The sequence below is a fragment of the Ctenopharyngodon idella genome, chromosome 10 (genome assembly GCF_019924925.1).
Source record: "Ctenopharyngodon idella isolate HZGC_01 chromosome 10, HZGC01, whole genome shotgun sequence".
NCBI lineage: Eukaryota > Metazoa > Chordata > Actinopteri > Cypriniformes > Xenocyprididae > Ctenopharyngodon > Ctenopharyngodon idella.
In genome coordinates this window covers 25,327,873-25,449,724 of record NC_067229.1, presented here as the reverse complement: position 1 = coordinate 25,449,724, position 121,852 = coordinate 25,327,873, and the positions used below count along the sequence as shown (strand labels likewise).

The window sequence follows — 121,852 nt, the reverse complement described above, 5'->3', positions numbered from 1 at the left end:
AGTTGCTGCAGTGTTCTTAGTAATTGCTTGGCCATTGTTAGGGTGTTGTTCTGGTTGGTAACTAGGCGGTTGCTATGAAGTATGGAGTGGTTTCTAGGAAGGTGCTATGCTTTTAATTACTGGCCAAAAGAGTCAAAAGAGTCACATCCTCATGTCTCCAAATAGGGCTTGCGTCATTGTGGACATTTTGTGAGTAGATTTTTTGCAAAAAGTCAAAGCAAAGAGTCTCCTGTGTCCCAGGGTATTAACCTACTGCCAAATATATCTGTGTGTTTCTGGAAATTGTTCCTTTTTTCCACTTTAATTCAGTTGGAGACACTCTGGGGTTCAAGTTAATAGAGTTACTGAATATTTGGCTGAACCCAACATTTTATCTTGGTAAACAAATCTAGGCAGAACTCTTATTTTCCTTTGTGCTGTTCACTCACTCTGTAACCCTCTTTAACCCCCTCAATCAACCTGCTTCACCTGGGTCCTTGTTCCCTTTTCAATGGCTAACTGATTGAGCCAAGCTTTTCATTGTCAAGATGTGCTTCTGTTGTGTGATTGTTAGATGCCAACTCCACTTGCTTGTAGACCCACTAACTTACTTGACTAACTTACATGAAAAGTGCAGTATTGGTTGCATGTTCTATTGCAGTGATTCTCAACCTTCTTGATTCGAAGGCCCTCCGCTGTCCAAAACAACATTTATAGGCCTCCAAATATATTTCTGGTACCCCTGCTGTAAAGACAGAGCTGCTCATTTTGTATTTACATAAACTATGACTGGCAATATACTTTAGTAAAACAATCAAATAAATTAATTATAATTAATTATAATAAATAATTAAAATTAAAGTTATTTAAATTTTGTAATTCTAGACATTCACAGGGTTCATGAAGAATGAATTTATGACCAATGAATTTGCATTACTTTTACAGTTGTGATAAAAAAACAGATATGTTTAATTAATAATAGTTTCCTCAAAAATAGCAATTTCTCAGCAATTTCTACCTGCTAAAATATTTTAAAGCTTGACATAAAAATATTGATTATAGAAATTGAATTTCCATTGTATTCCTTTTGAATTAATGTTCATGACATTTCCAGGTCTAGAAATCACATTCTCATTCTTAAATAAAAATGACAGATGATGAGGGAACAAGTTAAAATAAGAAACATGGTGTTGCATCTTTGTTTTTATCTGTTTTACATTGGGGAAAAAATGGTAACCTAAAAATAGTAACATCTGAATTAACTGGTTTTATTAAAATCCAAAAAAATATAATTTAACATCACTGAATCAACCTATACACATCGATTTATACCAACAAAACTAATTTGTATGTGTTAAATCAGGTAGAAATAGCTCTTTAAGGTAACAATTGCAGGTTACAACTTTGTCTTTCAAAGTGTAGCCTTTTAAAGTTTTAAAAAGTTTCTTTTCTTATTTTAAATAATTTAAGCCATCTTGTGGCAGCTAGGAATTGTGCTGGGGCCCCTATTGGGACCTGACCCTCTGGTTGAGAACCACTGTTCTACTGGTTTTGGCATATTTCTTGTCAAATTCTTACATGACCAAGTGATCTGATTTATAACCCCATCAATTAAACAGCTCTATACCCATACTCAGGGCTGTCCTACTCCTGGAGGGCCACTATCCAGCAGAGTTTAAGGTAACACTTTATTTTGATGGTCCCCTTTAGACTATAAGTAATGTTGCACCTACATGTCAACTAACTCTTATTAGGGTTTTAGCAGAGTATTAGTAGACTGTCTGCTTAATATCTGCTAACACTTTATTGTGCTGCTCCCCCAACAGACATTCTACTGACTATAAGTAACTTTGCAAGTACATCTTAGAGTCTACTAATACTCAACAAATACTCTAAGGAGAGTTAATTGACATGTAGGTGTAGCATAGTCAACAGAATGTCTGAGGGCATACTCACGCTAGGCACAGTTGCCTTGTACAGTGCCCTGGCGCAATTGTCCCCCCTCCCCACCTGCTGGCCTTCACTCCCATTGCACTTAACGTGCCGAAGCATGCTTATGTCATTTACGATGTAATTTATGATCTCTAATAGACTGCCTAATCAGAAGATTATTACAGAGGCAGCTGATGTTGATGGAAGATTTTGCAACTTTACTTGCAAGCTGCAATTCCTGTTAATCAATAAGGTGAGAACCAGACCTAAATATATATTTAAATTAATTGAAAAGTGTATGATCCAAGTAGTAACAGAAGATGTTTGAAGCCCACCTCTTCAAGCTGGCCAGGGCACAGTACGGTGTGATCACACTAGTCAAACGAACCAGACTTTGGGGGTCAAACGTGCTCGGGCATGGTTCAAATGGCCTAGTGTGAGTACACCCTCAAAAGGACCATCAAAATAAAGAGTAACCAACCCTGCATCCCAATGTGCATACTATCCACCCTATCTGCCCTAAATAGCATTGAAAAAGACTAATGTCACATACTATTTAGGATGGATAGTATGCACATTGAGACGCAGGCCAAGTTTAGCTCTAGCCCTAATTAAACACAGCTAAACCAGCTAATCAAGGTCTTCAGGATCACTAGAAACATCCAGGCAGGTGTATTGGAGCTAATCTCTGCAGGAAAGTGGACTCCCAGAAGTAGGATTGGACACAAATGCCCTTACTGTCTATGTCAATAAGTGACTAATTTATTTCCATTTTTATTTCTCATAGGAAATTTGAAGAAAAATATCTAAAAAGTCAAGGTCTCCAATAAGTCTAAGCTTCTGAGCTATAGTAGTTTCCTCAGGAAGGATCTCAACTCTAAGACACTGTATAGTTGCTGTAGTTCAATAGCATCACCCTCAGGCCAATGAAGGGTCATTATCTCACAAATACAGCTATACCCTCAACCTGTGGTATTCTCCCCCAAGACAAAGAAGAAACTGATGTCTGCTCGTTTTACATGACCTGACCTGAAGCTGCCACTTTTTTGTGATTTGTGTGGCAGAGAAAGAAAGGCAGGGGAGGGAGGAGAGAGCGTAGGCTGGGCGTGGAGGAGAAAGAAAGGAAAAGACAAAAGGAGGCTTTGAAAAGGGCCCTTTTCCCCTGCAGTAAACTTTGCCAACCTCTAGATGATTTGCAGTCAACAGAATACAAAGGCTGCTTAGGGCAGCACAAAATCCTGCAATGAAAGACAGAGATTTAACAAGTGCTCATATCGATGCAGGAAAGGCTATCATTTCTGAATGGTTTTCTTGATTACACTTTATTTTGAGTGTCAACTTTAAACATTCTACTAGCTATAAGTAACTTTTCAACTACATGTCAACTAACTCTCATCACAGCATTATTAGACTGTTAGGTTAGGGTTAGGTGTTAGGGTTAGTAGAATAAGTTGCCACTTAGTTGCGAAGTTACTTTTAGTCAGTAGAATGTCTGTTGGGGACCATCAAAATAAAGTGTTAGCAGATATTAAGCAGTCAGTCTACTAATACTCTAATCAAAACCATCAAAATTAAGTGTTACCCAATGCTTTTCTATCAGTCATTACCTACAGTAGCTGCACACATATGAAAACATAGCCTGTAGCCAGAGTAAAAGAAAAACATATAGAATAGAGATTATAGAAAGAAGATACCACCAGAAGTACACATGGCATGCCTGTTTACTTACATTACAGTACATTACAACCAGACATTGCTAGACACTTTCAGTGGTCGAATGGACCAATGGGTTGTTGGTTGGTGGAGATGTTTGGTCAGGTCTGGTTGTAAAATTCTATGCAGCACTACAAAGGCTGCCACTTGATTGTTTATTCTGAAAGGTCAGTTACATTACACAGACACAGCCCTACTAATGGACTACTTGATCCAAAGTCCCCTTCAAGGCAAATCAGTTCACTTGGAGGCCATCTTGGAAACATGCTCGGGCAGCAATTTTCAGTCATAAAAGTACAACTTCTATCTAAATGAATGGGGAAATACTTAAATCTCAAAAACTATAAACATATTTCAAATAGGCAGTATCAAATCAAATGGTGATTGGCTCTTTTATTTGGAAGGTGGGACCCTAACCCTTTACTAAAGCAATGATGTTGGGCATTCCAATTTATCCCAATCATTGTAATTCCAGTGGTCTGCACTGAGCTCTGTCACATGCTTCCGGTTTCAAATAATGTCTAGTTCCATGAACACAACTTAAAGTGTCCACAAGATTTAAAAATACTGACCTTTTCAAAAACAGGAGGAGAAATACTCTGAACATTACTGTGTCCAATAAGTCGAGAAAACATTACGTTTAATCCATCCCAAGCCGATTTGAGAAAGAAGTGGCATACAATAAAATTTCACCACAGATCAGTTTGAAAATCCCCTAAAATATACATTTTATTGGAACATGCATTTCCTGGGAATCAAACCCATGACCTTAAAGGATTAGTTCACTTTGAAATGAAAAATAGCCCAGCCTTTACTCACCCTCAAGACATCCTAGGTGTATATGACTTTCTTCTTTCTGATGAACATGATTGCAGAAATATTAATAAATATCCTGACGCATCCGAGCTTTATAATGGCAGTGATAGGGTTCAATGAGTATGAGCTGAACAAAGTGCTTCCATCCATCATAAATATGTGTTCCACACGGCTCCGGAGTGTTAATAAAGGCCTTCTGAATTGAAACGATGCGTTTGTGTAAAATAAATATCCATATTATTATGGATAGTTATGAAGTCAAATATCGAGCTTCCGCCAGACCGCCTTCCGTATACAAGTTACGAAGAAAGTGTAAATTGGTGTCGCGTCAATTCCACTTTTTCCATAAGTTTAATAGGGAAGGCGCATGACGTAGCGTAAGCTTTGTGAACTGCAAGAGGTTTACACTTTCTGCATACGTTGAATACGGAAGGCGGTCTGGCGGAAGCTCGATATTCGACTTTATAACTTGTTTAAATATGGATATTTTTTTACACAAACGCATCGTTTCGCTTCAGAAGGCCTTTATTAACACTCCGGAGCCGTGTGGAGTACACGTTTATGATGGATGGATGTGAATGGAAGCACTTTGTTCAGCTCATACTCATTGAACCCTATCACTGCCATTATAAAGCTCGGATGCATCAGGATATTTATTAATATTTTTCAGATTGTCTTCGTCAGAAACAAGAAAGTCATATACACCTAGGATGGCTTGAGGGTGAGTAAAGGTTGGGCTAATTTTCATTTAAAAGTGATCTAATCCTTTAATTAACATTGCTAGAGCCATGCTCTACAGTTTGAGCTACAGGAACATTTTATAAGACTTCAGACCCCTAAAAAATTTTCTTTAAGTCCAACAAGTAATACCAGTAAAATGTCACACTTTTATCTTATAATAAAGAAAATAAAGGAAATGTTTTCACACAATGAAAGTGTTTTGTTTCAGTAGTGGCAGGTGTATCACTGGTTGTTTATGCATTTAACTATAGATTAGGGTGCAATTGTAAGAGATCTATCGTTTGCTTATGTGATAGTCATGGCCATCCTCAGAAGCTTAGGCAAAAATACTGATCAGAAAAAACACTTCCACATTCTATTTATTACGGCTCAGACATTTCCTGTAACAACGTTCAGCACATCTTCATACAGACTGTTCCTCATGAGAATGCAGATTATTAGTCATTTTTAGGGCTGTCAGTTGATTAAACTAATTAAAATTAATCTCTCTTTTTTTTTTGTTTCGAATTATATAGTGCAGCCTGATATAATCTAAACAAATACTGCTCTGAATCAGCACCAAAAAGGGAAACCCCTTGTGAAAAAGTACACTTTAGCATACTTTTAAAAAGAAAACTTATTATACTTATTACTTTTTACTTATTAGTTATTAGTTAAAGTGTGCCACTTAATATTCTGCAATATTATTGACTTGAAATATGTCCTTAAAAACTTGAAACATGCTTACTCCAGTCCGTATATGATCTTTGATCCATGTTGCGAGTGTTGTTAAACTCATCGCAGTGTTCCGCGCAGAAACCGCTCTCATGCGCACTCCGCATGTTGTTACATGTTGTTTGAATTCTCCGCTGTAATGCGATCTCTTGCGTAATACAGCGCATTGATTGGGTTAAAAGAGTTCATTCTCATGAATAAATGCAGAGAAGCGCTCAGAACTGGATGACGTAGAATCGTGCCTCTCCAGCCCCAGCAGCCAATCACACACTCCGGAGGCACGCTTCTACATCAGATACTGTGACATTGCTTCGACTTTGCTTTTCAACCTGAAAGAATGAAATTTCTCAGAAAAATAACCAATTTCCACTTGTTATTAAAATTTAAAGAGTGCGTTTAGTGTTTTCAACGATGTGCAGCCTGTACATATCTGTTCACATCTCAAAAATTGTGTTTTGGGGTTTCATGACCCTTTAAAAAATATATACTTATAAGTCTTTAGGTACACTTTTACATGTGCACATTCAATGCAATTACCCAGCTGTATTGCACTTGTGCTCATCAAAGGTTTGTTACCACTGCTTGCCACAAAGCTGCTGCAAACATTTACCACACAAAGCTCATTTGCATGTGAAAATATGAGCTTGCAGGAAATTTACCAGAAGTTTAGTTTGCCAGAACACTGAATTTTTATAAGGGAAATGTAAATGTAATCCTACAGCAGTGTGCTCTGGACATCTTCTGAGCTGTATTTTGTAGTGGATGTAATAGTCATTTCAAGCGACTAAATCTTCCATTTCAAGAGTAGACCATTTTTAAATATACATACATGGTGATACACACACACACACACACACACACACAGTTTTGTAACTTTTTCTTCCATAGTGTCTTTTTGTAGCAGTGGCTTATTTCACAGCTGAACAAATAAAAGATGTTTTGTGTGCCAGTGAGAACTCTGCATTTTCCAGTTTTTCATCAACATCCCATAAAACCAGCACAGGTGTTATCTTAGCAACAGGAGGCCAGAGCAGTTTGCTTAAGCAGAAGGCAGAGTTTGTGCACATATCTCGGCATAGCAATAATTCAGCATGTTACAGTGGTGTATGGGCCAGCTGAATGAATAGGCGATAACAGCCTTATAAAGTTCTCTTCAGCTGTCACTCATAATTATGATAAGGTTGATGGATTCATTGCTGTATAGCAAGAGTGATTCATAATATAGTATGTAAAGCACAGAATTGGATCAAATGTGTTGTAGGATATTTAGTGAAAATCTAAATGGGGTGAGTTGAAATAATCTTGTACCATAAAGGTGACATGATATGCACGATGAAAACTAATAGGCCTACTTGATTGTTGCTCACAAATGCAGTTTAAACTGTCGGTTGGAGGTCTATAACTGAAATATATCAGGAGTCAATACAATTAGGCTCAAATGCTCCGCTCTCCACCCAGATATAAAGCTGCTGTCGGTTAATGAAGATTTGACGGATGAACTTACGGCTCATTTGGACTCTTATCGTATAAAAAGCGAAAAGTCTTTTGATTTTTATGGACGTCTCCATCTTTGATATTACTCTGTCATCTTTGGTCACTGTCGCTGTGGTTGCTGGTAAGAGAATATGGGCTTGACTCCCATTGCACATTCATACAGACAGTATTCGAGACGCTACTGTAAGTTGCTGTTTGAACGGGACATTTTGAGACTCACACCTGTAAGTAAATGTGATATAGTGACAATGTGAATGTAACCAAGTGATTTTAATCCTGTCCCAATCTGCCATGTCTGTGTTTTTCTCACACAACCTCAGTAAAAATTGCAAATTATTTACTGTTTTTTGGCAAACTAACGGTCCTTTGAGAACTCTAATCCTATCTGAATGTGAATGTCTGTGATTGCCGATATTGTATTATACTAACGCTTCTCCTTGTGTGTTTTTGACCTACCTGAGCTACCGTTTGCACACCAATCTTTCACATGCTTTCACAGAGATTGTCTTTCATTTAATTTCAATATGGATGATATCTGACAAAAAAATTAAATTATAAAATTAATAAATAGTGCCAAATTGCAGAAACTAGGTAAGATACTTGTCTATTTGTCTCTGCTCACTTATGTTGGTTTATTTTAAACAGCCACTTCTATACACTCATGTGAAGTTTATTTAAATAGAGTTTTAATAATAAATTAAAGTTATATCAACAAGTAATTCATTAAAAAAACATATATGTTATACGTGATGCACGCAAGCATAGCAGATGGCCTTCTGTAACGCCCACACAATCTAGAAAATGTCTAACTATGGAAAACTGTAACCATGGTTCCCTGAGAAGGGGAATGAGACACTGCGTCTTGGATTGACACTATGGGGGCACCATCAGAGTGACTTGTGTCTAAAGCATGTGTGCCAACGCAACAATTTAATTGGTAGATGACAGTCCATGACATCACTACTGGAGCGTGTGTGAGTATAGAGTATGTCATCAACTTCTTTGTCTAAAGGAGACGTGCAGGCGAGTGTGAGGCATGGAAACGAGACACAGTGTCTCATTCCTCTTCTCAGGAAACCATGGTTACAGTCAGTAACCTGAGACGTTCCCTTTTAAAGTGGAACACAACAATGCATCTTGGATCGACGCTATGGGCAACAAATACCCACTCTGCCATGCTGAGGGATTGCCTGCCTCATTAGCTGAATTGAAGGAGCTGGATGCCTCTATAACTAGAGGAAGCCTCACTCCTCTCTAAAGGCAGTAGCCTCACTACGTCCTACGCCTGTCAAGGAGGCTATATCATAGTGCCAGCAACTTGACACAATATCAGGTAGAGCTCAGGGGAGAGGAGGCTTCTAATAGAACAACTCTCTATAACGAGAGGAGGCCTAACAATGCTCTGATTTAAGCGCAGTAGCCAAGGAGGCTTACAGCGAGCCTAGCAACTTAGCCCATGGCTGAGCTTGGAGGATGGAGGCACTGGCATAACGACTCTCTTGAGAGAGAGCCTACAACTCGGAATTGTATCATAGTGCCAGCAACTTGACACAATATCAGGTAGAGCTCAGGGGAGAGGAGGCCTCTAATAGAACAACTCTCTATAACGAGAGGAGGCCTAACAACGCTCCACTACTGTAAAGGCAGCAGCCAAAGAGGCTCACAGAGAGCCTGACAACCTGGCATACTGCCCAGCTGAGCTCTGAGGACAGAGACCTCAGCATTACGACTCTCTAAATCGAGAGGAGGCCTAACTACGTCCTATGAACAGGACAGCTTACCAAGGAGGCTTACAGAAAGCCTAACGACTCAATACAGCTATCCAGGTGGAACTCAGCATCACACATTTCTAATTGTTATAATAATAACAACTAGAACACTTTAATTCCTCAGAATTAGACACATACCATAGAACAATAATACTATTCGAGTCAACAAGAGGAGCCAAAAAAGAAAAACTTCCTGTTTGACTCATCCGTGCTCCGCCTACAACCTTCACACTTAATCCCCCCTCAACGTAATTGCGGCCGCAGGACCCAAACCGTGGGGTGCAGCCGCTCAACTCTCATCCCTTAAAAGAGAGTCAAGCCCAGGTGGAACCATTCACTGCGACCGCATCTCAAAAAGCACACATTTGAACTCAAGTGCGCTAGTTCAAATGACAGATTCTATCACATGAGAACCAACGCAAATGCATCGCTATTACCCCTTTTCCACCAAGGTAGTTTGAGTGCTGGTTCAGAGCCAGAGCCTAGTTTCAAATCAGTTCTTTGTCTTTCGACACCCAAAGCACCAGCTCTGAACCAGGAAAAGTGGTTCATAAGTAGCACCAAAACATTGCTGCTCTAGAAGTAAGAACTGTTTGCGTCAGGAGCTGGGAGCGGGGTTACTGTGACCAACAAGAAACTTGTGACAGCCATTTTTGAAATAGCATCTAATCAAGCTAATAGCAGCTCGATTGTAATCTCTGTCTACACAAATTGGATTCGCTGTGTTTGGATGCCAATGTAGGCTCGCAATGCCATGAGCATCAATAGTAACGCAACATCCGCTGTTGTTGATGGAAGGCTTGTTCGAGATGCATCGGAGCTGCGCGGACCGATCGACGTGTGACATCGGAGTGCCACAGGTCCGCAGGTGCGTTTGTAGAGCATTCAACTCCTTGTGCTTTTGGATTGCTCTTGCGGTGCTTTGGTGTTGTGCACTGACCGGTCTGTGCGGCTCGGATGCATCTCGAACAAGCTTGGTGTGTTTGTGTTTGCCGTTGCTGTGAAAGATGAGTATACAGTGATGTAAGACCTGGCTCTGTGCTGGCTCTCTAGCCCGTGGAAAGGCAAACCGGTTCTTAGAAGGCTCGTCAGTTGAACCCACTCCGAACTGGCAATAGCACTAGCTCTGAACTAGCACCCTGTTCGTGCTGGTGGAAAAGGGGTATATGAGTGCCTTAAACTCCCTCGAGAGCCGAACATGCTCATACAAATATTAACTACAATCCCAAAGGAGAGAGCAGAAAGGAAAAAACTCCTTACCTATCTCTTGTAGTAAGTCTTGTGAATGCATCATACCTAGGGCATTCAGCTTACTCGAAGAGAAGGCAGCCTTCCACTCAAATGCATGTCCCACATCCCTCGAGAATAGGGACAGCGCGAACGGAGCTTTTATTAAGAAATCCTCGCAATGTGCGCATTCAGCTCTCTAAATGCATGTGCTCCTGCTCATATACAAACAAATGGTCCCCTGAAGACAAGAAGAGGATGAAGTGTTTCACAGGTGCCCTTTTATACTCGCGGTCGCACCAGTTGTGATGTCATGGGCTGCCGCCAGCCAGTGTCAAGTTCATTGTCGTGTTTACACTCATGTTTCAGACACCGGTCATGCCGGAGGCATTCCCCATAGTGCCCTCTAGGGGACACAGCACAAGTTCCCATTCCAAAGGGAACTAGTAAATGACACAATGAAAATGACACACTTCACTTTTAACTAAAACCATTGAAGCAACTGCATCTGTTCTTTTTCATAACTGTTTCACCGAAGGATTGCAGATCATGAAATAATCAGATATGATGAAGGTGTCAACAAGTAGTTGTTAAGAAGCGGACTACCTTTGTCAGGTTTCTCTTATGTGAGTTTTTCCACTTTGTGGCATTCCAAAGTTTTGACGTCTTTGGTAAATCAAAAATAAGAAGGTCTTTAAATTCAAAACCTCAGACTTAGGCTGTGTAGATTGATGCATGTTGTAACTTAACCTCCCAGGACAACTATTTCAAAACTTCCTGAGCCCATGATCTCCATACAAAATATTTTGTATGCTATCATACTAATTCACATGCAATGACACTGAAGCATTTAGCAAACCAATCAAGCAAATGCTATCAATCTACAGCTCACTTTCTGCAGGCACAGCTGGAGCAACCAGTCAACATCTTCAACCACCAGTACCACCACAGTCTGATGTCATGTCTTGAAGGACAAGATTTACATTAGCATACAAAGTTTACTTTCAAGTTTTTAGGTTGTACATCAATCCACACAGCTTGTGAACAATGCATACCATGCACAGTGAGTCACTTTTAAGTGTCTGCCAAATGATACAGTAAATGTAATTTAATAAATATAGACAAACTGCATAACCGCACACTATGTAAATGTGTATGCAGACTATGCACTATACTGAAATTGTAACAAAATATCATGTCACTCCACATGAATTCATGGTGCTGTTCATGCCAAACACAAATTTTCTTTTTTTCTGAGAAAAATATTCAGTCACATGATGTGATTTTTTTATGTGAATGTAGTATTTTATCATAGTTTATGTGCATTTCATCTTATCAAACAAAAACCGTATCCACCTCAAGTGAGTGAAAGTTTTGTATGTGCATTATTTTTCATATCTTGGTGTTTCTGTCCATCATTTTTTATTCAATATCAAAATTTTCCATTGCATAAAAAGTTGTATATACACACATACAATGGTGTTCTGACTTTATCATTATTGAAAAAATGCTGTTAAAACTCTGTGATGTAATTTGCCAGAAACTTTTTCACTAATCTGTTTCATCCACTTTCTTTTTTTCCAAGATCTTTGTGTGCTGTGTTCCCATTATCTCATAGAATATCTTATATTAATATATTATATATATTTAAATATATATATATATATGGTTACACTTTATTTTACAGTGCCATAGTTACATTGTAATTACTAAAATAAGTACTGAGTACTATTAATTAACTACATGTACTTTCTATAGAATTACAGTTAGGGTTAGGGTTTGGTTTAGGGTTAGTTACTTGTAATTATGCATAATTTACTGTTATTACTATAGTAAGTACATGTAGTAAAGTGTAACTACGGCACTGTAAAATAAAGTGTTACCTTTTTTTTAAAAAAAAAAAAGTAGGATGGTAAACTTAGTACAACAGCTTTAGTAGCATTTATTCATTGTTACATGGTTGTGAAAAAGAAGTACACTGTAGCATATTTTTAAAAAGAGTACTTATAGAAATAATATACTTTAAGAGAATAAACTACTAACAGAATGTAATGTATGTAATGTTTTCAGACACTTAATTGTGTTATTTGCAATGAAATGAAAATGTATTATAGTTTAAATTTATATTAAAGTCACCATGAAATCGAAATTGACAATTATTTATTTTATTTTATTTTATTTTATTTTATTATTATTTTAAATATTTATCAGTATTTGGAATATTGCAGTATTTATTATAAATGATTAATATACTGAAAAGAATTAATGGTAAACCAAAATATACTTTTATGTCATTTAAATCTTGTATGTCATGTATTTAAATATACCTGTAATGGCGACATTGCAATTTAGTTCATTTAAAATACAATTAAATTAACTAAAGGTAGGCAATTTCAGAGAGGCTAGCAATAGCAAGCTAGCTTTGAAAGCATATGATCCCACCCTCCCTTAAGAGTGTCTCCAAAGCCACGCCTCCTCCAAAACACATGAACGCACACAGCCAGAGTTGAGTCAGCAAAGCGTCAAGAGAGACTCGTTAAATTATCTTGTCTCAAAGCATGTAACATTACAATAATATATGAACGTAAACAACTTACATAGCTCTTTCTTGTACCACCTGATTGCTGCAGATTCGGCGTTGATAGTGTTGACACAGAAATGCATAAATCCGAGTCTGAGGACATGTCATTGCATTTGGACCGAATGCAATGATTGGACAAACATCTACCACTTCTACTATTGACTGCTATCAGGATGTGAAGAGAGTTTCAACCAGTATAACAAAAAGTGTTTATAAAAAATTGTCTACCCAACCTTTAACATGTGCTTATGTACATTAGTAAACACATCAAAATAAGCGTACTTCTTTAAAGCATCAAGATAACATATTGATCTAAAATGTACTTTAACTTTTAATTTGACATTATAAAAAAGAGTTTTTTTTAAAACCGCTTCTCTGGTTTTGTACACAAGGCAAGTGGTTAGGTATTCAGATAAGAAGTACAGTCCCAGGCATCAGCATAATCTCAAACTAATAGGTTCATAGTTATCTCGAAAAACATTGTCGCTGTCATATGAGGGCAGACCAACTCCTCAGGAATAGACAAACCTTTTACAGAAGCAGAAATAAATGCTGTATCTCCTGATCGTAATACTTTTTAGACAGCCCAACATTTCAACCTGTTCAAACATGTATCAACAAAATCTTGACAAAAAAAATACAACTTTTGTTGAATTAAACAATGATGTCATTGTTTAATTCACTGTAATGCTGTGGAATTAAAACCTGCCTGACATATATGACCTCTGTTTTGGGAGAAAATAAGATTAGTATGGATAAGATTAGCTTGTCGACTAATTGACCGAGCCAAAAGAACACGCTGTCTGTGAGGTATGTGTTTGAATCTCCCCACTGCTGTGATTAAAGCTGATTAATTGCAGTTCCCACCCAAACCCAACCAGCGCTTGAGCTAATTCATTCTCTCCTCACTGATCCCCTGTCCAATTACGAAACATTTAGTGACAGACTAAAACCGCTTCAGGGTTCACAGAAAACAGGGGAATTTTGACCTTTCTTTAATACTGAACAATTGATTAGACAATAAGAACAAAAAATATAGAACAAAATGATCAATTTGTGAAAAAAATCTCAATGAAAACATCCTGTACAGACACAACGTTTTTCCAAAATTAAGTGTGTGTGTGTGTGTGTGTGTGTGTGTGTGTGTGTGTGTGTGTGGTTTCAGGTATTCTCTAGGTTATGAGGACCAAATGTCCATACAATTGTAATACCAGTCATTTTTTTATCTGGTACATTTGGTCCCCATGAGGAAAACAGCTTATAAATCATACAAAATTATGTTTTTTTTTGTTGTTGTTTGTTTGTTTTTAAATATAAAAATTCAGAAAGTTTTCTGTGATGGGTAGGTGTAGAGGTAGGGTTAGGGGAGAGAATATAAAGTTTGTACAGTATAAAAATCATTATGTCTATGGAAAGCCCCCATAAAACATGAAAACTCAACATTGTTCAAAACAGCTCATTTGTTTAATTTGGAAAACACTGGCTTTCAAAATGACACATTAATTTACCAATTTACCTACACAGTGCTAATTTTTCAACTAATAGGCCTAAATTAAAACTATTTTTTACTCCACGAATCTAAAATCATTAATGTGAAATCCCTCATTGTGGAATCCCTCATTTTTCCCAGAAACACAAAATTAGATTTCAAATTTAATTTCAACTATTTTGACTGACAAAATCTCACAAAAATGTTAATTTTCGATTAAAATTAAAAAGAGCAATTCACCTATACTGCAGGTTTTTGGACTGTGGGGGAAACCGGAGCACCTGGAGGAAACCTATGCAGACTATGGGAGAACATGCAAACTCTGCATAGAAAGGCCTCCTGGCTCAGCCAGGACTCGAACCGCCCTCAGTTTTATTATAGTCTTGTTGAAAAGATGTGTGATGTTTTGCATGCTGTGTGTGAGAGGGGGACAATGAGTAAATGTAATGCATAATAGGAGCCCCCAACCCATGTGTTTGTTTTGGGGTTTTGTGTGTAGAATTTAAAGAAAAGGAGCCATAGTTCCAGAAATCGCGTCTTTGCAATTGTCAAAAGCTGTAAAACAAGAGCTATAGCACACTGATGTGTAGCCACTGTATAATATGTGCTATAAACCTTCACATACTCTCACTGGTTGTTTTGGTAACCAGCCTCTTGTGGAGGAGGGTGTAGATGAGGCTCGACTGTACCAGGCACTGCATTTCAGCAAAGCCTGGGTGGGAGTAGATGCATACCAGTGCTTTGATATTAACCTTCCCTGCATTCCCATACAAAAAAATTATAAATATATATATATATATATATACACACACACACACACACACACACACACATACAGTATATGTCCAAGTATATATATATATATATATATATATATTTTTTTTTTTTTTTTTAGAAAAAAAAAGTATTTACCCCAAAATGTATTTTAATCTATTTACATGCCCATAGAAGATTTTGACATTTGCTTTTAACAAAATATATTTATTTTATTAATAAATATATTAAAATTTTATTAATATGTATTGTATAAAGTTGTGCTGTGCATATATTTAGCATATTTTTAGGATATTTAGCACATTTTGGACAGAGAATTTTTTTTTTTTTTTTTTTTTTTGTCGTGTGGTTTGTCTTACAAAACACTAGAATCTATAATTTTCTAACACCATTCTTAGCTGTTTCTATTAGTTCACTGTGATGGAGTAAACCCAATAATGCACTGGAAATACACAAATAAAACAGCACTGTTATAACAAGTAACTAGTCAGAACAAAGGACAATAAGTAAATACACACGCGCGCGCACACACACACATGCACACACACACATACACACACACACGAGAGAGAATTGAGAGAGAGTTGATCTGGGGGAGTTCGGTTCCCTCCATATACTCTTCTCTCATCTGTCATCATGCCCTTATTTCCATGAGTAGTGAAAGAGAAACTGCTGTTATTATATAAAATGCCAGAGTCTCTCATGTCTTCAGAAAGCTTTGTGATATGAAATGAACATGAAATTAACTTTTTGCTTCCAATACAGGCGATCCTGCTCATACAAAAGTTTTCATGAAAGTGCAATTGTCCATTTAGATTAGTAATTTGTGGATAAAACCTATATGCCAAACAAAGAACAAAAACAAAGTAACAAAGAGTGTGCTCAAGTCTTCCTGGGAAGTTTACGAGTTGGGAAGTCATAATTACGATGTCAGCTGAGTTCAAGTCAAAAAGGTGAATTCCTTGATTATAAATTACTAAACTGCAAATGATGCATATGAATACTTTTCTGAACAGAACACTAATGGTAAATTGCCATGGTAAACCTGCGATCCTGATGCTAGGTTGTTGTGGGTGGTTGCTAGGGCAATGCTAGGTCATTTCTAGGGTGTTGTGGTTGCTTACTAACTGAGGAGCCCACCCCCAAGTTATTATGTTGTTGAACAGTTTAATCACATCTAACATTTATCCTTTTGAAATGGGTTTTCTTAAAGAGGCCATATTATGCCCTTTTAAAAAATATTGATTTTGTTTCTGGGCTCTATTAGAATAGGTTTTCATGGTTGAATGTTCAAAAACACATTATTTTTTACATATCTGACATTGTTGCAGCTCCTCTCTTCCCAGTCTGTCAGTAATGCTCTGAGGTGCTTTTCCCATACAATGACGTAACTCACTGCTTAACTACCATAGTACGATGCACAACTGTTTCCTGAAACTGCATCATAGCATATATCACCTGCCACTTCTAGTTTCTTTTTTGTGGCTAAGAAGTTCAGAGGCTTGCGGTCTTATTATCAAGCACTCAACAAACACACCATGAAATACAATTATCTTCTTCCTCTAGTCCGAGCCGCCCTAGAAATGCTTTGGGGTGCCAAGATTTCACCAACCTGGACCTGTGTAGTGTGTATAATCTCATTTGCATACTGAGGGGAAATGAATGAAGACCACCTTCATAACACCAACAGGGCACTATGAATACCAGGTCATGCCGTACGGGCTAGCCAACTCACCCTCCGTATTCCAGGGCTTTATGTGTTCTGGGAGTACCTTCAGCTATTTGTGATGTTCTACATTGATGACATCTTGATTTGCTCTCAGAATGAGACTGAACATTGTCTCCTCTAAAAGCTTTGAGAGAACAATCTCTTCCTCAAACTCGAGAAATGTGAGTTCCATCAACCCTCCATCCAGTTCCTGGGCTATGTCATTGATGCAGCTGGTGTCGAGATGGACCAGGGGAAGGTAACCGCAGTCATAACCTTGCCCATTCCATCCACAGTCAAGGAACTCCAACGCTTCTTAGGCTTTGCTAACTTTTACATTTCATCCTGAACTTCAGTCAAATTGCCTCTCCATTAACCTTCTTACTCCACCATAAGCCCAAGTCTCTGTTCTGGACACCCACACCCACCAATGCCTTTAAAGAACTCAAGGAAGCTTTCATCACTGCTCCTACACTTGTCCACCCCAATCCTGAACTAAGTTTCATTGTGGAGGTGGAACGCCGAGGTAAGGAGCTGTGTTGTCACAGTGGTAGGGCAATCCACTAAAGCTTCATCCATGTGCCTTCTTCTCAAAGAAACTGTACCCAGAGGAGCAGAGTGATATCAGTGATCGGGAATTGTATGCAGTCTGTTCCATCTTGGATGCCCAACGACGGGCCAGTCAGCTAGAATATCTTATCGACTGGAAGGGATAATAACCCGACAAAAGATCTGGGGTACCACGAGATGACATCCTAGACCCGGCATTTTTAACCGAATTCCACACTAATCACCCAGACCGACCCGCACCCAGAAGTAGAGGCCGTCCACGTCGTCAACCACACCAGTCCTTGGGAACTGCCTGTGGAGGAGGAGGGTAATGTCACGAAAGCGACAGATCCCTCAGCTCGTCAGTATCTCACGAGTGTATGGACTTACCTGATCTACTTGCCTTCCTGAGCCCCATATCCTTCTTCTACTGACCTTCTTCATTATTTTCTGTTCTGAGTCCCTAGAAGAGACGAAAGACATTAGTTTAAGCTAAGTGTTCATTTGCTATTCTCTTATGTTGCCTTAAGTTCCTGTTTTGGATCTCTCCTGTGGATTTCTTCAATAAAGCTCTGTTTGAGATTCATCCTCCATGTCTGTACTGATGTGTGACACATGCAGCTATACAAAATAAGACCTTTTTTCCTGACAATTTTCAGTTAAAGGCAATAATATAAAATATTAATTCTCACAATAAGATAAATCATATTACAATCAGGATAATAGTAGAGTCATATTATTAAGAATTACAGTCAAGCTGACACTATTCCAGGTGATATTAATATTTCAACTAACATGATTATCTGACAACATTGTTATTATCTTCACTATCTTGACAACCTTGATATGATATTAATATCTTACTAATGAAACCGTTTTACTTTATATTTACATTACTACTATATTTGTGCTTAAATTATCCTTAGTTTGAATCCCTTAGTTATGCTACCAGTCTCATACCCAGGAGTCTCATTACTCTGATATTACAGATACAATTCCCCCATCAGGGGTCCAGTTTAGCCTTCTAATTTATGAAGCGTATCCAAGTAAAATTATCCAACAATACTTCATGAACATACAACCACCCACACCGATTCACATCACAGGTCTTTGCGTCACACTTTTCCTTTCATTAGTTGGAAACAATAACATCTATCCACAAAGCTGTTTCCTGCCTTTGACCAAACTGGCCTCCTATTCCTTTGAATAACCATGGAAAGGCACTGTGTGTGTGCATTGGTGCACTGTTTATGTGATATTCAACAGGAAGATTTCATTTTTTTTTTATTATTTCCAGTTTGTTTTTTTCCATGTGGAATTTACTTTCACATCAAATAATAACAGGTGGATACCTGCTGTGAACTGTTGTATAATATTAAATTTTAAAACTTAGAGTTCCAGATCTGGCTTCTGATTGGTCAATTCAGCATTGTAGCTGTCTTAAAATTACAATATAGTAGTGGTTATGATGTGAAACACCTGTTCACCTTATTACTGCGCAGCACCGATAACAGACAACCATATCTTCTAGTGGAAGGATGCAATTTAACATTTTTTCTTGATGAAATTATGTTTTACAATTGCTTATTATTAATTAACTTGTTTATGTTGCATCAAACATAATCATTTAATTAATTAACAAACCCTTACTAACTTGGGAAATACATTTACATTTAATCATTTAGCAGATGCTTTTATCCAAAGTGACTTACAAATGACGAGAACAACAGAAGCAGTTAAACCAACAAAAAGGCAACAATATGTAAGTGTTGTGAAAAAAGTCCCAGTTAGTCTAGCACAGTACACGTAGCAAGGTTTTTTTTTATATATATAAATACAAAACAAACAAACAAAAAAATAGAATAGAATAGAAAGTATTTATATTAATGGGCTGAGTGTTGATGAAAAAGACATATTTTTCAAGATTGAAAAGGCTCATTCCAAAGGTCATTCCTCCAGAAGAGAACAGTCAAAGTAAAGGTCAGTGAAAGTGTCTTTGTGCCTCATGGGATGGCACCACAAGGTGCCATTCACTTGCAGAAAAAAAGCTTCTGGAGGGCACATAAGTCTTAAGTTGTGAGTTTAGGTATAGGGGTGCAGAGCCAGTGGCTGTTCTGCAGGCAGTCATCAGTGCCTTGAATTTGATGCGAGTGACTATTAGCAACCAGTGCATATTGATGAAGAGAGGTGTGCACTCTCTTCGGCTCATTAAAGACCACTGTCGCTGCTGCATTCTGGATCAGCTGCAAAGGTTTGACAGTGCATGCTGGAAGGCCTGCCAGGAGAGAATTACAATAGTCCAGTCTGGATAGAACAAGAGCTTGGACAAGGAGTTGTGTAGCATACTCCGATAGGAAGGGCCTGATGTTTTATAAGGCAAATCTGCAGGATCAGGCAGTTCTAGCAATTTGTTTGGTGAAGTTTAACTGATCATCAATCACAATGGTTGATGAACCAAGCTGAATGGAGAAGTTGTGATGAAGTGTTGGGTTGGCCGAAATCAGGAACAGTTCTGTCTTGGCAAGGCTGAGGTGAAGATGATGGTCCTTCATCCAGCAAAAAATGTTTGTCAGGCAGGCTGAGATGTGAGCTGCTCCAATCAGATCATTTGACTGGAATGAGAGGTAGAGACATGTGTCATCAGCATAGCAGTGATAGGAAAAGCCATGTTTCTGAATGACAGATACTAGTGATGACATGTAGATGGAGAATAAAAGTGGTCCAAGTACTGAGCCCTGAGGCACCCCAGTAGCTAGATGTAGCGACTTATGCCCTTTGTCATGAGGGTTGACTAACCCTTGCTAGTCTCAGAGCTTCAGTAACCAGAAGGGCAGTCTCGGTTGAGTGGCAGCTTTTGAAGCCAGACTGGTTGCTGTCCAGGAGGTTGTTATGTGTAAGAAAGGTAGAGACTTAGTTGAACATGACTCTCTCAAGTGTTTTTGCAATAAATGAAAGAAGGCATACTGGTCTGTAGTTTTCTAAAAGTGCAGGATTTAGAGTGGGCTTCTTAAGCAAGGGTTATCCAAGACTGCTTAAATACTGTGGGAACGGTACCAGCGTGAAGAGATGTGTTGATGATGTGAGTGAGTGCAGGTACAGCTGAGGAAGAAATGGCTTGAAGGAGAAGGGGATAAGATCAGGTGGACAGGTCGTAGGGTGACTGCTGTGTATGTGTGCTTGCTGTTAAGATGTTCAGTTTCAAGCTTTTATTGTCATTGCATCGGAATGCAATGAAATTTAAGAGACTAACAGAGGTGCTACAATACGGGTAACCACATACACATAAACCACAATAACCTAATCACAGTCCATGTATAAACCTGAATGATGCAGGTAAGACAAAGAAAGTGCAGTTATAGGAACAAAAATTATTGCACAGTCCACAGAGAGTGACATAAATAAAGAGTGCAAGGCATCCCTTAGTTCAGGGACTGGATGGCTCTTGGATAAAAACTGTTTGAAAATCTGGCAGTGCGTTTTAATTGCCCTGTATCGCCTTCCCGAGGACAGGAGGGGAAACAGGTGATGACCGGGGTGAGAAGAGTCCTTAACAATGTTTTTTTGCTCTGGATAGGTACCGAGTGTTTGCAATGTCCTGTAGTAAGGGGAGAGGGCAGCCAGCAATGTTCAGTGTTTATGACCCTCTGTAGAGCTTTTTTGTCAGCTCCTGAACAGTCCCCATACCACAACGTGAGACAGTATATTAAAACACTCTCTATGGCAGAGCGGTAGAAGGCCACCAGTAGTTTTTGATACAGACGGTTTTTCTTTAGGACTCGCAGGAAGTGCAGATGCTGCTGTACCTTTTTAACAGCCGCTGTTGTATTTGCGGACCAAAAGAATATCAAATAAATAGATTCCCAGAAATTTAAAACTGCGAACTCTTTCCACATAGTCTCCATTTATAATGATGGGAAGGGGGTCAACTTTGCACTTCCTGAAGTCCACGATGAGTTCTTTAGTTTTCTTTGTGTTGAACAACAGGTTGTTTTCAGAGCACCACAACGTCAGTTTCTGGACCTCATCACGATAGGCAGACTCATTGCTTTTAGAAATGAGTCCAATCACTGTGGTGCCATCTGCAAATTTGTGATTGGAGTGATTGGAGGAGTGTGTGGAGGTACAGTCATATATATAAAGGCAGTAAAGTAGTGGGCTCAGCACACATCCCTGTGGGGAACTGGTGCTGAGAGTGAGGTTGGAGGAGTGGTGGAGACCGAGCCTAACACACTGAGGGCGGTTAGTAAGAAAGTCCATAATCCAGGTACAGAGGTGAGCAGAAAGGCCCAGGTGGAGGAGTTTCTTGATAAGTATGTCCAGTATGATGCTATTGAACACAGAACTATAATCGATGAAGAGCATCCGGACGTATGTCCCTCTGTGTTCCAGGTGCTCCAGAGCCTTGTGGAGTGCTGTAGCAATGGCATCCTTTGTAGACCTGTTGGCCCTATAAGCAAAAAGTTGGGGGTCAAAAGTGGGAGGGAGGCTGGCTTTAATATGCCTCAATACTAGTCTCTCTAGACAACAGAAGTACACTATATTGCCAAAAGTTTTGGGACGCCTGCCTTTACGTGCACATGAGCTTTAATGACATCCCATTCATAGTCCGTAGGGTTTAATATGGAGTTGGCCCACACTTTGCAGCTATAACAGCTTCAACTCTTCTGGGAAGGCTTTCCACAAGGTTTAGGAGTGTGTTTATTGGAATTTTTGACCATTCTTCTAGAAGCGCATTTGTGAGGTCAGGCCTGGCTCGCAGTCTCCGCTCTAATTCATCCCAAAGGTGTTCTATCGGGTTGAGGTCAGGACTCTGTGCAGGCTAGTCAAGTTCCTCCACACCAGCCTCGCTCATCCATGTCTTTATGGACCTTGCTTTGTGCACTGGTGCGCAGTCATGTTGGAACAGAAAGGGGCCATCCCCAAACTGTTCCCACAAAGTTGGGAGCATGAAATTGTCCAAAATGTCTTGGTATGCTGAAGCATTAAGAGTTCCTTTCACTGGAACTAAGGGGCCAAGCCCAACCCCTGAAAAACAATCCCACACCATAATCCCCCCTCCACCAAACTTCACACTTGGCACAGTGCACAAATTGGCACAGTGAGGAAATTTCACGAATGGACTTATTGCACAGGCGGCAACCTATCACGGTACCACGCTTGAATTCACTGAGCTCCTGAGAGCGATCCATTCTTTCACAAATGTTTGTAGAAGCATGCTGCATTACTAGGTGCTTGATTTTATACTCCTGCGGCCATGGAAGTGATTGGAACACCTGAATTCAATGATTTAAAGGGGTGTCCCAATACTTTTGGCAATATAGTGTAAGTGCAATTGGTCTGTAGCCATTTAAACTGTCTATAGCAGGCTTCTTAGGAACAGGAATGATAATGGCTGATTTAAGGCAGGGTGGTACGATGGCTTGTGAAAGGGACAGATTAAAAATGTCTGTAAATACAGCAGCAAGTTCGTAGGCACAGGCCCTGAGTACCAATATATGTTTGTTGGTTTGTGGATTTTGGTGTAGAAACGGATTGTTGTTTTATTTATGAAGAATGTGGCAAAGTCGTCAGCTGTTAGATTTGATGACTTTAACCCTAAAGAAATAAATTGTACTTTTGAAAAGCATTATGAAAATCATGTACACTCAAAAATAAGAATTAGAAATTTAGAGTCTAGACTTTATTACCAGCTAATCAAGTGAAACAGCTAGAGGGGAAAAAATCTAGGGTAGGACTTGGTTTTATATATTAGTTTTTGATTGGATTGTGAAAACTGAGTGTTGCATATTGGAACTGAGGCAGATTCGAATGTGATTGGCTGAACTGCAGCTAGCTTCGCATACACCAGCAGAGAGTCATATCACAGGAAGAGTGAGTTAGGGCATTTGATTACAGATTACACAGTCCAATAGTAATAATAATAAAAGAATAAATGAACAGTAGATGAATTGTTCACAATAAGTTTATGATGCATTAAGAAAATAAACAGTGTTCATTTTTATTTCATGCAGTACGAACTGACACCAATAAGAAAGGCAGTGCCCAGTGCATCTTTCCTTCTGCTGTAGTTTCAAATGTCATTTGCACTTCTGCATATTCATAATTGAGTCTCTATACAGGATGTGTGATTGTGTGTTCATAACTGCAGAAATCTTGCATAGATATTTGAGTAATGCTGTTAAGGAACCTGCTTTGAAACATTTGATCACCATGGCAGTCAAGCTAGCTCTTTGTTTGCATACGAGTCGTTTGTTACTGTGGGAATTCCAGGATATCTTTTGTTTTATGTTTGCTGCAAGAGCATTTTATTTTACTTTTACTTTATCTTTAATCTCTCTCTTAGCATTAAAGAGATCACATAATCTGTAAATCTCAATAATCAGAATGGTTGAATATATACATGTTTAATGTAACCTTTTAGAACAGGCCTAATTATTTCTGCCAGTTTTCTCTGTAATTCAGTGCAAACAAATCTCAATTTTTTTTCTTCTATCATTGTTTTATTACTTAATTTTTTTGTCTTACTCATTTTGTTTAACTCCTATTTGGGATTAAACTGCATTGAGTAGTGCTGACATTACACAAGTTGAGGCAAAAATGCTTTGTGTCGTGGTCAACGTGAGCAGGAAATACAGAAGCTGCAGGAAGCCTGACTGGCTAAGAATAGCACTTACTGATGAAGTGGATCTACTTTAACAGGAAATTGCTTCCTCTAGCAGCCCTCCCCCTAAACGAATACTCTGCTTACTTGTATTCAACCAACAGAAGGCTGAACCTTTGGACTTCTGCTTTAAAAGACACGTTTTTGCTGATTCAGGGATTTGCTGATTGCAGTTAAAGTGATTTTCCACTTTTGATCTGGACTGCTTGCAATTCAAACACGTACAATCAATGCACCATGAATTTGAAACCCAGAAGAAAAAGAGGGATTCTGTTTGAGGTTTAATACCTATACATTTATCTTCAAAATGTGGTCTGTTCCGAGGTAGAATTTTTTATCTGTCATTAAAATGTATTTGTCATTTGTCTCTTTGTGAAAAAAGATATTTATAATTTATCGATGTAAATAATTTATTGAATGTGCACTTGTAGTGTACTTGAAATCTAAAACATGATGTATATATATATATATATATATATATATATACTGTACTTGCAGATAATACATTAATGAAATAAAAGGCCCCCTAAGTGTACTTAAAGAAAGTACACTTTCATGACTATATTTCTTAACACACTTAATTACATTTTTAAAAATGCACTTTGTAATAATTTTAGTTTAAAAGTTTTATTTTAAAGTACATTTTAACAGATTATGTTTTAATAATCTTTTGTCATACTTTAAAGAAGTACACTTAATTTGATGTGTCTCATGGTCATGTTCTGTTTAATTTCATTGTCATGTTCCTCTGTGTATTTAAGAACGTGTTTCTGTATTTGGGTGTGTTGTGATTATTTACAGCATGGGTTGTCAAACTCCACATCCATGAGCTCATTTAAATTTAGATGAATTTCATGTCATAGGATGTTATAGGTCATTTTCAAATGAGTGTGAAGTTATCATTTGCAGCTCAAAATTTTGTAAGTCCAAAAGTATTTATCTTAAGGTTTTTTTTAAATATTTTTATTAACCTTATTATTAAACTAACTAACTAAACTGTTGTCAGTGCATTACAAATAAACTCGTTCTATGCCTTTATTTTGTAATTAAAACTGATAGAAACAGGTCCTAATATATAGGTATGGCAACATTGGTCCTCCTGGAGTGCCGCTGTCCTGCAGAATTTAGCTCCAACCCTAATCAAACACACCTGAACAAGCTAATCAATGTCTACAGGCAGTTGAGTTTTTTTTTTCCAGGGTTAGAGCTAAACTCTGCATGACAGCGGAACTCCAGGACCGATGTTGCCTATCCTTGTCCTAAGTCCTAAGAGATTTCTTATCCTGTAATGCAGGCAAAACCACACAGCAATAAAAAAAAAAAGGTTAAACTCTAAACCATCAAGAGTGTAAAATAGACTCTAACCATTTCTCAATATGCATTCTTGTCTGTACTTATGTTCTTGTGGACTTGTGAAACGTCATCATTCACTGCCCAAGTACTGTTCCAATTCAAAGTTCACATCTAGCCAAGTACGGTTCAAATCCACAGATGTGTTCTTGATCCTCCCCTTTTATCAAGTTGCATCAAGAAGTGACTTGTGCGGACTTGAGACAGCCAGGTATCCCAGAATGCATCTCGAACCTACCAGCAAGCATCAATAGTGGAGGAGAAAACCCATGTAATTTAAAAATACTCCTTTATTGTGTCATGAAATGTAGTTTTAAGAGTTTTTCAGGCATGAATGTAGTTGTTTAAAGCTCAAATCTGTGGTTTATTTATAAAGATAGCGCCTATTTGAAAATTTGATCTGATGTTTTCAGAGTTGTGAGATCCAGGTGATCACCGGGCACTCAGCTCTCATGTAACCAGCTGAGAACAGCCGTACATCGGCTAGTCCTTCTGACGTTTGCTGCTGGCTCTGATGTCTCTGTAGTGGATAAACCTGAGATATACTAGATTTTGTGTATATCTAATGGGCAATCTTTGATCTCATGAATCTATAATTTGTTCCCCGGCAAATCATTTTGGCTGAGGGCAAAGTGAAGTTTCATAACTTTTTTAAGTTCATAAGTTTTTAACTTTACCGTTGTACTAGAGCGCTGACTTTGTACGCTTGACTAAATTGTTTGCTTGTCTTTCTTATTGTAGCCTAGCTTCTTATACTTTATACTTTTATAATGGCTATTATTGATCATTAAAATTGACAGTTTTGTTTTATGTCATATTTCATTTTATTATAGGCTACATGTAGGCTACATATACAGTAAAGATAATCAGAGTACATCTGCACATATTGCCTGAACCACACATTAATAGGTTTCATATTTTTAAAATGAAAATAGGCAGGGCTGTGTTTTATATTGTGTTTTGTTATAAATATAGCCTACATGAAGTGAAGATAATCAACCACATTTTGTGTGGCTATTAATTATGGAGACATTAATTAATTCAGGTGCACAAAAAACAATTCACATCCACAAAATAAAATTATATATTCATAGAATATATTTCACAAATGCAAAACACAATTCATAGATATACAACTGTGCACAAAAAGTTTCGAATGTTTAAAACTTAAAAGATTTTCCTCACATTCGCGTGTGAATCGCCTTGGATTTGTGTGTGTGTATTTCTGAGACTTCCCTGGCAGCACACACCTTCCACCTGGGTCATTAGTACTCTTTAGCCAATCAGATTGAAGCTTACCAATCATTATCACGTGAGGGCGTGCCTACCTGGGTGTTACGTCTTCAGCTTTCGACCAGTTCAAGTCATGCGGAAAGATATGTGCAGTTTGATCGGTTCATTTCTGTGTTTAGTGAAGTAAACAAAGCTATAGATCAGTTGCAGCTATAGCTTATTAACGATTAACAGATATAATTCATGTTAACTTCATAAAGAATTATTCATGTGCATAGCCTACCATACAACGTTAGGATTTTAGATTAATAAACAATAAACATAAAAGCATAACAATGGTCTGACTGATGAGAGATGTTGTATATAAATAGACGATTATGAAAATATAATGTTTTGGATATTTTTCACACAATCTCTTGTAGTTTTATTTATTGACGATAGGAAATGCAGTCACAGCTAGGGGTGTGCGATAAATATCGTCTGCGATAAAATTGTAATTGTTGTTTTAACAATGTGCGGTCTGACATCATCGAGTAGGCTATATCCCTCACACACCTAGAGAGTGCATGCATACACTACGTGATGTAGCCTTGTAGATTAGACTAGTGCGCATGCACATTTAGAGTGCACGATTTCACTGCAAGATTTATTCAACATTCATATCATTTTAATACAGTTTATAAATATCACACAAAGAGTGCAGTTTTTCTCCAGATATCAACAAAACAAATGTGATATTCATTTTATACAAGTTTAATAAACTAGTTAATATTAAGTGACTTATTTTAGACACCATATTTCCTGTTTTTGCTCTATTTCGCCAACGAAAATAGTTCAAAACAAAGCCACAGCACAGTAATTGCATCTCTGAGCAACACACAGCGGTGTTTCCTTACTGAACGAATCAACTTTTTGAACGAATCAGTTGAATCAATGATTCAATAACTATGACAACGTTCACACAGCAGCAGAATGCGGTTGTCAGTCCTGTATTTGAGTCCTTAATACGGTTACGTTTACATGCAGTACGGTTATTTATGGGAGTGACAACCGCATTCTATAACAGAACTCACACCCGTAAATTTTCAGGACTCACAACCACATTCTCAGAAATTCCGCGCTGTGTGAACGGAACAGGACTGGACAACTAGTTGTCTGTCACGTCATACAGTGTGAGAGCGCCGCTCTTCTAAGGTGTTTTGTGTGTGGTTTCGCTTTCAGTAACGACAGAGATATGAGCTGTACAGTTCCAGTCACTGTTCTCCACTGGAGCGACTCCCATCAGTTTTGTATTTCTTTTCGAAATTCAAATGCAGTGTCATGCGCGAGACGTCACAAATGACGTGACATGCGAGTGCAACGGTTAAAGACTCTGTCTAGCACGTGTTTACATTAATGGTGCTGTTGGTTAATGAAGTTTGAACCACTGCAATCACGTCGACTGTTTCAACGATGTCTTTAGTACCTTTCTGGACCTTGAAAGTGTTGGTTAAATTGCTGTCTATGGACGAATCATATACCTCTCGGATTTCATCAAAAATATCTTAATTTGTGTTCAGAAGATGAACAAAGGTCTTACAGGTGTGGAATGACATGAGGGTGAGTAATTAATTACAGAATTTTCATTTTTGGGTGAACTAACCCTTTAAAAATTCAGAGCTTGATTAAAAAAATCCACATTCAAGCAATAATAGCTGACTTCCTGTTGTTGGAGCTAATGACTGTAAATTGGAAAGTTGTCCAGCTCGATGATAACAATATATGTACCAAGTTTGATTACTGTAGGTGGCGCTACTGAGCCCCTCCTACACGCCCATTTCGAAGCATGCTAAGAGTCTCAAAAACACCCAAAAGGATACTAAAGTTTGACGTGTTTCCCCTGACAAAAGTATTCCAGATATCAAGAATCTTTTCATAGGTGTACATCTGCAGTGTTGTGACATTATTCTGACGAAGTTTGAAGCAAATCGGGTAAAAAAAAAAAAGGGGCAATTTCAAAGCAGTTTGAAAGTCACACACTTCCTGCTCCTAGCTGGTGGCACTACTTTGACTCACAATAGTCACATCAATGTAATTGGCCTCCTACAACAAACACACAGCTGAAGTTTAATCAAAATCAGTCAATGTATGCAGAAGTTATAACACACTTCCCGTTTCCCTTTTTTCACCACAAATGTGTTGCCTCGCCACAGCCAACCTGTTTGAGATATCAAAAATCCGGTCACAATTAGATGAATCCCCAAGGAGGTTTATATAAAATTCCAGAGCATGGGTTTTTCAAACAACCCTTAATAGCTGACTTCCTGTTGGGCTGGCATATGAATTAGAGTGTGAAAGTTGTTTGGCCCGATGAGATCTATAACTGTATGAAGTTTGGTTACTGTACGTGAAAAGGGGTGCGCTACAGAGCCCCCCCATGACAACTTGTGCCCTGCCCTGATGGGATGGCCGACGATTCCAATGTGTGTTCAAAGTTTCAAGAGTTTTTGAGCATGTTAAGGGCCCCAAAGGTGCCCGAAAGTTCGAAAAAAAATTACCTAAGGAAGACAATAGGGCCCTTTAGGGTTTGGGTCTTAAATATGCTCAACACACCTATTTTTTCCAAACCAAAATCACTTGAAAATACGTGACAAGCAGATGTGGCCTTTGCAATTCCGAGGCCCGTTTCAAACAAACAGTGTAAGGACACCCCCCCACCCCCCAAAAAAATGTATACAATGTGACTGCAATTACTTTATTATCTCTGTTATATTTAACATTGTTAACTCTTATTTCACTCTTAATAATCTATTTATAAATGCATTCTATCTACCACTCTCCACGACTGAATCACGACTGAAAACAAAATCAACATTCACTCTTCGTCACTCTCTCAGCCTCGCAGTGAGCACCTTGGACAGCTATAATGACCAGGCCATGAGAGCAAAGAAATCAAAATTAGAGAACAGGGATTAGAAGTGATTTAATACAATATGAATAAGAATGGTCTACATCAAGAGGAAATGTTTTACACTTACTCAGATTTTGACGTTTAGAACTTGTCTTTCCAATAACGGAGTACTGCAAAAGAATTTACAAGTTATCCTTGTTATCCAGCGATCTCATAATGTTGTGTTCAAATGGTATCTGGGTAAGTGAAGTGCGAACAGTCTTTTTTGCATCATGGTGGAGGCAGGTATGATTTTATCAGCAGGTGCGAGATATAAATATAGAAAATGAAATAATGGAAACAATGTAATGAAACTGAAACTGCCAGTTGGCGGCTGCAAATCATTGTCTTAACAATCGAGTCATTCAATCATTCAGTCAACGATTCCTTCAAAACGAGGACTCATTCAGTTGCTCGGAAACACACAATAGCTCTACTGTAGATTTGTTTCAAAATAGAGCAGAAACAGACAAGGTTCTAAGTCTAAAAATAAAGTCACCTAACATTAACTTCTTGATTATTGAAATCAATAGGCTATCACATTTGCAATTGTGCTGATATTCGGGAAAACAGCGCTCCATATCCTGTCATGAATATTAAAACAAGAACTCATACAGGGATATTTTTGCCCCATATATCTTGATTTTGGGAGTGCATTTTTATTGATTTTGGTAGCATTTTTGCCCCAAACCCCTGCTAATTTTAGTGACGATGGGGAAAATTAATTAAAGAGCGCAAGCAGACAGAGGCCCCTTATGTTGCAAGGCACATTTCAGGTGAAACAGGTGAAATATAGCAAAGCCCGCTACTGATGACAAGGCATTCTTTGTGTTTTTGGTGCATTGCTAATTGGTTTCTTAAGTGTTCTGATCAAAAGCCTGTCAAGCCTCCATGATATTCTGGTTTTGGGTCTCTCCTTTACTGTGAGTCTAATACCTCACATCAAATCAAGAAGCTTGTTGAGGAGAAGTGTACTGTTACTTCTCTAAGGGGTTTTGAAATTATAATAATAATAACCCACTGGGCAGGGCCGTTGCTAGAGGGGTGAAAGGTGGTGATGATTCTAGAGGCCCTTTTTAGCCGAGGTGGTTAAATCCCCCCAAGGAACACAGTTTCAACCTTTTATCCAGAGGGGCCCATAGTAAAAACCCGAACCTGCCGCTGGATCCCTATTTATATTAAGTGTCTTTAACTACTATGTACTACTTACATTTAAATGAATCATTCGACACAATGCACGTATATATATATATATATATATATATACATATATATATATATGATTTTACATTTTACACCTAATTTAACACCTAATATAAAGTACGACCACCCAAGGGTATAAAAAAATACCACTAATAAATCATATTGTTATGTATGTTATAGTATACACTGTAAAAAATATTTTTCAGAGCTGTAAATTAAACATGTATTATTGAAGTACGTTTTACAAGAAAATACTAATTTAGTCTTTGTCAAATTAATTGTGAATTGTAGCACTTTCTAAGTCAAAATTGTTCCAAAGTAAAACAGTCAGTGTAGTTTTCAACTTTCACCTCAAAAGATCAAGAAAAATTCTCTTATAATATGACCCCTTTAAGTTGTATGACACTGCGCACGTAGGTTCCCAAAAGGGGTCCCTTGGCCTCTCCCACATTGCAGATGACCACTCCCATCTATCCGGAAGCCCCTCCCTTTCATCCTCCCCCAAAATCCCGCCACTCCCTCTCTCATAGAATCTTTTAAGTGGCAAAAATTCAGGACAGAAAATGGCGACGGCGGGGAGCCGGACGTCGTCGTTAGGCGGATTATTAGACTCCAGTAGCGGCACAAACGTCGGGAACGGACTTCAGGGCAGTTCCAGCGGCTCCACTCTGTTGAACAGCAGCGGGAAAGTGAAGAGGAATGCGGGAGAGAGTTCTCAGTGGAGACGGAAAGTGAGAAGTGTGGATCTGGATAAATGCGAGAGCGGGACTGCAGCGCTGCACTTCCTGACGGTGTCCGGTCCCGGCTCGATCCAGACTGCCTTACTGCAGCAGAGCCTCACTGACCCAACGCTTTGCGACAAAACAAGCAATAATCTCTGTAATAGTGCTCAGGAATGGATGAAAAGCTCTTTAAAGAGCGGCAGTGAGAGTCCGAGCGCTGAACATGGAGGGGCTGCTGTGGACGTGAACGCTTCACACAACAGGTAAAAATAACTCCAAAACTGCTTCAAATGTGCTTCTGTCGTAGATGCATTTGGAGAAACTTGATGTACTTGAAATGATTAGCGATATATCTAAACTCTCTGACAAAGCTCCTCCATCATGTATGAAAAAATAAGGATATATGTTGCAAGTATGAAAAGATATGATACAATCTTAATGCAAGTGACAGTCATAATGCAGGTGATAAAAATTCTTAAGATACGTACAAAGACATTCATACGGTTTATTTATCTTTGCTGATCTACTTAACATAAGCTTTTAAACTGCAAGTTAAACTATACATTATAATTACAACTTTAGATTGATTTAGAGTTATTTTGATGGCCGCAAACTTGTTTTGAAAATGTTTATTTTGTTTTTGACATAATCGAATAGTTATTTGAAAACAGGAACTGGCAAACAAACATCTGCATAGAAGCCTATGCTTTTCCCTTTGATTTTAGCTGTTTTTGTTTTAAAACGCATTTGTCAGTTCTTCTGTGCTACATTTCTGATCTATGACATTTGTATTTCTATATTATCTGTATTTCTGATGTTGTATATGTTCAGTTCATATTTGAGTGTGGTGTTGAAAAGAGTCTTGTGACTCAGTCAGCTCAGTGTGGGATGTGTGATGATGATGATGTGTGAATATTATCATGTGAGAAAGTTCATCGTCTGCAGGTTGAATGGCAGTTGTTTTGAGAAGGAAGACTGCGAGCGCAGGATTTGATGCAACATGAGCTGCAGGCTTTGAGAGTGTACAGATAAAGAGAGATGAATGGAGCTGAAACCTAAAGAATCTGTTAGAAAAAGCCTGCATGCCTTTGTGAGCTGTTTTCCAGGGGAATAGTTGAGTTATGAGCACACAGAATGTTTACACAAGATTTTGCATAAAGAATTATTGTTTATTATTATTTACTTTATAAATAACTAGGCATGACACATGCAAATGTATCCAGATTCTTCAGCATATTAATTTTGAAACTGATACTGAAACCCATATATGACAAAAGTGTCTTTCAGACTATACTTTTAATTAGACTATTTTTCGCTAAGTTTTGTTGTCTTTCCCTTGCGTGTTTATAAGCCATACGGGGATTCAGAGTCTGTGATTCCAAACCTTGTTTTACGTCATTGAGCTTATTCATTTACCGCCGTTTACCCTCAGGTGAGAATTGGAGCGTCAGACATTGTGAGTTCATGTGTGCTTGTTAATGGAGTGAACATTACAGGTAGAAACAGTCCTGATGAGAACAACAGGTGTTGAACTGTGTCCATTTCTGACATGGCTGTTGAAGCAGATGTTCTCCTGCTTTATTAAGACAACTCATCCACTCATACTGTTTTTGTTGAGAGATCAAAGCAGTTTCCTTTCAATGCTCTGTGAGCTGTTAAAGGAACAGCTGAAAAAAAAAAATTGAAGAAGTGTGGAATCTCTATGCCACTATCGGCAAATTTGAAAAAAAAAAAAAAAAAAAAAGGTTGTTTTCAAACACTCTACAGTCTTTTATAGGAGTACTTTTTGAATTGAATGCTTCTGCCTCATGCTATTTACTCACACTCTTGGTTGAGCTGATGTTGCTGTGTCTGGCTGGTTGGGATTCTCAAACAAACAGAGTAATGTTTTGATAGTTTTCAGAGTCACAGTGTTCGGACTTTTCATGGGAATCAGCCTTAGTTGTCTCAGTGGGACAGGTGAAAGAAGACTTTTTTTTTTTTTTTTTTGACATATTTCACCTTTTAAAGGGATAGTTCACCCAAAAATTAAAATTCTGTCATTTACTCACCCTTAGGTTGTTCCAAGCTTGTATACATTTTTTTTTTGTTATGTTGAACACAAAGGAAGATGTTTTAAAGAATATGGGAAACTGAACAGTTCTGGGGCACCATTGACTTCCATAGTATGTTTTTTTTTTTTTTTTTTTTTTTTTTTCTTTTCCTACTATGGAAGTCAGTGGTGCAAAGCAGCCTGGTTACAAACTTTCTTCAAAATTTCTTCCTTTGTGTTCAACAGAAAAAAGAAATTTTTACAGGTTTGGAACAACTTGAGGGTGAGTAAATTATGACATAATTTTCATTTTTGGGTGAACTATCCCTTTAATACTGCAGATTTATAAAATAGGCTAATATTGGCTTAACACCTGTTGAGCTCACAGAGAAAGCCTTAATGCCTTGTTCAGACTACGATATCAGCCCTATTTTGGCACAATCCGTTTGGCATAGGACATCGTGGTGATTCATAAAACAATGGCTATCGGGACCCAAGAATCTGTAGTTTTCTCGTATTGTGTGTCATAGTGGATGACTTCACGATGTCCCTACAGAAAGACTAGCATGTTTAATTTTTTCGGTCCTCCATGACGGGCTCCGTCACGTGACGTTGACTAATTGGAGCACAGAAGCTCTTCTGTACACGGCTTTCAAACATTGTGAAACGAAAGAGAGATGATGGTATTGGTGCTGCTAGGTGGAATTACGCAATGGAGGAAAGTTTCGTGGAGCTATGTCAACAACATCTCTTTGTGCAATCCAGGAACGTGTCCACTGTCGGGTTTCCTTTTTTGGCGGGCGCTTTTCTGACGACAAGCAGCCAGTATAAAACACGCCACCTCGGTAGCTATTGTTTGTTTATGCTAGTTCCGCCTTCTGAATGACATCACGCACATCGTTAAAGATGTCAAGGAATGATTGGTCAGGAAGCAACGTGTAATGTGTTTCTTGTCCATGAAACGACAAGAATTTAGAAGTCAAAATCACATAATCTGACACAGTGACTGTCATATAACAGACATAAATATTATGTAGTCTGAGCCCAGCATTAGTTTTGCAATGTGGTGTTTTGCCACCTTGAGTAAAAGTTTTGGATGTGATCTATTACAGTAGTCATTTGTTATGTGATTTGTGAATGTGGACTAGCTTGCTTAATATATCTTTGCAGATTTGCAATTGGAGTTTGGCATTGTGAAAGAGCCGGGTGGTTTTCCATCATTGTCCAGTTGGTGTGCCCGCGGTGGGGATGGAGTTTCCTGTGTGCTTGACACAGTTGGTGTGGTCTCATTGGGTGTTCCCAGCCCACAGAATCGTAATTAATTTGTTTGCGTTTCCAGCGGATGTGGCGGGGTTTGACCATTCTTGTTACGCATAGATGGCTGGTCCAATGCCTGAGAAGATACTACCTCTAGAAAAGAAAATGTCACAGGCCTTTTATCTGGTAAAACAAGAGCATGAGGATAAATGGGTTTATGTTAGGGTCAAGAAAGAGTTTCTTGACATAAAGGCTGTGTTTGTGAATCTTATTGTGGAAAATTGTGTGTATTTTAGGGCTTAATTTAGATATAATTTAGGTACAATACATGGCAAATTTTCTCAAGGAAAAAAATCTCTCAACTAATTCTGTAAACTATACAAGGAGTCAGTTTTGAAGGTTAAAATGAACTGATTTGTATAGAAACACTTCACTTACACACAATAATACTATAATACTAACTTCATAATTACATAATTATGTCTCTACTCCAATTCGTTTTTTGAAATCTAAGCGGTGGCTGTCGTAACTTATTTTCATGACAGATTTATTCAAACATACTTAAGGCCTATTGAAAAACAGGTCAAGTATATAATATGAGTTTGCAAGTTGCAATGTATATAAATGAATTTGCAATATGGTGATTTAGCAGAATGCTCCTCCTAGAGTTAATTTTTAATAGCTAAGTATTGAGCTATGGACATTGAATAGCTTTTCTGAGGTAAATGTAACGTTACATGACATGTTGTTTACAAGCTGATTAAGTGGTTACATGAGATGTGATACGGATTTTGGTAAGTTGTACAGTATCTTTCTCCATTCCTTCTGATCATGTTCATTCATGTTGGTGCTGTGATCGGTTCTCATGCTACTTAAACAGAGGCTCCGCAGTGATCTGTCACACCACATTAAAGAGCCACAAAACGGTATTTATTGTTTGAATTTCATCATAAAACTTTGAAGACTTTGAAGTCTGAGACTTTTTCATATCAAAAGTAGGCTTGCTGTGGTAGTCAGTGTTAGTGGTGTTACACCATGTTCGGCTGTACACATTTATTACTTGACCACCGTGGAAACCACCCCATTGTTGTTTTACTTTTTTACAGAAAAAAAAAAAACAAAAAAAAACATTTAGTTCAAATGAATGCAACAATTGTAAACTGAAAGCATCTGCTCTGCTCCATACAGCAGCAGAGTCGCAAAACAGAGTCAGATTTCACTTATCACATGACAAGAGTAAGGAGAGAGATGATTTTTAAAATGTCCCATTAGTACCGCTGCTCCCTATAGACAGAGTCCACACGATGGTGAATTCAAAAGTGAAATGAAAAGCGAGTATGCATTCAAAAGTGATTTCAATAACACATATATTGATAGCGGTTTATGATACAAGTTTATAGGCCTGTGGCCTACGGCTGAAGTATAGCCGTGGTGATATAGAGCCATATCACAAGGCTACTCGTGTGATATTGCTCATATAACACACTATATGAGTGTGATATTTCTTTTATACAGTAATAGGTTCAATGAACATGTAAATAAATAAGGAAAACCCAAGGAGCGTCCCAAAGACCCTCTTGTGTGTGGAACTGTTTTCTTACCCCTTGGATTCAGACTCCAGAAGATGTGTCCAAGTCTCCATTACTAATATAAAAATGTCACGTTAGAACTATCAATAATGGCATGGACTGTTTATTGGAGTAGCAAGAGGCCAGGGCAATTATGTAATAATGCTTTTATACAATAGTTCAATAAACTAAGTTAATATTGGGTAACTTACATTTTACACACAATATTTCTAATTACTTTGTCAGCAGCTATGTTTGCCAGAATAATTCTGTTAAAAATTAAAACATACAGAACAACCTGTAAGTTTTAGTTTAAAAAAGGTAAATCCAACATTTCTAGTGAATTAACATAAACACAGTGCTCCTAAAATCTGTTTTGTAAGATCTGTCATCATAATAACACCGGTAGTAAAGAGAATAAACACGAGTCAAAGTTCATCATGAGTAGCTTTTCCACAAGCTGATGTAAATACTGGGCAATTCCAGCGTTATGGACGTGACATTTGGAGTCAACTTGAAATATAAACTCTCAAAGAATGCATTTAATACCAACATATTGAACCGTCTATTTATATATTCATAATCCCTTACTAAAGGAGTCCAGATATTGACATGGTTGAAAATTCAATTTAAGCATTGTTGCTTACCTGATATATTGTGGATAAACAAGCCAATTTTCTTAATTTCTGTTAGAGCACATTAATGCAGTATATTACAGACCTAAATGGACAATTTAAAAATGGTTTTGTTCTTTTGGTAAAAACTTTTTTTTTTTTTTCATGGTAAAGATGACCTTTGCGTGGAATTGCCCTACTAATAAATAGAAGATGTACAGTGTCACACAAATACAAAACACCATAAAACACCATCATGGTAACACATATGACACTAAAATAATGCAATAAACATTCATTTAACAACATAAGATGTAACATAAAACCATAATGTACATGACTTTTAGTCTTACAGTTAAAATTAGTTATTTTTACAGTGTGTATTTAAAAACAAATCACCAGCATATTTTTGTTTCAAAATAGATTGCAGCTGTTTCATCTTGAATTTTTATCAGCTCGAGGATTAAATTAAAACCCTCTATTATGAACTGACAGACGTCTGAGTTTGTCAAACCTGTCTTGAATATCCACACTGATCTCTGTAGTTTTCATTGTGTGACAGTGCATCACATCTTGGTTTTGTGAAGTATCTAACGTTTCATCCATGCCCTATAAAGATCATGTGAGTCATCTCTCAAACTGACCTTTCCAGGCTTCCCCTCAAATTAGCTACCGACCAACATCTGGAACCAAAATGGCTTCAGTGCTGAGCTGGAGCTCCTCAAACGTTTGCTCTCAAACACGCTCTTAAATACTATTGTTCCTGTTGGAAATGTACCCTTGACAAGCTCATGCTTGTAAGAAGACTCCCAAAAACTCATGAGGTCCTCTGGAGCTTCATTGTGACAAATATAGGCTCTTGTGGGAGACTGTGACAGGCTAAAATAAAGATCTAGGGTGTATGTTCGTCTGTGGTGTCCTAAACATACGCTGAGGGAGTGACTCGGTGGCGTTTGAGTGTGAAATGTGACACTTCTTAAAATGGCAGCCTTACGCTTCACCTATAGAGGATAAATTTAGCTTTCTCGTAGTTTTTTCTGTCCTAGCACATGCTTTTCTGTCAGAGTGAAGGCCTGTTCACACCTAATGCAAATATTCTGTGCGAGGAAACTTTTGAGTAAAAACAATGGGCTTATATGGTAACACTTTAGTTTAGGGTCCAATTTACCTAGTTGCTTATTAGCATGCATATTACTAGAATATTGGCTGTTTATTAGTACTTGTAAAGCACATATTAATGCCTTATTCTGCATGACCATATTTTACATCCTTTAATCCTACTACCTTCCTTAACTATTAATAAGCAGTAATGAGGAGTTTGAGGCAAAAGTTGTAGTTAGTAGTGAGAATTGGACCCTAATTTAAAGTGTGACCATATATCCGAATATATATTTATATATTTCTGAGTATATATTTATTTTGGTATATTTCTGAAGCAGTGCTATTTACACGTCTAACTTGCACAATGAATTAAAATTCACAGGAATTGCAGCAGTCCTTTGAAATCACACAGAAGAGAATGAATCTGTTGTATTACCAGAATGAGTAGCATTTTGTTGAGCTGTTCACTTTGACAGCTCAAAAAATATATATATATTTCTTGTTCTTATGAGCATCTTTATGCTGTGTCCTTTCTGTTGTAGTTTAATTGCTTGGACAGAATCTTGAGCTTGCTGTGTCTTGCGGAGCTGTATGTGTTTTGCCAGTCACCTGTGAGAGCCAGATGAAGAATGTGTGTGTCGATCATTGCCACATATTTCACAGGAATGAATTTGCTCATCATAACAATATTCATGTAACGTGTGAACTTTCGGATGTGATTCTTCTTGCATTTGTATCTTGAATTTGGTATGAATAGACCTCAATGTTGGAAGTTTCTCTTGTGGCACTTCTTAGCTTACTGTCTAATGGAGGAGGTGGATGAATTGCCTGTTTTGTGGAATTGATCTTTGTAAGTATAGTGGATAAGCATCTGAAATATAAAGGTAATAAGTGGATGATAAAATATATTAAAAACAGTATCACTTCAGTTTCTGAAAGTGAACAATATTACATTGAAAAAAAAGGCTGACAATGTGCCACCTTGGAATTATAAGGTTCTATCTGCATTCTTGGCAGTTTTGAGATATTGAACTTCAAAGTTTTTGCATTCCATAGTCCTTTGTAGATAGAACCTTTTTGTACACAACTTAAAAAAAAATATCACATCACATAATGTAAATAATTTGTCACAGTAAATCTGAATAACTCAATTTTGACAAATGTCAGATAGAACCTTATAATTCCAAGTTGACAAATGCTATTTTAAGCATTAGTGTAAAAAAAAAAAACATTTTGTATATGTGTGTGTGTGTATATATATATATATATATATATATATATATATATATATATATATATATATATGTGTGTGTATGTTTGTTGTTGAGCTAGTATTGCATATCTCTGCTTTTTGAAAGTGTTGGTGTTTACATCTGGCCATACAATGCATTTAAAAATTGCCATATGTCTTACATTCCTAGTAATTTTGTGAATTTCAGTTGACATCTGTGTAATAGAACTGCACGATTCTGGATAAATTGAGAATCATTTTTAATTTTTTGTTTAAAACAGAAATCACTATTCTGAACCGATAACTAAACAAAATAACTGTAAATGTAATTTACTAGAGGTTCTGACAAAATGTTAATTGCTGCAGGCTGTTTAAATGGTTTAATTTGAATGAATTATTTAAAAATAGTCTGTTTTGAATAAATGAATCAATGACTCACTCATTCAAAAATGCTGGATGATTCAGTGTTTTTGAACTAGGGCTGTGCGATTAATAATAATTGATTTTTCAATCTTGATTTTGGCTTCCAACGATTATAAAAACAAGGTAATCGAGGTAAAATGAAAATCAGCTGAATAAGTGAGTGTTGTAAAATGCAGTCTATTGTTGCTAAACTGAGGAATGTGCTTGAAGAGATGCTGTTCCCTAGGCGGCTTTCTCTGCGTGTGCTCCGAAACAGAGCGGAATGCGCATAAGAAAAGTATATTGTGGGCTTTAAATATGTGCCTAAACGATTAAATAGCTTACATGCAAAAAATGCAGCTTTGGCGAGTATCCTCGTAAACGCAGTCAGTTAGATCTTAAATGAATGTAAACGCATGTGTAACATTTATATTGGATCTGTGCTGCTCTTAAAGTGACAACAGCCTAATAAATCTGCTGCATCAAACAACAAAAGACAAAAATAAAATCACTCACTGCTCTTGAATGAATAATTTTTGTAGTTTTAATAAGGATTGGGAGAGTTGAGTTAATTAGTTGAGAAAGATAAAGTTGTGTAACAGTATTTTGGGTCCGTGCATGAACTCCTAAAGTGACAGTGGTCGAATATTCCTGCTGCTGTCTGTCATGTTAATAAAAGAACAAAAGACAAAAAAATCACTCTCTGCTCTTGACTGAATAACTTTTGTAACTAATTGTAAGTATTAATCAGTATTTAATTTTTACAATGAAGACTATCCAGTGTTATTTTACATTGGATTTATTTCTGTAGTATTTCTTACCTGAATATACTGTATACCTACCTGAAAAATTTTAAAGCATGTTTCTTTATTCTATTGCTTTTATTTGTGCTGTTGTTTGAAGTTTATTTGTTCTCATTTTATTACTGTCTTTTAACTTGTTTTTATGAAAATAAAATTTTCCATTGCAGAAAAGTAGATTTTTGTTTGTATATGCTGTCAATTATAGTTCTTGGAAAGAAAATTGGTATTGGTATTGGTAGGTCACACACAAAAAATAAATAAAATAAAAATAACCCCAAAGGTATGAGTGCTTTATATCCACTCTACTGTGACCCTTTTGAGGTGAGTGTCTCCTCAGCAAGTTGATGTGCAAATGAAATTGATAGTTTACATCTCATCCTGTCTAGGCTTGCTGCCGGTTTTACACGGTGTTTGGCTTATGAAGTGTACATACCCCTGCAGATGCTTTTGAGTCATTACTTTAAAAGATGTAAAGAGAACATGCAAATTATTGCTTGAACCTTTTTGATTGTCATTGAGAAAACTCTTTTTTTCATGTAATTTTCATGCAATTTTCAGCACAGTAATGTAGTGCTGTGTCTTTGAGGCTTGGCTTGTGTTGTCTCTGTGGAGTGTTTTAGCATGTTTTGTCTAATGAGCGGAGGCCCTCTCCATGGTCACCAGGAACTGCATATTTAAAGCCCAGGGTTAGCTGAATGATCACGCCTGGACACCGGACACAAAGGCCCGGATATTTCTATACCCATTAGGCCCTGTCTGCAGGCACAGGGGTCCCCCCCTCTCAGGTTTTGTTTAGTTAACAGCAGGACGAGGCAAGCTGGAGATTACATGTGAAAAGTAAACACATAGGAGCATGACTAATAAGGCCCAGATTACTGGTTAAAACAACAGGTCTTGTGGCAGGCCTGGGCTAGATACCCACAATATGAGCAAACACCCTCTGAAACAAATATGTCTTGGAAACTGTGTCTGATCACTGTCTGAATCCACTATGTTCATATTCAGAGATTTTGGAAGTTGATTTCGGGCTGAGTGAAACCGTCCCCTCTGGATTGGAGCGTGTTGATTGTACACAGTCCTCATCCAATAAGAGCTGTTGACATACTGTGTGTTGTAACGGCATGGGAAAGGGCCATTGATTTTCCCAGCGTCTCGCTGGCCTCCGGGGACCATCAGCGGGAAACTTGATTCCGCCTGTAAATTGGGAGTGACTGTCAGTTGATTGGCGCTGTGGACAGGCACTGAATCCATGGGCTTAGAAGGCGACACAAAGAGAAGCATTGTGAAACGGCAGCGCTGTTGTCATAATGAGGAGGATCCCAGCTCTGGGCTTCAGCACTGAAGGGGCCATGATAGGAAATGGCCAAGTGTCCCTTGACCACCTCGCAATCCCTCTCGCCTTCTCGTGTCTCTCTTTAGCTAAAGTAAAGTTCAAAATGAGTAATGCTAACACGACCACCTCCCAACGTCCATCCGGGCAGCTGTCTTGGTCCGGCGCTTCCCTGGGGACATTGTTCCGCCTTTGTCTTTTGTTTTACTCTTCTTTTGAGGTTGGATTTAATCTCAATTGACCTTTTTCCTGAGTCTCTGCCCTTGTTTGGTGGAGAGAGTGCAGAGACTTAATGAAGCTTTTATTTTTTTCTACTTCAGTGTTTGGAGGTTTGTCTGGAGACGCTTTTTTTTAATGGAGATGGACTGTTGTGTTAGTCGGTCTCTGCCACAGCTGTACTTTCCAGCAGAACTGCCACAGTGAGCTAGAATCCTCATTACTCCTACATGGACTGCTGCTGTAACCTGACCTCTCACCCACCAGGCCCACACTCAGGGCTGAAAAGTTAATCGTCATTAGGACTGTAAATTTATTAGGAACCGCAACAAAATGGAAGGATTAAATTGTAAGAACTAGTGTTTTTTTCATGTGCCCACACTCCCTCATTGGAAGTGCATGTGAGTGTACTTACGGAAATATATGGCCCTATATGTATGTCTATGTGAATAAATACAATAAAACCTCATAATAGGGCTAAAAATTGTGATTTGTTCTTTAAAAATAAAAATGTGATTGTAATTTTTAAATAAATGATTAGTAGTAGTAGTAGTAGTAGTAGTAGTAGTAGTAGTAGTAGTAGTAGTAGTAGTAGTAGTAAATAATTTTATTTTAAAATGCTGTATTCTGCTGACAGACCAGTAATTGGCAATGTCACTTTGTAAAGAAACACTACGCGCCCATAGACTGAACATGTAATACACATGAGCATGACGTCACCGTTTTCACAAATTCACATTTTTGTTGTTGAGTGACTGAGAGAACTTTAAATTGAAATTCAGTTCATTGTTGCATAAATGTAGTTTTAATTACAAAAAGCTCAATATTTAGCTGTTTCCCATAATTTATTTGCTCTGTTACTACATGATTTTCTCTCTACTGCAAGAACTGTAACTTCGAGTCAAACCATGATGTAGCATCATTCGGTGAGAAGTATGATAGGAAGATGAGTAAATAATCTTATTCCATTTTCTCACGTTTTTCAATAGTGTTGACTGCATTCATAAGTCTCAACCTTTAACTCTGTTACTCAATAAATATTGTTTGTGTAATAGAAACCTTGACAACAGATGATAACAAAGTGACAAACTTTTGAGCCCTCTTTTGAAATGTTGTCCGTAAGTGTTGTTTTAGTCTTGGTGCATGCCTCATAAGTATGGGTACATAAAATATGCAGTTTACACAGTCTATTATATATTATATAATAGACTATATAATATTAATATTAAATTATATAATGTATAGGGCCCTATGATTTCCGCGACGTGGAAAAAGCAAACAGAATCGTGGAATCCAGTCTTTAAGTAATTGTGACACATATATTACTGTTGTACAGTATAATTTAGCTACATCTCAATGTAATAATAATATATGGATTTAATTTATACGGTGAAGAATATGCAATGTTGTTTTACATTTGTTTACTACGTTTCTGTACCTGAAAACTGTTAAACCTACCTAAAAGTACTGTTAATTTCATATGTATGTTTGTTCTGAGGTATTTATGTTGGCCTGCTGAATGTTAAATGGATCCAATCTATGTTCATTAGAAATTATTTGATGATGCAGCAGTAAACTAGCTAGTATAACTTAATGCATGGATTTTTGAACTTTGCTTATTTAAAGGGATGGTTCACCCAAAAATGAAAATTGTTATTATTTACTCACCTTTAGGTAGTTCCAAACCTGTATGAATATCTTTGTTCTGCTGTACACAAAGATATTTTTAAGAATGTCAGTAACCAAACAGATCTTGCCCACCATTGACTACCATAGTATTTATTTTTCCTACTATGGTAGTAAATGGGGTACAAGATCTGTTTGGTTACACTCTCTTAATTGTTCCCTACTCCCTATATAGTGCACTATGTGCCATTCAACATGTAGAAAATAGTAAATGTGTGAACAAGTGACCGATTTTAGCCACAGCTTCAGCGTCTATGTATAGTGTAGGGGGCGGGACACTTTAGATTCTTGAGAGCATTTGATTGGACAGAGAATCTGATGAGAAGCTGAAGTACAGCGTGATGTCATCAAAATCGTTGATCCGTATTGGCGGTAGTGATAGACTATACGTTTTGAATGCTTATATCTTCTAAATACGAATTTTGTCGTTGTTTCAAAACGATTCTTGATCTACTTTTTTTTTTTTTTTTCTTATTAATTAATAAGTTTACCAACTAAAATCCTTACATTTACATATCCTTACATAAGTAATTGTACATTTTTAAAATAATTACAAATTGAAAAAATTAAGAATTTTAAACTAATAACTTCAGAACATACAAGCAAGTAGCAAAGAAACATATTACAAGCAATAAACAAAGAGTGCTTTCAGTATTTAAGGTTATCTGAACGTTTGATGACATCATAGACGGCGGGAGATCTAATAAGTTGCATTCACGAACGCATCTCTTTTGTAATATAAGAAGTAGGGCTGGGCAATATGGCAAAAAAAATAAAAAAAATAAAAATCGATTTTTCCCTCAGAACGATTGATCGATTCACGATTTTAACTGTTTAACTAGTCAATTTAAAAACTTAACTACAATATGATTTAAGTAACATTCTCTTTATTAACAATCTGGTTAAAAGTTCCGTTCCGAGTGCACCACACATGAAGTGATCAACATGGTGTAAATGTAAAACAATTTGTTAAATATCTTTGTAGAAATATGCCTGAAATATGAAGGCAAATGTTGTACAAACTTATCTTAAACGCATCCTATATACTCAGAAATAATATAAAATAAGAAAATGCTAAATATTTCTTAGACAAAAAGTAATAGCAATAAATAACACCAGTAATAGGCTATTATTAACAGCAAATGCTTTGTAAAAACAGAAAACAACAGCAGCTTTCAGCCTGCCACCATCATGCAAACATGAAATATCAAACAGCTCTACAGATTTTTGCGTTCCATTGCGCTATTTGTCCAATTGTTTTTATGTTTGGCGGACGTGTTTAGGTGTTGCACTTGTGTCTCGCGTCTTTTGCAGCGTCTCACCCATGAAACGGCATTCTAAAAACACGGCGGTCACGTTAAAAAAAGCTCAACTCGCATTTAATCTTTGCCTTTTTCTCTCATTCCACTGCCTTCGTCTCATTTATAAACGCAATAAAGCACTTCTGAATGAACAGCCGCTTAAGACTAGTGATGTTCTACGTTCATAGAGCGTCACATGAGAGCGGTTAATCAGGCGCGCCGGCGCCATCATGAGGTTGGATCATTTTCTTCTCCTAATACGGTTATCATTGCTGTATTGTCAGCATGTCTAATTGTAACGCTTGCTAACTTTTTTTTTTCTTTTTTTTTTTTTTTTTTCAAAATCACGATTTCTCGATTTAAAAAAATAATAAAATCGAGGCAAAACATTAAATTCGAATTAATCGAAAAAATCTGAAAAATCGCCCAGCCCTAATAAGAAGTAATGCGGTTTGTCCTGTCCATTTAATCCCTTAAGACAAAACTGGCTGTGTTTACATTAATTCTGCGTCATAAAACCATTTTGAGACGCAAGTACATTAAACCACTTAGACGGAGTCGCGCACAAAGAGCGGCTTTTAAACAATGTCACTTAGCGTCGCATTGACCTCAGAAAAGCCATTCAATGACTATAAATTTAAAGAAAAAATAGCTAGAAAAATCACTCTAGAGAGGAGCATTTTGCTAAATATATGCACAATATCTCACATTCATTATATTTTTACTTAACCTGTTGTCTACATGATGAAAGAATGGAAAATTAAAATTAAATTTAACACTGCCTATATGATTCTATGTGAAGAGCTGCCTTTCACCAAATTTACCTCTCAGATATTACTAATGAAGAAAAAATAGACTGGATGTGTGCAAGACATATGACTACGTTTATGCATTGAGGAGGAGGCCAAACTACACTCAATGGCCAAGTGAAGCTGACATAATTATAGTCTGTGACACTGGCTCAGATGCTGTGTAAAGAACAAATCCTTGTGACCTATATAGTTCACAAGTTGGAAAAGATGTTCAGTTCCCACTTTAAGTGAACCTTAGTTCCCAGGACACCCACAGGATGGATGAAAATGCTGATGCAGGGCAGACATAAACACCTAATAGAAATCGATGGCTTTTATTTATTTATTTATTTTTTTGGTCTGGAGCTCTGTTAATAAATAATGCACTTAGTTTAGTTTGTTATTGGTCTTGTGTACCCTAAATTATACTTTAGAAATGTTACAATTAAATCCTAAAAATGTAATAGAAATTTTTGTTACTGAACGTCATCCTCCGAAATCCTAAAAATGGTCAGAATGTCATAAGTCATGAAATATGTTTGGAATCTGTGTGGCCTAGAAAACGTTTGATTACTACAGTACCGTAAAAGAGCTCTAGTATTTAGGTTAAATATAATTTCTTTATTTAAAAGTGTATATTGTTAATTTAGTTGTAAGTTTCAAGAAAGTTCCACTGTGCCAGCAGTCATTAACTGACATATTTATTAACAAGGATGTTGACTCTAAAGTTACTTTTTACCTGAATTTAAAACTGACCCAAAGGCTTCTGTCTGAGCATGGAGTCAATGTTTAACATGTTTTATGCTGCTATTCATATGAAACCAGCACACAGGAATATGTAGGTCATCATGTGATCAGAACGTGTGGAGCAGAACGTCAAATCTGCACTCATCAGTCATGGATTGGAATGGGATTTCCATTCTAAATATGTGATTGATTTAGCATGCTTTATTGATGTGAGAAAATGCTATTAGCTGATGTATTACAAAATATTCTAGCCAAAGTTTCTCTGTGAGCTTAGTTCACACCAAACATGTCTGGCTGTTTCTTAATATATCCGTTTCAAATAAAGCTGATGCTCTTTGCAAGCTAAAAAGTTTCATGGGTGGATGACTGGTCAGTCCGTTTTAGAAATTTGTTTTTGTCTACGGTATTTATATGTTAGTCGTAGGGTCTCTGCTTGGTAAAAAATCCTGTGACAACTTTTAATATTTAACCTCAAGAAAGTCAATGATTCAGCGTGAAGTATTTTTCCTTGATGTTAAGATACTGACTTGGCAGAAATATTTCCTTTTATGTTAGTGGATCACAGTCTTGTTTAAAGGGATAGTTCACCCAAAAATGAACTTTTTTGGTCTTTTTTGAAGCCCACCCCTTCACCTGTGTGTTTCATGAGCCCTGGCTTCCCCCGTTCCCTCTAGGGCCTGTGCTCTAGTTCCAGCGCTCCCGTCAAAGCTTGCGGCTCATTCGTCCTGACGTGTGTGTGTGTGTGTGTGTGTGTGTGTGTGTGTGTGTGGAGGTACACAAGTGCCCTGTGATGGGGGTGCAGGAATGTGATCAGAAACACCGTTAGCAACTGCCCTGCACACCGAACACAGCCGCAGTCCTCGTTTGCAAGCACACGCGTTCAGGAACTGCCAGCAATACAGCGAAAGGGCTGATGTTGTGCACTTGTAGTGTGTTGTTGTAGATGGCAGCTGTGTGTGTGTGTGGGAGTGGGGTTAGTCGGGCAGTCCTGCTGAGAGAGGGGCCATTGGGGAGATTGTGGGGGTCATGCTGCTCTAGTTGGGTAGTGTGAAGCGTTCTCCTGGGAGGAATTTCCCTGCATTCCAGTTACATGCCAGAGCAAAGTGCATATTGAAGGCTGTAAAAACACATGGAAATGCATGAATCTAGACTATGCTGTGCATTATGTGAAAAAAGGTTTAAAATGTCAACTTTACTCAAAAAATGTGTATATAAAACAACTTTGTCTACTGTTTGAAAGCAACAGGACTGTTAAAATCACTAAATAATCAGGAAAAACAAAACCAAAGACTAAGTGTAGGGCCAAATGAATTTTTTTTTTTTTTTTTTTTTTTTTCTGATTACCTTTTTTTTTTTTTTTTTTTTTTTTTTTTTTTCTTCTTCCCATTTTCTTTTTTCTGGATTCCATTTGAATGGTAAATTACATTTTAGTAATCAAAAAGAATGTATAATTAATTGAAATCCTTGAATACAATTTAACAACAATTTATTAGAAGTTCAACAGAAACTACATTTTTTGGGACATATGAAATCTGTTTCATTTACCCCAACTTCTGTTTTAATCTTTCAGTTTACTTAAATTGTAATTATTGAAAAGCATGTCTAATCAATTGAATTCATAAAACCTTAATTTAATTTTTTGTTCATTTTTGTGAATTGTGGAGACATTCCATAGGCGTAATGGTTTTTATGCTGTACAAACCGTATTTTCTATCGCCCTACACCAACCCTACTCCTAAACCTACCCATCACAGGAAACTGCCCATTTTTAGAGAGAGACTGAAACTCATTCTGTATGATTTATAAGCCTTTTGAAAAATGGGGACATGGGGTAATGTCCTCATAACTTGCCCTCTCCTTGTAATACCTATGTCATACCCATGTCATTAAACAAATTTGTGTCCTGATATGTCACAAAAACACACAGACACACACACACACACACACACTTTCCTGTATAGACTAGTTCTAATAAAGGCAGCCGGTCGTCATCAACACATCTGTTTGCATATTGCTTTCTTATTGGAGCCTGTGATCCTACAGTAAGCACAAACTCTGACCTGCTTTTCTTACTGTACTCAGGGCTGCGAGAGAGACTGAAACCCTAAACCCTTTCTATTGTGGACGTGCTGGGACACTCTTCTGCAGTTTCAGTCACAATCCAGTTATGATATTGCGATACAGTGAGATGTATTGAATTTTGACGTTTTGCAGTGTGTGTATATCATATTGTGAATAATTCCCAACCTAGTTTTTTTTCCTTCTGTTCTCTTGCTAAGTCACGCAGAGTTTTTGGTCCCCCCCCACACACACACAAAGATGTTTTTATGCAGTCTCTCTCCTACTCATAGCACAAACAAGCCTACTCCCATATGTATGCATTATTCCCACAATGCTGTTTTGTATTCAGTTCTTCTTAATACATTTTTCAATTCTTTAAAATGGTAATTGTGCTATTTATCGATAACATTAAGACCATTTTCATTTTATTTTCTTCAGATTTTAAGAAAATTAAGAATTCACTTTTTAATCATCAAAATAATTCTTAAGAAATTTAATACATTTATTCAGCAGACACATTACATTGATCAAAAGTGACCGTAAAGTCATTTATAACGTTACAAAATATTTCTATTTTAAATAAACACTGTTCTTTTAAACTCTATTCATCAAAGAAAAAAACTGTGTGCACTACGGTTTCCACAAAAATATGTTTATATATATATATATTTTTTTTTCTTTTTTTTTTTTTTCTTCTTGTCTAGCTTACAGCTCTGTACACAATCTTTCAACCAATTTCATGAGGTGGATCCTGGGATTAATGTTTCCCACAACATTTTGTGAGACTATGGTGGGTGGACCCAAGCAAAATGCATCAATCTGGTGCACTTGGAGAGAGAATTAAGAGCTCCAACCCATGTTCAGTGTCCAAATTTAACAGTAAAAAGTCTGTGCATTGACTTATACCTGGGCTTTAAAGTGGACTCGAACCTTTAGTTGTGAAAGTCTCTCATTCTAGATTACATTAACACTGATGTTTTAGGAGTCTAATAGTGATGATGATAATAATAATAATAATTTTATTTTTATTCCTATGACTATATACTTTCACAGTCTTATGCAATTTGATAAGGGCATGAAGCCATGTCGTACTTAAACTGAACTTTTTTAGTTCTTTTGACAGATACTTTGCCAAAGCAATGGCGCAAAACATTGATAGAGACCTTAGCTGTGTCCCAATTCAGAGGCTTCATACTTCGAAGGACGCAGACTTTAAAGGCCGCATTTGAAGGAGCCTTCAAATTGGGATGGCCTTCGTTGGGCCACTGTGATGCATTCGACCCTTTAATGCAGCCTTTGAGGGATGCAGCCTCTGAATTGGGATGCAGCTTTTGTTATTATGAGATGTCTTACCCTCACTGCTCCATCTGTAAATGAAAATTGTTTAACTTTTTGCTGGTGCTTCTTCTCTATGAGTCTTACTTACACTAGTAGAAATTTGCTCATTCTTTCATGTATAATTTCTTTAACTGTGTGATATTGGAGGGGTTTCTTGCATATACTGCCCACGTCAAGTCCCCCACATCACTTAATTTGGATTGTAATGATAGATCTGGGCTTTGACTTGGCCACGCTTACATATTTTGTTTCATCATGTTGGAAAGTTCAGCTTCAACTTTTTTTGCATATGGCCTTACATTCTCCTCAAGCACTCCTAATCCTAATCAGCCTATAAAAACATTAGTTTGTTGCTTTACTTGCTGCCAATTGAATGTTCTGTTCTTGGGTTATTTGTGATATATTCCTACTATCCGGAGTGCTTTTGTACTGTAGATCATTAGAACTTTGCATTCTTTGCTGTCTGTAATTTAATGATATCTTAAAGAATGTCCTGTTTATTTTTTGGTTTTAAACTTACCTATGACTCTTCTAGAGAGAAAATTGTCACTGAAGGCTGGCATACATACAATCTGTTTAGATTTTAAAACACTAGGCATTATATAATTGCTGACTTTGTAAACGGTTACAGAGAAAAACTGGGTATTATACAGTAAACGTCTGAGAAATCATAAACTCACAAAGAAGCATGTGCCTTGTTGCTAGGAGATGCATGACGGATGAAAACAAACATGGATGTACAGGAGCTGACGGCAGTAGTTGTTGCGACTCTGTGTACTGAATTGCAAAAAAATAAGCGAAGCACATTTGGATGTGGTCTTGGGTGGGTAGATGTGGACAGTATGGCCTGTACAGATTGCAGTGGGAGTTGCAGGTGAGTTGCAGTTATAATGTGTGCCATACACTATCATGTTCTACAATCGGCTCAAAATATCAAACATGTTAGATACCCTTTGAATGGATGAATTATAGTCTAAAGTAAATCTGCCCATTATTTACTACACAATTTTCCTTTTGCAACTAGCGTGGATGAGTCCAGACTGCAAATTGGGGCAAAGATCTGGGCAAATGTCGTGTAGTGTATTCATCTTTTTTTTTTTTTTTTTTTTCCCTCTAAAGCTCACTTGAATTTGTTGTAAAATGTTATGGTGTCTTGAAAGCTTGTGTGAAAGCAGGTTTCTAATGAGGTGCTTTCATACAAAGAACACTTTCCATTTGGTCATTTCCAGACAGTTAAACGAGTTTGCTTTGACATGTCTGCTTGTTTCACATTTGTATGCTACCCTGTAATATTTACAAATGTTAGAAGTGTACCAAATTAGAGGAAAACTGTGAGGAAAACTATTCATAGAACGTGTTCAGTTTCATCATCTTTAGTGTCTTTTCTCAGTGGGAAATTTACTAATATACAAAGCAAAAATTAGACTTGGACATAATATCCAGTGAAAATACCAACAATGTTTGAATTTTTCTGCTGGAGGATTATTTACGCTAGTCACTGTCTCCATTAGCACAAACCCTTGTATATAGTGCTGATCTCTTTCTTGGTCCATTCTATATTAGGAAATTTATTATAAGGTTGACATCTCAGATGACTTCCGAAAATAAAACCATGGTTCCTCCCTCACGTTCAGCTAACTGTCTGAATGGACCTCTGCAGCCAACAACTGTTTTGATCTGATAAATCTTTGCTCTATTGCTCTTCTTTAAAAGTGTGTACTGCAGGATATACAACAAAATGAAACACAAAAATGTTTAAAATACAATAAAGTGCATCAAAATAGCAGGTACATTAAGAAACAAAACCTCAAATTAAAGTGTGTAACAACTGAGAGGTATATAGTAACACACATTTCCTCCTGAACATTTAATTTTCCAGTAATCCCATTAGCAACTGTTTCATCATTTACTTGCATACCTCAAACACACATAATATCAGGTCAGGCTGTTCTGCAACAAAAAAAAAATTAACATTACTTGGAATTTATAACTCTTACAGATACAATATCTACAATATTTTTTTTGCATTGATGAAAAATCTCTGAACTGCATTGAACAGCAAAAGCACATTGTCAAAGCACTTGACACACAAACCTGGCCATGTGAAAATACATACTGATGAAGTGTGCTCATGCATGGGTCATGCACCATTAACTACAGACAAACAGCAGAGCATGGTGCTAGAAATGCCAAGATCATGGGTTCAAGTTTTAGGAAATGCATGATCTGAGGAAATTTGTATCTCTAATGTAATGCAAGTCAGTTTGGATAAGAGTTTGCTAGAGGTCTTCTCGGGTCCTAAAATCTGTACCTGACCTGAATTACTTCTTGCCCGACCCGACGGCATTTATTTTTTTAACACGACTGGACCCAAATGTAAACGACATTGATGTGTACACAGCCTGCAGCCCCGCAGTCAGTCAGGAAAAATCCCAGTGTCCAGCTGACTGATTTGGCCGCTGCTCCATTACTTACATTGATTTATTTACTTATTATTACTTTATATCATTGCCTGCCCAATGGATACAAGTTATTTCTGAGTTCGGCTTTCATTTGTGACCAGTGGATTGGAAAAATACCGAACCCGACCCGTGTCCAAGACACTTGCCAAGGTTTTGGACCCCAACCCGCTCGGGTTATGCAAATAATGTATAATAGGGAAAAAAAAGATTAGTACGACCTTTGCAGCCTGGTATAGAAATACTATTTAAATGGAACTTAAATGTTCATGTATCTGTATATTAGACTTAACTCTCCCCAAAATGGCATTTTTACTTTCAGCTGAAAGAAAACACTGGCCAGAAATCCTGGCTTAAACAAAATGTGAAACTGTTATTTTAGCATCCAGTTAGAGTATTTTTCATATGTAGGGGAAAAAAAGCAGCGTGCATGTGAAATGACCAGGTGAATTGCATTTGTAAAAGCTGGATGCTGTTGGATGACTTCTTGAGGAAAAACAGCTCAAATTTGCAGTTGTTGCAATAAACCAGCCTGTATGGTAAAAGGCAGAGAAGCTTCTGTTACTAAATAAACCAGCTTTTCTTTCTAAATGGATAATGAGCCTTTTGTTCTTTGTATATTCTTAAGCACTTTGCTGTTGTAGGGTATAGATCTGTTTGCATTAGTCAAAAGATTTATTTTTGAGGTTTATTTTGATATCATTGGGCCTCATTCATGAAACACAAGAATTTTTGTTTAAATTGTTCAAATTCATAAGTGTTCGCATTTTCAAAATGTTGGTGATGTTTTAGACAAAATGATGACACAGCATTTAGGGCTGGTCCAAATACCTTTTTTTTTTTTTTTTTTTTTTTTTTTTTTTTTTTTTGAGCGTCGAAGCTCTGTAGTAATCCGCACCGAACATTCGAAGCTTCGGCGGGAGGAGGCTGAAGATATTCTTCTCTCTATTAAAGGCATGTGTAAGGAGTAGAAATATAGTGTGGCCCCTTTTAAGAGCTGTGCGCTCCCAGTTGAACTCTGTTGAACGACTCGAGCACCGCATGTATGCGGATTATTTCTGTCGCTATTTAAAGTTATTTTCTTTATTAAGCAACGCTGTGGATGGCATAACATTTGCCACGGACAGTTACACGAGTTTCATGGGGAATAAAGCGCCAGTTGTGAAATGTCAGTAGCCTCTGTGAAGTCTGTCTGGTAACAATAACTCAAGCTAATTGAGCTAACGTTATCCCTATTTGCTCCGTAGACAACGCGTTACAGCAGGAATCTCTGTGTGTCTGTCTGCCTGTTTGCATTTTGATTATGTCGAACACGTTCAGAATTAATAAACTTTTAATATACTACAGAACAGAAAGCCAACCGGAAGCGGCGCGCCTCATGCGGGCAGGGCTAATATGCTCAGAGAACGGACACTGCACTAGTGATATAAAACACAGGTCTGTTAAGAGCAATACTTTTAATAAAGTAACCTAACATTTTTCCGACAAACAAATCACTCCCAAATCAGAAATTAGCAGCACAGTAATTACTGACACAGTAAAGGGTAGGCTATTTAAATAAAAGAAGAATGAAAACTAAATGAACGAATGGTAATAAATAAAGAACGCGCCGTCCCAGTAAAATCTCCACATTTGAGTTTTAACAAGCTCCTGTATTTCGCAGAAGATTCATTTAGACTGATAATAATGGGTAAAAAGGCTAATATATTTTGTTTCTATGACAAAGCAGTGCAGCTTAACACAAAATACGAGTTCATGCAGTTGTGCGCTTCAGACAGAGAATACTCCAGTTGCAGGGAACACATTAGTAGGCTAAGAAGCAAATATATTTATTAAGTATAACAAGGTTGGGTTCCTTAAACTGTCCATCATATTAAAAACGGCTAGGTTATATAAGATAATTGTAAAAAAGAGTATTGTATTTCGCCAGATTTTATATTGTAAACATTCAAGCGCGAATGATAACCGCTTCGCGAGGGGGATGCCAGATGTGCAAAAAAAAAAACAAAGAAAACACGAAATTTGAATCCCAAAATTGAAAATCAAATACCAACCTACCAAACGAATATTCTGGTCCAGCCCTAACTGCATTTTGATAACACTATTTACCATAATTATATATAATAGCAAAATTAATTAGTTAACCATTTAGTTAAATGAGAAACATTTCATTGATAATAAACAGAAACGATTGAAAACCCCGTGTAGTCTGTTTTTATCCCTTTTATTATAGATTGCTGTTATTCTGAGAACGAGTGATAGGCATATTAGTCTGTATTATAGTCTATATTAGTAATGCCAATTAGTCACTTTTGCATTAAGCCGTATACTGGGGTTGGTTTCATAAACCGCTAAGGCTAGTCTTACAAGTTAGTCATCATTTTGTTTCTTTAAGTGTGTTTATAGCTTTAAATCAAGTACATAAAAATGTAGATTGGTCTAATTTGATATCGAAATTAAGACCGATTACCCCTAACTAACTGCTTGTTGGTCACACTAGTTCATAAGACATAGTCTTAACATAATGGCTATGTTTATTCAACTGACCCCTGGTGTCAAACCTGAGATGGGACTCCTGTACCTGTAACGTAGGTGTAATTTTTGGGCAGGGATCATAATGAGCGGGCACATGCAGTATGTTTATGTATGATTGGAAACCATTAAAATACACAAGTTAAACTATCAGTTCTGAGTTTTAACATGCATTTGTGAATCCAGAGGAGTGTTTCCAGGAAAGTCTATTTTTATGCACTATTTAAAGGGTTAGTTCACCCAAAAATGAAAGTTCAGTGATGCTGACACAGGAGCTGGCCAATACTGAGCCGGCGTTCTGATGTAGAACCTGGAAGCGCTGATTGTAAACAGCACAGGAGAATGACACAGAAGAGAAGAAATTGTTGAATCAAGTTATTATTTTTGTTTTGTTTTTTTGCGTACCAAAAGTATTCTCGTCTCTTCATAAAATTAAGGTTGAACCACTGTAATCACATGGACTATTTTAACAATGTCTTTAGTACCTTTCTGGACAATGAAAGTGGTTGTTAAATTGCTGTCTATGGACGAGTCAGAAAGCTCTCGGATTTCATCAAAAATATCTTAATTTTTTTTCCAAAGATGAACGAAGGTCTTGCAGGTTTGGAAGGAGATGAGGGTGAGTAATTGAAGGGGGGGGTGTAATGCTATTTCATGCATTCTGACTTATTTACACTGGCCATGTTTAGCATGAGAATGCAACTCTTTAACAGAGTTTCAAAACACGAGTTGGACGTATGGCAGAGTATTTCTGTGCCAAATAGGGTGGAATTCCTTGTATAGGCACTTCTCCCTGATAAGCGTGCACACACACATCACCCAGAGCAAGAACACGCCTATCAACGTGCTTCGTTTGGGATACGGAATCCGAGGGATTTTTCAACAATGGCTGTGTCCCAATTCAGGGGCTGCACCCTTTGAAGGCTGCATACATCATCGAGGCAGTCTCATTTAAGAAAAATAACCATTAGATTGCAAAGTAAGAAAGAAATTACAGTATTTTACACCTCACAATGAATATCAGTCAATTTTATTAGTTTTTTTTCTTCAATATGACAGCCTTGATGGCGTATGCAGCCTTCAAATGCGACCTCCGGAGGACGCAGCTTCTGTTAACAAAGGAGTGTGCTTTTGGTTGTGAGGGGAAAGATTACCTTTATCAGCTTCCCAAAGAACCCAGTGTTAAGGGAACCAGTGGATGAAGTTTGTTTTTCCGGGGCAGCAACAGAGTTGTGCACGTATGTTTGTTTGTTCCTGGGAGTCCGGTGATGAATGCTTTGTAAACAAGTCCCAGTTCGGCGCTGGATTTGCAGATCATGGGCGGTGGGTAAAACTGCATCAGATGTGTGTTTTGGCAATGGGCGCGCAAGTGCATAAAATGTAAACAACACGAACGTTTTTGTTCCCTTTTTATTTATAATGATGTCACATCTTGCAGACGATCTCTACGCAAAAGCTACACGCGCTCATGATTCTTTAGCTCTGCCAACGGCACTGACGGCAGGCACGCCTCCAGGAGCTCTGCTTTTTTCGGAAAAAGACTCAGTACAGCGTACCTATCTTTTACAAATATGATAAAGCTAAAGACTTTTCGGAGATATGAAGGATGCAATATTACTCTACATGTACTCGAGATTAACATGAGATTGGCAGGAACTGTGTGTGATACCCCCCCTTTAATGACAGAATTTTCATTTGTGGGTGAACTAACCCTTTAATTTACTTTTGAATTTGCACTGTTTATACATCTTTGTAGTTGTGGTGTATATTAAAATATACAATATTTCCAGTTGTTGGAACCCAGATGTTCTTCTTGAAATAAGGACAACTGAAGAATAAGCTTAAGCACTTATAAAAAGTTTGTCCAAGATTTTTAGGTTTTGTTTTAGAGCCATGAATTTTCATTAAACTGCGAAATGGCCAAATCAAACAATATGAATAAAGAGGTCATATGATGCTTTTTAATGTTTTCCTTTTCCTTTAGTGTGTAATGTATGTTTGTGCATGTATAAGATCTGCAAAGTTACAAAGCACATAGAATAACCTACTTTGTAGGAGACTATCTAACAGAGAACACTGATCCAGACCTGCCGAAAACGCCTCAATCCAAGTCCAGATATTACTTCCTCAAACAACCACATCACAATGTGAAATATTAGCATAATGCCCGCCCAAAGGCATACGCAATAAGAAAAGATGAGGTTTCAATGCACTGGGTCAGCTGTCCAATCAGAGCACTCTGATCTTTTCGAAAGGAGGGGCTTTGTAGAAGTCACTGTGTTTCAGAGAGACTGGGAATAGGGGAGCAGCAGTAATGTATAGTATGTGAAAAATGTGTTTTTTGAACATTAAAGCATGTTAACCTATTCTGTTACACCCAATAATCAAAATAATGAGCTTTTAAAATAGCATCATATGACCCTCTTAAACAATGTCCAGTTATGGCCGGTACCAGTATGATCACAGATATATTGCGTGTACTAGATAGTATTTTTTTTTTTTTTGTGAAACAACATAATAGAAGAGCTGTCATTTTGTGAGCTTTTCCACCCAGGGATTTTTCTCCCCTGAATGGCTCTCAGATGTACAGTAAGCCAGTTTGTGCAGTGATTTAAAAGCACTCCTAGTCTTACAGTGTGACCCAGTTCGACTGTAACCGAGTGTGATGATATTGTGATAACGCTCATGTCAGTGGCAGTTAGCAGCTCTTTCCATATGCTAGTTCACATTACAGCCAGAACCCGGTGGATGAGCATGACAAAGTTTGGTCTCTGTAACGCCCCCGTCATGCTTAAAGGCAAGGAAACCTGATTAACTTCACTATAGCAGTAGACACTAATACTTCATGCCTGTCCTAGTTCCTTAAATGTGGTTGTTAGAGATGTTGGCAGGACAGTGGTGGGTGGTTTCAGAAATGGCCACCAAACAAACATGTATTTTCCAAGGCTTCCTGCAGTCTGTCCAGCATGTGCTGCCACCAAAAATGCCCTGTTTGTGTTCCCTCTTGCTGCATGGATTTAACTTGTTAAAACTAACAACTGATTTGTATAAAAACATTTAAACTGCACATAAGGCAGTTTTTATAATAACAACTTTATTATAATAACTTTTTAATGACAATTATTATGTTTCTACTTTTTTTTCTGAAATATAAACATTTAAACAGTGGCTGTCATAAATACTTTTCATGACGGATTTATTATTATCAAATATTTATCAAAATATTAATACACTATTAAAATAAATGCTCCTCTCTAGAGTTTATTTTTCTAGATATCTATTAAGTTTATGGACATTGAATGGCTTTTCTGAGGTAAATGTGACATTGTTCTCAAGCTGATTTACTGGCGTCTTTCCGCTGTTGAAAACGGATTGATCAATTACATTGGCATGATACATTTCAGTAAGTTGTATCTTTTTAGTATTCCTTCTGATGTTTATTTATGTTTATTTCATGTTTATGCTGTAACTAGTAGTAAAGCAGAAGAGATGATCGATTCATGTGCCGCTTGAACTGAGGCGCTACAGCGATCAATCACACCACATTAAAGAGCACCAAATCATACTCATTGTTTGAGTTTCATTATAATTTGAAAGTTGAGTCTTTTTTTTATAGCAAAAGTAATAAAGCACAATTCATATTGCAATTATTGGATGGCAGGTGTGCTACAAGTAATGTTTGAAGTTTTGTTCACTCATCATCTGAAAACAGTAGGGCCGCTCTTGTTTTCGAATTAAGCGTATCCACTGCTGCGCACATGCTGTGGAATTGATACAGTATCGACATATAGTAAGTGACGATACATCATCATATCGATGTATCGTCACTTACTACATGTTGAGTAAGTGATTTATTGATTAAAAATTGCAGGGCAGCGTTGAGAATAGGGATGCCACAATTCTCAATATAATAAGCCGTAAACCATTGTTCCTTACCATTGATCTATTGTTCCTTCATCCCGTGACAGCCCCATAGTCTAGGCCAGAGCAGAGTCCTGCACGCGGGCGGGTACCCGACGGGTGACCCGCCAAATTTTTTGTAACTGGTGGAATAATATTTACGTGTCGGGTGCGGTGCGGGTGTGGGTTGGACGCGCGGCAGGCACGGGTAGACTGCGGGTCCAGTAGCCGAGACTATTCCAACTCAATTCGGTGCATTTGACAGCTGCTTTCAAATGGTCCCGTGCTTATTTGTGTTCACGCTCTGTCTAAAGACCGTTAAAGACTTCTAATTACAGCACGATTTGCAGCGCTGAGCATTGTAGCCAATCACGCTGCATCTGATTGAAAGCTATAGTGATTATTAAAGGGAGCGCGCTTTGCTTGCTTTATGTATTTAATATAGGCTATTTACAATTTAAATGAAAGTTTTAGAATATTTTTCGCGCTGCTACAAAGAGGACCAGCGGCCAGGTAAACACTGCTTAGTTTCAGAAGAAACAACCGCGTTTAAATGGAGAGTGAATCTGATAAAAGATTTACTAGCTTTAAGCTTCCAGTTAAATAGGCCTACTAAAACATTCTTTGTTCTATTGTTTTACTTGTGGTGTTTAATGCAATGTTTAATTAGATGCACCGACATATAATGCCTAATGTTGTTTTTTTGCTTGTGTTAGGCTACATGAGAAAAATATTTTTGTCTACCTGATGTAGGAGATTTAATGCGGGTTGGGTCGCGGTTTTTATGTCAAACGGGTCAGGTCGGGTGCAGGCTAAAATTAGTGTTTCTGTCGGATATCGGGTCGGGTGTGCTGTTAATAACGGCGGGTGCGGGTTTATCAAACAGGACCCGTGCAGTTCTCTGGGCCAGAGGTCTCCAAACTCGGTCCTGGAGGGCTGCTGTCCTGCATAGTTTAGCTCCAACCCCAATTAAACCCACCTGAACCAGCTAATCAAGGTCTCACTAGGCATAAAAGAAACTTTCAGGCAGGTGTGTTTGAGCTGGTTGGAGCTAAACTCTGCAGGACATTGGCCCTCCAGGACAGAGTTTGGAGACCCCTGGTCTAGATTATGCAGTGTGTACCGGAAACACAAATGATTAGTTCACCTCTCGTCTTTGGGTCTGAGCCATTCATTCTTTTATCACGTGACGTGACAGATGTATTAGATACAGAAATTAGTTAATAATTCCCAATCTTCCTTATAAACAATCGCGTAGTTAGTTTTTTTTTTTTTTTTTTTTTTTTTTTTTTTTACAGTTACGTGATGCGGTTCTGATCTCAAATTTCTTAGAATTTATAAATTTGTGAGCTGCCAGTGTTAAATTTTTTATATATATATATAATTCATGTATAATATATATATATATATATATATATATATATATATATATATATATATATATATATATATATATATATTATACATGAAATTTATTATACAATACAGTAGGATTTTTTTTTTTTTTTTAAGTGAAATAGTTTTTCAATATTGTATTTTTTTTTTTTTTTTTCTCCTTAACCTCTTATTGTACCTGTCACCTAGAATAATACAGCATAGAATAACAAAAAAACAATCTGATGTGCCAAGCCATCAGAACTGAACCAAACCAAAAACCGTGGTTAAAAAACCAAGGTATGTATTGAACCGTGGGCTAACTGTATTGTTGCATCCCTAGTTGAGAAGTTTGTGTTGCTGAATGTTTCTGTGTGCGTAAGCTACAGTGAAGAAAGCGCATTAGTTTAGAACTTAGTTCTAATTTTTTAAATAATTTTGAATAATTTTTCTTAAATGTAGAGTGCGTGTTAATTTGTGCAATGATAACCTACCAGCAATTTAAAGAGGATTTTATTAATATATTAGAATCAGTACATTACAATATAAATTTATTAGAATGAGTAAATTTATTATTTATGTGCTCAAAAAACAAGAAAACAATCAGAATTGTGACTTTTTTTGCCGATACACTGTCCTGGAAAACGGCACAGAGTAAAAGATCAATTCTTCCGTTCGATACCGGTTGATCAAATGAGAATCTATTAAAATAGCTATTTTTAACACAGCCTTAGTCTATTGTTCTGTTTTGTTTTGTTAATGGCTTTTTTTTGGCATTATTTTCCTTTTTTTTTAATAAAAAAACAAAAAAAAAAGTCATGTTCTGTAAGTAGAAAAGGGATGGCCAACTTTAGTCCTGAAGGGCCACTGTCCTGCAGAGTTCAGCTCCAACCCTAATCACACACACCTGAACCAGTTAATCAAGGGCTTCAGGATTACTAGAAAGTTACTGGCAGGTGAGTTTTAATCAGTGTTGGAGCTAAACTCTGCAGGACATTGGAAGTTGCCCATGCCTAAAGTAGAACACAGCCCAGCCAACAAGTGTCCATCATCTGAACTCACTGAATGCTGTTTAAAGAAATCATCCCAGTAGTGATGCACTGATATTGATTTTTTTTTATTTTTTTATTTTATGGCATCACCACCCCCTATTCAGTATTTATATATTTCTTTCTATATTTCGAGCAGCTTTGCTGTGCCTGGTACGGTATTTGCTCTGCTGGCGCATCTGTGTTCTCCTCTTTGCGTCCGTTTCAGCATGTCTTATCTCTGTCTGGCCTGTGTTTTCAGACTTCATAATATTTCCACACAAATGATTTTTTTGGGAAATGATTGCCATGCAGTTTGTGTGAAAGTCCGAAATAGACATCTGGCAAAATAAAAACTAAAAACCAATCGTGTGTTTGGAGCAAAAAACGTGCAGTTTCGATTTATGGCTGGCTGACCGGTGCATCTCTACATCCCAGGATGCACGTCATGATGCTGAATGTCCAGACTGTGCTGACCAGGAATCTAAACGAAGGCTTTGCTTTATGTTGGGTGATGGGCAAAGCTCGGAGCATACGCCTGCTGTCTCTGTTTATCAGTTATTTTGTTTTGTAGAAAGGTTAGTTTGTGGCTTGTCTTTTTTTTTTTTTTTTTTTTTTTTTTTTTTTGATAGCTGGATTAGTTGCCTGTGCTGAGTGCTGGTTAGTCCAGTGCATATTTGGAGTCTTGGTTTAACGTCTGAGTACTCGGCCCCTCCAGCAGAGACACGCTCATTGTGTTGGCAGTAACACGAGCGATGAGAGCGCTGCGGCCCATGAGAAAGGGTGTGCACAGCTACAGCCCTGCAGTCTAGGCTTACGTGGAGGCTTGAAATGGATTCCCAGCCGCTGGCTCTTCCACATCCCACCTGCATGGCCCACAATGCCTCTTTGTTCCTGCCCTATGGCACTGTGGGATAGCTGTTATCTGAGAGGCAGGGGTTGGCCACCACCGACTTTCCCATTCAAAGTAAAGATGGTGAATTCCTGCTATCTGGTTTCGTTGTGGCTGGCTCAGGCTCGTGAGAGCTCCTTTTTCCTAGTGTGGGAGTGAGGTGCTCTGTTGTGTTCTTGCACGCTTACAGTGTTGCCGTTTGCGGTCACGTTAAAGCCGCACAGTTCTCCTCCAGAACATCGAGTGCGAGAATTAGCGTTTGTCAGTACAAGTGATGTGTCCATACAATAGAAAACTTGACACCGTCTGCAGTTTGATAATGTAACATTTATCAGAACTTTCTTGAGCAGCAAGATTAATTCCTTACCAAGGTGAAATGAAGTTTATTCTCAAACACTGGTTTTTGCATTTCATAATTCTCCATACCTGTTACCACATGCTAATGAACACACATACTTCTTTTAAAAAATAAATGTTAATGTAAATATTAACAAATGAAATTACAAAAATGGCATGTAGCCAAGTATTTAGCCATTACATACACAAATATTCAAATAGTAATTAAGGAAAATAATAGGACCTTATATATTATAATATAGAATATTTAACATTATTTATTAATAATGTTTTAATACATTTTTAGGGCTGGGAAAAATAAGGTGTTAATTTCTGTAATTTAATATTTGCTGTTTAATGCCAGCATATATAACTGATTTGGCTAAATAAATCCAAAACTAAATGTGACAATTTATGTAGGCATTATTATTATATGTGTTGGTGTTCATTTAAATTAAAAGTTTATAGTTCATCATGTCCTGCAATTGTTGTTAATAAATGACAGTCTGAAAATTTGCAGTTAGGCTTATAAAATGTTAATGATGGATTTCAAATATGTTTAATAGCTAAAAGTACTGTTTAAAGGGGTAGTTCTCCCAAAAATGAAAATTTACTCACCCTCAGTTGTTACAAACTTATATAAGTTTCTCTCTTCTGTTGAACACAAAAGATATTTTAAAGAATGTTGATAACCAGCCATTGACTTCTATAGTATTTTTTTCTTCCTACAATTACTCAAATGTAATTGAATGTAATGTGATTAATTAATTACATGCAGACACAGATATGACATTGCATGACGTGACACAGCTAGTCCAGCACACTGTATTTTTTGGTAAACTGGAAATGGATGGATGGATGGATGGATGGATGCCGTTTTGTTTTCCTCATAAGAGCAGTCTTAAATGAGTTAAATAACGTCTTAAATGAACTTAGAGTTGTCACAGCAGCCTAATAAACCAGTTGCTGTTATGTCTGTCATTAATGTTAATCAAAGGATTAACATTAATGACAGAGAAACATTAATAACATTAAACATAAAACCTTAATGACATTAACATCCATTATTAATTAACATTAATAACAGAGAAAACTGTAGCTTTAATCTATATTTCATTTATAATTTATTCAGTGAAGACTGTAAAGTGTTTGTTAACTTTATTCAATTTCTATATATTTCCTACCTGTTAGACAGGCCACAGTAAATATGACATTTGTTATAATGGGTTTATGTGAAGACCGTTTTAAGTTCACTTAAATTAAGTTATTTTTAAGCCTAATAAATGTTGAAATTGATAGCTATTAGTTATACTGTAATGTTGAATGTCTATAATTAATGTTTAAAAAAAAATCTATTTCATAGAGACATCAGTAGCAGTATTAGTATCAGTGATACTGGCCTTAATTCATAAAAAGATGCCATTAAATAAATATTTAAAATATACTGTCTTTAAGTTGTTTCTACATTAATTTGGAGAGTAACTGTGAATTTATTACAATTCAAATATTAAAAACTCCAAAGCTTTTAATAGCGATTAATTACAGAAAAAAATGAGTTAATTAGTTTTTTTTTTTAATTGATTGACAATACTAATAGTACTTGAGTGCTGGTGAGAGGGGTTTATAGTTATTCTTTTAATTTACACATCTTTTTCCATTTTCTCGTTAAGTCCTGTTACAAAACTCAAACCATAAGGCATCATGTTTTGTCATCGTGTGAACTCTGACCAACTCTGCACAACTCAAAAACACTCAGAAAGTGTCTCTACGCCCTTTCTGCAGATTACCATAATTATCTTTAACACATCGCTATTATCGTCCTTTTGGCTTGACATTCTGTTTTAAAACCATGGCTGGTCATGTTTTTTTTTTTAATACAGCATGTAAAGTTAAAACAGTTAAGTTCTTATGTCAAGATTCTGTGCTCTTTTACATTCAATTGTATCTAGCAGTTTGAAAGGAGAAAAAAGGAACAGTGTTGAATGTTGTTGCTGCATTAAACTGAAAGTCACCGTGTGTGTGTTTGTGTTGCTGTCTATTGAATCGAACCGTAAAAATCACAGAAAGGCCCCTCGTTTGGTTTTCATGGACGATCATTAGTGTCACTTTCCGAATACACATCCCGTGCTCATCCTCCATTATTAATGACAGTTAATTGATTTTTCATTATTTTTCATAATCATTCTCAAAACAGGACAATGATGCATGCATTTATTAGGCTGTCAGTTAAGAGCTGATAAACTAGCTTACAAGAGCTGCTGGCCAGTCCAGTGAAAACACAAAACAATTCATTATAGACACAATAAACCATAAGCAATATTTTATCGTAGCTAACCTTACTGTCAATATTTAATATAGACAGTATTCAGTATTTGTATTCTGCATTAGCAACACTGTAGAAAAACTGGTAATGTTACTTTTTGTAATTTTAGAACCATGCTTGATGAACATAGTTTTTAGGTTAATGTCAGTGATTTTTGTATTAGCAATACAGTTTTTCTCGAGCCTTAACAATCAGTTGGTCAGCAGATAACGCTTCTGCAAAAGAGTAGCTCTTTTTGACGTCACTCCACTTCCTCATTTGATGTGACTGGGGGAGCACAGGAAGTCTGGCTTTCCTGTCTAGGGTTGTTATTGTTATGCAGCGCTCGCTGCTTCTTATCGAGGAGCCCAAAAGAGGCGAAAGGACACCAGTGATCCTGCTGCTCATTACAGATGGAGACGGTCCACAGCTGCCTACCACTCCTTCCTGATCCTGCCGCCACATGTGGACACACAGCGCTAAATGGGTGCTTAGACTCTGTCTCTCTGTGTCTGTCTTTCTTAATCTTAATCTCGGTCTCTGTCGGTATCTCTGTCAGGCAGTTTAGGGGCTTTTCCACCATTCACTTTAATGATGTTTAATAAGACCCTCAGTTGTGATTTTCATCTTGTGTAAATTGAAGCATGACGGGTAAGTTGGCAGTTGGCAGTTCTTGATGCAGTGTTTCCTCCATTCACTATATACTACAAAAATACTTTTTTGTAACATGAAATCTTTTGTTTAAACTTACTTTTTTTTGCATATTTATGTTTTACCTCACTTTGTTACACAAACATGCAATCATTTAGCAGGGGTGTAACGATAATAATATGGATCATGGATATGGATCAATTCATCAGTCAAATGACTAATGATATGATGTCGATTTCAATGTGTCAAAATTGTGTGTTTAAGATGCACATTTATTTTGACACTTTGAAGCATGCAGTGTCTGTTGAACGCTCTATGTATTTCTGTATTTTAAAGAGCTAAAGTGTTTTTTCCTGGATGTTCCAATTGACATGTTTTCATTTTAAAATTTTGGTTGCATTTGTAAGTTAATAAAAATGTAACTGGTTTTGTGAAATAGGCACATAACATTGTAATAATATTGATATCAACCGCAGGCCCTTGAATCTAATCAAATCGTAATCGTATTGTGGCATGTTGAGAGCTATCAGCAAATATTGTATAGGCGAGAATGAATGTCTCGTGGTGAAATGTCTTGATTTACACCCTATCGGTTAGTCAGATTAATTCAGTTACCATTAGCTATGTTTCCATCCAACTGTTTTTATGCACATTTTGGGATATCACATAAAAAAAAAAAAAACGCTGGATGGAAATGCCAAGATGCGCATAAATTCTAAAAAAACTGCGCACAAAAACATATGTGCTACAATAAGCTACGACACACACACATTTACCAAATAAATCCATGTGATGTGCAACAATAAACTCACATGACTTTGCCTCAGCAGAGGATGTGATTGGATAACTGGACTAACCAGTGGATCAGTTTCATCGCGAAACATCTCCAATGTTCATATTATAAATTGCATGTGTTGTTCCTCATTTGTAAGTCGCTTTGGATAAAAGAGTTTGCTAAATGAATAAATTCACTGCTGCAGACAGCTAGTGAAGCCAGTGTGTTGTTGCTTTACTGTCTTTTAATTTTGTTGTAACCAGCCATTATATCTCATCACATTCAACTTTTGGCTGCAAACAAACAACAATGCGTGTGAATATTTCTTTTGCATTGTGACTGTAGAAAAAGCATCTTGATGTATGTCTCTTAAAGTCCCAACAAAGCTACACAGAATTTGTACACAACTGTACACATTAGTAGTCAGCTGATATTTAGCATTTTGTTAACACTTTAGTATATGGAACACATATATAAACTATTAACTGCAACTTTTCCCTCAATAAACTCCTAATTTACTGCTTATTAATAGTTAGTAAGGTAATTGTTAAGTTTAGGTATTGGGTAGGATTAAGAATGTAGAATAAGGTCATGCAGAATAAGGCATTAATATGTACTTAATATGTACTAATAAACTAGTTGCTTATTAGCATGCATATTACCAGAATATTGGACCGTAAAATAAAGTGTTACTAGCATTTTTAATTATCGCATCAGCTGATAAGTGTTGGGACTTGGAAGTGCAAAGGCCTTAAATTTGACATCCAGCGCAGATGCACAGGAGCTCCCATTCTCCAACTTCATTAGTTTACTGTCTTTTGTTTAACACTTATGTCTAATAAATTATTAGACAGAAATGTTAAACTGTGTAAAAATGAGGCAAGCAACACTATGCATTTTAAATAGTTTTATATATATATTATATAAAATAAATATACATTTATTTGCATGTTATTTTTTTTAAATACTTTTTAAATACTTAATAAATTATTTATCTAATTTATTGGCTTTATATTGGACATCGGCCATCCTGCTCTCAACAGTATTAGCATTGGCCATCAAAAAAATCCATATCGGTCGACCACTAGTATCTGTGCCGCTTGCAGGGAAATATCTGTTGAATATGGTGGAAAGTGATAAATATGGTGAAGTACAAGTTCACATACATTCTTATTAACACTCAGACTTACGATCATAATTTCTTGTCTTACTGCAGCCGGGACATGGACAACAAGGAGACTCTGCGCGGGCTGCAGAAGATGGAGGACCGGCCGGAGGAGCGTTTGATCCGAGAGAAGCTCAAGGCCACCTGTATGCCCACCTGGAAGAGCGAATGGCTCGAGAGGCGGAGCAGAAGAGGCCCAATGGTACGAGACAATGAAACCATAGCTATCACAGCTTGTGCTGTTTATTGCACATCTCACCACAAGCACATTTTCGGGGCACCGTGTTAAAAATAGACCAGTTTTTAAAAAAGCATCCTAACAACCTTGTTGTGCTATATTTTTGAACACGAGAATGCATATTATTTAAATGTGAAAACGTGTCCCGTGACAGTCAGGTAAACCCGTAACTATACAGGCTAATTATACGGGGCTTGCTTAGGACATTAAGATTAGTCAACTAGTTGTTCAGGCAATGAAATGTAGTTTTGCACGTGCCTATTACTGTTGTGCTCATGTTTGCCAATATTCATTTTTTGTTCATTACTAGTATTTTTCTGCAATAGTGTGTCAAAAGGTTTATAAAATTATATTGGTATTTGGAAACAATTTATAATTCATTAGTTAATTCATTAGTATTGTACATGTTAAGTATTTCTACAGCATTTATTAATCTTAATGTTAATTTCAACATTACTAATAATTTTTTAAAATCAAAAGTTTGTGCAAGTCTGTTAATATTAGTTAATGCACCATGAACAATGAACAATTGTATTTTATAAACTAACACACAATAAACAAACCAACAATAATTATTTTTACGATGTATTAATCTTTGTTAGTCCGTGTTATATAATGTATTAACAAATGTTAACAAATGAGACCTTATTTTAAAGTGTTACCATTATATTATTAGTAGAATTTATGTAATTATAAGGGTAGTTTTAACACACGAAAAAAGATATGTTCTAGCCTCGCATACATGGCTTATGAACGGCTCGTTTTGAAGAATGCCATTTCAAAACTACAAAAAATTGAAATTCAAACTCTTTTATATTCTAGTTTTAAATGTTTTGTTTGTCTTAGCTTGTTTATTTATAGTTAATTTTAGTTCATTTTACAGAGATGTTTTTTCAATTTTGTGTAAATGGTTTAAAATAACAGACTAATAATAGACTTGTCAAACATTGCCTTCATTTTATTCATATGACATAATCACTGATTCGTCAGATTACTGATTTTCTACCTTACTACTGTTAACTAGTTAATTAATCCAGTGATTTAATTGTTAACTATTGCTAACTTCTGTTAATGGTTAAATCATTGGATCAGATGCCCTGTTACCAAAAATAGCTGAAAAACAGTTGGAGTAAGAAACAGGAAATGAGAAGTTTTGAAGTGGAACATCTCCTTCTGAGAGCAGCAGGCCTTCCTTACATAACCATTAGAACAACTGACCCTGTTGATGGACTTTCACACTGTCTGCTTGAATGCTTCGCTGCAGTTTCACTGCGGCAAGACACTAAGGGGCCGTTTACACGACACTGTTTTCAACTAAAAACGTAAAACTTTTTATGCATTTTGGCCTTTCATTTACACAATAACGGTGTTTTGGGGGCCTGAAAAAGCGAACTTTTGCAAAACGTGAATTTATGAAAATGGTGACGTCATGCTCATGGGCATACGTATTACGTGTTTACTCTATAGGCATGTAGTGTTTCTTTACAAAGTTACATCGCCAACACTTGGCCTGGCAGCAGAATACAGTGTTTTTAGTCGTTTTCGTGGATCCATTTTAACAGGGATAATTTTGACAACGTTGTCATCTGTATTTCCATTTTAGTACATTGTTTTCATGTAAACTTACCCTATACTAATGTTTTCTCATAGGAAATAACAATTTATAGTAATACAAAGCATAATCTCAATGTCCAAATATTGGCCTATATGACTCATCCCTACAAGACAAAATAAAAAAGCAAATCAAGGCACAGGAAATGGGATGAAAATAGTTTTTGATTTTCTTGTGTCATCGTATCTCAGGTAGTGAAGCCCATTCCTCTGAGAGCAGACGGCACTGAAGCCGGAAGCGACAGTCACAGTTCGTCTTCCTCTCAAAGCAGAGGCCATCGCAGCCCATCTCCTGGACCTTCCTCTTTCTCAGCCGCCTCCTCCTCTTCATCGTCCTCCACAAAGACTGCTGGGAAGCCTGATTCTCCTGGTCTGCGCAGACGGAGAGGGTCCCCAGTGCCTGTGAGTTTGTCACATTTAAATTGTCTTCTGGTGGCATGAATTTTGTTGTTGTGTAGATGTAGAGTGTTTTGAAATCTAATTCAACAGGGTTTCTGCAAGTCTAGTTCACCCAAAAAGTCATCATGAATAGAATAGAATTTCATGAATGTGCAACCTAATGTAATCTTAAATGTTGTATATAGCTTTTTGTTAATTGTATGACTTTTGTTATTCACTTTTTTTTTCTTGCCATGAAGATGGCCTTGTTGCTGACATGACGTTAAAGAATAATAAAAAATGTCATTGATTAAATTTAAATTTAAAATTAGAATATTTCTGTGAGTTTGTTACCATTTAGGTTGTCTTAAAAAATGTCTCAACATCTGTTTTGCCGTGGAGCTGATGTGTTAGGCTGAATGTGTCGTTACAGAGCGGCAGGGTGACGCCCCCTCGCAGAGCTCCCTCCCCTGATGGCTTTTCCCCATATAGTCCAGAGGAGACCAACCGCAGGGTCAACAAGGTCATGAGAGCCCGCCTCTATCTGCTGCAGCAAATAGGACCCAATTCGTTCTTGATTGGCGGAGACAGTCCTGACAACAAATTCCGGGTGTTCATTGGTCCACAGGTATGCTATGTCCCTATGTCAAACGTCCTGAACAAAGTACTAGTCAAAGAAAAACCCTTAAAGGTTATCAGGCCCCTCATGCATCAATTGCCATATAAATAACTATGATATTGATTAGTAGAAATGATTGTATTATGTGAGAAGAAACGCATAATAGAACTAGGCATAGAACTAGAACAGCTAGTAGAAAATTGGTTGCCTGGGACAAATACATATTTTAGTGTTGTTATACATCAGTACAGTAAAGAAAGTAAACTAAGATTGTCAACTGATTTTATGGGTCAGAAGTGTGTTGGGACACCGCAGGGAAAACCATGTTTAGCCTGCCATTTACTATGGATAGTTTCTGTAAAATCAAACTATGGTATTTGTTATGAAAATCGGTAGCCTAAAGATAAAAAAAAAAAATAAAAAAAACTGTAAAAACAAATGCCACTGTTGTAATAAAAATGGTTCTGTTTCCTCACTGCCCAATATGTTATATATACTTTAACATAATTGTGTCACTTACATAATATTTAGTTATTCCTCATAATGATTTCCATTATATTGTTTGTGATCAGACCTGTAGCTGTGGCCGAGGGACGTTCTGCATCCACGTGCTCTTCGTCATGCTCAGAGTCTTCCAGCTGGAGCCATCAGACCCTCTACTGTGGCGCAAGACCCTCAAGAACTTTGAGGTGAGTTGACTGTAATCCAGCCAAAGCCCCACAGCAAACACTGTGCCATTCCTCATGCTCAGAGTACATTGATGGTTTGATTTCATTCAGGTGGAGAGCTTGTTTCAGAAGTATCACAATCGCCGCAGCTCACGCATCAAAGCTCCCTCACGTAGCACCATCCAGAAGTTTGTGTCTCGCATGTCCAACTCTCACACGTCATGTACCTCCAGTGCCTCCCCATCCAGCAATGAAAGCAGGTTTGTAATGCTCGAGAGTCACTTATCTTGTGGAACTACACTATATTGCCAAAAGTATTGGGACACCCCTCCAAATCATTGAATTCAGGTGTTCCAATCACTTCCATGGCCACAGGTGTTTAAAATCAAGCACTTAGGCATGCAGACTGCTTCTGCAAACATTTGTGAAAGAATGGATCGCTCTCAGGAACTCAGTGAATTCAAGCATGCTACCGTGATAGGTTGCCACCTGTGCAATTAGTCCATTCGTGAAATTCCCTCACTACTAAATATTCCACGGTCAGCTGTTAATGGTATCATAACAAAGTGGAAGCAATTGGGAACTACAGCAACTCAGCCACAAAGTGGTAGGCCATGTAAAATCACAGAGCGGGGTCAGCGCATGCTGAGGCGCACAGTGCACAAAGGTTGCTAACTTTCTGCAGAGTCAGTAGCTACAGACCTTCAAACTTCATGTGGCCTTCAGATTAGCTCAAGAACAGTGTGTAGAGAGCTTCATGGAATGGGTTTCCATGGCCGAGCAGCTGCATCCAAGCCTTACATCACCAAGTGCAATGCAAAGCATTGGACGCAGTGGTGTAAAGCACGCCACAACTGGACTCTAGAGCAGTGGAGACGTGTTTTCTGGAGTGACGAATCATGCTTCTCTGACTGGCAATCCGATGGACGAGTCTGGGTTTGGCAGTTGTCAGGAGAACGGTACTTGCCTGACTGCATTGTGCTAAGTGTAAAGTTTGGGGGAGGGGGGATTATGGTGTGGGGTTGTTTTTCAGGGGTTGGGCTTGGCCCCTTAGTTACAGTGAAAGGAACTTTTAATGCTTCAGCATACCAAGACATTTTGGACAATTTCATGCTCCCAACTTTGTGGGAAGAGTTTGGGGATGGCCCTGTTCCAACATGACTGCGCACCAGTGCACAAAGCAAGGTCCATAAAGACATGGATGAGTGAGTTTGGTGTGGAGGAACTTGACTGGCCTGCACAGAGTCCTGACCTCAACCCGATAGAACACCTTTGGGATGAATTAGAGCGGAGACTGCGAGCCAGGCCTTCTCGCCAACATCCCTGCCTGACCTCACAAATGCGCTTCTAGAAGAATGGTCAAAAATTCCCATAAACACACTCCTAAACCTTGTGGAAAGCCTTCCCAGAAGAGTTGAGGCTGTTACAGCTGCAAAGGGTGGGCCAACTCCATATTAAACCCTACGGATTAAGAATGGGATTTCATTAAAGTTCATGTGCACGTAAAGGCAGGCATCCCAAAACTTTTGGCAATATAGTATATGTGATGTTTTGCTATCCCTGACTGGATCTTGTGGGTTTTTTTTTTTTTTTTCTTGTCCTATTATCCATTGTTTTAGGGGTGCCACTGAATTTATAATTTGCACTTTGAATCTGGTTTTCAGAAGTTTTGCGTTTTCAGGCCCCCAAAGTGGCATTGTTGAGTAAATGAATACATACGTTTTGTTTTTGGTTGAAGACGGTGTTGTGTATACAGCCCCTTACATTTCAAGCATCTTCATTATTAACTTATAGGAGCAATTGGGCAAAATCATTCAGTCTGAATTAATAGTTTATTGCTATTGTGACATCTTCCTCTATCTGCCTTACCTTCTCCGTATAACCTCACGAGCTGACTGGGCGAGCCAAGTTTATGAACCCCAAATAGGTGGTGGTGTTGCGTAAGTGTACACAGTGGTGATGATGCATCTGTGTGAAGTCAGAACATTGTAGAATGTCAGAACAAGTAATGTTTGCATTCTAAAAATGTTATGGTATGTTTTCATGGTACAATCTCAAAAGAAAAAATTTGATTCTTCTTATTATCCATTTGAAACAAAGTAGATTTTCTCTCTCACTGCCCCCATGTCTTAGTAACTTTTAAAACTGTGCCTGTGTGTCTACTCTTGTGACCAGTATGAAGGATGAGGAGGAGCAGATGTGTCCTATCTGTCTGTTGGACATGCTAGATGAGGAAAGTCTGACGGTGTGTGAAGAGGGCTGCAGAAACAAACTCCACCATCACTGCATGTCTATATGTAAGTACCAAGAAAAATATCAATGGCCAGATTATCCCACATCACCTACTATGATATTTAGAGTAGTCAACAGGAACTAGAGTTGATATCTGAATCTGTCCACATCAAAGGAGGGAGACTTCGAGACTTTTTTTATGGGTACAGACACTTTTACAAAGGACAAGGTAAATAGAGCCCATATAAAGGACATGATCCTGACTAGTCTGTTTTAAGGGATCATGAAACTGAGCATATCATAAACGTTTTTACATGAGAGGGAAGGCCTTCAGATTGATTCAGTGATCCTCCAGTCACTGTGCAAGTTCAAACAGGAGCGCTCAAGCACAACAGAAAATTCAAAGAATCACTCGCGGGACAAAACACTTCATATCTGGTCCAGAGTGAGCATGTTTAAGCTTTTTCTGCCCTTTTTTTTTTTTTTTTTTTTTTTTTTTTTCAGCTACCGTAGTGCTTTAAACATAAACCAGGCATTTAGGTGCCACATATTTGATTGCAGCATCTCCAAATATACGTCTGCTAATAAAGACACTAGCTATGTTTACATGGACACCTTTTCTTTCAATTGATGAATCCGGACATAGAGTTTACATGAAAGCTAAATAAAGTGATGTGCGCATTTGTCACAAGCTTCAAAACAGAATTGATCTTTTGACATGCGCTCACTCCATGAATATACAGAGTTTTCCACTGTTTCCACCATTCTCCTTTTCTTTGTTTTAAAGAGCAGACTTGATATTCATCTGTTTTCGGTCCTAATTGGGAAACGACACATGAAGTTTTGTGCCATGCTGCTTGTATTTATCAAGCAGTAAAAATTCCCCTTCCCGCACCTAAAACGAGATTTCTGTGGATGAGAGTCTGAAGCAGAAACTGATGGGTTAATGTCTTTGCAGCACTTCACAGACAATGAGTGGAAGGAGAATTTTAGACTGACACGACAGTCATTTATTCCACTATATTCGACACAAACAGCTCGTTCCATGCGTCATTACGCCATCTTTACATCATTGCACTTGCGCAGTACTTTACAGTTTCGGTTTTCAATACGATCAAGTATTTAAATGTGTTCTCCATAAGATTAGAAAAGGTTTAAACCACCCCTTACAATCCGAATGAAATTTTGAATCAGATTTGGCCAGTTCATTCAAATTGACGTTAGGGCTGCACGATATATCATTTATCATTTGCGCATCCGTGATAGTCACATCGCAGGATGTGCGATGTCTAGTATAGGGATCATTAATTCGTGCAGACCAGACACCACGGTTCAATACGCATGTGATTCTCTGATTATTTGCAAAATTTCACCACCATACAATGACAGTTTATCATTTGAACGTGTTTTAGGTCCTGTCAGTTTAAACATTCAAGGGATTTTAAACCATTTGAGCGTGCAGAGACGCGAAAGAGAACTCTATTCTAAACGTGTCTGTTTTATGTGCGCGCACACACACACAGAGCCGCGCAGTTGCACGTGAATGCCGCATGCCGTTCTCTTCCACGTCTATTTGTGCCTGAACGGACACATACATGCAAAAAATTGTCTAAATGCACGTATATGATCGCCTATCCTCGTAAACACAATTGATTATGGCTTAGGGTGAACAAAATAATTCAGAAAGAAAAATGGGTGTATAACAGTATTTTGGATCCGCGCCGTGCGTTCGGTCTTAGTGACAGCAGCCCCTGCTGCTTTCTGTGTCATGAATGTTAATCAAACAAAAAAAAGACAAAGAGAAAAATCACTTTTGTAGATTTAACACAGATTAATTGTTTAATTTATACAGTGAGACTATGCAGTGTTATTTTACATTTGATTTATTCAATTTCTGTACCTGAATACTGTTAGACTTACCTGGAAAATATAAAGCAGTATTTGTTTCATTTGTATCTTTGTTCTATTATATTTATCTATGCTTGTAATTTGTTCATTATTTTCTATGCAATTCACTCACATACAAAATCACCCCAATCAATGAATTTTTCTCATATCGCAATATATCGCAGAAAAACAAAATATCGCAATGTCCGTTTTTTTTCCAATATTGTGCAGCCCTAATTGACGTGGTTACATGTGATTTTTATATTCCGACTGTGCTACTTGTTCGATTACAAACAGATTATTAAGGTCCATGTAAACACAGCTATTAATAGGGCAGTATATATATATATATATATATATATATAAGATAAAAAATAAAATCTTTTGAAGATCTTTTAAATGTTCTTTCTCAGTTTTGCAAATTTTAAATGCTCATTTATTGTCTCAATTACAGAGCTCTTCAAATGATCTCCACCATGCTAAAAACACTGAAAAACAGCCAACAACCAGAGATTGTTGCTGACTAACAAATGAAAATAAAAATGCTGCAGTAATAATGCAGAAGGAATACAAAATTGTGTCATGTATGAATGCCCCCTTAGGGTGTAAATAGGCTAAATATTACACAAATCTGTCATAATACCCACAAAAGACAGATTTCATGTAATAACAGGAAGATTGCTCACAGGAGACGATTTGAAGTCTTACTAGTTGTTTGTTGAAGGAGCGTCCTTGACCCATTTCTAGCCCTATATCTCCTGACAGCCTTCATGTAATGATGAGTTTTGTGAACATCTCTTGTGTCCTGTTTTTTTTTTTCCAGGGGCCGAGGAGTGCCGGAGAAATCACGATACATTAATCTGCCCTCTGTGTAGAGCCAAGTGGAAGTCTCATGATTTTTACAGGTAAAGATGTAGAAGTCAAGTCACCTTTATTTATATAGTGCTTTTTACAGTGTAGATTGTTTCAGAGCAGCTTTACAGTGATAACAGGAAAATAATGTAACAATGTTTTGTCTGTATAGCAGCTCTAGAAGAAAATAGTGTCATTGTCCAGTATTTAATTTTTACAATGTAAAAATTATTACAAAGTAATAATTTTTACAATGGAAATGAAATCAATACTGAACATACTTAAATGTTCAGTATTGATTTCATTTCCATTGTAAAAATTATTAGTTATTCATTTAGTTCATTTATCTACACAGCAGCTCTGGAGAAAACAGATGTCATCGTCCAGCTCAGTTCAGTTTTCATACAATGGTGTCAATGCAGGCAGATCAGTAATATTGTTGAATAGTAGGTGTCCCCAACTAAGCAAGCCAGAGGCAGCAGTGGCAGTGTGATTTAAAGTGTGATTAAAAGCCTGGAGAATTCAACAGTTCATGTTTAAAGTCACTTTCTGAAGCTGAAAGCTTCAGTTACAGATGTTTTATGACTAACAGACCCATAGGAAGAGAGTCCTACATAAACACAAGCAGGCAGATGCTAATGGGACCCAACAAGCCCAAACACAGATCATGTAGGTTAAGAATGCTGCCGTCATCAAACCTAACCTGTCAGAGCAGCAGATGGCAGTAACAGATGAAGTTGGCAAGCTCTCAGCTCAAACACAGCGCTGGTGATTGTGCTGCGAAACAGCAGGGTGCTTCAGATGAAGTCATGTGTCTTCATTCAGGACGTATACCTGTGGGATTTCTCCTGTTTGTATTTGCTCTTAGGATTTGAGACTGAGATGAGGTCATGTAGAGGTCAGGGTAGGCAAATGTCGAACTCCTTTCTGGTGGTTAGGTAAGCGAGACAGCCCGGCACCAGCCATGTTTGTGTGTCTGCCCGGGATTGACATGCTAGCGGCTAGCTGGTTTTTGGTGATTTCCAGCTCTCCGCAAACCATCCAGAGATTTGCCCCACACACAATGATTCCCGAAACCAAACCCTGCTGTTTCTTCTTTAGGAAACTGCAATTATTCTAATTTCATGAAGTAAATCCCCTCCATTTGTCTTAGCTGAATGTAAGATGGCATGACTTTTGAGAGGTTGGTCTCAGCTTATGAGAACACGAACCATGAGTTTAGTTTGTTGCCTTTTGTGATGTTTTTGTGAGCTATTAGACCTTAAACATGCATGTTTTATTGTGTTATGAGACGGGGCTGCTCGCCTGTCATGTATTGGCCAGTATTTCAGTACCCAAGACTCAAAATGCTATTGTTGTTTTTTTTATTTTTAAATACCACGAAGATGGTAGTACTGTAACTGATGCTGTAATAGAAAAGTTTGGTAATACTGTAATTTATCATTATAATGCATTCTATCTTAGTAAAAGTATTAATTAAAAATCATAATGTTTTGAATAGTAGTCTACAGTGGATGTTGCCTTAAAGAGCTGTGTCTTTCTGTTTGTGTGTGTATAGTTATGAGGCATCATCTACAGTGGAAAGCACAATAAACCGCTCCCAGAGTCAAACGGTTGCTACTTCTTCGTCATCTTCATCTCTTCAGGCTGAGAGCTCTAGAGCGGGGCAGGAGGCCGACTTCTCTCTACCACAGTATGGAGTTCAGCACATCCCCCAGACATACACAGAGCTCGCCGAACCCTGGATCAAGGTGCGCTCAACTTGAATACTCAAAGACACAAAGATATTAAGATGCAAGATTGTGCATCAGGTCTTCAGACAAAACGCATTAAAGTGACCATTCATGAACAAAAAGTACATGGTTTTCATGTATTCGTGTATTCTATTCATGTAGATTTTGACAGGATGATCATTCCTTGGATAATCAGGCTCTAATTGTGGTTCACTGCAGCCAAAGAGCCTTAGAAATGGCTTTGTAACCTTTTCCAGACTGATAAACTTCTTCAGAAGACCTTCTTTTCTTTCCTTTGTGTCATGATATGCTGTATTTAAAGGGGTAGTCCACCCCAAAATGAAGATTCTGTCATCATTTACTCACATTGTTTTAAACCTATATGACTTTCTTTCTTTGAAGAATTTTGGTAAACAAAGAGTTTTGGTTCCCACTGAATGTCAATGGGAACTGAAACTCTTTTGTTACCAACATTCTTCAGGATATCATGTATTGTGTTCTGCAGAAGAAAGTCATACAGGTATGGAAGAACATGAGAGTGTTCTTTTATTCATTTATTTATTTATTTTTGAAATTGCAGTAAAAAATATGACCTTGCTGTTTCTTAATGTTATATTAACTGACGTAAACTGTCATGCTGACTTTCTCTTCATGGTTTTGTGTTTATGCTCCCTCTCAGGTGTTTGGTTTGGAGCTGGTAGGCTGTCTCTTTTCCCGGAACTGGAACATCAGGGAAATGGCCCTTCGGCGGCTGTCACATGACGTGAGCGGAGCCCTCCTGTTGGCCAACGGCGAGCATTCATTGGCCGGGGCGGGGGCGGGGCTGGGCACAGCTGCTGGGGAGGTGTCTGGAGACGTGGTGGTGGAGTCCTGCTGTAGTGTGCTCTCCATGGTCTGCGCAGACCCCGTCTACAAAGTCTATGTGGCAGCATTGGTGAGATGCTTTACCTCTGTCTTCACACTTACTCTTGCCACTGCTACAGCAACTGAAGATATAGGGTTAGCATACAGCATTATTAAGGCACAAAACAACATCACTTTAATAATATTGCCAGTAGTATATTATCTTTTAGACATGACAATGAATAAGTGCTTCAGTTGATCAGACTGAACTAGTTAATAATGGTTCCCAAAAATATTGGTCTGGGTCCCCTTTTTGTAGAGAAAAATATTTTCAAGCCCCTCACCTACATGCACCCACATAAAAGAGACTCTCAGACATAACCTTGCTTGCACAATCCTATGGGATTTATTTAAAACATTGTAATTAATTGAGCACTACCGCTACTCAACTTCATCGGTCTTCTCTTTGTGCTCGTGATGAGTCTCTAAAGTGCCCTCTTAACATTTTCGGCTTCATACTGTCAGAGGCACATAACACACTGTGGTATCTATTCATTACCTACTGGTGGACCCAAGGGCGAGATATTTTCAGTTTACTGTCTGGGATTTGTCGTGTTGGGACATGGTGTTTTGGTAGCTGTGACGTTCGAAGTAGATTCATCTTCTGCTTTTCGTTTACTCGGCACTGGCAGTCCTTTCATAAACTTGTCCATGCTTGGTGCAAAACCGTACATCATCCATTTATATTTTTACATGATTCCCGGCAATACTCAATTCTGATTCTTTAATTCTGCCATCTAGAGCGGTGATGATAACCATCTGAGCGGTCTGTTATCAGTTGTAGTGGTTGTCGTGCATCTTGAGGTAATAAAATGTCAAATAAATATTTTGTTTTCAGTTATTTACTTATGTGGCAAGTAGCTGCATAATAAGCGGGATCATTTTGCAGTGGGGTCTTGTATCACTCTGAAGAGGTTTCTTTTGCATAACAATCTGCTGACTGTACACTATCCTTCAGCCTTGCCGTGCCCCCCTTTTTTATAACTCCGGGCCCCCTCTGGAGATTGCGCCCCCCAGTTTGGTGACCACTGGGTTACATGCATGTTTTTTTAGGTCACTTAAGCACTTGTATGTGAAGCAAAGCTCTTTATTATTCAAATACTACAGTCCTTTTGTCCAAGTGTAATGCGTTCAGAATGGTGAAATGCCATCAACTTACTTAACCACTGTTTCACATGCCTGACACACTGCTATTATCATGTGAACACTTCAGTCACATGAAGTGTTCACAGCGTGTGATGCTTCTGTTAAGATCATATGAACGAGAGATTGTGGCACAGCAGAAGGAAGTTGCACAATACTGCACCACCCAAGAGCTCCTACAGTCATCAGGGCAGGTTAAACTGAGACCAGAGTATTGGGTCATAATATTGGCTTGATAGCCTTTGCTCTTTCATTTGGGATTTCATGTTTCTTTTTTGAACTCTTATCTTCATTCACACCACAATTCAGATTTTCTGCTCAAAAGAGAATGTCCTGGTCTGAACGGGTGATGCTCCTTAACTGAGCCGCATTCAGAGAAGCCCTACCCGATAGAATACAGTCCAGGTTTTTTGTAAATTGAGGAAGATGTGATCACTTCACTGGTCTACTGGCTGTTTTGAGTGTCCTCCATTACGCCAAGGGCACATCCAAATTAGACTGGACGATATAGCTAAAAATCTCAATATTTTTCCACAGTAAAGTTTACTGCAAAATAATCTAGATAATAAAAATCATCTAGGCATAGTACCACTTACTGCTTTTTACTGAATGAACACAAAAGGAGCATTTAAAATCTTTTTTTTATTATTTTTTTTATAGGTACTACTATAAAAATATAAAGAAAATTATTTTTAAAAATGTGACGAGTTCTTTGAAGAACAAAGAAACACATTACACATTACATAAAACAAGTGGCAGTTCTTTTAGTCTGCATTTACAATCCAAGACTTGAAGCACATATATATATATATATATATATAAAAATATATAAATATATATATAAATTATTATTATTATTATTATTATTATTTTTTATATATATATATATATATAAAAATATATAAATATATATATAAATTATTATTATTATTATTATTTTTTATATATATATATATATATATATATATATATATATATATATATATATATATATATATATATATATATATATATATATATATATTTTTTTTTTTTTTTTTTTTTTTTGTTACATTTAAATAAGGTTGACAATCCACAAACTTTTCAGTGTGTTAGCATTGTGAAAAATCTGACTTTTGTTCAAATTGTGACTGGGTTTAATACAGAAGGCGAGCTAAGAGCGCTCCCTTCATAATCACTGAAGCTGTCAATCATTTCAGTTCAGCGCAAGCTCACTGACTGACTGAGTTTCACACTCATGCGAAAGCTCCTGTTATATTGAAAATATCGGTCTACACTGCACGAGCATACAGAGCACAATGAACCTTGCAGCCAACAGAAATTGGCATTTAGAGCAGTGTTGAGTGGATTCTGTGTACCTTAAACATCTCTGATTGGCCATTGTGTTCATGCGATCAACAGACATGTCTGTGATTGGCTGCAATGCTCAACACTTCGAAAACACTTAAAGGTACACTATAACTTTTTTTGTTCAAAATTTACAAAATTAAAGTCAATACATCAATCCTTCTTCCAAAACGTGTTTTCATATTACCCTGATTCACTATGGTAAGCCTATTATAATATTATAGGGCAGTTGTGGCCTAATGGTTACAGAAATAATACAAAATACCGTTTCATGGCCCTTAATACTTTCCACTTGCCATTGTCTGCAAAACCCTCTTCAGTGAATACAATGCCTAGGTATTTATTTTCCTTTTGTCAACTTTGATCTGAGGTTATCTGAACCGGGCCAAAGTACTAAAGTGCAACGAACCACGCTGGCTAGTTTTAAAGTTCACTTCAAACCAGGAAGTCTGGAAGCAGCAGGGATCCTGAGACTGAAGCTGGAAAAGAAAGGTTTCCTTTTTTCTTTCTCTCTCAACCTATTTCTCTTCATTTAAAACAAACAAACAAACCAATAGCTCATGCTGCTTGGACTTCTGGGATGGTGTCTTTCCCTCAGGCTCTGTGCTCCAGTGAGCCCCCTTTATGAAAACAACAAGCGTTTTGTCCGTTCGGGGCTTTCCAGCAGTTTTTCTATATTCTTCGAACACACACCAGAAAGAGGGCTGTCTCTATGAACTAAAAATACTACAGACAAAAGCTTTCAGGATGTTACCTTGTGTTAGACTGCTTTGTAAACACTGCATTGTAGTGAAGTTGGGTAGCGGTTTGGCTGATCTAAAGTCTGCTTGTGAGCTAAATGTGGCAGTTTAGATGTCATAATGTTTCACTATTTATAGTTGATGTGGAGTTATTTTTTTGCATGCAGAGGAGCATTGTTTTATACTTTTGTGTGTGTGTGTGTGTCGGCGAAATGCGTGTTTGTTTTTGGTAGGGGAGTCTATGGTGGGTTAATCAATGCTGGGCCGCGCTCCAGTGCACTGTGCTATCAGTCACCACTCCCAGCTCTCTCTGGGAGTCAGGGTCAGGGTGAACTCTTTCTCACACACGCACACAAGCACACACTGTGTAGCACTGTTAATGTACTGTACTCCAGTGGTTCTCAACCAGCGGATCACAGGATTGTTAAAATAATAAAATGCAACTAATCATATACTTGTGTTTGTGTTTATAGGCTAGTAAAATAAAAAGGCTTATCAAACTTTAAAATGGAGGAGAAAACGCATCCCATTTCTTTTGTTGTTGATGTCGGAGTCTGTACATACAATGAAACTCAGTCACTTTGTAGAAGCTAGCCATGTTACGCAGATGCCAGATGACTTTTGGACAGTAAACAATTTTAGTACTATATTTGGCCATCACATGATACCCAGTGTTGAGATGCATGATTAGAAGGAAAATCTAATTGAGATTTTTCTGATTAAAAATTGTGATTCTGATTTAAAATGTTTTTTATGCTGCTATTGTTGTTTTTTAATAATAAAAGCATTGTTTGCTTTGCTTGTTTGTAGCACAATTTTACCAAAAATGTTGTAATTATATATCAATATGACTGCAATAATATTAATATATTAATATTATTATAAAAAATATTGTTTTATGTTGGTTGCTATTATTACTACTAAAATTTTTTTTTTATATTTATTATTATCACTAAATATATTAAAATAAAAAATTACTATTATAATTTCATTGTAAAGTAAAAAAAAAAAAATGAATATTTAAGAAAAATAATTTTATTTTGGAGTACAACTAAATTTCCAATATTATTATATATTATTTAGTCCAATATTAATATTTATTGCTTATCAAGCTTTGTTGTAATTATATATCAATATGACAACAAAAATAATAATATATTAATATTATTATAAAATATTTTGTTGGTTGCTATTATTACTACTAAATATTATTTTTATATTTTATTTATTATTATTATTATTATTATTATTATTATTATCACTAAATATATTAAAATAAAAAATACTATTATAATTTCACTGTAAAGTAAAAAAAAAAAAATGAATGTTTACAAAAAATAAGAATTTTATTTTTAGAGTACAACTAAATTTCCAATATTAATATTTATAGCTTAACAATCAAGCTTTTAATTTGGAGGAATACTCTTAAAGCTTCTCTTTTGTTGACAAGAAGCACTTTCAGGCCTGGCTTTACAGGGCTTAGATTAAGCCAGGATTAGGCCTTAGTTCAATTAGGACATTTTAGTAGCTTTTATAAACTTGTTTTTTTTTTTTTTTAAATAAAAAAATAAAACATTACTGGTGTCTTTCTTGAGACAATCTTAAAACAGCTCAAACATGCATTTTAGTATTCATTAATTGAATGTTTCAGTATTTCAACCTGTCTTGTGCTCAACACAGGACTAGAGAATCCACAACACAAGATATAGTCCTGAATTTGGCAACATTGTTTGTGCTTCTGTGTAGATCTGTATTAAGAGTCGATCTTTGTGCTTTGTTTCAGAAAACCCTGCGAGCGATGCTTGTCTACACCCCCTGTCACTCTGTGTCAGAGCGGACTCGATTACAGCAGCTGCTGCGGCCCGTGGTGGAAACCATACTGGTCAAGTGTGCAGATGCTAACAGGTACAACTTAAGAACCTCTCTGATTGGGCCCGTTCATTATGCATAGTGAATAAATGAGTTGCCTTGATGTAATTGATGGTGATTTGACCTGATCCAGGATTCCTTCATCATTCAAAGTTAGCCAAAAAGTAATGATCACAGAAGATCTGGTATACATCATATCATATATCTCAGGCTGTCAGGAAGTTAACAGGCTATCGCCACCTAGTGGACAGGCACTGTAATAAACGCAAATGATTGCTGATGTTTGTTAAAGAGTGATGATATTGTCATATTGTTTGAAAGAGTAGTCAGTATGAAATCAAATGTTGCTGTTTACCCCACCATAACTCCCTGGTCTTATTGTGAATGATTCATTGGTGCATGTTATTTTAAAATAAACAATCTTTCATCAGTATGTAGTAACTGAAACCTTTTTGCTGACATCCTCTTTTCCCCATCCAATCAATTGTTGACGGATAATCACGTGTTTGTTTATTTTTAGTGTCTTGTTTGCTCAGAAATACCTCACATTTTCCTGTTGACTTTCAATGCTCTTTTAAAGTGGATTTGCTAAGTGTACGTGTTTGTCTTTTTGTGCTCATAGTCGCACCAGTCAGCTGTCTGTGTCCACTCTACTGGAGCTGTGCAAAGGTCAAATGGGGGAACTCGCTGTGGGCAGAGAAATCCTCAAAGCAGGTACAAATTTGTAATCGTCAAATCTATGTAATAATGAGATGTCCTTAAGTTGGCTGTTGGTTAATATTTTGTGCAGCCGCCATGTATCAATTAAACTTAAAGGGTTAGTTCACCCATAAAATGAAAATTCGGTCATTAATTACTCAGCCCTCATGTCATTCCAAGCCTGTAAGACTTTCGTTCATCTTTGGAGCACAAATGAAGATCTTTTTGATGAAATCTGAGAGCTTTCTGACCCTCCATAGACAGTTACGCAACAGACACTTTGACGCTTCAGAAAGTTCACAAAGAGTTTGTAAAATTAATCCATGTGAATTGAGAGGTTTATTTCAAATTTTCTGAAGAGCTTGAGTTTTGGCTTTGATTCACACACAAACATTCATTAACTCACACATCAGTTGTGGTAAATGGAAGCTCAAGCATGTTTGCTTGACATGCGAGAACCAACGCACCACACATACCTGTAGTTTTCAACTGAAGTCTGAAGACTGAAGTGCTTGATTAGGGTTGAAGCTTGAATTTTCACCCCTGGTCTAGTGTATAAGGTTTAAAAGGTTATTTTATCATCCATCATTGAAGCCTCTTTCCATACGCTATAAGGAAAGCTGTGACAGAGTGCATGAAGTGTGAAATATTCCCCACTTCATTTTTTTTTTTTGTTAGTTAAACTTTGAAATTTTCAGTGTGAACACCCTACTCACACTTTATACTACAAAATGGCATAGAATAGAGCATAAGTACAAGATTTGGGATGCACCTATACTTTAGCTTTGTGTGAGGAACAGGAAGCTTAACACTGTTATTGACTGATAAACTAACCTTTTTTTAATATTTGTTTGCTTTTCAGTACAAACATGTGTTCATCTATGATTTTCCATTAGGCTCTATTGGTATTGGTGGAGTTGACTATGTCCTGAATTGTATCCTGGGCTCTAAAACGGAGGCCAATAACTGGCAAGCACTGCTGGGTCGGCTGTGTCTGATCGACAGGCTCTTACTGGAGTTTCCTGCTGAGTTCTACCCTCATATTGTGTCAGGTGGAGACTGCAACCAGGCCCAAAATGTTGTGGAGAGGTACAGAAATGCATGCTAATCTTGCTGAGCTTCTCTTCTCGATTTATGAAATATGAACCTTTATAAAAAGTTTAGCATTTTTGCAACCCTTTAAACAATTTTTAGGATGTTTGTGTGATGTCATTATTTTCTAGTGATACGATTTAAATAAGCATAAAACTGTACAGTTAAAAAAAAATTAGTGCCAGAACAAGTACCAGGATTGCAGGTTTAACCTAGGATCGTTTCTTTTATATGTTAGCAAAATGGACATTATAACTTTACCCATCACTCAGTAAGAGCTTGCCAAGTTGGTATCTGATTATTTTGTCTTTGGCAAGCCACCCAACAACTGCTCAGCCAAATTCTATGTATTAGGGTTTTTTTTTTTTTTTTCTACTCTTGAGCAAAATTCTTCTGGGAAGAAGAATTTATTGAAAGTGGTAGTGTAACATAGCGGTTGATTCTTTCATGTCTCATCCTTCTTAAAATCTTAGCTCAAGGTTCTGTCTGTGCAACCAGACCTTTACATCTGGTCTGGTTGCTACTAATTTTATAGGCCATTTGGGTCACACCTTTGCAGACACCGATACAATTGATTACATTACAGACCCCATTTAGATCAGGCGTTAAGAGATTTTGGGTGTTTTACCAGGGTTTCAAGCAAAACATAGCTCAATATTCATTCAGTTTTTGATAATTGAAACCAATTTAAAAGGGAAGTTCTTTGCTGTATTGTCATGGGTTTTAACTCCATTATTTTGCCTTTGTAGGTACCAGAAGCTGCTGCCTCTTCTAAGTTTCGCTCTGCAGTCCATCGATAACTCTCACTCCATGGTGGGTAAGCTTTCCCGTCGCGTCTTCCTGAGCGCTGCCCGTATGGTAGCTCGTGTGCCTCATGTCTTCGTTAAGCTACTGGACATGCTCAACGTCACTAGTTCCACTCACTATGCCCGCATGCGCCGGCGTCTTCTGGCCATCGCTGAGGAGATGGACATCCTGGAAGCCATCCATCTGGGACTAGATGACCTACAGACTGGGCACAGTTCGCACTCCAATGCTTTTCTCGAGCCCACAGCCCCCCATAACTCCCCGTGTACGACCGAAAGGAACTCTCCCACCCATGGTCTACAGCAGCTGACCACCAAGGTGGCGCTTTCAGGTCAAGCCAGTTCAACTCCTGTAGATGATATAACAGAGAGACTCTCAAACATCGTCACAAGCCCTGCTGAATTTCCAAAGCCCCCTGTTCAGGCCCGAAACAGACCTATGAGTCAATGTTTGAACTCCCCCTCATCCAGTCAACCCCCGAGCCTTCCTTCTCTGTCCATGGCCAACGCCTCAGCCTTCCCTCCAGAAAGCCCCAAAGCCCTGCCACAGAGTTTTATGCCCAACAAACTCGCCCAGTCCTCACTGAGTACCCAGCGCAAGTTGCCACTGCAGAAGGGATTAAGTGGAGGCGCCTGTAGCGGTAAGGAGCCGGAGAAGCTGCCCTCCCCTGTGTTTACCCAAGCTCGGCCGCTGCCCTCGAGTCAGATCCACTGGCCCAGACCCTCTCGACCCTCTCCCGTTGCCTCATCTGACGGAGCAAAAGCTTTAAGCCCAGGGACAAAGAGCAACATGAAACTGGACCTTCAGGAGGTCAGGTCCAGAGACGACATGGGCTGTAGTGGCGGTTCTGCTCTTATCCCCAGTGAGGACACAGTCTTCACACCAGTAGACGAGAAATTCCACGGTATAGATGCTTCGGCCGATCTCAGCTCCAGCATGGAGGACCTTTTGGAAGCCTCTATACCTGCGGCAGACAGCACGGTCACCTTCCAGTCCGAAGTGGCAGTGCTGTCACCAGAGCAGGCCAACACGAACGACGACACGTACAGCGAGGACATGAACAAGAACCAGAAGTGCAAGGAGAAGATGGAGGCTGAGGAAGAGGAGGCGCTGGCTGTAGTCATGGCAATGTCCGAGTCACAAGATGCCCTGCCTATCATCCCGCAGTTACAGGTGGAGAAAGGAGAGGACGTGATCATTATTCAGGTGGATGTAAGTGCATGACTATATATTAATATCATAGTCAACTTTGCTAAAAAAAAAAAAGGGTGACCTCCTGTACATTGTCAGAAACAACAGCTTAAAGTGCAGTACCCTTAAAAGGACATCTTGGTACCTTATTTACCCCAAAAAGGGTGCATATTAGTAGCTTAGAGTAGTAATATGTACCCTTAAGGTGCTACTATGAAATATGATACAATAAGGTAAGGTATGGTGTAAATAAGGTACAAAGAGGTCCCATTAAGGGCACTGCCCCAGTGACAAGCTGTAGAAAGAGATTTGACACCACTAATATCTAGGTTTTAAACCTTGCACAAATGCTTGTTTAATCATTCTGCCTTATGCAAGCACTGCTCATGTATAATTTTAAGATCAAAAAGTTTGTTTGGCTTAATTTTTCCTCGCCTTTTTTTCCTTTTCATGGTCAGACACCAGAGACTCTGCCTGGTCATACCAAAGCAAAGCAGCCATACAGGGAGGGCATGGAATGGCTAAAAGGGCAACAAATTGGCCTGGGTGCCTTTTCGTCATGTTACCAGGCTCAGGATGTTGGCACTGGTACTCTGATGGCTGTCAAACAGGTGAGAATATCTGTTACATACACCACCCGATACTTCACATGAGGATTTTCATCATGATTTGTGATCTGTCGTGTTCAGGTTTCAAACCCGAGCTTTACTGATCAGTTCTACTCTTAACAACTGTTGATGTCCACCATTTGTTCAGACAAACTTTTGCAACACTTTATGGGGAATATTTGTGTTTGGATCGTTGTAATGCAAATTATCTGAAAATGCTGAGAGATGATGTTGATTGGTCACTTATAACAGTAGTGGCAGTGATGACTGAACATGTACAGACAGATGACAGAACAGAACATACTATATACAGTACAGACATGATGCTTAATTGTGATTTTAATTCTTCAGGTGACGTATGTGAGGAACACCTCCTCAGAGCAAGAGGAGGTGGTGGAGGCACTACGAGAGGAAATTCGCATGATGGGTCTCCTTAACCATCCAAACATCATCCGGATGCTGGGGGCAACCTGTGAGAAGAACAACTACAACCTTTTTGTAGAGTGGATGGCAGGTGGGTTGTCACAAACATGCAGAGAGTAAAGGTGTGGTCACATAAGCGAAATTTCACGGACAAAACGGATCCAGTATTACTTTCAAACCAAGCAGCTTTTCGTTTGTCAAGGTAGTGAATCTGTGCGACTTGAACTTGAAACTGTTGCGAAATCTGCGCTTGCGCAAAATTCCCATTGGCTTGGATTCCTATTGAAATGGCTGGATTTCGTCCGTTAGAATTTGCTGAACAAAAGTAAATGTAACACCACCTTAAAGATGGTGGTCATGTTGGGATCACACCAGGGTTGCCAGGTCGCAGAAAAATTTCCAGCCTGAAGACTCAGAACTTTAGCAACCAAGTATGAATGAAAATGTTTTTCAGATTACATAGTAGTTAGTATGGGCTGCTGGTGGTGACTAAAGAATACGCTAAAAGTTACTTAAGCTAAATGTAAAATGTTTTTCTCCATTTAACATAACCTTACATTACCCCATACAGTAGCGATAGATGACTTCTCTTTCCCTCACGTCTTCCCTCAGGTAGATTGCAGGTTTTCTTATGTGGCTGGATGGGCACATGCAAAATCCCTTTAAAACTAGGTGGCCATACAGCGTTTGTCTGCGTATACCCTAGACTACATTACGGCCTATACAGGACAAACTGGGTTTAATATGGAATGCAACATTGATGTCTTTAACTTCAAATGCTTGTATCCATGCTTCACCCAAAAATGAAAATTAAACGAACACAATCGGTGATATATTCAAAAATATCCTTGCTCTCCAAAGATTTATAATGGTAGTGAAAGGGGGACCTGTTTTGAAACCAAAAATAAATGTATCCAAAATCCATCCATCATAAATATAATCCATTACGGCTCCAGGGGGTTAATAAAGGCCTTCTGAAGCGAGGCGATGGGTTTTTGTAAGAAAAATATCCATATTTAAAACATTATAATCAAAAATACCTAGCTTCCGTCAGATAACCGTACACATACTATATGCAAGTCGACTTGTGCCAAATGAGTAAACCCTGACGTGATGTATGACGCAGGATGTAGGATTATTGTAAGCTTAGACGCCTCTCGCGGTTCAAACAAATAGGGCTATGCAACAAACTGAAGCTCCTCTTCTCTTATATCAAAATCCTCTGACATTTCTCTTTAAAATGTCTTGTTTTAGACTTCTAATTCATGACCAGTATTTTGTTTTGCTCAATCCTCTGCGTGTCCACCATTGCGCATGCGTCAGGTAAACCGATGCGTGCGGCCGTCTGCCGGAAGCTAGTTATTTTACTTTATAAAGTTTTAAATATGGATATTTTTCTTATAAAACCGCATTGCTTCACTTCAGAAGGCCTTTATTTAACCTCCTGGAGATTTTTTTTTATGACGGATGGATGCATTTGCTTTGGGCTTCAAAACGTGGACCTCCCATTCACTACCATTATAAATCTTTGGAGAGCCAGGATATTTTTAAATAATCTCAGATTGTGTTAATATGAAAGAAGATATACATGTCAAGTCATATATACCTAGGATGGCTTGAGGGTGAGTAAATCATAGGATAACTTTTATTTTTGGGTGAACTAACCCTTTAAGACTTATTAATAATAGCCTACATACTCTTCTTTTCATTCACTCTAATTCTCTCCACATTCACTTGTTTTGTTTGCACTCAAGCATCAATGTGTAGTTTATCTGCAATGCCAAACTCAATTAAACCACCTTAAAATTCTGGAACTCACAATCTCCCTTTGTGAAGTGACATCAAATGTGCCGTCTCACCTCTCTTTAAGTGGTCCTTAGGTTGCCAGGTGTTCTTTACGAGGATCAAAACACATTTGTAAAAGGGTCCAATTTAATTTGTGTCTACGGAATAACTTTTTGAACTGCATTTTCAAAATAGCCCAATTGTGCGGGAAAACGCGACCCTGGCAACATTGGATCTCACAATTAATACATTAACAAGAGGTCCTTTTGGCTATTTTCCTCTTTATAAGCAACACTTTTCAGAATTGCTGTTTTACCAGATCTGTCCTGGTCCATAAAAGTCATACTTGAACTCCTCTGTTTTCCTCAGGTGGCTCTGTATCTCATCTTTTAAATAAGTATGGCGCCTTTAAGGAGGGTGTGGTCATCAACTACACAGAGCAGCTCCTACGAGGTCTCTCCTACCTCCATGAGAATCAGATCATACACCGTGACATCAAAGGTAAGCTACTGGAACATGGCTACAGAAAGCACTGCTATTGTCTCAAGCTGGGAGGAATGGTTTCCAGCCTACTCTTGTGTCCTTTACATGTTGGTTTGATTATCAGTTCAGTTTTTGTTTTAAGCTCTGTTTCAAACCTAATCAGGTACCTACTGCCTACTAAGACAGCATCATACTGTAGGTGCGCTACCAACTCTTTCTTTTTCAACTCTGTTAGAAAGCAGTGGAGCTCTATTTGTGTAATATGGAGTGGTTGCCCAAGTATGACATTTAATTTCAGTTCTGCTGCCTTAGATGGTAGCTCTCTGTCGACAGCAAGGCAGCTCACTAGGTTGTGGAGCAGAGCTTTATGATGTGTTCTTATATTTATGGTCTCCTTTTAACCGGTGTAGGTGCCAATCTGCTAATTGACAGCACAGGCCAGAGGTTGCGGATAGCTGATTTTGGGGCAGCAGCACGTTTGGCTTCAAAAGGCACGGGTGCAGGGGAGTTCCAGGGTCAGCTCCTGGGAACCATTGCCTTCATGGCTCCTGAGGTAAACATTTGAACCTAAAAATGCAAAGCCTGCCTCTTCACTACATAAAATGTCTTACTAGGCTTGCTACGGTAGTCGGTGTTACCGGTGTTCAGTTTTTTAGTTTAACCATTAAAAGTATTTAACGCAATTAATGCACTATCCGTTTTTCTGCGTTATATGATCAAGCTCTTATTCATGCAAATGCTTTTAAACGATTCAAGCGCGACAAGACAAAAGAGAATGCGCAGTCTGTGAATGTCTTGCCTATGTGACACACACACAACACGCACCTATATCGAGTTCTCTTCCACGCTTAAACAAACCCATAAAACACAAATTATGCCAAAATGTCCGTTTTGTCGAGTGTCCTCATAAGAGCAGTCTTAAATGAGTTAAATAAAGTCTTAAATGAACGTAAAGATTTGTGAGAAAATGGGACACGTCAGATCCGTGTCGTGTGCAGCAGCGGCAGATCTTAAAGTGTCATTAATGTTAATCAAAGAACAAAGATAATACAGAGAATTACTCACTGCTCTTGACTAAAGAACTTAAACGTTCTGTTCCTTATTTATTTGGTTCCACAGTTTCCATGGTTTGATTTTTAGTTTTTTATATATACATTGTGTAAGTTAGCCTATTTGTTATTTTATATTAGGCCTAGCATGGTGTATTCTTACTCGTTTTGTTAATAAACGTTCTATGTTTAATATAAGCGAGTTTGTCGTTGTGCTGTTTTGTTGTTGTGTTTTTCAGTAAAAATAACACACCATTCAAGCAATTGCTGCTAATTTGAAAGTGAAAGTAAAATGCACACGGCCGCACCGGCATTCACTGGTGTTGTCACATGACGATTAACCGGTGGGGAAATTTTCTCACTGTCACATCCCTAGTTGAGATGGATGTGTTTATCCTGACGTGTTTAAACAGGCCACTGTTTAACTTCTGTGTTCCATGTGCGTCCGTGTCCAAATTAGACACAATATCAAAACTACTTTTTACTACTTAAATTCAAATAGGACAGCATGTGGCAATGGCAAAGTTTCTTTTGTCTGCAGTATGGCCAAAATATACATCTGTTTGGTTTTAAACTGAGACCCACACTAGTTGCTTTTCTTGGGTCCATTTAATTCAACTACTTAAGGGAGATGTAGAGGTTAGCCTGCTCAGACTCTGCTTAAAGCTTTAGTGGTTTGGTTGGAAATTGAGAGACTGAGAGAAAGAGACCTTCCCAGACAAAAGAAACCTTGTTCATTTTGAAGAGGTTTCAGTAATGAATACCCTGCCGGGGGAGGCAGGGCAAGCTGAACTGCTTCCTAATTAAACAGAGTTTGGGCACACAATAACAACAACGAATTAAGGGGTCGGCCAATTGTGGCTTCCTCAAAAGAACTGCAGTTTACTTTCATTTCAAGTTACTCAGAGATCTAAATCCACTTTGTCCTATTTGCCTGACTGGCCATGTAACTCTGACAATTACACAGAGAGGTCACCAGTTTTGTGGAAAGACAGTGACATTTAAATGTCCATAGCTTAGAGTTGTGCACCTATGCACCCTCACTTCACAATATATGGCATGCAGAACACAAAAAAAAAAAAAGATGTTATTTGTTTTGTTTGAGTCCTTCAATTTAAATGAACTGTTAGTAAGTCAATTTTTCAGCTTATAAATGCAACAGGAACAACATTTTAGTATACAATATATATTTTAGGTATTGTATACAGCCAGAGTACTGGCCATAAGCCACATCCAGTCCATCATTTTGTGGCCCTCTACATGCCTATATTTATAATGACAAGGGGACTAGGGCAGTGTTTCTCAAACCTGTCCTGGGACCCTCCACAGTGGCATCAACTCACCAAAAGCCAAGGTATGGCAGACTCTGATGACGTCATCCAATCTTACTCCCTCGACGTGACAGTTCCACATATTTTTTTTTTTCATTCCTGACCCGAAACATGCTGCTGCTTTAGCCATCCTCAAATATCACAAGCACAGACAAATTGAAATGCATGAAATTGAAATTCACGCAAACTGATAGCAAAGAGAAAAACAACCAAAATGCTGTTTATAACTGCAACAACCTTAAAATACGTGTGAAAAAAGTGTGTGTGTGTGTGTGTGTGTGTGGTGCGTCCAAAAATGAATCCCATATTGATCATAACCCAGCAAATTAGACAGTTATAGAGCACTATTATAAGAATGAAAGACTTCACATAACTTTTTCCAGCACATCAGAGCTCAAAAGTCAGAATATTACCCAGTTTAAATGTTTTTATGTGATGACAAAAAAGTTTTTTGTTCATCTTTCAAAGATTGTCCCAATTTGTAAAACCAAAAGTGTCACAATGTAGGAAAACTAACATTTGGTGAAAAACACCTAGTCCCCCTTAGCACCCTAAACACTCGCAACTTCTCACGAGTACGCACTTTCGTGACGTAACACCGCATTGACTGTCGGGAATAAGTCTGCTGCGGATCTCGTGCGGGCTCAGCAAAAGTATGCATCAAAGGGGGTGCAACTGAAACCTAAAATGACAAATAGGACACCCTACGATCTCATGGACTTAACGGACGGACACACATGTGGCAGCCATTGTAAGTCCACAAGACCGTAAGTGCATATGAAGTGTGGCATTTGGGACAGGGCCTTATTTTAAAATGTTAAAAAACCACATGAAATTACCACTATAACCAGTAGATGGCAGCAGAGGAGCACTGATTGGCTCATTAGCCATGTCCACTCCCTTTATATAGATTTTTTTTCACACGTTTTGGTTTTGAATATATTTTTAGACATTATCAAATCACTATTATAAAATATAAAAAATCTATTTTTTGTCTGTTTTTGTCACTTTTTTTACTGATGCAGGAAAAGTCACAAAGTGCGAGTGCAGAACTTAGTAAACTTGCGCTAAACACAAAATCATTTAGTGTTTTGAGACATACTGAGCGGATTCTGACAACCGGTAACTTAAACACCTCTGATTGGTCATTATTTTCAACAGAAATGCCTGTGATTTTACTTCAAAACTCAACGCGGCAAAATTATGTTGTAAACACAAACACTTGCGACACAAATATAACCACCAGATCGCTTTAATTTACTTGCTTTTCTCTCTTATTAAACAATTACAAATTATGTTACATAATAACTCCGTTAATCCTGCAGTAAAAATATATTACTTTGCATTGACCTGACAAGGCAGCCAAGGTATGGGTCAAGGTCAGCGGTTACATTTTTGTGTATTTAATGGCAGCTTTATTTAATGGTCTCAGCGTTACTACAGCGGTCGTCTTAAGTCTCAGAGTTTGCGATTATGAACTGGTGTCATTTATGTATGTGTGCGACTCCAGGTGCTGAGAGGGCAGCAGTACGGTCGCAGCTGTGACGTCTGGAGTGTGGGCTGTGCTATTATAGAGATGTCTTGTGCTAAGCCCCCCTGGAATGCTGAGAAACACTCCAACCACCTGGCACTCATTTTCAAGGTGAGGACTGAACTGTATGTGTGCACATATTGGATGTTCAGCATGTTTGCTGTAAACTTAATCCATATAATACATGTGATACATCATGAGTTAATGTCTGTGACTTCAGGTGAATAAAGTTCTTGACATCTCCTTCAAAACTTTTTTTTTTTATTTTTTTTTACCCATTTTCATGCTGAACATGTAATAAAATTACTAGTTAAAACGTAGTTTCAGTACTCAGTAGCTTTAGGATGTGAAAAAGCATATACTTGCATTAAAGGGTAAGTTCACAGAGTTTTAACCATCTTTGTATTGTTACTATGTCGGTAGGATGTGTAAATGAACAATGTGTTCTGTTTCTTACCTGCACCCAGATATTCCTGATTGTTTGTCAGCAAAAGTCCACCGGCAGATGCAAAGCGAGTCATTTTGACTGGACCGCTCCAGGGCTTTTGTTAAAACTACAGATCAAACTTGCGCATTTTTGTATTCCAACCCACGCAGCACCAAAATCAAAAGTGAATAATGGGGGTTCAAGTTTTTGGCAAAAGGGAACATCACAGCTCTTTTTCTCTAGTCATGTAGCATCGATTTAAAAACAAAATGTGCTGCTTCTGTATTAGGGCTACACGATATATTGATTTAGATAGTCACATCGCAGAATGCGCAATGTCAAATATAGGCATCATTATTCCGTGAAGACCAGACACCACGGTTCAAAACGCACGTGATTCTCTGATTAATTGCAAATTTTGCCCATCATACAATAAAAGTTTATCATTTGAATGTGTTTGAGGTCCTGTCAGTTTAAACATTCAAGTGAATTTAAACCATTTGAGCACACAAAGACGCGAAAGAGAACTCAATTCTGAATGTGCGGCTGTTTTCTGTGCACTGCGCACATGCACGTGAACACTGAATGCCGTTCTCTTCCGCGTCTGTTTTTGCTAGAATGGACACATGCGTGCAAAATTGTCAAAATGCACGTAAAACATTGAGTATCCTCGTCAACATAGTTGTTTATGGCTTAGGTGAACTAAACAATTGAGAAAGAAAACCGGATGTGTAACAGTATTTTGGATCCGCGCATTCGGTCTTAAAGTGACAGCAGCCTAATATTCCTTCTGCTTTCTGTGTCATGAATGTTAATCAAACAACAAAACAAAGAGAAAATCACTTTTGTGGTTTTAACACAGATTAATTATATTTAATTTATGCAGTGTTATTTTACATTTGATTATTCAGTTTCTGTACCTGAATATTGTTAGACTTGCCTGAAAAATATAAAGCATTATTTATTTCATTTGTATCTTTGTTATATTTATCTATGATTGTAATTTGTTCATTATTTTCTATGCGTATTCACTCACCTACAAAATCACCCCAATGATTCTAGAATGATTAATTCTTTCCTAATAGAGCTGTTCAAGTCATACGGTGAATTTTTTTTCTGTATCGCAATATATATCGCAGAAAAACAAAATATCGCAATGTCAGTTTTTTCCAATATCGTGCAGCCCCATACTGTAATGGTAATGGTACCATTAATGGTACCAGTTAACCAGTTTTTTTTTTAAAACTAACCAGTTTTTACCAGTTAACCAGTTGTTAATAATCACAGAAATTAGTGCATTCTTTTTCCCAGCCCTGATTATTATACGCCCAGCCATACTGTGTGTGTATTTGAAGTGCCTCGCTTTAGACGTGTTGTTTGGTCAACTGTCTAATCACTGTCTCCTCCCTCAGATTGCCAGCGCTACCACAGCACCAACTATCCCACCCCACCTGTCTCCAGGCCTGCGGGACGTCACACTGCGTTGCCTTGAGCTTCAGCCCACCGACCGGCCGCCCTCCAGAGAGCTGCTGAAGCATCCCATCTTCCGCCACAGCTGGTAGAGTCCTCTCACTCACCTGCAGCTGCAGAGACGTCGTACTACTGAGGGCCGCGTCTGGCCTGTGCCTCATACTGCTGTCATGTTCTTAGTGTTGTTAGTTTAGCCACTTTCTGTCTTTCACTTGCCTAAACAAACAAAACACAGTCATTGAAGAGGGCCCTAAATGCTGTATCCTCAATACATGATGCAAAAAACATGATTGCACATGTAGTCTTAGTACTAAGAGTGTCTGTATAAACAGTGCCATTTCTGTTTTTAAGTTAAAATCTCTGCTCTGTGCGGTGGGTAGTCCATTTACCTTCTGGAAGGCTGAATCAGGTCATCTTTAGTAAAGGCCAGCCTGTTTGAAGAAGAACAGTTTCTCATCTGTTAAATCCCATCACATTTAACACATTTGATTTTTAGACTGATCCTCAGTCAGTGCATGTCAGGCCTCATGTGTTGTTTTACACCATGAATGTGTTTTGGTGAAAGACAAATCTTTGCTAGTTGAACTAGCACACCGCTGAATGTGAATGCTTATGATGCCGGTATGGTTCGCTTTTCATTTCATTTCTAAACGGAGATCATGTGTAAATGTCTGGTTTTACTTGTTTTAGCTTAATGGGTGTAATTGGGAATCTTTTCAAAGCTATCACCCAATTTTAGACTGTGATGTGTCTGTAAATCATGTTTGAAAGTCTCACTGGAACATTATTTCTGATCTCCAACTCTATTTCAGTTTATATGTTGTGATTTGACTTATTATTTTGGGTGTTGACTCATAATTCAGTTGAAATTTCATTTCCTTTTCAGCTGTTATTTACTCAGCCATGTTTTTGGTGCTGTTCTGTTCACGTTCACGAAAATCCAACAGACGTTTTGTAAACGATTAAGCTTCCTAAAGGAATATTCAGCATATTGAACTGAATATTTCCTTGTATTATTTACTCTTATACAAGCATTAATGCTTTGAACATTTCGGTGGAGGGATCATATTTAGCTAATGATTTTAGTGCTCGTAAACACTGTTTCCCCCAAATCCATTAACATTATGCATGTTCTGAAAACATGTCAGGTGTATAAACTGTAGCTCTTCAAGCATTGTTGCTGTTTTGGTTTTCTGAAATTTTTAAAACCGTTTTAAAAGAGTATTGATGACCTTATTTGGACTCTCGATGAGTGAGTTTTAAACGTGACAATTTCAAAACTATTTTTAAAAGTAAAGTTATTTAATGCAAATTCTCCTCATTTATGTGGAATACAGGCTGATCAAGCTTGAAGAGTTAAGATGTAAATATGAATTTTGGTAGCTAAATGTATTTTACTTGACTCCTGCATTTTTTTTTTTTTTTTTTTTTAAGCCACACTTCTCATCATAAATACATATTTTTGTTCCTACATTGGGTGTTTTTTTTTTTTTGTGTGTGTTTTTTTTTTTTTTTTTTTCCTTTCCTTTATGAAAGCTTTAAAGTTATGCACTCTGTCTTTTTATATACTGGAAAGGTGTCTGCTTCAGTCAGCTTCATAAAATCTAATCAGTATTACTTGAGTTTTTCACATCTTCTGTCATTTCTTTTCAGTTCTCATCATCTCACTGTGTGTTGTTGTTCTGTTATTTCATGGGCTTTTTGATCTGGGCTGAACTGACCTGTATGAAATGATGCTGTTTCTTGTCACTTGGTGGTACTTTTATGTGAAGATTGTCTATTGCTGTTTTATTCCAGTCTTTTCTACCTCAGGTGTCCTCTAGAGTTTTCTTCTACCAAAGTTCACTTTCTCAATATATATAAATAATTATATATATAAATATATATATAAATATATATTCTTTTATTATAATTTTATATCTCTCATTCTTTGTTTTGTTTTTTTGTTTTGTTTTTTCCTCAAAGATCTCCAGGGCTTAAGGGCTAACTTATATTAGCACCTTTTATTGTGCAAATAAATCTCTGGGTTCAGCTAAATAAAATAAAATTGGCTAAAGCTGTATCTTTTAATCCTGTGTAGCTTTTGTCAAAAATGTTTTAATTATTAGGTTTTTACCCCATTTGAAGCATTTTATAATGAAATCTACCTATTTTGGTCTTTATAGCAAATAAAACGTATAGGAAAATCTGTTTGTTCATTGTTCTTTGTGCTTTTTCCCCTCATTTTGACCTTTTCATCTGTCAGTTCTGACCAACATACAGCAGCACTGGATGTGCTGATTACATTTGGTTAGATCAATCTGATATTTGTAATGAAAAAATGGTCTTAACATGCTAAACTTTCATTGCTGTAACTTCCTTGCTCACTTAAGGACAAATGTATTATGCATTAGAAGTGAATTCACTGTGCTCACAGCCGATTGGTCCGGTATCTGATATCACTGAATGAGAACATTTTTGTTTGTTAATATGGTGATGAAAACCAGTAAAAACCTATACACCTTTGTGATACTGGAAATCCAGAGTTAGGTGAATAGATGTTTAAAAAATACCCACGTTTCTTTTCACCCGCACAATCCTTCTGGAGTGTAGTGTAGACATTGCAACACTTGTATTGATCACAACCAGATTCACTGAATGCTAAGAGTTTAATCAATATTAATAGACATCTGTTTATAGAGCAGATTTGTTTTCATCTGTGCCTACGAGGGAATCATAATAAACTGGAACTGCCACTTCCGCCAAAACACTGCTAATGACGTAATCGAGTCTTCCTACACACTCAAACTTCCTACATATTTGTATTTATCTGAATATTTTTAAATGTAAAATATGTTGTTTCATACTTATAATCTATGTCCATATATCAATAGGGTCTCAAAGGGGAAATATAAGTATTCACAACTTATTATGATTATTGATTATGAATATTTGAATCAGTTAATCAGATTAACTTGATGTAGCTACATTAAAATTACAGTCATTCAAATAGTTTCATTCTGTGAACACTCCGTATTGATTATTAATTCTAAGAGAAGGGTATTTTTCATGGGAATAGAAAAAATAATTCTTTCTTAGCATTTACAGCACTTAGAGCTGGTAGTAAGATCTAAATCATTTAAGAGGCAATTTATTGCAGACAGTGAGTCAGAACCAAATATGTATTGTGCACAAGTTTTATTAACTAAATCACGAACACATAACTAAACGAACAAACACATACATACACACAAGTCACAAAATACCCCACAGATAATTTATTATAGCTTTTTAAATTTGCCCCTATTTGGGTATGAGCAAAAACATGCTGTTTTTTGTGTGTCTCTTTAAATGCAAATGAGCTGCTGCTCCTGGTCCTCTTTTCAAAAGGGGGCAGAGCTTTAACAGCTTGCGCTTCGGTTGCTCGACAACGACAAAGCTGGAGAATCTCACGCAGCCAAAATGACAATTGTTAGTAACGGTGTTCAGCCTTACATTGTTCAAACCGGAGTCGGACAGAGACTCAGGAAGAAGTTAAAAATTTTAGAATGCAACTAACATTTTCAGCTGGTTAAACTTAGAAATGTAAGTTCACCTGCTGCCTTAAAAATGTGAGTTAACTCAACTTGAAAATAATCTTTGTTTTGCCTCAAATATAGTCAAGACAACGCATTACTTTAAGTTAAAATTTGAATAATGCATTGTCTTGACTATTTGTGAGTTGAAACAAAGATTATCTTCAAGTTGAGTTAACTTATGTTTAGTTGAGTTAACTCATATTTTTAAGGCAGCAGGTGAACTTTCATTTCTAAGTTTAACCAGCTGAAAATGTTTTACAGTGTTATTGGATAAGTTGCTGTGGAGTTGATTCAACTCATCGACTAGCATGTGCCGTCATTTTGATCTTTTGTGCAAATCCAGCACTGAATTGACCCTCGTTCGTGAAGCAGTCCGGCGTAAAATAACGGCATGGTAACAACACTCTACTACAACAACTCTTCCTCTTCTCTAAAGCAGCCCAACAATGGCCTCACCCCCTTTGTTGTGTGTTCCCGCGGGGCAGGTTTATGTAAATTTTAGGGTTAGTGATGTCACTAACCTGGGAAGAAGCTTGTTGTACTCCCTACCAGCCGTAAGTTGTAGTCCTTAAAAAGTGATTTCTGTAAAAGAAAATATCTCCCTTTGCATTGAACTTTGAGCGTTGTAACTCAGATGTTGTTTCTGCTCTAACAGCAGCATTACACACAAAAGTTAAAAAAGTGAAATCATAATCAGCCACCCCTTTAAAGGTTATGAAAAAAATAATGTGCACAGATCAATTATTTATAATAAATACTGCAATATTCAATAAAAAATAGGAATTGTCAATTTTGATTTCATGGTGACTTTAAAACACTGTCCAGTACCTTTAGTTTCTCCCATTCTCAGATCAAGTTTGTAATGCAAGTTTGTAATTCACCTGGAAGGTGTTTTTTTTTTTTTTTTTTTTTTTTTTCTTTCTTCAGTAAAAACCTTTATTGTGTTTTGGAAAAAATAAAAGAGAAAAATATCTTCTTTGTATATATAGTGCTGAGTAGTAACAGATTACATGTAATATGGATTATGTAATCAGATTCCAAAAATTAAGTACTTGTAATTAGATTATATTACATTTTAAAATACTTTTTTTTTAACTTATTGATTACATATTATTCACACAATGGCAGTACATTATTCACAATTTATTGATTCTCCCTAATTCTTCTTTTATTAAAATGCATGCACAAATTCATGTCATTTCATATTTAAATGTAATGCATTCCCATTTTTTTTTTAATTCCCAAACTTTTGTGTCAGCCAAACCTCTTTGACTAATATATTTATTTGTCTAATGTAATGTTTAATGCAAATCATGTTGTTGCTAACAAAGAACTGACTATATTTTCTTTCTTGTTAGATATACAGTATATAGTAACACTTTACAATAAGGTTCATTAGTTAACTACATTAATTAACATGAACTAATAATGAACTGCACATTTACAGCATTTATTAATCTTTGTTAATGTTAATTTAAAAATTTACTAATACATTATTAAAATCAAGAGTTGTATTTGTTAACATTAGTTAACGCACTGTGAACTAACATGAACAAACAATGAACTGCTGTATTTTTATTTAACCAGCGTTAACAAATACAGTAACAAATGTATTGCTCATGGTTAGTTCATAGTTAATACATTAATGTTAACAAATTTACCTTATTGTAAAGTGTTACCATATATATCTTTTCTGTATTTTTAGTTCAAGATTATTTTCAAAATATTGTGATAAACAAGTTCAAAAGTAATTTAAAAGTTATAAAGAAGTAGTCATATTACCTAAAATGAGAGTAATATGTAATAGATTACGTTACAAACTAGAATTTTCATAATGTAATTTGCAATATATATAGACAGATAGATAGCTTTCCCCCATTTAGGTTTTTCATGTGTTACTTTGCACTGTTTTAACTATTGCTACACCACTTAAATGTCTTAAAAGTGTGAACACATTAGAAGCATGTATTTATTTGTCTTTATTGGTTTAGTTTCTGTTCAGCTCTTTAACAGTCAGTCTCTCCCATGATCTCTATACATGTCATCTTAGTAATCTAAATGTAGTAACTGTTAAGAAGTAAAAATATTGTTATATTTTCATGAATTTTAGATTATCTTAGATTGTCATTTTCAAATGGATTACACTGTCATTTCAATGAATACTTGGTAGAAGTTTAGCGACCTGAGATGTGGTGATCCTCCGATATGATGTTTTTTTATCGTTCAACCTCTCGTAGTCATGGAAACGATATGCTTCCTTGCCGATTCGCGCAGAAATGGCGAGCAAATCAGACGTATGCTCTGATTGGCTGCTGCTCTCTCACCATATACCGTCATTCACTCACACCATTGAACCACCAGACGCACCTCGTCTAGCGACCCTCCTTTCTGAAGCTCTCGTTGGTTGAGAACTTCAATGGGCGGGAAGACGAGGACCTTCAGAACTCATCTGTGTTTTGATTGGCTGTGTGAAAAGCGCTCCAGAAACAGAGGCGCGCACTGCACAGGTATCGTCCGCTTGCCATGTATAAATAGTATGTCTTTAATACCGTGTTCAGCAACCGTTTCACTTAATGACAAGCGACTATTACTACCCGGGAATTGAACTCAATTATAAAGGTAAGTCCAGTCAGAAATTGTTTTCAACTATAATGTACTTAATTCTGAGGTAACCTTGGTCTAAATTAAGGTTATGTTTTATAAAGTTTCCAGCTACACTAACGTTACATTAATTTCTAAAATTACTGACGAACGAATGTCTTTCTCTCAGTTCAGCGTGCACTTGAAAAGCTCTTTTATTAATGACTAATAATTATTATAAAATGCAAGAAAGAAAGAAAGTGAAATATAAAATCGGCTCAACACTAATAAAATCACGTTGACCAACTTTCTGAATTACATTAATATAACAGCGATTAAGATTAAACTCTGTATAACTTTACAGATAAAAACACTTCCTCTGATCGTGCAGCTAAATTCTGCCCCTGCAACAAGTTGATCCTCCAATCTCATTTACTATCATAGTGACTACTAATGTTAAATACTAAAACAGTACAAATCACGTAAATTTAATATATTTTAAACAAAGCGCCAATTTATACATTTATAGGGCAAACATAAATTTAAAGTTGTTATTTGTTTTAAAAATTCACAAATTCAAATGGTGTCTACTAAATAAAATAGAAGCAAGACAAAACAAAATATTGGGTTTAAAACGCTTAAAGCATTCATTACAGATTCATATTCACGCGTCACAAATATTAGGATTAGAAATAGTGGAGTCTACATCGAAAATTCTTGCTTAGTATATAGTTGCGTCCCAAACGACACACTATACACTATGCACTTATACACTATGTAGGGTGAATTCAGGGTGACTGGGACACTGTTTGCCATTGAGATGTCTTGGAAAAAGTGTCCCAATCAACCTGAATTCACCCTACTTATGCACTATGTACTCATCCATGTAGTGCGTGAATTGTATAAGGTTATTTTGTTATTTAACATCGGAGTCTTGACAGCCCCTTCCCCTCCGCGACGTAATTAAAGCTGCGACAGTTGAGTGCATGAAGTGTCCAACATTCGCACTTCGTTTTTTCCGTTAATTTAGTGCATCATCCGGGTATTTAAAGTGTACTTTTTTCCTTTTGGAATTTTCAGTGTGAACACACTACTAACACTATTTATACTTAAAAACGTCATAGAATAGTGCATAAGTATGCGAATTGGGACGCACCTTATGTTGAAATGTACGCACTGTCTAGTACGTAGTAGACGTCCGTGAATTGAGACACTCCTCTGTCAACGGAAGGCGGTCCGTTCACAAATACTGTTCGACTACACACTGATCAAACATCTGACCTTATGAGATCTCCGGACGGGACTGGTCTCCGAATCTAGCAGTCTAGTTATAGAAACTAATATATGATTGTAAGGTAAGAAGAAAATATCCTTTATGCGATCATATTTGGTAATGATGAATGGTGTTAGCGGTCTGCTAGTGACACATGTAGGTGCGGCCATTGGTTAGATCCTTTCCAGAAGTATTACAACACTACAGCTTATGGAATGTATGTTTAATGTAAATGTAGTTTTGCGTTTATTAGTTACTAATAAAAATGAATTATTACTAAGAGAAGCATCAGTGAGCAATGAAAGCGTTTCCACATCACTGTTAGCGACACGGCAAACCAGAACGCTCAATGTATAGCGCGTTATTTACTTAATCACGTATAGAATTAGTAAAAGGATCACATCAGTGCAGATGGGATGATTAAGAGGCAAAGATTATTACAGAGGAGGATTAGATCATCCGAATCTAACTAGAACAACAATTTGTATTGGTATGAATCATATTGACTAAAGAAACACGACAAGTTAGCTGTTTTTAACCTAAAGAAGACTAAATCTGTAAGACTCAAGATCACGTGATACCGGAATGCAATTACTTCTGTTCATTTCCAATGAACTCTTTTATGCACATGCTCTGTAATAAATAACTACCAATAGTGTTTACTTTTTTGTTTTTGTTTGTTTAACACATTGACTGGTCAAGTCTGTTTACTTGACATGGGACAAGACAAGCTGCTCTGCAGAGCCATATCTATGTAGGTTAAAGGTAATGTCCTTTACCCAGTTAAAGGGTTAATCTCATTAGAGGAGAGCAGAGCTCCAGTGGCTAACAGGCTTTGCCATGTGCCTCTTTCACTTCCTAATGGCTGTTTCCTCGTAATGTCATTATGATGTTGCACAGATACATTTGTTTGAATTTTTTCAACTATTATTACAGTTTAAAATGGCTGTTTTCTATGTGAATATATTTTAAAATGTAATTTATTCCTGAGAATTTTCAGCATCATTACTCCAGTCTTCAGTGTCACATGATCCTTCAGAAATCATTCTAATATGCTGATTTGTTGCTAAAGAAACATTTTAAAAAGAAATTAATGCTTTTATTCTGCAAAGATACATTAAATTGATCAAAAGCGACAGTAAAAACTCATATTGCTGCAAAATGATATTTCAAATTAATGGTGTTCTTTTGAACTTTCTATTCATCAAAGAATCCTGAAAAAATCATGTTTTCCACAGAAATATGAAGCAGCACAACTGTTTTCTACACTGATATGTTTCCTGAGCATCAAATCAGCATGCTTTCTGAAGCACACTGAAGACTGGAGTAATGATGTTGAAAATTCAGCTTTAATCACAGGAATAAATATTTAGTTTAATTTAGTCTTGGTGAGCAAGAAGAGACTTCTTTCAAAAACATTAAAAAAATCTAAATAATTCCAAATTTTTGACCGGTAGTGTACCTCTGCATTATATCTGTAAGCTGTGAGTTCTCTAGATCAGTATTGTCTGTTGAAAAACCCATACGGGTCGCTTATTTAGTAGGACTGTTACTGTAATAAACCTGCTTTATGTGAGTCAGTGTGTCAGCTGAATTTATACCGGACTGCACACTTTTGTCTCAGTCCATTCAGAATGCCTGGATCACTCCCTGCAATTTGTGAGGCCACATGGCCTAAAGATGTGGGAATCATCGCCATGGAGGTGTACGTGCCCTCTCAGTACGTGGACCAAGCAGAGCTGGAAGAGTACGATGGCGTCGGGGCCGGTAAATACACCGTTGGGCTGGGACAGGCGCGCATGGGTTTCTGCTCGGACCGGGAGGACATTAACTCTCTGTGCCTGACGGTGGTGCAGCGATTAATGGAGAGGAACAGCTTGTCCTACGACAGTGTGGGTAGGCTGGAGGTGGGCACGGAAACCATCATCGATAAGTCTAAATCCACCAAGACTGTCCTGATGCAGCTGTTCGAAGAGTCGGGCAACACTGACGTGGAGGGAGTGGACACCACTAACGCGTGCTATGGAGGAACCGCCGCACTCTTCAACGCCGTCAACTGGGTGGAGTCCAGCTCCTGGGACGGTGCGCTTCTCAGTCGTAGTTTACAGAAGAAAATCAAATGTATCTGTAAACTGCCAAGAACATATCCAGATCACGTTTCACCCAAAACAAGAAATATATTTATAATTAAATTTTGCTTAAAGAACAATAGGACAATGTGATTTTTGCATTGTGACACTTTTTTAGGACAGTTAAACACATTATTGTAATTCAAAAGCATTATTAATAGCTCTTATTTTTTGAAAGGATGTTTTACATTTACATTTTTGCATTTGGCGCATGCATTTACCAAGGTGGACATTTTATCGGTCCTTGCGTTCGCTGGGAATCAAACCCATGACCTTCTAGCGCCATACTGTACTATTTGAAATACTGCCTTTAATTTAAATGATACAGTTTTTATTACAGTAGTGAGAATCACCATTAAGAATAAGGGGAATTACAAATGACAAAAAAGTGAGAATTTAGGGTGGAAATATCTTTTTATATTATTAGGGAATAATATCGCAGTGCAAAAGATCATAGCAGTCCTAAAACATGCTTCATTACCTTCTATGCAGAATAAATCTTATTTGGGTTAGTTTTTATTTCAGCTCTTATTTTAGGGTGAAATGTGACCTGACCATGGCATGTTTCCACATACACTTTAAAAAGCACTCAAATATTGCTGCTTCATTTTGAGTTGAGTTGTTTGCCTGTTGAGCATTGACTAACTAATAGGTTTTGATGGCGCAGGTCGCTACGCTCTGGTTGTTGCTGGTGATATTGCCGTTTATGCCACGGGCAGCGCCAGGCCTACAGGGGGAGCCGGAGCCGTGGCCATGCTAGTTGGACCCAACGCCCCTCTGGCCTTTGAGAGAGGTATGAGGCCTGCCGTAACAGCCAGCTGTCATGACCTTTGTCACACTGACATAGAGAGCTCTAACAAAACGGGGTTTGTTGTCTTTGTGATACTGAGGTTAAAGTCCACACTATGTTTATGCAGAAAATGTCATTTATACCTATTAATGCTCTGTATTATTTATTTCATGAAGTAATTGAAATGTAATCACATATTTCAACAGGGCTTCGTGGGACACATATGCAGCATGCATATGATTTCTATAAGCCGGATATGGTGTCTGAGTATCCAGTGGTGGACGGCAAGCTTTCCATCCAGTGTTACCTGAGTGCTTTAGATCGATGCTACACTGTCTACAAAAACAAGATCCATGCCCAGTGGCAAAAAGGTTGGCAAATATATCCACATATTCTCAAACAGTGTAAATCAATCATAGAGGGTTTTGCAGCCTCTTTTATTTATTTGTTTTAATCTATTTATTTATTGTATCTATTTATGTATTATTCTGCCATATTGTGAAAGTAAATAGTGACCGAGGGATGCCAGATAGCAAAAAGAATCATTAAAAATTCTAGACACAAATTCGATGTACTCACTTTTTTACTATGTACTAACATTTAAATCAATCACTTGATACAATGCACTTTTTTGTGTACATACATGTTTTTACATTCTATATAGAAAAAGTAAAGCACAAGTGTTTTACAAAATAATATCAACACAATAAGTACATTTTACCAAACTATTATTTATGAAGTAAGTACATAGTAGTTTAGACATGTAATATAAAGGGGGGGACCAATTCAGGACAATATTGTATTTTTCATGTTTGGAAAAACATACTAGTATTAAGGAATCCCTGTAGTTTCTCATAAGAGACGATTCATCCCTTCATGCATTACATGCTTTTTTTTTTTATAAACCTTGATGATTGACATGATGTGACTGAATGTTAGTATAAAGATTTGTGTTCAGATTATCGGCCAAAATGTCCTCTTTCAATTTTCACTGGCTAAAATTTCAATGCATCTCTAATAAATACGACTCATGCCCATTGTCAAGATCTTCTGAAGCTATTTACCTCTATGAGGAACAGACTGAAATTTAGGTTCCACCTTCAGGATCCATAAATGCACATCCCAACAGAGCAAACACTACTAGAGAACATTAGAGGATTTTCAGTTATTGCTCATTTTGTGAAGTAAAAAGTGTTTGTACAAACTTTGTCATAGTGTCTAGTATTATTAGTTTGTTTTGTTAAGGGCTTCTCTTGTGTTTCAGAGGGTCTTGAAAGGCACTGTAGTCTTGAAGACTTTGGCTTCATGGTGTTCCACTCTCCTTACTGCAAACTGGTCCAGAAGTCGTTGGCTCGCCTAATGCTCAACGATTTCCTCCATCATCCCAGTCCAAACACAGAGAGCGGCCCCTTCAGCGGACTGGAAGCTTTCAGGTTAATATCCTCCTTCCGTTGCCGTTAAAAAGGGTAGCACCAAATGAGTGTCACACAACAGACAGTAAAAAAACGGATTTTTATTTAAAGGAAAAGTTCACCAGAATGGAAAATTCTGTCATTAGTTACTCATGTTGTTCCAAACCCATATGCTATATATATATATATATATATATTTTTTTTTTTTTTTTTTTTTTTTAATAGGACACAAAAAGAGAATTTTTGAAGATTCTTCTTACAGCTCTTTTTCATATAACAGCAGTTCATAGTGACCACATCATGGATAAACCAAACGTTTTAAATTTCTTTCCCATGTTTTGCAGAGATGTGAAGATTGAGGACACTTATTTTGACAGAGATGTGGAGAAGGCCTTTATGAAAGCCAGTTCAGAACTGTTTGAGAATAAAACCAAGGCATCTCTCCTCATATCGAACCAGAATGGCAACATGTACACACCATCAGTGTACGGCTGCTTGGCTTCAGTTCTCGCACAGTAAGTGTCACGGGTGCTTTGTCTTATTTTCCTGAGTGTACACTACAGCATTCATGATTATTCAAAGACAATGTAAATGTGATGCACTAGTGATTATTATTATTTTTTCAAATTTCTACAGACATACACCTCAGCAGTTGGCAGGGCAGAGAGTCGGTGTGTTTTCTTACGGCTCAGGCTTTGCTGCCACACTCTACTCCATCAGAGTCACACAAGACGCCACTCCTGGTACGTACACATGCACGCACGCACGCACACACACACACACACACACACACACACAAACAGAAGCTGGTTATGATATAAGACATTTTATGTCAGTGTAGTTATGTTATCTAGAATTTCAACCCCAAATGTTTTTAGTTATATTGTATTATTATATAATACATAACAATGTAGTAATGGCTATATTTTTAAAGGGGGAATTAAATTAAAAGTACTATATCTTTATTTGGAACTATCCTAATAGTAATTGCAACATTGCTTGGCAACTGTAAAACCTGCAGCTACACCGTGTCTACACCAGATGCAAGCGGTGCATCATGTCAAAGGCAGATTAAAATCAATGATGCTGTCTACACTGAATAGAGAGCATCAGGACATATGGATTTGGAATATGTTTTGAAATATTCAGCATAGACACAGACTTACACATTGGACACAAGTGGCATGCAACATATTAATAATCAACAAAGCAGCCTGAAGTTATATCAGAGGCTAGTCGTATCACCCAGTCATTGTTAACTCAAGGTTGATTGACAGTCAGTCAGTTGTGCTAACGTACATCTTTATTTTAAGGCTCTGCTCTGGATAAGTTGGTCTCCAGCCTGTGTGACCTGCAGGCCAGACTGGACTCTAGAAAGAAGGTTTCCCCGGGTGTTTTTGCTGAGAACATGAAGCTCAGAGAAGAAACCCACCATTTAGGTAATCAAGCGTTTGCATTTTGTTCTTCTCTCATTGATTTTGTCTTTATGAAAATCTTTTGGATCCATTTGACCATGTGATGTTTCTCATATTCCCACAGCAAACTACATCCCTCAAGGCTCAGTAGATGAACTTTCCCCAGGAACGTGGTACCTCACTCGTGTGGACGAGAAGCATCGTAGGCAGTACGCCAGGCGCTCTATGAACGATGACAGACCTCTGGAGGCTGGACTGGTCACTTCCAGCATTGCAGCTGAGGTATGCCTTATGTCTTTTTCATTGTTAAAATACTTACCTCTGTAGCAGTTAAACATGAACATTCAGCTATAAGTAAAGCCCAAAGTATATTTCAGCTTTTACGTGTACACTAGGGTATGTGTACAGCACATGATGTACATTTTATCATCAGCACAGTACTTTACTGTACGCACACAGCCAGATTATTCCAACCTTGCATACCCTTTATGCTCAGCTAGCACATGTGCCTTGAATTTTTGCACTAAACAGATTGACCTGTGTTTTGTGTTTGGCTGATTGTGTTTTTCTGTCCTCCACAGCATATTCCCAGCCCACTCAAGAAGATGCCCCGTATCCCAACTACCACAGCTGGCCCTGAGGTGGTCGTCATTAGTAACGGGGATCATTAATTTACCTCTGTGAGGTGCACATAATGGCAGATCTCATGATCTGTAAAAGAAACAAGCTAAAAAGGGCCCCAGGATTTCTGCAGCCATATCACTTGTCAATGAGTGATATGAAACTCAAACTCAAAGCTTTTTAAATGTTCCAGGACAGAATTGGTTTGACCGTCACTGTGTTGAAGATGGCAAAGGGGTAGTTTGGAAATAAAGTGTTAGTACATGGGAAGGTTTCTCTGTGGTGAACTCCCACAAACTGCTGCTCAGAGTCATCTATGCAGATATCCTGACTTCTTTAATCCTTTTAAGTTCAAATATCTACCTGTTGGCATTTCACAAGCTCCATGTTGTCGATCCTGTCATTTAACTGACATTTTGGGACATCTTGAGGGTCGGAACATCAAAACATGGATGTTTTAGGGAAGAGTGTTCGTTTTTAATCGATCTAAAAGCTGCCGTTTTCACTCTCATGACTGTATCGCTCTGTCCTCATCAACTGACCGCTGTCAGGATTTCTGTTTTTGCTAAATTGTTCTTTTATAAAACTCTTTCTTGTCAGTCTTATCACCATGGCCATGTCAGGGAAATGTGCCTGGATTACATATTAATGAGCCATAAACTTAAAGTTTTAATCACATTAAATTATATAGTAATAGTAATTGTTTAGTCGCTGCTAAACTGGTATTTATGTCCTTTGAAATGAGAGTCATTTCAAAGGACATAAGTAGATAGTGTTCATTTATATGAACACAGACCAGGAAGTAAAGTTTTTTAAGAGGATAAAAGCTTGTAACACGTGAAATGTAATCAGTCACACTGGTAATGACAAATTCATTTTGGACAACAGACAGTTTTAGGTATTGAAGTGAGAATGTGAGTCACTTGTAAATCACAACTATCCCTAATATTCACATCCTTGATCTGTTGAGAAATTGCAAAATTACATGATTTCATACCAATGTGAGCTCACGTGATCAAATGTTTGACCTTTGATTGTTCCAGACCACAGAGCACTTCCCAGTAATGATACAGCTGTTTCAGAGATTTGTGGGAGGAGAGAAGCAATATTAATAATAATACTACAATATTGTAAAAGTTAGCACCTTAAAACCTTGATGTTAAAGGGCTTAAGGCAGATATTATAGGCTAAAAGCAAAGAAGAGATATTTTCACAAAGAGATTATGCTTAATTGCACAAAAGCTGATAGCAAGATAGCATTTCCTTCCAGAACATTCTTCAATCTGTGGGTCCATGTTATCATCTGAATAAACAAAAGCACTTCTGCTCCAGCTGCATATCCATCAACTTTGAGAAGCCTTATTCTAACAATGTACAAAACACAAAAGGGTATATTCTGAAAACTGTATAGAGGTATTTTCTTTCTTTTCATTCTGCTGCCAGGACATGTTGACTGTAAAGATATAACTTGAAACAGCCAATGTTTACAAGAGGTTTCCCTGAGATCAGTTCATACCAATAATTGGTAAGTAATGTATAGTACTAACTTATATTTGTAGATTGGTATCTGATCAGATGCAACTTGTAGAAAACAAGCTGTATAGACAATGTGTCACAATTGTACATGGGAATATATGAACTGAGTATTAAATGTTAATTTGCTGACGTCTCTGTTTATTCTTTGACCCTCTTGGAGGTTTGAATTTCAATGTTTTGCATCCACTGAATTACTGCAGGGCCAGAGTAATGTGTATTATAAATATTTACATATTTAACATGGGCACTCTACCTTTGTCAGCAGCAGGGGCAATTCTAGAATTACAGTATTAGAGGAGCTCAGCCCCCAATGAGGGTATGATTTAAAAAAAATAAAAAATAATATATTGTTTGTATACTAGGATAGGCATGAACAATACAGAAGGTTCTACTGCCTATCAAGTCGGTCCCTGAATATAAAATTAATTTCTAATAATTTTAAATAACCAGCTAATATTCATTAAGAATATAGACAAACATCATATTACTGTAATTGTCTATATTGGCAATATGTGGGTAAAATATATATATATATATATATATATATATACATTTCTTTTCAATACATATAGGCCTGGTTTCACAGACAGGGCTTAGATTAAGCCAGGATTAGGCCTTAGTTCAATTAGGGCATTTAAGTAGCTTTTATAAACGTGCTTTAGAAAAAAGTACTGGTGTCCATCTTGAGACAAAACAATGGCACTGACATATTTTAAGATATTTTAGTGCAGGTTGCTTTCAGTTAAAACAGCTCAAACATGCATTTTAGTCTGGGACTTGTCTGTGAAACTGTGGGGTAGTGTTTTATTTTTTTTTAACTCTACATTTGTGCAGTAAAATTAACTTTAAAAAAGATCTACATTTCTCATTTTCATTCATGGAGATAAAATATCGATCCACCATGGCAAACAGCAGATATATTTGTGCTGTTGAATGCATTTGTGACACAGGTATCTTCTCCATCTGTAAATGTTATAAATTCATGTAAATATATTCATTAATATATCAATTTTGCTGTCAGGAATGGGCGAGGACAGCAAGAATTTCAGTCAGAAATGCCAAGTTGCTCCGGAATGTCTATCCATTCCTTCTATAGGAGATTTCTATAGTAACTTTTTTGGACTGTAAATGTATTTGTGTTATAAGAATGTAATTTGCATTAACATCAAAAAAGTAATGTGATTACATAATGCACATTACTTTTAAAGGGTTAGTTCACCCAAAAATGAAAAATCTGTCATTAATTACTCGCCCTCATGTCGTTCCACACCCATAAGACCTTTGTTCATCGTTGGAACACAAATTCTGATGTCTCAGTGAGGCCTGCATTGCCAGCAAGATAATTAACACTTCAATGCTCAGAAAGAATATTAATTTTTTTTTAATATTAAAAAAAATATTAAGACATCCATATCCATGCTCCAAAATATGTATTACTTTCTTTTGTTGCATTTTTTAAGTATAAAAAAATCTTTATGATTTAACAATTCACACATCAGAGCGTTAAGCAACTGATAATAGGCTGCTAGATATGCCAGGTTAGATTTAGACATGCTTTATCTCTTCACCTTTACCCCAGAGAGGGCCTTTGGGACACTCCAGGATTGTGACATTCAGGATTGTGACATTCAGGGCTTTGACTTCCTGCCTGACAGCAGTCTGCAAAAAAAAGGTGTGGTTAAACTCAGGAACTAAACTTATTTCCTCATAGCCAGTGAAAATCCATGATAGAATTATATTAATCAATATAATTCCGGCACTATTTATTCATTTCCGTGGTATCAGATTCGGTATTAAACACATTGTGATTGCATTTTTTCCTCAGTGCTCTGCTTCATTACAATGGTTTAGCTCAAACCTTAAACAAACTCATTTGAACAATAATCAAGAGATGCATCTCAATCAGCTTCCTAGTTCAGTAGTCAGTAATCAAAGTATTTATCATAATGGAATTTTAAACAACAAACATATAATATCAGAAAGATATCAGTTCTTCTGTTGTTCAAATACCAGTAGTGACGTTGTACAATGAGGAAGTTGCCATGTCACTGGAAGTAGAGCCATCAGTTTCCCCATAGATATCCAGCTCCAGACACGTCAACACATCTGCCATCTTGGAACGATTAACATGACGCTGTTCATCACTCACACTAACAAATCTATGAATTTTCATCGAAAATGTCACAGCATATAACTCAATATGCAGAATAATCACATTAATGATAAACTAAATGCTGTGAAAAACATTTGCTAATGATTATTGCAGATATAGGTATTTATACATGTGAATAACTAGGTTGAAGATGCAGTCATCTTGCTCTTGAATGTTCATGGACCAGATTTGACTGTTCAAATATGGCGGACAGCTTACATATAGTGACCCGTAGAAACAGGCACTAATGAGGCATCTTTGTGTATATATATATATATATATATATATATATATATAAAAGAAAATTTGTGAACCCCTTGCAGAATCTGTGAAAATGTGAATAATTTTAACAAAATAAGAGAGATCATACAATATGCATGTAATTTTTTATTTAGTACTGTCCTGAGTAAGATTTTACATAAAAAATGTTTACATATGGTCCACAAGACAAAAAAATAGCTGAAAAACAACCCGCTCAAAAGTTTGTGAACCCTTGATTCTTAATACTGTGTGTGGTTACCTGGATGATCCATGACTGTATGATTTTGAGATCCATCTTTTCACACTGAGGAAGCACGATGCATTAAGAGTCAGGGGTGAAAACTTTTGGAAAACAGGATAAAGATGTCCAAATTTTTCTTATTTTGTTTAAATATCTTTTTTTTTTTTTTTTTTTTTTTTTTAGTACTGCCCTTCGGAAGCAACAGAAGACACTTAAATGTTTGCCAGAAGACAAATTATGTAATTTACCTTGATCTTCAAATTTAAAAGGTTTTCACCCCCCCGGCTCTTAATGCATTGTGTTTCCTTCTGGAGGAGCATCAGTGTATGTTTGAACCTTTTTTAATACTTATGTTTGAGTCCCTCAGTTGTCCTCAGTGTGAAAAGATGGATCTCAAAATCATACAATCACTGCTGGAAATGGTTCAAATACGCAAAAGATGCTGGAAAACTGAAGAATTTTTGGGACCTGGAGGATTTTTCTGAAGAATATTAGGGAGTTTAACTGCTCAGGACAAACAAGGGACTCATAAACAACCATCACAAAACATAAAAACAGTCATGGATCATCCAAGTAACCACACACCGTATTAAGAATCAAGGGTTCATAAACTTTTGAATTGGGTCATATTTATAAATTCATCTATTTTTTGCCTTGCTGCCCCTCGTATGCTGGAGGAGGCCACATTTTTTAGATTTCGTACATAGCCCAGTGAGTGTCTTATGCGGAGTAAGATAAAATGGCATGCAAGGGAAATGCTTTAATCACCGCATTTGAAAGAGCTGACCAAGAAATGCTTGCAGGAAAGACAGAAGAACAGGTCAGTGTTGTCTCGTTTAATTTATGTAACACTTCCTGGCAAGACAAGGAATTGCTTTATGTGTTGATCATGAATTATTGTAATTACAATAAGAGAAACTTTCTGGAGATAGTATGACCATCTCAAGTCGGTCATAGAACAAAAGCAGTGCAAGACATGACCACAGTTGTCTCTCCTGTGTTGTTCCAAGATACAACCATTTTTTCTAGTTTTACTTGATGCAAACACTGACATCTCCTGTATACAGCAAGCATCATTTGCCATAATATTTGTGCATCAGATGGTAATAAAAGAGCACTTCATTGACTTGTGCACAATAGGCAAAAAGCTTGAGAAAAGAACTTTAGCTCACCCTCAAAGAACAGTTGTGTAAGTGATTTCACTATGTCAAGGAGACGCTCTCGTTATCTGACTCGTGCTCAAACTGCTAAGTCAATACCAAAGCTAGTTACCATAGATATAATACTGTTTACATCTGCTCATGAAGCCTTGTGTGCTGAAACATGAGGGCTGTTATATTTCCGACACAAGCGGTTGACCAATCACAACAGATTGGGGCATCTGACTAACCAGAGCAGACTTGGCTTTTCAGAAGGGAACTTTAAGGAGAAAGGAGCTAAAGCAGAGCATTTCAGACTAAGGGTAAAAAGAAGTGCTGCAGAAATGTACAGTATGAGAAAAAAATAATGTGTTTTGAACTTTAAATCATGTATTCTAGCAGACCCCAAAAATAAATTTATGAACTTGTAAATGTTACAAAACACAGCAGAACATTTAAACAAATACAGTAAAAAAACATGAAATGGGTAAGATAGGGGTAATGTGGTCATATACCTGGTACTAGTCAGGCTGCCACTGTATAAAAAAAAAAAAAAAAAACCCTATAAAATTTACAGTAAAAAAAACATCAGCTGTGGTTGCCAGAACTTTACCGTAAAAAAACAAACAAACAAACAAAAAAAGTAGCGACATTTTAGATTTTACAGTTCAAAACGTATAATTTAAAGGTTTATATTGTAATAATTATGGTTTTCATAACTGTTTATTAAATTTACGGTAAAAAACCCCATTTCATTAACTGATATTATGTTCATTTACCAACCTATTGAAGTACTAATATCTGTTTTGTACCTTTGTAATACACTGACAACTACCAGACATGTGTTACGTACAGAAGGGGACAGAGACACAGATACGAGGTTTAACAGGTTTATTGATGGTAATGCAGAGCGTGAGCAGGATGCAGGTAAGTGAATGCAGATTGACAGAGCAGAATGGTGAAGAGCTGGTACTGATACTTGGCTGGATGTTTCTTACAGATAGCGTGGATGTCAGGAGACGAGGGAGCGAAGACACACTGGAGGAACACTGGAGACGAGGAGACACAGGAGAATCACGGAGAACGCTGGAGACAGGTGAACGGAGAGCAAGGGAGTCCGGGAGGTAAGTTTGACACAAGGTAAGTGTAAACGAGACCGGACAGTGACTGGGTGAACTGGTGTGTCTTTTATGTGGCTGTAGTGATGACTGTGGATTGCTGTCAGGTGAGGCTTGTTAGTATTCAGGAGAGGGAGTGCGATGTGATTGGGTGACTGTGGAGCCTGGCGTGTCTGTGACATTACCCCCCCCTCCACGGTCCGCTCCTGAGGACCGTGGACCCCGACGTCGTGGTGGCCGACCTCTACCTCGGGGGGCAGGCTTACTGGGATGTCTGGCGTGGAAGTCGTCAAGGAGACTGGGGTCTAGAACATCATTTCTCGGGACCCATGAGCGTTCTTCGGGACCATATCCTTCCCAGTCGACCAAGTATTCTAGGGAACCACCACGACGCCGGGAGTCCAAGATGTCTTTTACTTGATAGGCCACTCCGTCTTCTACGATGAGTGGAGGAGGGGGATCTTCGGAATCGCCAGGCTCTGTGGAGGGAAGGACAGAGGGATGGTGAGGCTTTAACAGTGACACATGGAAAACTGGGTGAATGCGATACTCAGGAGGGAGTTGCAGGTGATAGGTGACGGGGTTGACTTGCCGGATGACGGTGAAGGGGCCAACGAACCTAGGACTCAGTTTCCTACAGGGCAGGCGCATCTTGATGTCCCTGGTTGACAGCCAGACCTTCTGCCCTGGTTGGTAGTTGGGTGCGTGGGAGCGTCGAAGGTCGGCTGTCAACCGGCGCCTGCGTAGGGCTCGCTGGAGTTGCAGATGTGCTGAGTCCCAGACCCTCTCGCTCTCCCGGAACCAGTAATCCACTGCCGGAACGTCAGAGGGTTCCCCATCCCAGGGGAAGAGTGGGGGCTGGTAGCCGAGCACGCATTGGAAAGGTGTAAGGCCAGTAGTGGGTTGACGGAGGGAGTTCTGGGCGTACTCGGCCCAGCCCAGGAACTGGTTCCAGGAGTCCTGGTGGCCGTGACAGAAGGTACGTAAGAAACGGCCAATCTCCTGTATCTTCCTCTCCGTCTGCCCGTTTGTTTGGGGATGGTACCCTGAGGAGAGGCTTACGGTCACACCTAGGAGCTTGAAGAAGGCCTTCCAGACTCGGGATGTGAACTGGGTACCACGATCCGAAACGATGTCCTCAGGTAATCCATAATGACGAAAGACGTGGTTAAATAATAGTTCTGCCGTTTCCATGGCAGTAGGGAGTCCAGGCAGGGGAATTAAACGGCAGGACTTGGAAAAGCGGTCGACTATGACCAGCACACAGGTGCAACCATCGGAGACAGGAAGGTCGGTGATGAAATCTACTCCTAGGTGTGACCATGGACGAGTGGGAACGTGCAGAGGTAGGAGTTTTCCGGAGGGAAGATGGCGTGGGCTCTTTGAGATGGCACATTCCCTGCACCCTTGTACGTACCTTCTGACGTGGGATAGCATGCTGGGCCACCAGAAGCGCTGTTTCAACAGCGAGAGGGTTTCGTTGACCCCGGGGTGGCCAGTGCCCAGTGAAGTATGCGTAGAGTGGATGAGGGGTGTGCGTCGTGACCGGGGTACATACTTCAATCCGGGGGGGGCAACCCGGCGGAACGTTGGTGGAGGCATTGGTCTTGGGGAGCGTCTCTTCCGACCAGGAGATGGGGCTCACGATGAGTCGTTCGGGGATGATGGGCTCTGGATCTTCGGAATTCTCTTCTATACAATGGACACGGGAGAGAGCATCAGCTTTTACGTTCTTGGGACCGGGGCGGTAGGAAATGGTAAAATTGAACCTGGTGAAGAAAAGAGCCCATCTGGCCTGGCGGGGGTTGAGTCTCTTGGCATCGCGGAGGTATCCTAGGTTCTTATGGTCGGTCAAGACCGTAAAAGGGTGTTTAGCTCCCTCAAGCCAGTGCCTCCACTCCTCTAGGGCGAGCTTGATGGCAAGGAGCTCGCGGTTGCCGATGTCATAGTTCATTTCCGCCGGGTTGAGTTTCCTGGAGAAGAAAGCACATGGATGGAGTTTGCTGGGATTCCCCTGCTGCTGGGATAACACCGCTCCCACTCCGGTGGTTGAAGCGTCTACTTCGACTACGAAGGGGAGCTCAGGGTCAGGATGAACCAGGAGGGGAGCGGTTGTGAAAGCGGTCTTGAGGGTCTCAAAGGCTTGGGTGGCGGCTGGGGTCCAGGACAGAGACTTGGGCTTACCACGGAGGAGGTTGGTGAGTGGGCCGGTGATGGTGCTATAGTCCTGAATGAAACGACGGTAGAAGTTGGCAAATCCTAGGAATCTCTGAAGTTCTTTAATCGTGGAGGGGATGGGCCATTCTCTGACTGCGGTGACCTTCCTCTCGTCCATACGGACGCCACTGTGGTCAATGATGTAGCCGAGAAAGTGCACAGATGGCTGATGGAAGGTGCACTTCTCGGCTTTCAGGAAGAGGTGGTGGCTTCGTAGGCGTTGAAGGACCTCCGCAACGTGTCGGCGATGTTCGGCCAGGCTCCGAGAGTAAATCAGAATGTCATCAATGTAGACCAGGACAGACCGGTGCAGGAACTCCCGGAGCACCTCATGCATGAAGTCTTGGAATACGGAGGGGGCGTTGACCAGTCCATACGGCATGACGAGGTACTCATAATGGCCAGTAGGGGTCACGAAAGCTGTTTTCCACTCGTCCCCCTCACGTATTCTGATGAGGTTGTACGCGCTGCGGAGGTCCAGCTTGGTGAACACAGTGGCGCCGCGCAGATGTTCCAGGGCCGCTGGGACGAGAGGAAGGGGGTAACGGAACTTGATGGTGATTTGGTTTAGTGCTCGATAATCTATGCAGGGCCGCAAGCCTCCGTCCTTTTTCGCCACGAAGAAAAAGCTGGAAGCAGCAGGGGAAGTGGACGGACGGATGTAGCCTTGCTTGAGCGCCTCGTCGATGTAATCCTCCATGGCTTTCTCCTCCGGAATGGATAGGGAATAGATTTTCCCTCTGGGCACTGGCTCACCTGGGATGAGGTCAATGGCACAGTCCCATGGCCGATGGGGAGGCAGCTTGGAGGCTTGTTTGGGACAGAAGACATCTCTGAAGTGGGAGTAACAGGCGGGGATATCTGTGGAACGGTTCTCGAGGGGGCTTTCCACAGTAGTCGCCCCAACTTGGATTTTCGGGGACTCAGGATAACTGGACGCGGGGAGTTCAGGGAAACAGTCTTGGAAACAATGGTTACCCCACTTCAGGATCTCTCCTGTCCTCCAGGAGATGGTGGGGTTGTGCTGCTCAAGCCATGGGCGCCCTAAGATCACGTCAGTTGTAGATTCCTCCAGAACCAGCAGCTGGATCTCCTCCATGTGAAGCACTCCCACCTGGAGGCGAAGAGGTCCCACGCTGTAACGCACCTTCCGTAGTGGTTTTCCTGTTATCGCGTGGACTTGGTAGATCTTCGGCGTGGGAGTGGTCTTGAGATGCAGCTGGCGACAGAGGGCTCCGGAGATGAAATTTCCAGCTGACCCAGAATCGAGGAGCGCGCAGGCTGAAAAACAAAGTTTGGCGGCAGTAAGTGTTACTTCAATTGTGAGTGGTTTCATTCTATTCAGGGCAGGCAGAATGGCACTCACCATGGGCCGAGCAGGACGTAGGGGGCATTCGGCGATGTAATGCCCGGCACCACCACAATACAGGCAGAGATTCTGGGTCAGCCTCCTCTGTCGCTCAGCCGCTGAAAGACGTGAGTGCTCTACTTGCATGTTGTCATTAACTGGTTCTGGAGGGCTGACGGACTCTGGCTGGCGGGAAAACGCGGGGAATAATGGCTGGCCCTGGTGCTCTTCTAAGCACAGCTGCATACGAGTGGCGAATCTGATGGATAGTTGAATGAATTTCTCGAGCCCGATGGAATCCTCGTATGCAGCGAGATGCAACCGCACACGTGGATCGAGGCCCTGACGATATGTCGTGATGAGGGCCTGCTCATTCCAGCCACTTGCAGCAGCGAGGGTACGAAACTGGAGGGCATAATCAGACACAGTTAGTGCACCTTGTTTTAAATTGCATAATCTCTCACCTATCGACGAGTCCCAGGCGGGTTTGCCAAAAACTTCCTTGAAATGAGTTGTGAAACTGGACAAGGATGATACAACAGGGTTGTTCAAATTCCATAAAGGTTCAGCCCATCGCAGTGCTTTTCCATGGAGTTGAGAGATTATGAAGGCTACTTTGGAGCGATCGTCAGGGTACAAGTGCGGTTGCATCTCCAGGACCAGCGAACATTGCAGGAGAAAACCGTTGCAATCCTCCGCCAGACCAGAGAAGGGCGCCGGTTTGGCCATGGGACTGGCGACCACGGGAGGTGAAGGAACTGCGGCGGTGGATGCGGAAGTGTTCGCTGGTGTTGTTACCGCGGAGGTGCTGGCGAAAGTGCGACGAAGAACAGTGACCAGCTCTTGAATGGGATCCGGGGTGCTCATGCTGTCGGTGTTGGTCCGGTCTTCTGTTATGTACAGAAGGGGACAGAGACACAGATACGAGGTTTAACAGGTTTATTGATGGTAATGCAGAGCGTGAGCAGGATGCAGGTAAGTGAATGCAGATTGACAGAGCAGAATGGTGAAGAGCTGGTACTGATACTTGGCTGGATGTTTCTTACAGATAGCGTGGATGTCAGGAGACGAGGGAGCGAAGACACACTGGAGGAACACTGGAGACGAGGAGACACAGGAGAATCACGGAGAACGCTGGAGACAGGTGAACGGAGAGCAAGGGAGTCCGGGAGGTAAGTTTGACACAAGGTAAGTGTAAACGAGACCGGACAGTGACTGTGTGAACTGGTGTGTCTTTTATGTGGCTGTAGTGATGACTGTGGATTGGTGTCAGGTGAGGCTTGTTAGTATTCAGGAGAGGGAGTGCGATGTGATTGGGTGACTGTGGAGCCTGGCGTGTCTGTGACAACATGACATCGTTAAATATTTGTTTTTACTATATAGTGACCTTTAATTAGGAGGAAGAGAAACTGGGGGAAGTGACTTTATTGCATTGGATGTCAGTGTCACTTTGCTCACATCTGATTGGTCC

General features: G+C 38.1%; 2 protein-coding genes across 4 annotated transcripts; both read left to right on the top strand.

Moving 5' to 3' along the window:
- Positions 1–31,393: 31,393 nt before the first annotated feature.
- On the top strand, positions 31,394–98,782 carry map3k1 (mitogen-activated protein kinase kinase kinase 1, E3 ubiquitin protein ligase). 2 transcript variants are annotated; one of them, XM_051908959.1, is made up of 20 exons: positions 31,394–31,847; positions 67,528–67,678; positions 69,518–69,727; positions 70,137–70,331; positions 70,895–71,011; positions 71,102–71,250; positions 73,166–73,287; positions 75,933–76,014; positions 77,520–77,712; positions 78,374–78,628; positions 83,611–83,732; positions 84,319–84,410; positions 85,292–85,484; positions 86,237–87,506; positions 87,944–88,096; positions 88,445–88,607; positions 90,671–90,802; positions 91,195–91,337; positions 94,675–94,806; positions 96,535–98,782. In XM_051908959.1, exons 1-20 carry the CDS (start codon positions 31,426–31,428, stop codon positions 96,682–96,684), a joined length of 4,446 nt encoding a protein of 1,481 aa, XP_051764919.1. In that variant the 5' UTR covers positions 31,394–31,425; the 3' UTR covers positions 96,685–98,782. The 2 variants fall into 2 exon arrangements, with proteins under 2 accessions (XP_051764919.1, XP_051764920.1); XM_051908960.1 differs by lacking the exon at positions 31,394–31,847 and adding an exon at positions 65,208–65,372.
- A 3,819-nt stretch (positions 98,783–102,601) lies between these two features.
- On the top strand, positions 102,602–112,034 carry hmgcs1 (3-hydroxy-3-methylglutaryl-CoA synthase 1 (soluble)). Of its 2 annotated transcripts, none has more exons than XM_051909652.1 (10): positions 102,602–102,768; positions 105,627–106,084; positions 106,799–106,924; positions 107,128–107,292; positions 108,186–108,354; positions 108,678–108,848; positions 108,970–109,076; positions 109,647–109,772; positions 109,873–110,030; positions 110,330–112,034. In XM_051909652.1, exons 2-10 carry the CDS (start codon positions 105,637–105,639, stop codon positions 110,417–110,419), a joined length of 1,560 nt encoding a protein of 519 aa, XP_051765612.1. In that variant the 5' UTR covers positions 102,602–102,768; positions 105,627–105,636; the 3' UTR covers positions 110,420–112,034. The 2 variants fall into 2 exon arrangements, with proteins under 2 accessions (XP_051765612.1, XP_051765611.1); XM_051909651.1 differs by lacking the exon at positions 102,602–102,768 and adding an exon at positions 103,927–104,084.
- Positions 112,035–121,852: the final 9,818 nt, after the last annotated feature.

Excerpts from the sequence above, each read along its gene's own strand:
- hmgcs1 (XM_051909651.1), top strand. Across the intron at positions 108,849-108,969 it reads TTGGCTTCAGTTCTCGCACA|ACATACACCTCAGCAGTTGG; the intron begins GTAAGTGTCACG and ends AAATTTCTACAG. Across the intron at positions 109,077-109,646 it reads CACACAAGACGCCACTCCTG|GCTCTGCTCTGGATAAGTTG; the intron begins GTACGTACACAT and ends CTTTATTTTAAG.
- map3k1 (XM_051908959.1), top strand. The coding sequence starts at position 31,426 with ATGGCGACGGCGGGGAGCCGGACGTCGTCGTTAGGCGGATTATTAGAC. Across the intron at positions 67,679-69,517 it reads GGAGCAGAAGAGGCCCAATG|GTAGTGAAGCCCATTCCTCT; the intron begins GTACGAGACAAT and ends ATCGTATCTCAG. Across the intron at positions 83,733-84,318 it reads AAGTGTGCAGATGCTAACAG|TCGCACCAGTCAGCTGTCTG; the intron begins GTACAACTTAAG and ends TTGTGCTCATAG.